Raw genomic sequence first — 100,986 nt, 5'->3', positions numbered from 1 at the left:
TGAGGCCTGCATCACTTCGGGCTTTCCTCCCACATTAAGCTGACACGCCGCGATATGACTGGAATACTGTTAAAAGCGGCGTTAAACCCAACTCTCTCACTCACTCACTCATAGCACATTCAATATGCAAAACAATCCCTCGTACAGCTTTAAACCTGACCCCTGACATCATGGAACAATTCTATTGACATCTGGTAAACATGCACAATAATATTAAACAACATTATCCAGATTTAACGTTTACCGTATAACTCTAATTGTTGTTAGCCCTAAAAGGAAAAAGACTTTAGACTTTAAACACGATTTCACCTCTAGTGTAACTCAAAATGCAGACGCGCCTCTTCTTGATATATTTATGAATCTTTGAAGGTAAGTTGAGGTCTCATTAAAATATAGTAGCTCTTGAGGAACTGATACTTGTATAATATAAATAATTATTAATAAAAGCAACAAATGCCTTTCCATAATCATAAGAAATCTCCATATCGAGGATGTGTTTATGAATCACTAATTAATCGTGATGATACCGGTAATCGCGAAAAGATTAGGGTAAACTGCTCCACCAGTAGCACCCATGCAAACACATGCAAAGGCAAATCAATTGTTCAGTTGAACAACGACCAAGGAATCACACAAAAAAACAAGTCCCAGTTATGACCTATTAGTAATGTGTCAGTTCAACAAATGAAGTATGAACTTGGACAAGTCGCATACCACGACATTCTTTTAAGTTCTTACGTTCCCATAAGACATTCACAGAGTTTGGTCATCATCTTCTTGTTGTGAATAATGTTATGTAGCAGTAGAAGCTGTTTTAAACTTACTTGTAGAACGAGGGTTGATTGATACTTTTGAGCCTCACGTAAATGGGATTGTGTAATAATGTTGTGGACATTACCGGATATCATATAGGAAAACAAAAAACTTGAGTGACCTCAACAAATTGTTTCTCTGTGATAAGTCAGTAAAATCAGCAAGGTTCTCTGACCTTTGGAAAATGGACATGTGGAATGTGAGCAGAGATTTCTTATGAATATGGAAAGGGATTTGTCGGTTTATTTATCTGATATGGAATTTGTTCTAATTACCACTAGGCTACACCACTTTCGGAGCACGAAAAATTACCTCCGGATATAATCAAGAAAAATATGTTGATGATACAGTTTTTATATGCGTTCGTAGTGCGTATGCATTACTGGTGTTTTCTGGAGAATCCGGAGTAGAGTAGACGTTTCACAGTACAGTTGCTTAGTGTTGCCGAGGCCCCCATTTGAAAGACCAGCTGATGCAAAACATCGTCCCGGCCGCAGGTGTCGATATTACATAATGTGCAATAAATGTGGAATGTTATTACACGGGTGATCACTGTGTAGGTACCTAATACTGACACGTTCGATATATGTACATCTTGATCTATATACATAATGTCAAAACTGTGATTAAATAGCATGAGGTCTCTGAAAAGATTGGTTTTAAGGCTTGGTTACTTGACTGACAGTAAGTCATCGTACCGGACGATGTTGACCGTTCCTCATAATGTCAGTCACTGTATTCTATGGTCCAAACTCGATTATTTATAGGCCGCCACCATATAGCTGGAATATTGCTGAATGATACACGTTTTGTTCCGAAACGACGGAGGTTGCAATAAGAAATAAATGCGCATTTAGATTTGTAACAACACTCAGTGTGTCACAATCTGTGTGATAAGCAGATATTGGAACAGATTCTAAACCTACGAGATCAATCATGTTCAGGACATTCGCAGGACCCAGGCTCTGTTGAATATAGAAAATAAACAGCCAATGATTACTGGTGTTTTCCGGTTGATCATTCGACATCATGCAGCTCATCTGCGTGTTCGACGACCACATTTTATCCCACGTTTGACTGAAAGCCAGAAGTGCAGACAATGTAAGCACTGGACGAATAGAAGAAATGCATGTGGAATGTCGCCTTACGAATCAAGTTCACCTTATACTTCCTTGACAGGCGGGACAGTGTTTGGAGAAGTACGTACGTCTGCAAAAATGAGAGGTTTGGCGGTGGTTCAGTTTTGGGTTAGGGATGAGATCATAATGGCAGATTACCACATCATCCACAGGAGGGTCACAGAACAGTACTGCCGTATAAAACATACTTGCGGCTAACGTGCTGCCAACTGCACGTTTCACCTTCAAATTTGATAAGACCATAGTCGGATTGTCACAGCGTCCTTGCCTCAGCAGAACATTGCTATATGACAATGACCAGCACTATATCACACATTAGCCTTCACTGGGCCTTGTGCTTCATGGGATTAGGATAGGAAACCCAAAATGACCACTGGTTTATCAAGGGCGTACCACGTCAATCAACGAATGTTTGTTGAATCGTGGTTGGTATTCCCGTTATATAGACGCACATGTAGCAAATGCATTCTGAGCTAATGGCGTTCACCTCTGTTTTACTCCAGGACATGAACTCGTGATAATCGTGATTTGTCAAATTCTTCCTCATTATGATTCATTCATAACCAGTATTTGTATAGTTACTGTATATTTGTCCACAGTCACACATGTACACGCAAAATTAATGTTACGGGACAATAAAAGTATAATGTTCAATGTATCAAGTATTTCCTTCCTGTAGGAAACCATTAGTTCCGGTATAACGTGTTATGTCATAGCTAGTGAAATAACAATTATATACGTTCAGGTAAATATAGTATTTCATCATTAAATAGGACATATAACATACACAAACTGTTGTTTTTTCTATATTTTATTTCTAAAATTGCTTCAAACATATATATAAAATAGTTGATTGAAAGAACCATCAACCTTTCATGATATGATAGAAACGAAGCATTCGACATGACTCATGTACTGTAACAGGAGTAACATAACTAATCATAATTTGAAACACATAGCGAGACGGATATATAAATTCGAAAATAACGGATGATAACAAGAACATGTAGAGTTATGGTAATGGATGGAAAAGAGACAGGAAGAACTAGGTTAAATATGACAACTTGACAGAACATGTTGGCGGTGCAAGACGGTTTCATGATCCCCGACGTTTTGAGAGGTGAGGTGAGGTGAAATTGGGTTTAACGCCGCGTCCAAGATTATTGCACTTATATAGCGACGTGCATGCAAGTGTGGCTGCTTGTACACCATGCCGCAGTTTAACATGAATACCCCACTCAGACACAGTATACTGACTCCGAGCCGACCAGTGCTTGTTTTAGCCCCTTAATGCCGAGCGCCAGACAGGGTAGCAACAAGTACAATCTTTTAACGTCTTTTCGTATGACGCGGCCGGGGATGGAACCCCGGACCTTCCGCTCTCCGGGCGAACGCTCTACCACAAGACCACGGAGGCGGTCACTTTTTGAGGGAGTATATAAACCCAGGTAAAAATAAACGGATCACACACAAACATTAAAAAATATTAATAACATGATGACTGTAAAACTTCACACACTCAATTGTCTAGACACAATATTGCAAAGCCACAAAGCTACTTTTCATAGATGTATCAGGGTAGATTAGCACTGTTTCAGTGGAAGTTGGAATCAAAATGAAAGTATAGAAGAGAAGAGTTAGGTACCTCTAAAACTTAAATGATAGATTGAACATATTCACAGTTACTTTTGCCTTTTATAACCACTTAGGGTTACCATATTTGGTTGAAATTTCCCATGTGTAATGATACATGTATATATGGGTTATGTCAGAATTTGCAGCACCGAACTATTAATCTTACCACTTTTACAGGTGTTATGATCTAGTAGGGTGTGACAATAGAGCCAGTAGAATACCGAGCAGTGATTAGGTTTTTATATTTGAAAGGTCGCACACCATCTTTCGATGAAATAAAAGCAACTTATGGGGAAGATGCCCCATTATATGACGTTGTTAACAGTTCAAGTGTTATCGGACATCTGTGGAAACAGCTGCCATTCCTGGTCGCCCCCATTCAGCCATTGATGAGGACACTATCAATCAAGTGGAGACCGCCATTTTGGCAGACCGACGTATAACTGTTCGCCAGTTAGCACAAGATGTCAAGATCAGTGTAGGGTCTGTGGAACAAAATCATCCATGACAATTTGAACATGCATAAGGTGTCTGCACGATGGATTCCCAGGTTGCTCACACCTTTCCAAAAGCAGGAACGAGTCAATTGCTCAAAGGATCTTTTGGACATGTGCCAAAAAAACAGGCAAACGTTTTTGACAGACTTATCACACAGAATGAAACATGGGTCTCTCACTATGATCCTGAGACTAAAGTTCAGTCGATGCAATGGAAACTTGTGGAGTCACCACCCCCAAAGAAAGCACGTGTCCAACCCTCTGCAGGCAAGGTCATGCTCATGGTGTTTTGGGACCAGCACGGAGAAGTGATGATGGATTGCTTGGCAAAGGGGTACCACAATTACAGGAGCTTATTATGCTTCACTGCTGCGGAAATTGCGGGACGCTATCAAGCTTAAGAGGCGTGGCATGCTGACCAAGGTGTCCGTCTCCTGCAAGACAATGCTCCAGTTCACAACTCTCATGTTGCCCAGACAGAAGCGCGGCCCTGTGGCTATGAAATCCTTCCACATCCTCCTTACTTTCCTGACCTTGCACCATCTGACTTCCGCCTCTTTCCAACGATGAAGTCAGTTTTTAAGGGAAAACGTTTCACAGATGATGAAACACTGATTTCAGAAGTCAAGTCCTGGTTTGAGACGCGAAATGAGGGCTTTTATAAGCGAGGTCTCCATAGTTGCATAAAACGATGGGAGAAGTGTGTAACTCTTGCTGGTTCCTATGTGGAGAAAGACTAATACCTATGCCAAGTTTCATTCCACTAGGTCCATCGGAAGTGGGTCAGGGGAAATCTTTAATGAACATCCCTCGTATCCTTTACTACAAAACTGTGAAATAACCTCAAAACTCAACCAAAAATAAAGATGTCAATCATACTCTCCTACAAAGCAGCTGACTCAAATTACATCGATTTTACTATGTTTCCTTAAACCACTGACAACCCTCTCCCCCATATGACAATTATTGTTCTAGTAGCACCTATCACGTGGTTTATTATGGGTACTCTGCCGTCTACATTCATCCTCATCATCTCTCAGGTTATCGGGGGTGCCCGGAGGTAGGAAGTACTAGAAGCGCTCGTAAAATCGTTAACACATCGCCAACTCTAAACTACAAGCTGACGAAGAGAAAGTTGTAAACTACCACATGATATTCTGTGGTAAAAATATGCAGAAAGCTCCTACAGATATGAACTATACAATACAGATAGCTAGAAGCATGCTTAAGTTTTAACATGGTTGCAGGTGTCATTTGTAGCATCACTTGATCTGTAAACAAAATAAATAAACAAATCGTGACAAGAAGCCACATTTGATACCGTAAAGGTTATAACGGTGTTATTGGTTGGTTGGTGTGTTGTTTTACGCCACACTCAGTAATATTCCAGCTATATGACGGCGGTCTGTAAATAATCGAGTCGGGACCACTCAATCCAGTGATTGATATCATGATATCCCGTTAGTCGCCTCTTACGACAAGCACAGTCGCCTTTTATGGCAAGCATGGGTTGCTGAAGATCTATTCTACCCCGGATCTTCACGAGTATGCTGTCGAGGCGCATTGCCCTAAAATGGACTATCAGAGAGGATGAACCTGTTGATTGTCTTTCAGTCAGTGGGTGATGTTGTCATTGGAGAATGCATACACTGAAAAGGGGCAAATAGAATTGGAATGCATCCAGCCTGTTCCAGTCAGCTGTGATGCCCTACATGAACAGTTTGTAGCTGTTCCCACTGACAAATAACATAATCATTATATGTAAGCCTAAGAACATTAATTGTTTTTATGAAAGACCTTAATGTAGGTGACAGATCAAATATTGCCAAATATCTGCCGAAACCATGCATCAATACTGTCAACTTTTAGCTTAACCCTAAAACCTTATGACATCTCCTTTCCTCTCTAGTTCTGGATTCTAAAGCACCATAAACATGATTACAAAGAGAGATATTGCAGGGTCCAGCAAATAATAATAGTCCACTTGTAGAGAGCCATGCACGCAAGGTAAATGGATCAATGTGCACTCGGTTTGCATTCTTATATAGCTCCCTTGGGAGTAAACAAGAAGGTTACCAGTCACATTAACATCTCATCCTACCGGGTATCCATTCACTGCTGGGTGAGCAGAGGCATATTTTGAACAAAGTCACTTGCCCAAGGACACACCGCATTTTGCTACATGTGCTTCAGTCTGGGGCAGGACTGAATTTGTCAAAAATAAAAGCAAATGTCATCTGAAATTTACCGAGAAAAGGAGATGTATAGCCGAATGTGGTTCCGTATTGTAAATATCATACAATGGTGACGTCACAACCAAATGACATAGCTAATGTCTCTGCTACTATTTGAGGTGAGGTGAAATGGGGTTTAACGTCGCGTCCAAGATTATTGCACTTATATAGCGACGTGCATGTACGTGTGTGTGTTTGTGTGGCTGCTTGTACTAGTCTGGACTGATGCCGATTTATAGTGCTAGCTCACTGAGATACCATGCCGCGGTTTAACATGAATACCCCACTCAGACACAGTATACTGACTTCGAGCCGACCAGTCCTTGTTTTAGTCCCTTAATGCCGAGCGTCAGACAGGGTAACAACAAGTACCATCTTTTAACGTCTTTTGGTATGACGCGGTCGGGGATCGAACCCCGGACCTTCCGCTTTCCGGCGGACGCTCTACCACTAGACCACGGAGGCGGTCTCTCTGCTACTAAAGCTGGTAAGCAGTACTTTACACAGTACAGTACACTGGTCATTACTGTTTGGGACTGTCACGCGAGATGGCATCTGGCTTAGGCACATAGGGCAACAGGAAAATTTTTGTGTCTTTTAGCCAAGGTCACATGTAGTTAACCGTTAGATATTTGACTTGTGACTATCGAGACAGATGCTATATAGAATTTAGTGTTTGTTTGTGTGTTGTTTTACGCCACACTCAGCAATAGTCCAGCTATATGACGGAGGTCTGTAAATAATTGAGTCTGGACCAGATAATCCAGTGATTGATATCGTCAGCATCGATCAACGCAATTGGGATACGATGACATGCATCAACCAAGTCAGCAACTATCTCGTGCTGACTCAGGGGTTTGAGTATAAAGCTCTCTCTACTAAATACAGAGAACATGCCCGAACGTGTCACCCGTGTGCAAAATACGCATAATGGAAAGCGCATATTAAATCTCCAGTAAGTGAACGCGTCACTCGGCGGCCATGTTTTAAGTGTGTGAACGACTCGAGAGTGTCTGTGTGAATAAATTATATGTTTATTCAAGATATTTTTCTGTTCATTATGAAGAGTTGTGATTCTACACCTTATGTCATGTAAGGCTGTTGTATAAAGCAAACCTTATGTCCTCTTTCTTTGACTAAACCATATCAGGGCTAACAGGTATAATGGGATACATATGTTTGGGTAAATGGGAACATTGAACAAACTTCGCATTTGATCTCGTCACCAACCAGCTCACATAGTCAATACAAGGAAGTATGAACTATTTCATATGTTATTTCTATTTTGACAACAACATGTGTCACGCTTGTCGAGAGGCTTCCTTGTGTTTATCATCTGGTGCATTTTTGTGAGCTTGTGAAAAGGAAGTTATACATTGTACCAAGCTCAACTCTCTATGTGTAAAGTACACATGACTGAGCTATCACACGGTTTTATCGTGACTGCCATAATTATCAAAGACACACGAGTAGATAATGACATTTCTACTTTTAGGGTGGTCAGATAGCCTAGTGGTTAAAGCGTTCGCTCGTCACGCAGAAGACCCGGGTTCGGCTCTCGACATGGGTACAATGTTTAAAGCCCATTTCTGCTGTCCCCCGCCGCGATATTGCTGTAATATTGCTAAAAGCGGCGTAAAACCATACTCCCTCACTCACTCACTCACTCTGCATTTAACTATAATTGCACACTAAATTGAATGAGTGTGTGAGTTGGGTTTAACGTCGCAATTGTAGATGTGTTTTCTGGTGTTTTGAGGATGGGTGCAGTATCTCATTATAGTATAATCCATTTGAACGTGTTCAATGTTTGGTGAGGGAGTGAGTTTTGTTTAACGCCGCTTTCAACATTATTCCAGTTGTATCAAAGCGTGTCAGCTTAATGTGGGAGGAAAGCCCGACGTGATGCAGGTCTCAGACGTTTAAGACTTCGGTGAAACCAACGGGCATGGGTAACGGGGATGACGAACCTAGACATATGATCGATGTGAACCAGGATTCGATCCCACAATCAAAGGTTTCTGGTGTACTCAAGGGACACAATTCTGCACAGCGAATCACGGCGCCTAACACGAGTGGGCCACCCGTGGCCCCCACTTAAATAGAAACTTAAACACAATACATCACCGTCACCGTGCTCTAGCATGAGAAAAAGGGTTATACACATAAAACAAAAGTTGAAAGATGAACAGCTAAGATTAAATTGCAGGCAAGTCAACTTCAACATAATTAAACATCATGAATGTTGAAGCTGATACACGTGGATCACATTGTGTGTTCTAGTACTGTACTGACTTGTGTCTAGGGGGCCAGGTATGAAACCGTGAGACAGAGACACAAGGCATGAATGAACATTTACTTTTCTCTGATATATATTTGGGTAAACTGAGCACATTCTAATCTTGCTCCTAATGCTACTCAAGTATGTAATGTTTACGTTCCGTATTATACTCAGAATATGTGTTCCGCTGCAATATGGGATCCGAGTATTAGTGTTACCGGAAACCGGAAGTCAGGAGTGTGTACGATCAGTGAATAAAAAACAATCATCATCACCTCGTGCTCTCGTGGTTAATTACAATACATCACAAAGTACATCACATGGTACTGACGCCTGAGTTTTGAGTGAGTGAGTTGGGTTTAACGCCGCTTTGAACAGTATTTCAGTTATTTCACGGCGTGTCAGCTTAATATGTGAGGAAAGCTCGAAGTAATGCAGGTCAAGGAGTATACCACTTCGGTGAAACCCACGAGCACGGTTTTGGTGCTGACAAACCTAGAAACATAATCGGGGCGAACCAGGATTCGAACCCACAATCATAGGTTTCTGGCGTGTCCAGGGGACGCAACTCTGCACAGCGAATCGCGGCGCCTTAGACGACTGGGCCACCCGTGCCCCCAGTTAATTTAAGAACCTTATTTAAACTGTAAATGTATTTAAGAAAGATCATGGCATGTCAACTTAATACGTTTTTGTATGTCTTAACTGCTTTTGTGACCTCCACGAACACGGTGGTGACAAACAAAGGATTAAAATCAGGACGTATCAGGGATAACAGAGCCATGGCAACAGTCAAATGCAGGGCCTTAGACGACAGGACCACCCGCTCCCTTCTTACTTGAATTAGTAAGTGCCAAGATGCTATGAATATAGTGTTTCAGATTAATGAAAATATACCTATGAAAAGATGAGCTGTGTGATGATCACAAATAAGAAATAACAAATACAACAGGTAAATGTAATATTTATTGAAAAATTTATGTTTTACAAAATGATTGTTGTTTACATAATGTTGTATAGGAAATATAAGATAGAAGCTTCAAGGTTACAAGCTACCGCCTCGATCATTCTCTGAGAACTAGATGCGCCAATATGTACACTTATAAACAAACATAATCAATATAAAACTGTTGAAAAGAAGAACCATGTTCGGAGGTCTGCAACTGCCACAAGCTATGTTCTATAATACTGTTAAAAGCGATAATATTTCATAAATGTTAATGTCAATGTGATCCTCCGGTTGATATATCGAAACAATGCATATGACACGTCAGGGCCTCAAGCTTTCCTTGCATCTCACATCGGGGTAAACGTTTCCCTTTGGCGTCTCCATCACATGAGGCTGTACCTGGTACTTAGGTGTTCTGTAGAGGAAGCTAAAAGATGGACAGACGTGTGGATGTTGAACTGTTCCCTCACATTAAGCTGCACCTGGTACAGTGTACGTGTGTAGAGGAAGCTGAAGGGTTGAGACACGTGTAGATGGGAAACTGTTCCCTCACATTAGGCTGCACCTGGTACAGTGGACGTCTGTAGAGGAAGCTGATGGATGGACAGACGTATGGATGTGGAACTGTTCCCTCCCATTAAGCTGCACCTGGTACAGTGGACGTCTGTAGAGGAAGCTGAAGGGTTGAGACACGTGTAGATGGGAAACTGTTCCCTCACATTAGGCTGCACCTGGTACAGTTGACGTCCATAAAGGAAGCTGAAGGGTTGAGACACGTGTAGATAGGAAACTGTTCCCTCACATAATGCTGCACCTGGTACTGTGGTTCTCTGTAGAGGAAGCTGAAGGGTGGAAAGATATCCCCTTACATTACTCTTCACCTGGTACTGTGGTCCTCTGTAGAGGAAGCTGAAGGGTGGAGAGACGTGTAGATGTGGAACTGTTCCCTCTCAGGAAACTAATCCTGGTACTGTGGTCCTCTGTGGAGGAAGCTGAAGGGTGGAGAGACATCCCCTTACATTACTCTTCACCTGGTACTGTGGTCCTCTGTAGAGGAATCTGAAGGGTTGAGACACGTGGAGATGGGAACACGTGGAACTGTTCCCTCACATTAGGTTGCACCTGGTACTGTGGTCCTCTGTAGAGGAAGCTGAAGGGTTGAGATATGTGTAGATGTGGAACTGTTCCCTCAGTAGTCGCTCATAATCATGCAAGGATAAGGCATCCTCGTCGTTGATGGCAGCACAAGGTGCATCACTGATGTCACAGGATAGTCTCTCGCCCACCACAGTGAGATATTCACCAAATCTATAATTACAAGGTAAAACGTATATCACAAACTGTACATATGAAATTGACTTGCACAAACAGTGAAGGATACATGTATGTTGTTTAAATACGGCTGGCAGGACAACCTATTATATGAAGGGAAACAAATTATCCATCTCCGACTTAAAACGAACACAACTTTAACATTTTCCCACCCTTCTGTACAAAACGTGCATAACATTCATTCATTTGAGTAATTACCATCACAAGATACAAATGAAAATACAGCCATTGTTTTATTTAACTATTGTGTTATCATTGTCTCAGGTAACTCAAAATTATGTTCCTTCACATTCAATAGAAACAGGAGAAATATCGGTGGATATGAAGTTACCCCAAAACCTAATTATAACATACAACTCACGTATTTCACCTGCAACAATACAAAATGTTTGTACCTTCTGCTGTGACCATCTGAAAGTAAAGAAACGTTGTACGTGTCAAATTCTTTAACGAATGAAACTTCGCGCAAAACATATATTTTCACAAAAAAGAAAACACTGACAAAACAAGACTTCAGCATTCCTTGCTACTTGGCAAAAGGTCGACATAAGGTTGATTGACTTGTAAGAGAGTAATTTGTTTCCTTACCTTTTACGTCCTTGCAGACAAGAATAGCAACTGCCGCCACCACAACCGCCACAGCCGTGAGCATGACAGAGTAGACAGCTACAAGAGGGGCGATGTCGTCTACGTTCACCTCTTCTGGTGTAAGACAAAAGTTACACACATGTATAGTCAATATGATACTTCACAAGAAAATGTCTACCGTGCAGTGACATATCCCATTAGGGATTAATGTCGTATGAAATGACAATTCGTATGACCACTACAACTATCCGTTTCTCGAACAGGTTATGATTTACGATGGCTCACTAATATGTTTGAAAGGTGTCATCAAGAGAACATATTATGGCTTTTAAAATAACACGATATGACTTCGGGTTGTCTACTGATATATGAAAACTATTTAACAAATTTTATGATGGTTATTGTATAATTGTTATTGTTTGATCTAAATATCCAAATGAATAATCGAGGGATTTCTGTGCATTTTAGGTAATCAGGTAATCATTTCGCATAAAAGTATAATAAAACATTTGTTTAAATATATTAACCTAAAATGCGGAACAGTAACATCTATAAAACGCTTTCACAAATAGATAAGACCATTCGCATGTATGTATACTAACGGGAAAAAGTAACTGTGCTTCATATGAAGTGATCTATATGTTACCTAATTAAAAATTGAATATTGTTTGGACATTTGTCTGACCAATTTTTTATCAAAACAAATTCATTCACAAAACCCATAATTGGGAAAGGAGACACAGAAACACGCCCTAAAAAGGGGTGCTGTAACCACTCAATTAACAATGGGGTGTGACCATCATTTGCGTTGATGCATGCGAGCATCGACGACGCCTTGAAGACGCCAGATGATTGAATACAAACTGGGGATGTTGTTCCAAATGTCCAGCAAAGATTATGCTCCCTGACCGGCTGGGCACTAATTGGTCTCAACCAAAGACTTGTCCGAGCAGTTCATGTGGCAGTTTGGTATCGATTCTGTCGATACACAAACCGAATTGCTTGTTTTGTTGACGTGAAGTCGCACGTGACATTGGTGTTGCGGTGATGTAGACATCTCGATAGAAATAATATTGTGTTTCAGTGAACATTTAAGTATCTTGCAATTTTTCCGCCATTCTTGTTCGCGGCTTACCCACGGCACGTAGACGTTAATTTTATAAGCACCGGACAGCTAAACATTCATTGTGAACTGTTTACATTAAAAAACACGTGTGTGAGTGTCATGCTCCAAACAAATATCCCAATTGTGCGGCGTGCATGAAAATTCATGTGCAGTTGTGAATCACGACATTTAAGTCGATGATATGTCTTCATGGATATGTATTGAAAGATGCATTATTTAAATTCAGAATAAATTAATTTTTAGTGAACTTGATATGAAGCAAAGTTATTTTATACTCGTTAATGTGTTTCTCTCATGATTTAATGTCCAGTGTCATTCCATGAATGCCGTTAAGCAAATGGTAAATTATTTTCCTCTCGTCTTATACAGTATGCCATCTTTGATGAAAAATTCCAGTCTGCATACAAGTCAAGTCACAGTACTGAGACAGCACTCCTTCGGGTCCACACCGACATCCTGACATCTTTTGGGCAGCGGAAAACCACTCTTCTTGTTCTCCTTGACCTCTCATCTGCCTTTGATACTATTGATCACGCAATTTTATTACACAGACTCAACACACGACTTGGCATTCGGGGAACAGCTCTCCAGTGGATCCAATCCTACCTGTCTGACCGGACCATGTCTGTTAAGATCCATGATCGTCATTCTACAACATGCAAAAGTCACTATGGTGTACCACAGGGTTCAGTCCTTGGACCTCTGCTATTCACAATTTACATCCTGCCAATTGGAGATATCATCCAGAAACATGCTCTTAACTTCCACCTCTATGCGGACGATAACCAGATCTACATTTCCTTTAAAACTTCCGAGCTGTCTCTGAACCTCGCCGCCCTTGAGCGCTGTATTGATGACATACGATCCTGGATGAGCTTCAATTATCTCAAACTCAATGAAGAAAAGACTGAGTTTTTAATCCTTGGTTCGCGACAGCAAGTAAGAAACTTTCACCCTGACTCTGTATACCTTCATATTGGTGATACCACTGTGTACCCAACTGCCAGTGCCCGTAATCTCGGAATCACCTTTGATTCAACAATGGCCATGGACACTAATATTTCACTAACCAGCAGAGCATGCTACCATAGCATCTATAACATCAGTAAAGTCCGCCATCTACTTGATACTCCAACAGTTAAATGGTTGATGTAATGTCTTGTGACATCCAAACTGGATTACTGCAATGCATTGTATGCTAATCTTCCCATGAAAGCCATATCAAAGCTACAACGCATTCAGAACTCTGCAGCTAGATGCATCTCTTAAGTTCCAAGATCCAATCATATCAGTCCTGTCCTCAAAGCACTACATTGGCTTCCAGTCTCCTTTCGTATAAACTATAAGATATGTATCATCACTCACGACTGCCTCAACAATAGCGACTATCCAGACTATCTCAAAGATCTTATATCCCTGTACTCTCCAGAGCGTGCTCTCCGATCCTCTGGTGGAACTCTACTGTATCAGCCTCTGTCTACTTCTGCTATGTCTGACCGTGCCTTCTCCTTTTGCAGTCCACAGTTATGGAACTCTTTGCCTTTGAATCTGAGAAACTCTGCTTCTAAGGAAACGTTTAAGTCTCTCCTCAAAACCCACTTCTTCACTTCAGCTTTTCAATAGATCTACTGATTGTTGGCATATGTACATAGACATTACATTTTAACTTTGTCACAGCGCCAATGAGCAACTGTCGATGGATATTAGGCGCTTTACAAATCAATTATTATTATTATTATTATTTGACTCCAGGGCCCACTTGCACAAAATGATCGCTTTGTGCAAGTTAACCATGGTCATTACACCATCAAACCGGTAGACAACCTAAAGACACCAACCTTCTATCTCCTGGTAGCTCCCATCTTTGGCCTCATCCCGGGCATATGAGACCACGCTGGTGACAATGAAAAATAAAAATAAATAAAAAGATTGAAATAAGAGACAAGTTAGCCTACAGATAAGCTGTGATACATTTTCAAGTTACATCGTGTTAAACAGCTTGTATATAGTTTCGCCGTTATGGCCACGCAATCATTGCGAAGAGAGTAACTTTTTATTCATTTCACTTGAAGATGGCAGATACTCACCGATTTTGAATGGGTCCTCACTCTGAAAGTTACAACGTTGGGCAGGTAATTATGCATACAAAATGCAAGATGAATAACAGATGACTCCTTGTCATTGCATACCTTGAACCTAATGGTAAATAGGTTGAAGTATGCTGTGATATTTGACTCGTTTCCTCTTTCGCGATACAGAAGTTTAAATAAAGCTGCACTGGGGTAAAAGAGCCAGTGTGGCTCATGATTTGAAAAGGTCAATCAGTGCTTAACGTTTCTCAGAAGTCACACCTTGACGACAGAAACAAATTAATGTTAGTGATAAGTTATGACTTAACAGTATGTCCATTAAAAGTTATCCAAATAAAAAAATACGAACTGTTTTCAAGAAAGGGTTGATTACATTATTCATGAAATGATTCTCAATTACCCTGTAAAATTTAAGAAGCGTAATCCGATATAAATGCAATGGCGTTGAATGACTAATTAATATTTACGACACCAACCTTCTATTTCCTGGTAGCTTCCGTCTGTTTCCTCGTCCCGGGTATATGTGACGACGCTGAGGGAAAGGCATTAAAAATGATTAAAGCAGAAAGAACTAATCAAGGCAAACTAGTCTTCAGATAATCTGTGATACACTATCAGTTTAACTGTATATATACAGTTTTATTCATCTGACTATGCAAGGTCAGTGACATGATGAACAGCATGTACTCACCGGTTATGAATGTATCTCCTCTCTGAAAGTTAGAAATGTCTTTAGATAATTATGGATACATATTTCAAGATAAATAACAGATAAACTAATTAATCATTTCATTGCATACCTGTGAAATGATAATATATATTTATTTTTTTCCATTCCTAACATCGTGTCTGACCTACTGTATTTCCGAGAGTGAAAGGTTATGCATATAATCTCAGAAGTATTACTCTTCCTTAAACGCTGGTGTCAGACTCACTTTCCTCACACAGACTTGGTTTTGATCATTGTGATTACTAATAATGGCCACCAAGGACAGGGAAGCATAGCCGTCTTTTCGTTTATTCAAAGTCAACGACAAGGAAGAAACCTAAATAACTGATTAGACCTAGTAATATTGATAACAACGATGATCATTACAGCCACCCTCCCAACCCAGACACACACTACCCTCACCAAGACCGTCATTTTCATGTTGTTCTAAAGGTAAGACACTGTGGTTAACAACAACAACAACAACAACAACAAAAACAACGACAATAACAACCTTAATTAAACAGCTATTCATCCCATTAACGAGTGAAAACAACAATGCCGTCCTTGTTTCGCGTATATCGTATTGATAATTTTTTTCATTTGATAGATTTTACCTTAATATTGAGACTCGAACTATTCCCACGTGATAACACACACATAGCTGTACACATCACATACCGTGATTACAGTAGACTCCAGGAAGAATTTTAAACCCAGAATATATCTTGTGTACAATTCAGGAAAAATAATTGTTTCGTTGACATGAATCGATCAGCTGTATACAGGACTCATTCGTAGTTAACGAAACTGAAGGGCGGTTTCTGATATCTTGATCAATGGTCACTAATGTGAGCAACGGCCAACAATGCCTGGTGCAAACAACCAGTTCATTCATGTATTCATTAAGAAGATATAGAGCTTCCGAACGTAGATTTGAAACTTGTAACATATATTCCAAACCGAACGCTATAACTCTTTACACTCTCATTAAATATTTGATTTTTACGTGTTTCTCCTGAAATATACTGCCACATTTACTGGCCCTAACGTAGAAACCGCAGCACGTTATTTAGCAACGTTAATGAAATGAGATCCATATTTGAAATTGTCATACGTGCAGGATTTCCCAAAAAGTGCTTCTGAATATTTTGTTTGCGGTAATCTGGTCTTCATGGCCTAGAGTGGATCCAACACTTCTGGGGACCAATCAGAATGCAGGATTCTAAAATATTATGATAGAATAGTTAATGTGACTCTCACGTTGTACTCATTCACACTCACACCACACAGTATTACCTTCACGTGTCTGTTTTCTACGAACAAGAAATATGACGACCACAGCGGTGACGACGATCAGGACAGAACAGACAGCAGCGACAGGGACGGTCGAAGCGACGCCAACTCCAGTAGCCTCTCGTGCTGGAACATTAAAAATGCAATACTTGCAGTTTATTATGTTTCTAATCTTATTTTCCCTTGGAGAGATAACTTCTAGGATTGTGTTCGTTTGTTTGTTTGTTTGTGTGTGTGTGTGTGTGTGCGTGCGTGCGTGCGTGCGTGCGTGCGTGCGTGCGTGCGTGCGTGCGTGCGTGCGTGCGTGCGTGTGTGTGTGTGTGTGTGTGTGTTCGGCGCTTGATCCATATTGTTAAATGAATGGGGGTGGGTGGTACAATCAGAACGTTTGTGTGTGTGCGCGCGCGCGCGTGTGTGTGTGTGTGTGTGTGTTCGGCGCTTGATCCATATTGTTAATGAATAAGGGGTGGGTGGTACAATCAGAACGGCTGATCCACGGAATATATCATACCAGAGCTATTCTGTGTCTGCACATGTTTTGGCGGGTGTGGTGTTCTTTCTTGTTATGCTTATCGGTAGCCTTATATATAAGTCTATCGCTACTGTTGTTTGAGTCTTACAGAAAACGTCCAGCGTCAGGTTCCGTGATGTATTCCCATATCTGTTGTTGACACAGATCTGTCTACAGCTGGTATATACAACACAGCCTCCCTATGTCCTGTGATCTCCCTCTGTCTGGATGTGTCCCACCAGGTCACAGTGCAGGCGGGGTGACAGTCAGCAGAACACCTCACTGTGAGAGGCTCACCTTCTTCTGCCTTTAGCCTGTCACTTGCACCGTTAAACTGTATCTGGTCAGGTCCATCTGGAATGTTTGATGTACTATGGTCACTAGTTCCCCACTGTATCACCAGCTTACAACGGAAAATGCTACTGCACGTGATTACCGTTCATACTGATCCTGAATACTGTGATGTACGCGTACAGTTTGGTTTTGTAATATATGTGTTAAAAGCGAATTAAACGTGCGGTTTGTTTCTGTGACATGTGTGTGACTACTGGAAATGGGCCAGTGTTGTACAAAAGGGAGGGGTAGGATGGGGAGGGAGGGATGAATGAGTGAGTGAGTGAGTGAGTGAGTTGGGTATAACGCCGCTTTTAACATTATTCCAGTAATTTCACGGCGTGTCAGCTTAATGTGGTAGGAAAGCTCGAAGTGATGCAGGTCTTAGACGTTTGCCACTTCGGTGAAACCCACGACAATGGGAGCGTCACAAGCTTTAGTAACCTCAAGTGCTGGAACATTTAATAAATAACAAAAGCATTGTTTAGGGTTCTAATGTTTCTGATATATAACATATGGAATAAGCGGTCACTTTAATTTGTAAATGTGGTGAACTTCAGTAAAATTGTCGCAAATCTTACGAGATATCGTAGAAGTTTCGTTTGTCGAATTAGGTAGTAAATAAACAATCGATTTCTGTCTTTAATACAGATCTTTGTTAAGTTGATTTTGAATGAACAGAAACGCTTTGCCATTTGAAAGAATCTCAAGAATCATATTCATCAGAATACAGTCAATGTTACCTGTTTAAATGATTTATCATCTCTGTGGGTTTAGAGAAAGTTGAAATGAATGAAAACGAAAACACTGTATCACTAGCTAAACGGAAAATGCTACTGCACGCGACAACGGATCTTTCTGGTCCTAAATAATGTGATATACGAGTACAGTTTGGTTTTGTAATATATGTGTGAATAGCGAGATAACCATGTGCAGTTTGTTTCTGTGACATGTACGTGTGTGACTACTGGAAATACACATGTGACGGAGGGGCCAATATTATAAAAGGGGGAGGGGTAGGATAGGGAAGGAGGGATGAGTGAGTGAGTGAGTGAGTGAGTGAGTGAGTGAGTGATTTGGGTATAACAACGCTTTTAACAGTATTCCAGTTATATCACGGTGTGTAGGCTTTATGTGTGAGGAAAGCCCGAAGTGATGCAGGTCTTAGATATTTACCACTTCGGTGAAACCCACGAGCACGGGTATCGTGCTGACAAACCTAGAGACATAATCGGGGCGAACCTGGATTCGAACCAACAATCAACTCTGCGCAGCAAATCGCGGTGCCTTAGACGACTGGGCCCTGGAAGGAGGTATGAAAAGGAGAGGTACAGTGAAGGGTTGAAAAAGAGGAAACGCTGTAATTTTCACGATCAATTAAGGTCAGTGTTTCTGAGGGAAAACCCGATCATAAAATATTGAGGTTATACACACTATGCATGATGACCTTGACCTTGACAGTCAACCCATCTTATTACAGAATAATCAGTTTTACATATGTAGTGTTGCTTTAGAGTAATTTGGTAAGTACGTATGTGATAGACAAAATTGGAGCCAACATGTTACAAATGATTTCGTTGTATCATGTGCAATGACAAGATCTTATTTCATGTTTAAGACGAGTGGTGAGGTAGACTAGTGGTTTAAGCCTTCGCTCGTCACCTCGAAGACTCGGGTTCGATTCCTACATGGGTACAATGTGTGAAACTCATTTCTGGTGTCCCCTGCCGTGATATTGCTAGAATATGGCTAAAAGTGGCGTAAAACCGTACTCACTCATTCATGTTTAAGACGGATCCTCTTAAGTGTTCCAAGGAATATATCCAAAGTTTTCTGAGGAGAGGAGATTGGCACTAATATTATATTTTTACCTAAATTAAAAATGCACTGATGCGGTGGCCATTTGAATTTGTCGAACCTCCAATCAGCAAGCGGATGTACAACCTAGTATGTGAACATGCATTTAATATGCTTCATTGCTAACAGACGGACCGACCTGTGGACAACGGACGTCGGACGAAGCCCATTATACAATTTTACACTGACAAAAAAGGGATCGTTTAACTGGTGATTAGCAAGAGTGCATATAGCGTTCATATCTGATCGTACCTGCAAGGATTTCCTCCAGATAGAATGTATACAAGTATTCTCAGAATTCTCAGAAAAGAATGTACAAAGCAAGTATCATAGCGTACTGGAAAACTGTTGCTTTTGAAACAGGAGTAAACGTGGCGATAAATAATAACAGTAGCGCACAACTGACAAGTCAAGATTAGGTAAGAGCTATAAGTTTGCTTATGATCTAATACATGTTTATTTTATTACGGAATTTGCATTTGCAACGCGGGTGTGTGCTAATGTTGCATGGCCGTGGTTTACAGTGAAGACGCATGGACGCTTTCAATCGATTGAAAGTTGAAAGATTGATATGTCGTGGCCCAGTGACTGCCATCAAGCCTATCACAAGCGTCAAGGGAAGAGCACGGCGTCATTAGCGTCAGATACTTGCGTCATTGGCGTAACATGTTCAGTGACAAGATTTCTTTCAGATCTTATAGATAAGTCGTGTCTGGAGTGGTTTACAATGGAAAGTTTACATACCTGAGAAGGTAAATGAAAGGTGTTTAAAGAGAATATTTCAAGCTCTAGCTTTATAGGGCCACTACATCGGTCTGTAGTAAGGACGATTTAGCATAGTAACTTAGCCATTGTGAATTAGAATACATCCTTTCTACCTAGATTTTCAACACGTGCAATAGATATTCTAAGAACAACAGTATACCATATTTTAAATTATGCTTCTTAAAACAGTTCCAATAAAAACGCCGTCTCCTTGAATTAATATATTGTTGTTGAGACTACATTCAAATTGTTAACAGCCATAAATGGTGTATGAATATGGAATATGTACCTCGAGATATCGCTCAATGGAGGTTGGACTGAGGTTTCACTATATGCTATTCAGCAATGTTCGTTCAACATGTCATGGTATTTGGTATATGTTTAGTTTGTAATGTTTCATTTTTACCTTGATTTTGGATTTGTGCTTTACCATGCTCATAACTCATCTAAAAATGTAAACATCTCTAGACCGCCTCCGTGGTCAAGTGGTAGAGCGTCCGCCCAGAGAGCGGAAGGTCCGGGGTTTGATCTCCGGCCGCGTCATACCAAAAGACGTTAAAAGATGGTACTTGTTGTTACCCTGTCTGGCGCTCGACATAAAGGGCCTAAAACAGGGACTGGTCAGCTCGGAGTCAGTATACTGAGTCTGATTGGGGTATTCATGTTAATCTGCGGCATGGTATCTCAGTGGGCTAGCACTATAAATCGGCATCAGTCCGGCCTAGTAGAAGCAGCCACACACACACACACGTCAATGCACGTCGCTGTATAGGTACAATAATCTTGGACGCGACGTTAAACCCCATTTCACCTCACCTCACATCACCGTAAACATCTCTCAAATTGCCAGACTGATAAATATGTATGCTTCGTCTTGTGATGACATCACATTTCGTGCAATCAATATAACTTAGTGTTTGTATTTTATCCTGTGTATATATGCTGAAAATATATGAACATCAATGCTGACAGTAAAGTTTCAGTCTGCATTGATATTTAAAACCCTAGACAACATATCCAGGTGCCGTGAAAATATTTGTATAGTGATCATGAATTTTCTATATACCTTCTGAAACTGCAATGAATATGAAGCGGAAACTTTTCACAGCTGATTTTGACTTTGGTGTCTATTATACCGACACGACCCGCCGACATACTTTGAAAATACTTCCGAACATAAACGTTATTATGAACAATGCACAATGCTTCTGAAAATACAGTTCTCACAAAACTGTAGCTCAGAACCACAGTTTGAAAGATAAGATACTTCGTTCTCATACCTTAAACAAGGTAAGTTCTTACTCACACTGAACCTCCATTACATGTCCGTGACTCCAGTCAGACTCCAGCCCCTCCTCCAAAGCCTGGCAGGTGTAGATGTCTCCCTGGTTCTCTCTGCTGATGTGGGTTATTGTCAGGTCATCTCCACCTGTGTGAGACCCGTCACCAGATCCTAGCAGGGTCCTGTTCCTCCTCCAGGTGTAGGTCATGTTCAGTGGGGGGTGGTCCGGGGCCAGACTCTGGGAGGAGGAGGAGAATGTCAGGGTGACATTCTCACCTGAGACAACTGAGGCACGTCCTGTGATGTTAGGTGTGGTCGGCTTCTCTGTTAAAATATTAATATTTCAAAATAAACCAGTCAACCAGGACCATAGAATTGTGTCGTTTTATATATCTAGTAAATGGAGTTTAAATTAACAATGTTATATCATGATGTCTTGACCATTATATTACTGTAATATTCGAACCTCGTTACATCTATATTTTACCACCAACAACCGTTGAGGGTATTACCCCAAATCATGTCAGTATTCCAACATTACACTTTACTCAAATTAAATTGTTGCAGTTCATTTCTTCATTATGTTATGCCATGGAATTTCCTTTGTAGCCAATGGCAGGAGGTTTTGAAATCTTAAAATTACAAATGAAAGTGATAATTCCCATGGCACATTTCCCGTGACACAACTGCGAGGCATAAGTGATGAATGTGACGAGCATGAGCTGCCTTGCGAAATACTTGAACCCTCCTGACCAAAGGTGTATGAAACATTAAAAAGTAATATACCACTCCTATCTTTATACTTCTAACGGTTTTACTTTCTTCCCAACTAAAGGGTCTGCTACCAGTGATTACTTTCTGGTATTGTGTATTTATTACCGCAATGCAGCTTAATGCACTTTCATTTCTTGGAATATTATTCTGTTAATCACACGTAATACTTACGTGATACAACGAGGACCTGTCTACATCCAGGTACCATCATATTACTGCTTGTTTGACATGAGTAAGAACCAGCGTACTGTACAGTAGCATTGTAGATGGTAAACCTCAGCTGTCCGGTCTGTGATAATGAGTCCTCCCCTGTGTATCTGATCCTGGTCATGTAGCCGGTGTGACTGCTGTTTAGTACCTCTACACGGTGTGACTTAGGCACGACCACTAACAGTTTTATCGAACCATTCCTCCATACGAAATATGTGACGCTGACATTAGCTGGGTTCATGGTTTTATTAACATCGTCGCCAACACGTGTGACGGTGTGTGGGTAGTCAGCTGTCACGGAGGACAGACCTGCACACAGAACAAATAATAATGATTAAGCTTATGCTTATTAACATTTGATAGAAATTGTAAATTTTGCGAATTATTAATGCAAAATACGAATTTAAGCACAGTTCAATATAATGCCAAGTTATGTTGTGAAGACCGATACATACCACACACATATATCCCTCCAGACACCATGAAAAACAGATACATAGTCACCAGCGTGTTGAGTTAATACTGAGTTGATACAATTTGTAATTTGTCTGTAAAGCTTCAAAAATTTAGTTTCGCTCGATGATATTTCCGTATAAAAGTAGGTCACTTCCCCTTGTACGTGAAGTTGTGAAAATATATCACTGTCTGGATACCCTACATTTCTCTGTGGTTATGTACCCCGTGGAGACCCGGGTAAGAATTAATCATAATCACGTTGTTGCTCGTTTTGAAAAACTCACTTACCTGACTGATTGATGCCACTGATCGAGGCTCGTGCTATCAACCACGGGTTTGCCGCACCAAGACTTGATTGTTAACAGGCAGCCATCATGAATCTGGAATACTGCCGACTGTGAGGTCAAACAGCAAAATTAAAAACAGGCAGAGTGCCGTAGTAATGAGTGATTATATCATTTCACCACATGCAGTATACAGTATACCAAGTGTCGCGTGCGGTCACGACGCTCTGAAAGTAGTTTATCAATCATCTTTTAGGCAATAAAGATAAACGACAAAGGTATATCTTGTTGAACATCTTAGTGATTTAACGATGCAGTGACGTCTTATCAGTTACCAGTTCAAACAAATCGTAATCTTAATTCCCTGTTGACTACAACCCTACCTAAGCACAAGTGGGTAGTAGACGTAACAACGGTGCTTACGCAGCCGATAGCGAGCTCGAGTATGGCTTCTAATGTTCTATTTAGGGGTGCACCTTCAGAAATTGTTTTGCTATGATGTAGTTTATCGTAAAGATAACGTTCAACCTCACGTTCTGTGTATACTGTTTAAGAAAATATACTTTTATCTAACTTGGAGTTGGGCGATAGCAGGCGATGTAATGTTCTCCAGTCCTCTTCAGACAGTTTTGGAAAGAATTTTGTTTCCAGCTTTGCCGTTTTGTGACACTGTACATGTTCGTTCCGCGAAATATATAATCAGTTGCATTTACATATTCATATAGTTTATTGTCTAAACTCCTTTCAGTACAAATTACAAATTAAAATAATTGCAGTTTGTTTTCCTTCGTTCAGTTGCAATTCTCAGCGAAAACACAAATTGAGTTCTTGTGATTGAAATGTGAACGAATGAATGTAGCGAACGTTGTCCCGTAGAAGTCAGGTCTCACAATCAGCCAATCAAATAGCAGCACCTGGGCTAACAAATAGGGTTGCATATGAAGATAGTGTAGTATGTGTGAGTGAGGTGGGTTTAACGCCGTATTACAGTATTCCAGTTATATCACGGCGTGTCAGCTTACTGTGGGAGGAAAGCTCGAAGTGATAAAGGTCTTAGACGTTTACTACTTTGGTGAAATCACGAGAACCTGACAGACATAGAATCATAATACGGGCGAACTGAGATTCCAACCCACAATCACGGGTTTTCTTGCGTGCCCAAGGGAGGCCACTCTGCACCGCGAATTGCGGCGCCTAAGACGACTGAGGCACCCGTGTAGGTTGCGCATATACAGATAGTGTTGCATATGCAGCAAGTGTTATATTGTTAGTGAACGTAAAGAGTGGTGTTTGTGAATGTAACGTTGATTATGTAGACAGTGTTTACATACTCACAGAAACAAATAACTGTGCTTCATATAAAATAAAAATTAAGTTATTCGGAAATTAAATAATGCATCATTCAATACATATTTGTGAAGACATCTCCCCGAGTTAAAGGTCGTATTTCATAATTTGCATGTGCATGTTAATAGACGGTGTACAATTTGGATGTTTGCGTGTTTGTTGGGAGCGTTAGTTTGATACTCACACACGTGTCTTAAACGTTTGTTTCACCATCGATAAATAACGCTTGTTCAGTCCTGAAGATCAACACGACGTTGCCAGATATTTCAATGTTCATCGAAACACAATATCATCTCTTTGGAGGTCAACAAGACAACCATATTCGGTTGGTACATCTACGGAATCGATACCAAACTTTGCCACAATAACAGCTTGGACAATTCCTGGGTTGAGACCAATTCGTGGCAGAAATGTGCGCAAGCAGTCGAGGGAGCATGACATCCAGTCCCGACATCCAGCGGTTCGCCGATTTTCGTCACGTCACCGTCAGCCACTCCTAGCTTGGTGCAGACAGCATATGTGGTTCGGAAGACAAGGCTGGGACAGTATACTGTTCACAGATGAGTCCAGGATTTCATCTGGACAGCTCTGGTGGTCGTGCACGAGTCTACAGGCGTCCAGGGGAATGTTAATTTAGCGACGCTTGCGTCACTCAATATCGTCAGTTCTAGGGTGGGAGCGTTAATGATATTTTGAATGGCGTACGCTACAACGACGACAACGATCGAAATCATGTTCCACCTTTTTCAAATGCAGGTATGTAACGTCACTTTGCAGTAGGATAATGCCCACCCACATGTTGCACGTCTTGTGACATATTTTTTGAGGCAGCATGTGATTGCTGATCTGCCCTAACTGGCTGTTTCTCCAGACCTGTCCCCAATAGAACATATCTGGGATGAAATGGAGCAACGCCTACGAAAGGATGAGAACCAGCCGCTAACGCTTTTTGAATGATCAAATATTATATCGTTATTTTGTTATCACATTAACACCACTTTACATGACGCACAGTTACTTTTTCCCCGTTAGTATATACAGATAATCAAGAAACTGTACGAAGTGTTATACAATGACAGCAAAGCAGCGACACGTGTCCTTCACAACGACAACGTGTTAAGTGTGGGATGGGTTTAACGACGCTTTGAACAGTATTCCAGTTATATCACGGCGTGTCAGTTTGATGTGAGAGGAAAGCCCGAAGTGATGCAGGTCTCAGACGTTAACCACTTCGGTGAAACCCACGAGCATGGGTATGGTGCTGACAAACCTAGAAACATAATTGGGGCGAACCGGGGATCGAACCCTCAATAATAGGTTTCTGGCGTATAGAAACATCGGGATTGCACCAAATTCATAGGTAACAACTTGTTAAGACAACCCAGGCGTATTCGTTACTTGTTTGCTGAGGAAGTAGATTCGTTGACCTTGTTCATTGGGATGGCACATGAATCGTGACAATTTCCGTATCAGCCATGCCATCAGAGTAGTGTGACATATACCAGTTGTAACCACAGCAAACGACATCACTTCAAGTGACAAGAGCTATTCCCTTATGCTATCATTCAAAATATTAGAGTGAGTGAGTTGGGTGTAACGCAGCTTTTAACAGTATTCCAGTGATGTCGCGGCGGTTGGAGGAAAAGCCCGAAGTGATGCAGGTCTCAGACGTTTACCACTTCGGTGAAACCCACGAGCATGGGTGTGGTGCTGACAAACCTAGAAACATAATTGGGGCGAACTGGGGATCGAACCCTCAATCATAGGTTTCTGGCGTGCCCAAGGGACGCAACTCTACACAGCGAATCGCGGCGCTTTAGACGACTGGGCCACCCCTAAACTATAAGAGGTATCACCAATCACATATGCCAGTCGTGACAAAAGCTACAATCAGCAGCAGCACAATGTTACCACTTGAATAGGTGCCCCACATGTCAGCCAACAATCAACTCTGGACAGAGTGATTAAAACATGGCTTCAGTCACTGTCCCATATCATGAATCGAGCCCTGTCCTTCGGCGTTATGATCGATTTTTTAACCACAAAACTATCGGCGCGCATCTTTTCATCACTTGATAACTACATGTAAGACATCATTACATTGATGCCCTAATTTGCGCTAAATTGTACGCATTCCAGGTGAATCATAATAGGGATACAATGTTACACGCTTTAATGTCTTACGACATCTGGTACATGTATTCCCAGATCGATATATGCAGTGGGTGTGTGAGAGAGGGGCCGTGCTAAAACTTGTAAGTGACAGAGTGTAGCCCACCTGGTGAATCGATAAAACATGGGTGGTATACACGTACGAGTTACCTCCCTTTAAACTTTTCAAACATGTTTATCTTGCTGTCAGAGGTGCTTTCATGAGTTTCAGCCATAACATGGCGTGTCTGCGTTATACTGGAATAAATGTAAATATAAACATCATGATTACAGGATCTATGCATCACTAAGGGACGCAACTCCTCAAAGCATGTTGAGGTGCCTTTTACAACACCTTCTCTTCATCTTCCGAGTATGCACGGGTGGCCCAGTCGTCTAAGGCGCCGCGATTCGCTGTGCAGAGTTGTGTCCCTTGGGCACGCCAGAAACCTATGATTGTTGGTTCGAATACCGGTTCGCCCCGATTATGTTTCTAGGTTTGTCAGCACCATACCCGTGCTCGTGGGTTTCACCGAAGTGGTAAATGTCTGAGACCTGCATCACTTCGGGCTTTCCTCCCACATTAAGCGGACACGCCGTGATATAACTGGAATACTGTTAAAAGCGGCGTTAAACCCAACTCACTCAATCTTCCGAGTATCTCTTTCTCTTCATCTCTCGCCGTCTCTTTCCTAAGATCTTCCTGTCATCTCTTTTCCTTCAGCTTCCATCGTTTTAAGTAATGACACAAATGTAATACCGTACCAAGTTTCATTATTTCATTGTGAAAACTATATTGATTTTATCATAATATACAAGGTTTTCTTAAACAAATGAAAATGTTTATATGAAACGGATTTATTTATCCAAATTTTGACTTTTTGATATGAGTTCAAATAATCGGCTAGTCAGTACATGTTGCAATTGGAACTGCATAATAGCTGTCAGAAACAGCAGCAACATTGTAAAGGGGATTATTTTCTAAACACGAGGATATGTTTAAGTGTGCTTTAAACACAATAAGAAGTCTGAATTTGAACACTCCCATGACAGCGGGGCCAGGGAAGGAGTTCTAAACCGGGTTAGAGTTAAGCTCCCAGGTCCTCGGTTTATTGCTTGTCATAAATTATTTGGTTGGTTGGTTTGTTGTTTAACGCCGCACTCAGCAATATTCCAGCTATATGACGACGGTCTGTAAATAATCGAGTCTGGACCAGACAATCCAGTGATTAATGTCATGAGCATCGATCCGCGCAATTGGGATCGATGACATGCATCAACCAAGTCAGCGAGCCTGACCACCCGATCCCGTTAGTCGCCTTTTACGACAAGCATAGTCGCCTTTTACGGCAAGAATGGATTGCTGAAGACCTATTCTACCCGAATAAATGACTCAACTGATTGCCGTCGTGCACCGAGGACGTGGATTATTGTTCACGCTACCTGCCACTAGTTTGTCTGGTTCAGAATTGATTCTTCACAGGTCGACGTGATATTGCTGGATTCATAATTTCTGCCACACACACTCTTAATATTATATATTCTTATATTCTATAAACGTCTGTCACGGGTCTAACTGGTTCGGGTACAGGTAACCGTGTTTCGATTAAAATATTGTTTCCAGATTAGAAGAGCATCCTATGCTTGTCCTAAGAAGCCACTAAGTGGATCAAGCAGTTATGCTCTGTGACTCTGCATTCAATAAGCTTATGGTTGAACATCACTTGACACAGGTCTTAAATGTGACCCCTTTCAACACTGTGAAGTATAATGTAGTCATCTCTACAACATGTCTGCTCGTGTGTGTTCCCCTAATTCGTAAGGGGCGATCGGGTAGCCTTGTAGTAAAAGCGTTGTTTGTCAAGCCGAAGACCCGGGTTCGATTTCCGACATGGGTACAATGTGTGAAGCCCATTACTGGTGTCCGTGATATTGCTGGGATATTGCTAAAAGCGCCGTAAAACCAAACTCACTCACTCACTAAGTTGATCAAGCAGTTATGCTCTGTGAATTGGTTGACTGCGTGTCATCGCACCCATACCAGTTGTTGCTCATATCAATCGCTGGGTTGTCTGGACTACACCAGAGCACATACAGGCCGCCATCATGTACGTAGCTGGAGAATTGCTGTGTGCGGCGTTAAGCAAACGCACATGATTACATCCCGTTTTTGTCTTGCTGACCTCTCTGTCTCCACGATATCCTACAAGTAGCATGCAATAAGCTTATGGTTGAACATCACTTGACACAGGTCTTAAATGTGGCGCCTTTCAACACTCTGATGTATAATGTAGTCATCTCTACAACATGTTCTGCTCGTGTGTGTTCCCCTAATTCGTAAGGGGCGGTCGGGTAGCCAAGTGGTTGAAGCGTTCGCTCGTCACGCCGAAGACCCGGGTTCGATTCCCGACATGGGTACAGTGTGTGAAGCCCATTAAAGGTGGCGTCAAACCATACTCACCTAATTCGTAAATCGATGAAACTGATATTAAACTAGAAAGTTAAACTTATTACAATTTAGTTTTATTCATATCAATGTTTGACGTATACGTGGCATGTAATATCATTTGAAACTAATTTAGTATTCCTGTATTTTCTATGCACAAATTACTTCCAGGAATGCTTATCCTGAAGGTCGGTGGTTGATCCCGGGCCACATCATGACAGATGACGTTAAAGATGTTACCTTGTTACCTTGGCTGACGCTCGATATGAATGCTATACATCAAGAAGCGGTCGTCCAGGAGTCAGTAGCATGTTTCACGCTGGTTGGTTGATGTTGATTTGTTGTTTAACGTCGCACTCAGCAATACTCCAGCTATATGACGGCGGTCTGTAAATAATGGAGTCTCGACCAGACAATCCAGTGATTAATATCATGAACATCGATAACTGACCAAAGACTGAAGTGTTGCAGGACTCTTACCACTTTATTGAAATCCACGATCACAGGTATAAAGCTGACAAACCTTGACATATAATCCGTGCGACTTTGATTCCTGCATGCCAAAGAGATGCCACAATTTCAACTCATTTGTTCATTCGTCACCACTCGCCCCTTTCCGTAACCCCTTACGATCAAATTATGTTATGGACGACAATATTTTAATCTGAATGCACGTAAAGACTGAGGTACTTTGATAACAAATAATCCAGAGTACTTAAATCAATTATGGCATAATGTGATAACTTATAATTATAAATAGTCAATTTGATATTAGAATGCACATGGTTAACAGAATTGTGTTGTGTGAGTTGTAAAGACATATAAGAGTCATGCATGGTAAGAGATTTAAATCTACACACGTGCGTTTGTTTACATTCAGTTAATGGCTCAATTTACAATAATGTGTTCTTCCTTTGAGTTTTAACTGGATTTCTAAACTGAATTCAGTTTAATGTTCATTTGAATATGTACTATGAAGCGAAAAGTATTCTGAAGTAGATGATATAGCCACCAGTTTCAACACAATATATATTCATATATCATATAATGGGTAGGTATTCCGGCGTGATAAAGGTGGCGAGACGTGTAGATGTGGAACTGTTCCCTCATACGAGGCTGCACCTGGTACTGTGGTCCTCTCTTGAGGAAGCTGAAGGGTGGAGGCACGTGTAGATGTGGAACTGTCCCCTCACACATGGCTGTACCTGGTATCGTTTTCCTCCGTAGAAGAAGCTGAAGAATGAAGAGACCTGTAGATGTTGACCTGTTCCCTCAGCAGTCGGTTACTGTAACTAATTACATATTCCTCACTTACATTAATCCAATTGATAAAGGACATCTACTTAATATATGTCATCACCAGAAACACATTTTGTTAACACAAACGAGGCACCTATGACTTATATATGTTGGATTGTATGTGATCTGATTTTTAAAAATGTCCATGAAAGAAAGCTTTGCGGATATAATTTTATTATATATATACCTCATGCCATGACCATCTGTAAATAAACACTGTTTCATAATAAATTAGTTTGATGTACTATTGTTACATGTAAATCTACTAATTCTATCTAAAACAAGAAACTATTACATCTGAAATGTGTAATTCAGACCTATAATTAATGTTGTTGCTTGATAGGTTACCTCTAAATCTACAGATCAAGGTTTCAGCCAGTTAACTCTCACAATATATTTAGAATTTGATGAAAATTTTCTAAAATATTTATTCGGGCTAAAGGTGACACTAAATCAAAACTGTCAACGTTTTGTTCCAACAAGTCCATTGCTACAATGTTTTCCGTAGTTCAGAATATTGTAGCGTATACTATTTCTATTATCCTGAACTGTTATGTACCAATTGCGTGTTAAACGAAATGACACATTCAACAGGACTATGGTAAGATTAACAGGAATATCTACCAAAAAAAGACTTAGGTGTGTACCAGGAACTTTAGCAAACACACCTCGGAATATACATAGCGTAGTTGCTATGGCTCAAAATGTACATGAAGACATGCCAACATCTCACCAATACGGCCCTGATCCTGTTCTGAGCAGGGCATATATTGATAACTTAAAACGTTGAGGTCACTATATTGGTATCAATTCTTAATGAAATACAAATATTGCATTCAATAAATTAAATAAAAACGTGTTTATCCTCTATTGAAATACACGAAACAAGTTATAATTACCTAGCACAAGGCCTCTCTGAAAACAAAACATACAAGAAATGACAGGCGAAGACATGTATGCGTAGATATTAAATGAACGGAAAGTAGTATGGATCTTTGAGCATGTGGTCATCTTGTTTCCCTTTTTCATTAATGATTGTCAAATTCATGATACAAAAGATAAAAAACAACGAGCTAAAGTAACTTCTTGTATGCCCATGGGTGAAGAAAAAGTTGTGCTTTAAAGAGGTGTCCCTAGTTTGAGTAAAACCTTCATATATAAATTGACCTGTGACGATCCGCGTTTGAATTGTTCTTCAGCAACTCAAGCTTGCCGTCATACTTGACGTAAGAGGCGACTTTGCTTGTCGTAAGAGGCGACCGATGGGATAGTTTGGTAAGGCTCTCTGACTTGTTTGATGCATGACATCTCATCTGAATTGCGTGGGTCGATGCTCGCGATGTCAATCATTAGTTTGTCTGGTCCAGACTTGATTATTTACAGACTGATGTCATGTAGCTAAAATTTTGCTTTGTGCGGCAATAAACAACAAACAAACATACATAACTTATGATAATATATTAGAGGGAAGTAGCACCTATGTTTTAAAGAAAAATGATACTATCTTTCTTTTAAAATAATATTGAACATGTTATATATCATCAAAGTTTCACATTATTATTCAGAATAAAAATATGTCGGAGTTCATGTATGTGTGATTGTGATGATTTACGTTGGCAAAATTAATAATAAAGAAGAAATTGTGTGCACCACAACTGAAATTGCATCCATTAAAATAGAAGTTAATTTGTTCTGCCAATAGAGCAATTTTATTTTTGGGTTGTGGCCCTGCAGTGATGAATTAAACAAATTAGAATAGAACAGCCATCCAGTACACAATGAATGTTGCCATCGTGATAACAACGCAGATCAGTTTCAGAAATGGTTTGTGTAAGATTTTCCGTTTGTACATGAAGTCTAATGGAGTAAAAGAAGGCGACACAGAAAGACCAAATTAGCATAGGACAGTCATCCAGTATACAGTTACCCCTTTACGATTTCTTACATTACACAAATGTTACCATTGTGTTATTGAATATCGATTACAAGAAGGCGACACAGTAAGCCAGAAATACCAGTTGGTCTTGCCTGATGGTCACTCGCGCAGAGGAAGACTATTACCAGATCATGTGAAGAAGGTGAACTGTTTTTTAGAGTTCATTGATTACGTTTAGTCGCATAGACTTACGGCTGTGATCTTCCTGAAACTGTTTTTCATTATCCTCCTTATTTCGTGCTTTAACTCTGAAATATAGATACGTTTGATAGATACATCGCCGACAGCATTTACAATGATCAATAATAATGTTCATAAAATGTCACCCTCAAATATCAAAAGAAGCTGGTTGATAGTAATAGTATGAAACACATACACACACGCACACACAAACACACACAAACACACGCGTGCGCAGACACACACACACGCACACACACGCACACACACACACACACACACACACACACACAAACACACACACACACATAGATACATGAATTCTTCAAGATGACATTACCTTTCTTCCCTCTTTTGCCACAAACAACAGACAACGACGACAGGTACAGCGACGGTTGAGACAACAAGCCCAGGATGTGAACCAGCTACAAGAGAACGAACTCAAAGATACATTTGTCAGCACTGAACAGATAGTACCAAACAGTGCCATTATAATAGCACAACCATATCTTGCAATCTGTTTGAAAGTGGTCCCAAAGATGTATGTGGAGTCATACTAATTTTGGTTGCGTATAAATTTCTGAATTAAGTTATTGTTTCAATTTGGATATTTGGATATTTGATATTTGATATAACTGGAACACATGGAATTATGCTTTTTAAGTTACAGGTAAGATGTGATTCATATCAGATTATGTAGTTTAATTTCAATATAATCTTATAATGTATATCCAGCTTCAGGGTCCTTGATGACATGCCATGTGTATTGTTGACGTGACAAGTGTATTGTCCAGACACAGGTCTGTCTACAGCTGGTATATACAACACAGCCTCCCTATGTCCTGTGATCTCCCTCTGTCAAGATGTGTCCCACCAGGTCACAGTGCAGGCGGGGTGACAGTCAGCAGAACATCTCACTGTGAGAGGGTCACCTTCTACTGCAGACACGTGTCTGGTCCATCTGAATAATAGAAATAATCTAATCATTTTTCTATCGTAACTGATCACCTATATCACTGCACAGCGAATCGCTGCGCCTAAGACGACTGGGCCACCACTTAACAAAGTAAAAACAACCTTGAACATTAGCAGATTAAATGAGATATGCATTATATGCAAACATTCTCTTTCTGTACATGATACTTTTAAAATCAATTCCACATTAACTAACTTCAACTCACACAGAAATTCAGAGTGTATCCCTGACTCCTGTCTGACAGTAACCCCTCTCCTTCAGTTTGACATGACGGTCTTGTAGACATCCTTGTCCTCCATTGGATTTAGGATGAACATATGAAACATCATGCTTCAGGTTCAAGTACCAAATTTAATTCAGTGTGGTTCAAATTATGAAAACAACTGTTTCGTTTATGTCCTAACCAACTCATACTACGTCTTAATCAATAGAAATACAAAACAATACATTAACAAAACAACCTTTCCACTCACACAGAACATTCAGAGTGTATCCCTGACTCCAGTCTGACAGGACGCCCTCTTCTTCAGACTGACACGTGTAGACACCCGTGTGCCCCTTGGTGACGTTGTCTGTAGTCAGGACTGCCCCCTCCACGTGTACTCCGCTCTCCACCCTCCTGTTGTTTCTCCTCCAGGTGTAGAACATCTTCAGGCTATACGGGTGCAGAGACCGGTCTAGAGGAAGACTCCGGGAGAAGGAGGGCGTGTTCAGGGTATACGAGTACGGAAACCGGTCTAGAGGAAGACTCCAGGAAGTGTGGAGATGTTGAGGTTATACGGTTACAGAGACCCTCAGCTGTCCGGTCTGTGATGGTGGGACCTCCCCTGTGTATCTGATCCTTGTGGTGTAGCCAGTGTTACTCCTGTTGAGTACCTCTACAAGTCTGTGACTTAGGGACGACCTGTCTTACAACTTCTGAACCATTCCTCCATACGTAATATAGGTGGCTGACATTAGCCGGGCTCGCGGTTATGTTAACATAGTAGCCAGCACGTGTGACAGTGTGTGGGTAGTCAGCTGTCACGGAGGCCAGACCTGCACGCAAATCAAATACTCATCATACAAACCTATTGATTAATGCATATTGACAGTTGACAGAAAGTTGAGAATTTATTCAAGAAAACAACAACAAAAGAACAACTATATATAATGCCAAGTGTTGTTGACGAAGACAGATATATACCACACACATATAGTCTTCCGGCCACAATGTAAAGCAGAAACATCGTCGCCATGATGTTGAGTAAACACTGACAGATTTCAGCTGCTGATGTAATTTGCGAGTAATGGGTCACACAAAATGTAGTTTCACTTGATCACATTTCCATATGCATGAATTATGTCCTTGTTTTCTGAAACAGTAGTGAATGAGCCGAGTATAGCTATTCTAGTGTTGATGGATATTGAATATCATTTTGTGATATAGGCCTCTAAATGGTGTCAGTTTGGGTATACATCTATTATATATATATGTGAATACTCTGACTGTATCAGCATTCTATTGTTCACGCCTAATTACTCTAAAGTACTTCAAAATGCAACTCTACAGTTGGGTAAGGTGGCAACAGTACAGAGCCAGTGACATTACAACTGGGTGGCTCTGAAAGCCACCTGGCAATTCACCGCTCCATGTAAAGGGAGACAACTCAATAAACTTTCTTACCTTTGTGATTTTGTGAAATTGTCTGCTTGAAGCTTTAGTCTAAATCACAAAGCAGAGGCTACGTTTCTCTATCTTTTCTTTTTTTTAACTTTTTGCCATCACTACTTGTCCTGTGGAAAGTATGCGTGTTTTCAAAAGGATAATATCTACGCTGACGTCAAGTTTCTGTTATCAAAACGAACTCGTGTCGTAAGGAATGAACATTGTAATGTCGACATTAGAAAACACATGGATAACAGAATTGAGTGTCTAACTTGGACGTAGCTGAGACATTTTTAAGGTTTTGGCAGCTTTGGAGATATAAATTGTAAAACAATTTAGCGAGGACACTAGCTTATCAGTATATGTGCCCCTATCTGTGCTTCTCGAGCTGAGGCCTTTCTCAAAACAGTCGGATTTGGCCGAAATATGTCCAGATTGTTGCCTTGTTTCATTTTGGCGTTGTGTGTACATCTGACTTTGCACTTTGTAAGGTTGTGACAGGACCGGCAAAATGTAAACAAAAATGACGTCTCAGACTAGGATTAGAGTAATTTTTCCTTTGACAGTTGCTCTAGCGGGCGGACAATTGGATCGCCGCAAAAGACAAGAAGAAACAATATTGTAAGTCATGAATTTTACCTATATATCGTTATATCGCTGCCTAAGATTTTTCGGTTGGAACTGTTGTTACCATCCGACTGACACATCATTTACCTTCTGACATAATATGTTAATGGGCACATTCCAGAAAAATAGTGAGTGAGTGAGTGAGTGAGTATGGTTTTACGCTGCTTTTAGCATTATTCGAGCAATATCACTTCGGGGACCACAGCGAGACATTCCCCAAATCTATAATTACAACGTAAAACTTATATCACAAATTGCGCCTTACATATGAAATTGACTTGCACAGACAGTGAAGGATACATGTATGTTTTTTTAACATAGCTGGCAATACAACCTATTATATGAAGGGAAACCTTTTTGTTCCCAACAATTTACCCATCTCCGACCTAAAACAAACTTACATTTAACCACATTTTTTCGTCCTTCTGTACAAAACGTACATAGCTAGCATGCATTCATTTGAAAAATCACCATCGCAAGATACAAATGGAAATACAGCCATTGTTTTATTTAATATTTATTGCAATACAAATCCCTCTCGTACATAAAGTAAACACTGACAAAACCGAAACTTCGGCGTTTCTAGATACTTGAAAAAGGTGAATTTATTGTTCATTGCATTGTAAGAGAGTATATTTGTTTACTGACCTTTTGCGTCCTTACAGCCAAGAATAGCAACTCCTGCCACCTAATCTGACACAGCAGTGAGTAGACAGCAACAATTGGGACGATGTCGTCTAGTTCACATCATCTTCTGATATTAGACAAAGGTAACACGCATGTGTAGTCAATCTGATACTTCACAGGAAAATAACTTATTGTTTGGCCATTCCTCTGACCCATGTTTTATCAAAACAAATTCATTTACAGGAGACATAGAGACACGCACTAAAAGAGGGGCGGTGTAATCACTCAATTAACAATAGGGTGTGAACACCATTTGCGGTGATGCATGCGAGGCAGCGGCGACGCATTGAAGACACCAGTTGATTGAGTACAGTCTGGAGATGTTGTTCCAAATGTCAACCAAAGAGTGCCCGAACCGAGACAGCATAACCCTGGTTCTAGGCATGTCGTAGGCGTTGTTGTATCTTATCCCAGACATATTCTATGGGGGAGAGGTCTTGAAAAATTGTCCTCAGAAAATAGGTTACAATACGTGTAACATTTGGGCGGCATTATCCTGCTGCAACGTGATGTTATGTCCTTGGATGTTCACTAAGGGAAGTACCTAATCCTGAACGATGTCGTCCAGGTTGCCTTTATTAATGATGAGCTGTTTTCTCCCATGAGCTGTGACGCCACCACATACCATTACATTTCCACCCCCAAAGTGATGACGTTTAGTAACACAGTCGTCACTAAAACGTTCTCCTGGACGGCTGTAGACACTTGCACGACCATCAGAAATATTTAGATTAAACCTGTCTTGTCTTCTGAGCATCAGCTGCTACCTACACCAAGCTAGACGTGCCTGACGGCGACGTGGAGGCAAAACTGGGCGTATCGCTGGACGTCGGAGCCAGACGTTGTGCTCCCTCAACTGATTGGTCTCAACCCAGGAATTGTCCGAGCTGTTGATGTGGCAGTCAAACGAATGGGAATTAATTTCCTGTTTGTTTTCTACAGTATGCCATCCTTTATGTTTTGTCTCCTGGTATTAGCTTCCCGGCTTCAGACGGGAGGTAGGCTGACTTACATAAAGTCGATAGATCAGTACCAAACACGGCAATTCGAGTTTTGGGATTACACAATCAAATGAGCACACAACCAAAATTCTCCTGGGAGCTCCCTTCTTTGTCATCATTTCGGGAAAAAAAAACGATACATTTTCCAGTTACTTTGTGTTCTGCATTGTATATATACTTTCGCTGTTATAGCCACGCAAGGTCATATCATTGCGTAGAGAGTAACTTTTTATTCATTTCACTTGAAGATCGAAAGATCTGAAAGTTATAACGTTCTGCAGTTATTTATGTATACAAATGGGGGATGAATAACATTGTCATTGCATACCTTTAAACTAATGGTAAATGATATGTGACTCGTTTCCTCTTTCGAAGCTGCACTGAGGTAAAAGAGCCAGTGTGATTTTAAAAGGTCAACCAGTGCTAAACGTTTCTCAGAAATCACAACTTGACGACAGAAACAAATTAATGGTAGTGCTAAGTAATGTCTTAACAGTATGTCCATTTACAGTTATCAAAATCAAAGAATATGAACTGAAAAGGTTGATTACATTATTCATAGTCTGCTCAATTACAATACGGCCCAGCCGCCTCCTCGCACCTCTTGGTAAGATTGCCAGGTCCTTTGTGGCAGATTCGTCTGAATTCTTCAAGACGATTCATGACATCCCCCAGCCAGGCACCTTAATCAGCTATGACGTAGTCGACCTGCCCCCTCACTACTGTACCCCGGGACAAGTCAACTGATATCATCAGAACCCGCAATGAGGAAATCCACCCATCCCTAGACACCCGCCTTACATCCGACTCATACACTCCTGTATCAGCTCAACATACTTCACCTGGAGAGATAACATCCATCAGCAACCTCACGGCCTCCCAATGGGATCCCAACTATCACCATTGATCCCCGAGATATTTATGACCCACATTGAAGAAAAAAACCTGGAAACATCCACAATAACCGTGACCAAGGCTATAACCATCAACTCATCAAAGACCCCAATCAGTCATAATTCTTTTGTTTATATTGCTGACTTTTTCCTTTTGTTTTTACTACTGACTTCACCGGTCAACATGTTTACTGCCCTTTTGTGTACATAACAGGCTTCTCCACTCCAGTGTAACTACATCTGATATCGACTCTACTGCATAAACACTGCCTCCTACCTGTCAACCATACTCTGTACATCACTTGCTTGATTACAGTGTTAGAACCTACACCGAAAAGTCACTCATAATTGTAATAAAGAAGTTGTTCATCTATATAACTTATCCTTACGTAATTTCCTTTTACTGAGTAGGAACAACACTGTCAAAGCTAAGACGTTTCCAGATACCTTAAAAAGTGAAAATATTACTGATTGCAGTTTAAGAGAGTAATATCTTTACTTATCCTTTTACGGGTGTCATTAAACAAAAATAACGTAAAAATGAAAACTTGGTAATAGGTTCACAGGTTTATTAATATCAGGTTATTGTACCAATGGATGGTGTTAAAAGAATCAAATAAACACAGTCTCCGCTGACAAAGATCACTGATTAATTAAATCAAAACAAATACACTAGTGGCTTAGCTTAGCAACTGTATTCCAGTAATAAAATGAGATTAGCTGAAACATCATTTAACAAGATAAAGACCAGATGCGTAGTCAGCCAATTAAGTCGGCTGCGACCAGTTTACATCTGAGTCAATTAACTCAACACTCTGAGTGAATAACCTCGGCTTGGTTAAAAAATGAGAAATAAACACAGAGGACATATCCCTAAAATAAGTTACTTGGACTATAAAATAAAAACTAATCTAAAAGACTAAAGATTCAGTCACTTCAACTGAGCAAGGAAATACTAAAATTCCCAAATAGCTAGGCAATCTGGGAAGATTGGTTATCCATGGGCCATGGATTACTAGAAAATTGAGTATGACAAACCTAAGGGACTAAATTCAGTTCAGTACAACCAGACGACGCCAGGGGAAGTTCAAAGGTGCCCCATAAACACTTCTCTCACGTGAGTTAAAAAACTACATCAATGTTGGCCCGTTTCTTTAAGAGTCTCTAGATATTGTGGCTAACTGTTCCAGGGAGGGGAGGGGAGACTCATCACAGACAACAACAACTGCAACCTGGACTCTGCCGCAACAAATTCTCACATAACCAACTGTTTATATTGCTGGTTTTACCCTTTTGTTTATACCACTTGCATCACTTGCTTAATAACAGTGTCAGAACCTACACCGAAATGTCACTCACTTCTAATAAAGAAGTTGTTCATCCATATGTCTTATCCTTACTACGTACTCCAACTTCTAAATGCCCCTCAAAGAAGTTAAAAGGAAACCAATTCCTTATATAAATTTGACCCGGTCACCTTTTCTTCACTTTCAGAGGGCCGCATCATAAGGTAAATACATTTTGTTATTGTTTCACGTTAAATGATAGAGAAGAATGATATGTCTCAACTACTGGTTAACTACTTGCCATTAGAACAACCCCCCACTGATATACCTGTCCGGTTGCCCACCGTTTGAAACTTGACTGATCACCAAATGTGTAGACAATTTAGTCGAATAGAGAATATACACAAGTGAAATATCTCAAGACGATCACGTTTCACCCTGAAAAATATACTTGTGCCTATAATGCTACCCACAGCACGTTTTGCATTCCAAATTCCTCAGCGGGATTGTGACTGCGTCTTTGCCTTAGCAGAACATCGCCAGAAACCTATGATCGTGGGTTCGAATCCCGGTTCGCCCCAAGTATGCTTCTATGTTTGTCAGCATTATACCCGTGCTCGTGGGTTCCAACAAAACGGTAAACGCCTGAGATGTGCATCACTTCGGGCTTTCCTCCCAAATTAAGCTGACACGCCGTGATATAACTTGAATAGTGTTCAAAGAGGCGTTAAATCCAACTCACCATAATCACCCATGGACACACATGGATCATACATAATACAGAATGCATTCACGGTGACTGTAACGACCCTTACGTTCCCTCTAGGAGATGAACGCTTGAGAATGATTCTTTGTCAAATACTTCATTGCTATGATTCACTCCAAAAAATATTTAATAACTGCATATATGACAGTTTAGTTCAGTTTATTACTCAGAAAGACCTACCGACGGTGGTACATGAGAAACATTATAATATGAATTTACAATATAATAAACATATCAGTATCAAATGAATGTGAACTTGGTTTTCATATATTTTACTCTTTCGCTGGATAAACATTTTATGCATCAATTTATACATATTAGGTTCGTCACCAACCGCGGGAGAACGACATAAATTACACAACGTTCCACTCTTGGGATATCAGACCAGCGTCTAGTTTCAATTGGTAAGTTATGGTTTGTGGTTCTAAATTGTAAGACTGGGTGATAAACATTTTTAGGTAGATAGTGATATTTTTCAAAGGTTACATTTCCTTTAAAAATGTTATAGTGCACATCTTTAGAACTCTCAGTAATGAAACTGTGCCATTTCTGCAGAACTGGTCTTTCAATATTTCTTCAACTTTGATAGCTAGCCATGAAGAAGAACACATCAGCGGGTTGTCAAATATGTCACCGAGTCCACAGTTTTTTAATATTTTCTTGACAAGTGATGTCCATGGAAGTATTTCAGACATGCCAGCGTAATTATGAGTGATAAATGTATAAATAATATTTGTTAATTTTGGAGTTTGATTATAGATTGCAATTAATGCCAGAGTAAAAAGATGAGTAAAAAGAATAACTCGTTTGTACATTTTGATATAATTTGGTGTTGCATTTCGAAGACCTGCTGCCAGTTTTAGAAATTTTAAGTGAACTTTTTCGATTAGTTTAATGTTTTCAAATGCCTAGATTTCACAACAGTACATTAGGATCGGGGAAATCAAAGTGTCAAATGTAGATATTAAACTATCCAAAGGCAAATTAATGATGCGTGTTTCTGATAGAAATGAGAACATAGCTTTTTTTGCATTTTCTACAAAAGACTTTGATGGCCTCTCGAAATTTCCCGTTTCTGTGAAACGTTATTCCAATGTAAGTTTAATTATCGACAATTTCTATAGTTTGATTGCCAAAGGTGAATAAGTATTTCAGATTGCTGTTTCTAGTAGACCCAGTTCCAGAAACTATTATTTTGGTTTTGGACAAGTTTTCATTTAGTTTCAATCGTGAACAATAATTATGAAAATTGTCATGTGCTTGTTGTAGGTCTGCAGGGTCTTCACTAAATAAGACAGCATCATCTGCGTCTAACAAAACAATAAACTGCAGCCAGAATATTAAATTGGTTTCGCTTTGGTAATCTGAATCAACACCTTTACTCCTTCATTTCAGTAGGGCTCAATATCATTAATAAAAAGTGAAAACAAAAGTGGCGAGAGATGTTCGCCTTGTCTTACTTCAATGTGCATGGGAGAATGGGGATATTTGATTATGTAGCATAACAGTGGATTTTATGTTCTGGCACATGTTCTTTACTAAGTTAAAAGAATTACCACATACAACATAATTTAACAATTTATACCATAGACCAGCCCTCCACACAGTGTCGAACACTTTTGTAAAATCAATAAAGCCGCAATAGAGTCTTCCTTTTGCTTGTTTTAAAATTTCCCTGATCGCATGTAGAACAAATACATTGTCACTTGTGGAGAATCCTTTTCTGAATCCTGCTGGGGCTGGAGTTATAATATTATTTGTTTCTACACACTCAGTGAGCCTCGCATTGAGGATACTTGTGAAGAGTGTTCAGAAACAGCTGAGAATTGTTATTGGTCTATATAAGTTCAGATCTAGGTGTCCACCCTTTCTCCTACATCACTTTGATTATTCCCTTCAGCCAGCAATCTGGTACAAATCTAAAAAAAATCAGTTAGAAGTGGAATTTAATGAATTGTAGCATCAATAAAATAATCGTTTTAAAAAACAACAACCCAGTAGCTTTATTTCCACGAGGTTCTTAATGGCGGAAAGGCCTTCTTCTCCGGATATTACCTTATTTAAAACACCAGTGTCGTATTATTGATCTTCGGCAACATCATCGGGTATATCACCTTTACATTGAGATTCATTAAGGTCTTTATAAAATTCAAAGAACGTTGCAATATCAGGAGTATTTTCGGATTTGGTCATATTACGTTTATTTTATAGCTTCCAATATTCTTTTGGTTAGTATTTCTAAAGGGCACGAAACTGTTTGCTTGTTTAATTTTGATATTGTTTTATACTTTTGTCCATACATTTCTTATAAGCTCTTGACATTTGATGATAGAAAGCACTATTTGATAGGGTGTTACGTAACTTATATTTTATTTAGCTTTATGGAAATGTTTTCGCATTTTTCTGCACACATCATTAAACCACGGGCTATCTTTTTCTTATTATTTTGTTTCGGACGATTCGCCCGAATGCTCCTAACGCCAAATTTTGTGCGTGCAGCGTCCACCAGCACTTCCGCTTTGACAGTAGCACGCTCGTTCACCATATCTGGGTCAGCATCGCTTTCGCGAGCACACTGTCTCTGCTCAGTGAGGCGAGCATTAGTTTTAACATTTATGTCATTGAAATAGAGTTCCGGTTTCTTACTATCGTAACGGTTTGCCTCTTGTAACGTTATCTTCAACTGGATTTACCGAGGGATGGACACCTCCATTGGTGGTGTTTCTTGGGGATTTTATTACAAAACGATCAGAGGAGTGAACGTCTGAATATAATGGTGAGTAAACATTAATTTTATAATCAACATAAAGCGATAATAATAATGGTGATGAAATAACATAGTCCACTACAGATTTGCCTTTACATGTTGCTTTGCCTATTGTTTCTTCCGTGCCAACTCTACCATTACAGATAAAGACATTATTTTTTTGCACAGTTCTTTTAATTTCAGCCCCAAATTCTTGGACCTATCTTCCTCTGATGTGCATTTCTGATATTCTGATATGGCAGGCTAAGTTGATCTAATATATTCCAAGGGTTAATATCATTTTCCATTTCTGATAGATCCATTTCAAATTTATCAACAATATTATTAATGTGCTTATCAAGGGAAATCATCAGCAACAACAGCAGCAGCAATAATATTAACAATCAGTTACAGTTTCCCTATCTGTTATAGTCAAAGAGTATTTTTTTACAAATCATAATGTGAATTTTTTAACACAATCAGATACAATATCTTTATCTGTTATATTAAAAGAATTTTTATTTACAAAATTTTAGTATGAAGCTGTTTTGACAATCTGTTACAGTTTCCTTATCTGTGATATTCAAGAATTTGTATTTACAAATTCTTATGTGCAAATGTGTACACAATCGGATACAGTTTCCTTATCTGTGATATTCAAAGAGTTATTATTTACAAATTCTAATGTGCATAATCAGATAACATATCAATGTTACTGGACAAGAAATGCAGAAAACCACCGCACAAAATCGTCCGGTATAATGTGTTGTATATTTGGGTGATAACATTCTATTTCCCTCTAATGAAATAAAGATTATACTTTCAGGTGAATATATAGAGGATATTTAATGTGTTTTCTCAAATACCACTTTTATCTCATCGATTGAACTGGGGAGACTCTAATATTTTCACGGGTGACGCACTTCACGAGATGAGATAAAAGTGGTATTTGAGAAAACACATTGAATTTTCTATTTATTTTATACATTGCAATTGATATATTTTTTCGAAAACAGTGTCTGATAAATTACTACGTTCTCCCTGTCGCCCCTTTACCACCGGCGTATAAAGGGGTTTTGCGAAAAGAATATAGTTTGTGAATAAAACTAGCCCTGTTAATATATATTATGCGAAATATATTATTTCATATCGAGTATTAAGTTCCGTGGACATTTTCGTTTGTTATAATTAAACATTCCTGTTAAAAATGAAAACAGAAATCATTTTCAAACACCGATTATTTTATTGGCGTAGGAATACATAAACAGTTAGTACTGTGACAATGTCGAACGATCAGCTGAGCGCTCTCCAGGCTTACAAAATCCACCAAATTTGATCAAATTTTCTCACAGATAAGTATGAAAGTTGACATAAACACATTTATAGAACCCCGAACATTTTAACTGAAACATTGTTGCTTGCTGTCATGAATTAAATTAGGAAAGTTCAATTCTCGGAAAATTCAAGCGGGCGCTTCTCGCCTTGGCGGTACGTCTCGCTGTCGCCAGTTGTGCCTGGGGATAACTCTTTAATGTTTTGATTCAGGAGAAAGTAGTTCCGGCACCTTGTTCATATCAGTCACTAGTGACTGATAACTTGATCTATCGTTACTGATAAATTCCAGTATTTCATTCGTATGTATATAATAAAGTATTTAATCATTAAATATGACCTATTAACATGAGTAACATGTTTCTTCTAGATTATATTTTTTTAAATATTTCTAAAATAAATGTGTAGGTGAAATGTGCATATAGTTTGTAATAAAAAACGAAGTAGTTGACCCATTCTGTTACAGGAATATTGCTAAACATAAATTGAAAAATAAAGCGAGACAGTTAACCCAGATTAAGGTTACCGTGATCACATACAAATGGAAAATGTCAATGCTATGATGATATTGATCGTAAAGGTTTACATCCTAAATAATCTTGTTACTGCAATCCACAAAGTTACTTGTTAGCACTTCCCATAGTAGACTGGGACTGTTTTGATACATGCTGGGATCCAAATGAATGCTTTATTGTTAATTAAATAAAATTGGTAAAGCCTAGAAATCTAATGGAGATCATCATCAACCACATAAAACAGCAGTACACTTTTAATTTTCAAAGAAGTGAAGCGTTCTGTACTTCTAAAACATCATTTAAATGATAACTTAGAACATATTCACAGTTACTTTTGCCTTTGATAACTATCATGTACTACAATCATGGGAATTAACCAGACGAAACTTAACCCAACATTATATCAATACTACCCTCCTACAAAGCAGCTGACTAAAACTATATCGATTTTGCCACTTTTTCTCCAATCACTGACAACCCGTGGCCCACTCATCCAAATGACGCTAGTTCCTCCAGCAGGATCCATCTCAAGGTTTATCACGGCTATCCATCTGTCAACATTCATTCTCATAATATCTCACCTTTTCTTCTAAAAAAGTAGGGATAATCGGAATAAACTTAAAATTTCCAAACTCATAAGAGGTATTAGTTTCTAGTAATAGTTGATAATATGATAATAATGGACGAATTGGGAACACATCACGACCGGTAGTGAAGTATGAAAGTGTATCTTGTGACCGCCAACCATCTGAAAAGAAGGTAGGAGTAAGATGGAAACATTCACGTTTTTGGAACAGTAGTGCGAAATGACGCCAAGATTTGTCAAACATTCATTCTCTCGATGAGGCATACTGCGTGTGAATCTAGATCTCCCAGTGGCGATTTTGTCCCTTCCTCAACGTGGTTGGCGGCCTATGACGTTGACGCACAAAGCTCCCTATAATGTATTCAATGGGCAAAAGATGTGGACTCATTTCTGGCCATGGTATTCTATGGATGTTGTGCTGCTGGAGGTGAACATTGTCGATTTGTGCACGGTGAGCACTGGCGTTGTCGTCCTGAAAGCCAAAATGTGGACCCAAACGCCTTTCAAACAGGACAACAAAGGGTGTCAGTATGTTGTCTAGATAGTACTGTGCAGTGCCCTTCCTTACACAATGTATGAAGTGTGGTTTGGGCAGTCATAGTGATGCCAGCCCAACAAGATAACCTATCCATCGCCAAATCTGTCATGAGGTCTCAGGTTGACATTGGCTTGACGTTCATTTTCGACATCGCCAGACACGACCACGCCTATCAAGGAAGTGCAAATTGAATCGGGACTCAAGATTAACGCCTGACCAGCGACGATTACCCAAGTTTCGACGTTGTGTACACCATTGGCGTCTGTTTGGCAAAAAATATTACGATTTGTAAGGGACGGCATTTTACGTGACTATAGAACATAGAGATGAGCTCTATGTAGACGATTTCTAATCGTCTGACCCGTTTTTAGCAATTTTATTCGCCGTTTAACCTCAATTGCGTAGAGCCTGGCTTTGGAAGAATTGATCCTGTACCTGGTACGGGGTCGATCGTCAACATTTTGGGTTTGTTGGTACCTGTTCCATAGTGTGCTAATCACAGACTGTGAAACATTGAAAGTATTCCCTTTGAACGTATTGACTTCGAACAGTTGCCAGTATGCCAATAGCCGCATCGTTATGTCACACATAAACAAAGAAACTCACAACTTTATGATACCAAGAATCAATAACTTTGACGGATATAAGGGCTCACAGAGATTAGCTGACTTTCCTTGAAATGTGACCAAATCAGGAATTCCACCCAAGGCACGTGTGTGGCACTAATGCGTGCCGCACATGCAAACTATCAGATGTGTTTTGGTGTTATGTTTTGCATCGTGCACAGGATGTTTGTCGTAACATAATTATCTTTGTTCTAATACTTGGTACTTACATTTATATTTCATAATACTCTGTGTTTTTCACAGTATATTACATGGGTGCCCAGAAATCTAGTGGTACCGGAAGCTCTCTTAAAATAGTAAGCACATCAGCAACACTAAAAAGCAAACGCTGAGTAAACTAACACTGTGTTGGTAGTAGTAATACTAAATAAAACGCAAATTTTGAATGCTCCTACAAATATGGTTGTTACAATACAGATGGTGAAATCAGACGTGCAAACCGTATTTGAAGCTTTTGAGTAATCAGTGGGGGAAAATACAGTACGGATAGCTATGGGAATTGTTTGATAGGCATTACTTAGAAGTTGACGGATGACAAGATAGACACAAGTTTATGGATAACAACTTCTTTAATACTGTGAAAAGCGGCGTTTCCGTATAGATCCTTGTTTTGTTTGACAACAGTATAAGGATCTATACCGAAACGTCGCTTTTCACAGTATTAAAGTGTTGTTATCCATAAAATTGTGTCTATCTTGTCAGATATAGGAATGTATCTGTTTCAGCATGGTTGCTGGTGCCACACGTAGCTTGACCTGATCTGTAAACAAAATAGAAAACAAAAACCTTTGTCAAGTTAGCATTTAACTGTCAAATAGCCAAATCCCTTCAACATATTTACCCACCAGAACTAGAAATAAAGGAGACCATCTATTGACGAAGATTTCAAACGACTCTTGCTCAAAGGTTGTTTGATCTGGTTTACGACATTCAAAGTCATGACATCTGTTGAGTTTAAATGTACTTTACGATAGACACATGCAGGACATTTAAAACATTTGATGCATCAGTGACCAAAATGATGTCCGTTTCAATTCTCTATTTTGACTTGTAAAATGTGTTTGTTCAGGAGAACAGTTGATTTGCCTTTGCATGTGTTTATGACTGGTGCAACCAGTTAGTCAGTTAACTTTGACAACAGACACTGATTTACTTCATGTGAAGTTTGACATTCACAGATATAAGCTTCCGCTCAGAAATAGCATATAAAATAATGACGACGTGGGGAAATATTTTTTCACCCATGCGTTTCTTTTTTTGGGAGAGTGTATTACAAATGTTTGCATAAAAAGTTATGAACTGCAACAGAAATGTCTTACTTAGGACTTAGTTTCTTCAATCGTATTACACAGAAGGTTATAATACCGATGACAGCGATGACAGTGATGACGGCGATGACAGTGTTGATGACAGGAAATCCCACAGTGGTTGTAACAGGGTCTTTATTGAGGTTCTCAGCTGAACTGTCATCACTGGAGTTAGTAGTAGTCGTAGACCCATTAGTCGCTGGCTGATCTAGATAATTCGAATAAACATAGTGTGGCAGTGTATCATGATCAGCATCTTTTTACATTCAGATGACATGTACTTTAGTACCTACAAAGTGCAAACCCAATAAACGCTTGGTGTTTGATTATCAAAAAGTTCAAGCGGGTTTGTTCAAGAGGCTTAAAGTAATATTTGCAGGGTGCCATTATGTCATCACTGATTGTGTAACTATCATAAGCGTGCGCCACCTTGTACCTATGAATGCTCCAAAGTTCTGAAATGTTGAGAAGTAGATCACAATTAAAATTTCAACATGGCTGCTTGGGTTAGTATGTACATATTCTAAAAAGGAGTGTTAAACGTCGTGTAAACTATCATAAGTATTTGATACATGTCTACCATAAAAGTGAGTAAGTGTTTTACGTCGCTTCTAGCAAGATTCCAGCAATATGGGCTTCACACATTGTACCCATATAGGGTATCATAAAGTAAAAAACACGCAAAATACATACACATTACCAGGGTTTATTTTACTTTTGAAATGCTATAACGTTTTACTATATGTTTAGCTATCGCCATCAGACAGAAATACAAATGAGAAACGTCCTGCTAATTATAAAGTCATTAGACCATTACTGGTCAACTACCTTTTATAGTCAGGCAGCTTAGGGCCAGATTTAATAAGGATGGGGACATGCCGGATAAAACCACCAATTTCTTTCCACATGCTCTCCATTACCATAGGTTTCAATTTTTTATTGGAGCCACTTCATCAAAGTGGCGGATTGCGGCCATCTTGGATTTCCAAAATGGCCGCCATGTAAAATCTATAAGTGCCAATATCTTCAAACCACTTAGAAAGTCAATATTGGTGTCAAAATATGCATTTTCTTGGGAAAGGAATGCAATAACGCTTTTTAGAATGTCACTAGATGACTATTGTTGCCAATAATCACTCAATATGTTAATTCTTTCAATGTGTCCACATAATTTTCAACTCTGTTTCTAAGTGTCCACACATATTAGATTCCAAAATGTATCTGTATGAACTAATACAATAAAACAAGTAATCACGTACCAACACAGCTGTTATCTTTCACATTTGCAGCTACAAAGCTCTGTACATTTCCAGTGCGCTTTCTTGCATGAGCGCCTTGCACCACAGACACTCGCGCTTTTGTAACCACACTTGACCAGTTCACTGCAGGCTTTCGAAAGCCATTGGCAGAATGTTCCACACAGGAAGCCAGACCCGGTTGTCTCTATCCAAAGTCCACCCACATCCTTCTGGACTGGGTATCGGCTGCTGTGATAGTTCAGATGTGTTCCATCGTGTTGTTCTTTTGGCAGAATAACTCTCTCCGTGCTTCATTGACAGATTCCAGATCACTCGTCTTGTCAAAGATGACTGTAACGTTCCAGAAGTTGAAAGTGGTGGACATCTATGGTCACAGGAGTGTGCGGATTCGTCCCGGGGTAGGAATTCCAAGCCTCCCATGCCAATTCCTTCCCCTTCGAAAAGAATGCCGAGGTTGTGCCACAGCCTATGTAACAGTGGAACATGGGAAGTGCAATGGACTTCTCATTGCCCAGAGAATGGCAGATGGTATTTATTTGAAAATATGTGTAGTTCTTCCCAGTGCTAAAAGCTGCAGCTGGATTCTTGGCGAGCAGGACATAGAACTTGCCAATGAGGATAGCGACAACATCTGTATCCACAGTGCATACCAAGCAGGTAGAACAGCCGTGCTCCAGGGCATTAAGCAGGTGAATCAGCCTCTTCATGGTTACGTGGCAGTATGGAGTGCCTGGTGTCTGTGCCGACCACTCTCATTAAGACCTGCTTATCAATTGGCCACACAGTGCATGCAATCTTGTTAGAGAGAAAGTTAAAGAGTTCCTGCTTGTTCATAGGGTCATGCAGGGAATCTGGCCAATTCCTTGGCAGCTTGTTCTGACAGCCACCTTCCGCCGTATCATTCTCCCTTGTTGACTCTTTTATGCTGCTCGTGATGTAAGTATCCCAGACCACGTCAACTCTTTCGGAGGTCTCCAAGTGTTTTATTATGTGGGGAACAAAGACACCACTGGCATATTCGTCGAATGTGGTAATGTCGGTAGTGAAGAGGAAGTGCACCACATCAGCACTAACGAGTACTTTGACATCTCTCCTGTGTCAGAACAATCAGCAGATTTGACTTCTTCCCCAGATGTAGTTTCCCTCTGTCAGACAGAAAGGGATGGATGGGTTTCATGGCTAAAGAACGCGTTTATGTCCCCCTCTCTGTGTTGCATGGCTATGTATAATCGGGAGAAGAGTCCCACAGTCTCTTTCAGCATCGAGATCTGCCATGCCTGCTTGGTCATAGTCTTGGGTGTTCGGCATCTGCAAAGAGGCAGAGAATTCTTTTTGATGGGCTCGTGAATGGAGCGTTTGCGGTCGCTAACAAGTGTCTTATGATACTTGTTGTACTGATCCCTGCCCACTGATTCCACAGTGCGAACTGTCTTTACCACATTTCGTGTGTCCAGCATTATAAGTTCGGGGGGTATCATCTAGGAACGGATTGCTCATCCCACTGATGGTGTGCACTAGAGCCAGTGCTTGCTCTTTGAATGTTTTCTGTGTAGACATGCCTTCTTCATGGTGTTGTTGTTTATTGTCTTCTTCTGAAATGTACTCGAAGAAGTCGTGCTTCTTCAGGTCCTGTGATCATCCACTTCTTGTAAGCTGACGGATTCTCGGTAAGTCCCAATGCACCCCCAGAACCCTTCACCAGATCGTTATTTTGCTCATGAGCCTGATCTATCAGTATGCTTGGGAATCTGTTTGTGGTCTTGGGAATAACCCAAAGACCATGTTCTTCAAATTCCTCTTGAATGAACACGAGCAGGCTTTCCATGTCACGGTTGTGGATAGGAAACCATTTGGCCAATGTTCTGATGATCATGGGCGAAGAACCATGGGACGATAGCCTCCACATAGAGGGGGAAATCCGGTTCTCTGTGGGCCCGCACAAATATCTGACCCAGCGTTTCAATGTTCAGGATGGTATCCCAGTACTGAAATATAGGACTCTTGGTGATCATATCTTTGGTCTTCTCATCATGTGGTCCCTCAGTCACCATGTCCAAGAGGGCATCCTGCTGCAGCGTGGCCAATCACAGAGCACTCACTTGGCGGGCATGTCTTGTCCTAGTGAGATGTGATGCTTTGAGAAAGGATTCAGCTGTGCTGGAGGATGTGATACCGGCCTCTGTCAGTGCATCGGTCCACCCAGAGGCTTCCATGTCCTCGTATGTGTTCCACATTGTCATTACAATATGGAGACCACTACACATGATTACACAATTAACTCACCATGTGTTTGAGGCCAGTTCCACTGAACAAACTTGGCCAGTGCGTATAGTGGTGAAACCAGAGCCATTACTGGGATCTGTCCAGTATTCAGAAACTGTGTGGCATCCCCTGCTTGATCGTGGAAGCTGTAGTATCCTTCTCAAAGAACAGTGGCAAGAGTTGTGTGAGAGCAGGCAGTACATCATCTGATATGCATTCGAGAGAAGCATAGTAGCCTGACCAAGCCACAATGTCCCCCTTGTCAAGCTCCTCCTTTTCGAACAGCTTGCGTGACTGCTCGCACCAACATTTCTCTACATATGTCTACAGGTGTCCCTCCACAGCTTTGACCGGATTGGGTGTATTGGGAACAGCCACATTGGCCTTCTTGAGTGCAACTGCTGGCACAATGGTGAAGTTGTCTTCGTTTCTGGAGAGGGCATGCATATTCAATCCTGGAAGCTGAAATAAACTGATGCCTGTGCCATGGAAGGACCCTCTGGCTGTTGTGCTAGTTGGGTTATGTTCAAGGTTGTCTTGGGCACTAACGGTGAAAGCCCTTTACGTAGCTGAGCAGGATACACAACCCCATTCTTCGCAATGTTCTCACAAACGGCAGTAGCCAGCTGTCTCTCAAGTTTCATAACCTGATTTATCAACTTCTTTGACCGTGACACTTAGTCCTATGTAAAGTGGCAAGGGTCGTTCATATTCCAAGGAATGCCAAGAGTTGAAAGTTAAACAGATCGTCTGTGAGGCATCAGAGCTCTGATCCTTCAGGTTGGCTCCGACCAGCATAAAGGCCACCAGAGACTTGAGATTGGTGGGAACAGAGTCCTGCTGGTATTCAGATGGAAATGAGGCATTAAAGTTGAACCCATTGGACTGGTATATATCATCCCGCACAATTTTCTTAGCCTTGGCCAGAATCAGTGCATCCTCTTCATAGTCACACTTCAAAGCCTGCTTCAGCATTTCCTGCATTCTTTGTTTGAAAACAAGTATCACATGCTTTCCACCACTCTGCACCTGGGCATATGGAAAGTATTTAAGGACTTGTTCCTTGAAGCGAACCTTGTTGATTTCCTTGCGCACACAAAGATCAACAAAGCGGTTTTCAAATAGTTCGCGAAAACTTGTAGTAGAATTGACCACCTTCCACACAATCTTCCACATGGGTGACTAGCTCAACAAAGGCTCTGGCTTCGATTTCCTTCTCTTGTTTCTGACTATCAGAGGTGTCATGGTGTTGCCTCATTAGCGAACAATGTCGATTTCGGAGTCCAGCCAAGCAAGCCAGGTGATATTTTGCATCTATTGCAATGATGTCACCACCCTCACTTCTGGACAATCACTCAGTTTCTTGCAGGTCTGTCGCCATAACCCTTACATTGTCATCCGCCTTAAGAGTCCCGAACTCGTGAAAATGTCCATCGGATTGTCTACAAATTATACAGGGGTTCTTCTTCAGGGATGTCGTTTCTTATCTGCAGCACTACTCTCGGGAGTTCCAGCTCCTCCCCCCCCCCCCCCCCCCCCCAGCTCCAGCTCCTCCCCCCCCCCCCCCCCCCTCTTTTGTGCTCTTTACAGTTTGTTCACATTGAATTTTGTGTGACAAGATTTATGCCACTGTGCTTGATGTCTGACTAACTTGTCCACATCAATGTCCTTTCCAAAAGTGGGGGATACTGGGAATTTATTCAGCTCCCTGAAAGCATGCACATTGTCTGGGAAGGATTTGTATGGCTCAGATCTGTCTTCAGCTCCTGGTGCATTTAAACGGCACCGTAGTGCTTCAGTTGTACGTTGTTGGCATTCGATACAAAATGCCCAATCCATTTTTTGGACGAAAGAAATTTGTAACAAGACATGACAGTCTGTTACAACAGTACAAGTTGCCAAACAGACATATAACAGTACAAGATCAGAGCTCCAGATAACTGAGCAATTGAGTTTTTATTCTACAGATTTAATTGAGTTATTTATATTTTTCATTGGGTAACCAATTTTTTTTTACACATCAATTCATCATTCTATTTAGTTGTCCCCAAAATGTGTAAACATTCCAAAAAAATGAAATAATGTATCAGGCGTATATAACTGTTCTAAATATATAGGCTTGACTCGGAAAGTAAATTATCTCATAATTGTGTTTCAGAATATTAGCTAATTTGTAGGAATGCTGAAAAAGCTTCATTGGGTATTTATTCGTGCTGATTTTATACATTTGAGCTTTTCACTGAATACATGCGTTTCTGTACGCAAGTTAATTGAAGGTAATTGGGTTTTTAAACATGTTTGGATTTTTTTTACGCAAAAACGCTGCTTGTCTGTAGCTCTGCAAATTGCTAAACAGACATAACAGTACCAGTCGCTAAACAGACATGTATCTAAAACATACTGATTGATTAATGGCACAAATAGTCATCTAGTGACATTCTAAATAGCGTTATTGCATTCCTTTGCCCAAGAAAATGTATATTTTGACCTTCCAAGTGGCTTGGAAGCCGAGATATTGGCACTTATAGATGTTACATGGTGGTCATTTTGGAAATCCAAGATGGCCGCCATCCGCCACCTTCATGAAGTGGCTCCCATCAAAGGGTGAAACCTATGGTAATGGAGAGCATGTGGAACAAAATTACGATGTAAAACTTAAACTGAGCTTCTTCATACATCCCTTAACATGCTGCAATAAGTCAACAGTTAAATTCAAGTTATTGGACAAACATTGTTAGGATTTACAACTAAACTATATATGTTTATGTAGAAAGCTAAATTGCTTTGTAGATTTCGTTAGCTGTTGTGATATTAAGTCAAATCACTATACACCGATCCAACCATAGTAGTAATGGTATAATGCATTAAGTTCTAGTTGTAAATGGCAGGATTAGACTCCCATTTAATTGTTATTAGTTTTGAGGAAAACATGTGCGAGAAGGCTACCTAAATGTAACGCCATGTACATAACGCCATAATCCAGTTAGGGAGACATTTTGAGCTTAATGCCACATTCCTGAATGAGCTATGCATTAACGAAGTTCTTAAGTATGAAACAATCTATAATTTTAGGAAGTGCGAGCCAAGTTTTTTTGAATTTGTGATCATTGCATTGGTGAGAAGGGCCTTACAGATACCCCAAAACATGCCCAAGCAATTAAGGTTTTATGAGCGAAATATTGTGTTAAATAAGTAAGTTTTACGAATTATATCCAAGCAAAGACCATGTGATTTTTTCAAACTGCTTTGTTCTGTGTTATGTTAGTATGTTAAGTACTATGGAGAAAAAGAGCTTTAAGGTTCGGTGCTGAAGGACGAAATGAAGAAAATCCATTTTCAAAGGTCATACTGAATTTCTCATGCGATTTGAAATTACGCTGTTCAAGGGGTCATCCATGGACAGATCCGGGATAATAATCATGGTGTTTTAGGTTGGGTTTTAGTCTCCAGGTAAATATCTCAAAACATCATAGAGTAATAATTGATCATCAGGAACAGAAAATTTCATCTCATTCAATGATTGAGACACAAAGTTACGTGGGGTCAATTACACATTACGGAAGTTGTGAGAAAAAAACTTAAAAAGCAGTAAAAGAGTGTTTAATTAATAAGGTGTGTACACCTTGGACATTAATAAACGATATAACACATTGACGCATTGATGACGTTAGACGCCGGATGAAGTCAGGCGGATTCCCTACCATTCGTCAATGAGACATTGTTCAAACTCCTGAACGATGGTTGGTGCCACGATTCGTTTCCTCAATAGTCAGCTATGGTGGTCCCATATGTGTTTAGGGAACATGCGGGCCATGGTAGGACATGAATGTTGACGTTGTTCATAAAGTTGGTTGTTAGCCTTGCAGTATATGGCGTAGCTTTATCATGCTGAAAAAGAACGCCACGTGGTTGTTGTTGAATATATGGCTGCACTACTGGAAACAACCAGCCTCGTTGTGAGATCACCGCAGATGCCAGCCCAGATCATAACGCTACCGCCTCCATATGCTCGAACTTGTTCGACACAATCTGGCGCTAAACGTTCACCCTGTCGTCTGTATACACGAGCCCTACCATCATTTCTGTACAGACAAAATCTGCTTTCATCAGAAAACATCATTCAACTCTAGTCACGCACTTGCCAGCGTCAAACTGGGCGGGCCCTCATCAACCGGTTATGCCGATGTTGATCCGTTAGCATTACGCAGTGGTACAGTCGACGAGCTCGAATACGTTATTGTCCTTAATCATCGGTGTACAGTCTGTTGAATGACCCAACACATGAATTAGATTCATTACAAGAGGCTAATTTACCAATGTCATGATCAATGCCATCTTTGAAGTCTTGATCGAACTGGTCAGAATCATATGGTTTTGCCAGATCCGCCTAGTACCTACCCCAAAGCTGACAGTGGGGTTTCTTACATTACGGTCATCATATGCAAGTTTATCAATTTCTGCTTAAGCAATATTCTCACCGTCTTATAAAACGTATTCCCATTTAGTCTCACAAGGTGTTTTTTTCTAATTTATTTCTTGGAACAAGTCTGCTTTGACTGTCTGTGACGACGTCGGAATTCTCGCTTAGATTGCTTGTATGATGTATAGGCAATCGAAATTATCCCCTTGGTTTTCCTCGTGTAACTGTCTCTGCTTTGAAGTTAGCATGTTATAATCTCCAAAGTGATAGTCATGCATACACAATAATTGTTTCTTTTTATGAAACACAACAATTTTACTTTTCGGTGCATTATAACTTAATCGGATGCGAGTTTCTAATTTAGAACAACATTTCTTGGATTAAGCCTGGTTTGACTGTCTGACTGACTGAATTCTATGTAAAAGAATTGAAATTACAATTACAGCACTGACTGTACTCTGCAAATGGGAAGGAATCAGGGAAAAATCTATCAGAGACTTGTTTATGTTCTGCTTGCTCCTGAAAGTATATGAGCTAATGTCTTGAATAGTATTCACTTAATAACGAGTGCTTACAAAGTGAGACAGAAGATTGTCGCGTGGTAACATTAGGCTTACATATATCCGAGTTGAGATCGCCTGGGATAATTGTGTCACCCTGCACACATAACTCATCATATAAGTCAGATAGTGCTATACGCAAAGTGAAGGGCATTAGTGGACGGAAGGCGACATGCAATCACATACATGTCAGAGGCACGTGGGTGAGTTAACTTTACAGCAATACCCGGGAAGGAGACGAATGTAAACATTGTGTCCTCCATTTAGAATGAGTGTTCTGTAGATGAGCTCTACCACCAGAACTTCTTGTGGAGGTAGATGCATCATCTAATATGTAGGACAGAAGTTTACAACATTTAATATCTTTGAATCTTTGAACATTGCATGTATAAATTGCATCTTTGAATTTTGTACCTTGTTTTTCAGTGCGATCTCTAGTGACCTTGATTTATGATGGATGTCAGCAAAATTATCTTAGACTTTACATCACGTCCTTGTAATCACGTATTTCTATATTCATATGGGTATGAGAAATTGCCAAATTTCTGACATTCTTTACAAGCTGGTGGTTGAGGAAACAAATAGGAAATTTAAATGAATAGCTGATTGATCATTATATATGGGAAACAAGCTTATTAGTGTCTTCACTGGTGGGGGAAAGGTATATGACGTGTCCAGTATCTATTACATACACGAGGTATATGATGTTTGTTGTATGAACAGCTGATGATGGCATATTGTGATTTATTAACACATGTGTCTGGTATAGTCGGAATCGTACAAATACTCTTGCTTTAAGCAGAGATTTATATTATTATGGCAATGGTTTTCTCGCTTTTATAAACAAACAAACACCTATTCACACAACTCTTGTAGTATCCTATGCTAAAACAATGAGGGTATAACTAATAATTTAATTGTAATGTTCATACGTAATAATATGATGAGGGTTCATATATGTTCGAGGATGGATGTGTATCACTTAAGTTGAATATGCCAAGATGAAAGTTTTTTCTATTGATTAGGTTTATGATGTTAATTTGTTCAGGATCTCTCATGCTTCTCTGTGGTCCAGAGGATAAAGATGTAAACTTGAATTCCAGTAAGGTTGCTGGTTGTGAGTTCAAACCCGGGTTTCAGCAATGAGTTTTTTGTATAATCTGAAATGTATATTGAAGTCTCAGTTTCACTTCTTCCTGTCATGTGATCAGGTGTGAGCACACAATCCCCATGCATTAGATGGACATGTTCTGTGTGATCCTCCATGTTGCCTGCCGATTGTCACAGCCTGTATGAAAGTATGTTGGAGCACAAATGTAAGTTTTCTTTTTGTATTTCTGACATTTTGTGATGATAGGTAAATGCATGTATATGCTATTGTACTTCTTAAGTTGAAAAAGTGAAATTAATGCATATTTTTTAAGAAATGTCAAAAACATGTTTATATAGAAAGTTAAGGTCTAAATGTCACAAACTAAATTTCTTTTACTTTGTATTGTAGTTTTCTAAACCTCGTCACCTCGTCACTTCGTCACTGGAGGCATCATTTCAATGTTAACAGTTCGTGATGCAAACGAAACTTTCAGTGTGAAACGTTAAACGATATGACACTGACAATAAATTCCCTGTGATGCGAGCGTTTCAGAGTTTTCGTGTTCTTGCATCTACATTTGTTTAGAAAAATTTACAGACCGTGATAGGCAGGCAACATATCAACGTTAACTCCGCCGTGATGTTCATGGAGTGTGCGGAGGGCCAGCAGTGTTTAACTACTGTAGAGGTAAACAGTACAAGTGTTGATGGCCAGCAGTATTGACTGTATAAGAACAATCCTTGGAAGATTGGAAGGTCAGCAGTGTTCAACGATTGTACTGGTAAACCAAGAAGTTTGTGTGAACATTTGATGTCGTGATCCAGTATTGTGATTTTGATCGTGTGTTGTGCTAATGTGAGATAATGGCATCACAAGACGACAGTGTTCATGTTTGTAACGTCCCTGATGGACAGAACGTTGAGAAAAACTTTCATCGTGAGAATCCTTTGGATGGTGAGAATGATGATTGTAGACGTTTACGTCAACAGAGAACTTTAACAGAAAAGGGAATCAGTGAACATTTACGTTTAATGAAAGCTAAAACTGTTGCTGCTCTTTCAGCTTGTACAAAGAAGAAAAATGAACTTGATCGTTTGATGGACAATTATGACGATTTACATTTGGTCAAAACTGGTTGTGATAGATTTAATGATTTGTTTTTCTCTTACAGAACATGTGTAGATATTTCTTGCAGTGAACTTGAGGAAGATGAGAAAACTAGTGTCATGAAGAGAGCTGAGGAGAAACTTTGTTCTTTCCTGAACTTTAGAGACACAATGGTGAGTTGGATTCAGTTTGTTGAAAAATAAATGACGAATGAAGTTGAAGATGATTCTGTATCAAAGAACAGTTCAGTAAGATTTAATACGTCAAAGCATTCTCTGAATTCAAGATTATCACGTAGCTCTTCAATCAAATCTTTACATACTCATGAAATGGCAAAACTTGCTGAGCTTCGTGCTGAGAAGTCCATGTTAAAAGCACAGATGAAGGTGAAAGAACTTCAATTAGACATCCAGGTCGCCAAGTCAACAGCCAGGGAAAAGGTGTTTGCTCAGATAGAAGGTCAACGAACCAATGAAGGGGTAAAACATATCAAAATGGAGCACGGTGAGACAAAGCAAACTTCGTTCTTCTCTAGTCCTTTGCCTCAATCTGGTAACAATTTTCCACCTGTGAATAGTGTTAGTGTTGATCAAACAGTATCAGAGTCTGGACATTGTAGTCAGTCAAGGTGTCCTGTGTTCAATCCTTCTGCAACTGTATTTGTCCCTTCAGGTCAGAATCAACAAAGTAATTACCAACAGGAATATTTTGTCCCACCTGTTAGTCAGTCTTCAATGTTTGGGAATGTTGTTGTAGAAACTCAGAAGCAGATGGTCAACGCTATGTTTCTCCCCAAACCAGAGTTAACCAAGTTCAGTGGAGATCCTACCGAGTTTTCAGCATTTCTGATGGCATTTGATCCTCGGATCATCCCATACACAGCAAGTGATGCAGACAGATTGTATTACTTGGACCAGCAACTGCATGGTGAGCCAAAAGAACTTATTTCGGGTTGCATTCACATGGATACCTCTGTTGGTTACACTGTTGCAAGAGACATGCTTTGTAAGGAGTATGGTGATCCATATAAAGTTTCTTCTGCATATCTGAACAAAGTTCGCTCTTGGCCTAATTTGAGGAATGATGATCATAAAGGCTTGAAACAGTTGTCTGTTCATCTCAGCAAATGCTATCATGTAATGCAAAGCATATCTCACATGAATGTTCTTAACCATGCCCCAAATATGCAGTCCATTGTTCAAAAGCTACCACTGTTTCTCCAATCCAAGTGGAGGGATCGTGTCACCAAGCTGAGAATGGATAAACGAAAGGACATTGTGTTCAAGGACCTGGTTGATTTCATAGACTTTGCCGCAAGATCTGCCAATGAACCAACCTTTGGTAAGCAGGCTCTTTCTTACAAACCTGAAGACACTAATCGTAAGGATAAGCATCCTGATAAGAACAAGTCTCATTCAACTACTTTTGCAACTCAAGTTACTACTGACACAACTAAACGCAGTTCTGTCCGATGTTATTTCTGTAAGCAATCACATGACCTAGATGATTGTAAGACATTTCTACAGAAATCCTTAGATGAAAGGCGGGCATATATAAAAGAAACCAGCAGGTGCTTCAGTTGCTATGGCTTGAATCACACATCCAAGGGTTGCATGAAGAAGAGGACTTGTAAGTATTGCAGCAAGCGTCACCCAACTGCTCTGCATGATAGTTACTTTCAGCCAATCAGGAGGCAGCAACTCTCTGACTCAACAGAAGAGAAGACCGGTGATGACACTTCTGTAAAACAGGTAACTACAGGTGCTACATTCTGTGGTTCTCAACGATCCAATGTGTCTTACACCATTCTGCAGCCTATTCTTCCGGTTAAAGTGAGACAGAAAGGAAGTGACAAGGTTGTTACAACGTATGCCGTGTTGGATAATGGCAGCACAGGATGCTTCATTACTGAAGACCTTAAAGACAAACTCTCTGCCAGTTCTACCCCGACAACATTGAAGTTGCAAACGATGAATGGAACTGATTTTATCAGTACGCAAGCGGTATGTGATCTTGTTATCTCTGACCTTGCTGACAACCATTCTCTAAGTTTGCCACGCACATTTTGTAAGGAAGTCATGCCTGTTGACCACAAGCACATTCCTAAACCTGAACTGTTGATGAAAATTCCACATCTTAAGGATGTTTCAAATATGCTGCCACGATACCTACCGGATCTTGATATCGGACTTCTCATTGGAATTAACTGTGCAGCCGCTCTTCGACCACTGGAAGTTATTCCCACACAAGGAAATGGACCTTTTGCAGTGAGGTACAAGCATGGGTGGACAATTAATGGACCTCTTCAAATCAAGTGTAACGCTCAAGATAAAACTGTTGTTTGCAACAAAATTGTCCTGAAAGAAAACGTGAAGATTAAAGAATGTGTTTCACCTGATGCTGTACTTCGATTGTTTGAACTGGCTTTCAATGAGCAAGACATTGGGAAAACTCCTGGCGAGCGTGGTTACTCTGCTGAAGATCAACGTTTCATGAAGGAGACTGAAGAAAATCTGAGGTTTATGGATGGTCATTTTGAAATACCTCTTCCATTCAGACATGATAGTTTGATGCCCTGTAATAAAGAACAAGCTGTGAAAATAATTCTGTGGCAAAAGAAGAAAATGTTAAAGAATGATACTTACCACAAAGATTATGTGAAATTCATGAGCACAATATTGGCTAAAGGATATGCAACTGAAATTCCTGAAGACGAGCTACTTGGTAAGCCTGAACATCTTTGGTACCTACCCCATCATGGAGTTTATCATCCCAAAAAACCTAACAAAATAAGAGTCGTCTTTGACTGCAGTGCCAAATCTGATGGGTTGTCTATTAATGATGTTCTTCTCCAAGGCCCGGAGTTAGCCAACTCTCTCATCGGTGTTTTGACTCGATTTCGATCAGATCAAGTTGCTTTTATGGGATATGTGGAATCGATGTTCCATCAGGTGAAAGTTCCTCAGAAGCATCAGGACTATTTACGTTTTCTATGGTGGCCTGATGGTGACATCCACAATGAACTGAAAGAGTACCGCATGACAGCGCACACCTTTGGAACCGTTTCTTCTCCAACGATTGCAAATTATGCTTTGAGAAGTACTGCAAGTAAAGCAAGAGGCAAATATGATGACAACGTTGCACAAACCATTGAAATGAACTTCTACGTGGACGATTGTTTGAAGTCTGTAGAAAACGATGAAATAGCAACTGATTTGATTAGAAACCTGAGACAGGCATGTGCAGATGGTGGTTTCAATCTAACAAAGTTTACAAGCAACGGCAAAGCAGTGTTATTTACAATTCCTCAAGAGCACCGTTCAAAGGAAATACAAGCTGTTGATCTTAGCTATGATGTTGTTCCAATGGAAAGAGCATTGGGCATGCAATGGGACATTGCCTCGGATAGTTTTAAGTATATGGTGGACCTGCCTGAAAAACCATTCACTAGAAGAGAGTGATGGCAAAGTGAGAAGTGTGGTACTCAAGACAAAAGACTCGGAACTTCGAAGGCCAATTCACAAACTTGTCCTGCTTGTCCCAGCTGATGCTGAATAGTTATATACTGCAGTTGAATATCATAGTTACATCTTACATTTCCTTTATCTGTTAAACACCTTAAGTGTGTTTAAAGGGCTGAGTGTGAATATGCCAAGATGAAAGTTTTTTCTATTGATTAGGTTTATGATGTTAATTTGTTCAGGATGTCTCATGCTTCTCTGTGGTCCAGAGGATAAAGATGTAAACTTGAATTCCAGTAAGGTTGCTGGTTGTGAGTTCAAACCCGGGTTTCAGCAATGAGTTTTTTGTATAATCTGAAATGTATATTGAAGCCTCAGTTTCACTTCTTCCTGTCATGTGATCAGGTGTGAGCACACAATCCCCATGCATTAGATGGACATGTGCTGTGTGATCCTCCATGTTGCCTGCCGATTGTCACAGTCTGTATGAAAGTATGTTGGAGCACAAATGTAAGTTTTCTTTTTGTATTTCTGACATTTTGTGATGATAGGTAAATGCATGTATATGCTATTGTACTTCTTAAGTTGAAAAAGTGAAATTAATGCATATATATTAAGAAATGTCAAAAACATGTTTATATATAGAAAGTTAAGGTCTAAATGTCACAAACTACAATTTCTTTTACTTTGTATTGTAGTTTTCTAAACCTCGTCACCTCGTCACTTCGTCACTGGAGGCATCATTTCAATGTTAACAGTTCGTGATGCAAACGAAACTTTCAGTGTGAAACGTTAAACGATATGACATTGACAATAAATTCCCTGTGATGCGAGCGTTTCAGAGTTTTCGTGTTCTTGCATCTACATAAGTCATTCTTACAATCAAAAAATAAGTAAAGGCGTTCTTGAAAATTGTCTACAAAATGAGAATGCAATTCAGAGTACTTACAGTGGGCAGAGTTTATTGGAAGATATTTCTCTAGTGAGCAAAATGTCTAATTATCGATTATTACAGACTGACGAGTGCAGCTTTAATATTTCACTCATGCAAACTCAAACTGTATATCAGTCATTGTGGCCCTTGTACAGAGTTACTTTGGTTCTGAAAATATTTGTCAATTTATAGTTACATGCTGCAATTTAAGAGTTAGTATGCTTCCTGTAAATTGAGTCTGTTGGTTTTAGCACGTTTTGAGCAGTATTTCAGTTATATAAGAGCCATGACTGACCATATAATCTCAATCATTTACTTATCATCACCACACAGTCAACAGTGATCTGAAATCAATACAAACAGACATTTTTTGTTTTTTTAATAAGTTTGTTTTGTTTTTTATATATTTTATTTCCATAAATGAATCTGAAGCCCTTTGTAATGATATACGCCAGGTCAATGTTTCAGTTTCCAAAGACAAATCTTTTAAAAAAATGTTTGAATAAAACCTTTCAGAAATCTCATTTGGATTATGATGCTTCTTACCCTCCTGAAGTTTTAGGCTCTTCCTGTCAACGATTTCAGAGCGGAATTTATCTGTCGGACAGACGACAAACAACACGCCATGGCAAAGTTCTTTGCCATCAATTAATATTGACAGTAGTGGGTGCCTTCCCTTTGAAGAACACTATGACTGTCACTGTTGTCCATCTCTCCGATCTACAAACAGGTGATGTGACGCCATCTAAGGCGTACGATGGGACCAGACACCAGTCGAGGCATTGGCGTAGGTGATCCGGCAAAGTGACCAAGCTCCGTTTTTGCTGGCTAAGACAGCTGTAGACGTGTTCCCCTGCCCCTAGCACATGCCTATGACGGACGGATTGAGGGCATGTCAGTGCCAGTTGGATATATGTGTCAATCTTGTCCCATCGATCTGGAGATGCAGGAGACCGCTGGAGTTATCGAAGTGACCTACTATGAATGTCAAGCTCTGTGTCGGTGTTAGTTCCGACTTTTCAGTTGAGTAACAAACCAAGTTGGTGAAGCAGGCGCATGGTTGAAATCCTGTTAATAAAGGAGTTGATGCCTCTCTTGGTGGTTCATGAGGCAGTCGTCTATGTGCGACATGAAGCCGATACAACTCCGGTGTAGGAGACGATCGACATCGTAATGCGCGTGAATAACCACAGTGGCATTGAAATTCTAAACGGTAGAACTGCCCATTGGTAGTGGCCGTTGTTGTACTTCCTGTGTGCTTGGTGGACTGGAACATAGAGGTAAGCGTCTTCGAGACGCAGGGATCTGAGATGGTCGCCTGGACTGACCGACATGTGCAACAGCGTCAGCATGGTCATTCTGAACCATGTAGGGGTTCCAGGTAGCGCGGGTTGGACACCTTGATGTAGTCTTCTTGGGGACTGGGAACTAAAAGACAGGACGTTCAAGAGGTGGAGACATGGTCTGACATTCTGCAATGGGCATGTTGCTGTTCCTTTTGCTGGCAGCAAATATTTGTAACGTGGGAGTAAAAGGTATACCCCAAAATGACATAAAACCTAAGTCTAGTTATTAGTCCTGTGATGTGACGTCACGGTGGAAGATTTACGAGCGAGTAAAAACATATTACACACAGAAGATAAGTTTAATACTTGATAATATGTAGGATAAACGTAATAAATGCAATCAATGTTCATATTAAACATGGATCACGCTGTCGAGAAAAACATTAGCGCTACCTGCCAACAAGAGAGATGGCGGCCAATATAAAAAAAACACGATCCGAAGTAGTGGCAGGGATTTTTTACTTCATTGAGTTGAATATGCTAAATACTCAAGTCTGATGAGACAAAATGGATGGATAACACACCATCTGAACAGTTTGAAAATCAAACATCAAAGGATAGATTCTTCGAAAATCTAGGTAAGATATCGTCTCTCAAGCCATGCTATGTCAGCGAAGAAAGAATAATGAGTGAGTGAGTTCATGCTTTACGTCACATCGGCAATGTTTCAGCCATATCGTGACGAAGAAGAGAATAAAGACATATAGGGGGCGTGTGTTCTGACACCAGATGTCACGCTTGTCATGGAAGTCATGTTGGGCAAAAGAGTTACTGAAGACGCAACAAGATCGTCACTCATTTCCAGTTAGACTTCCTTTGTAAGAGAAGTGTGCAATAAGTAATGAAGGATAAGTTGCAAATATATAATTTTCGAACCGTGCCGCGTGCGTAGAGTGACGCTAGTGTTTACTGACATCAGAACCAAGTCGGACGCAGGTCAGGACGATGATAATGCTGAATAGAGGTGCAACAGCAAATTGTAGGGAAAATTAGTTTCAATTTAAAGTGTCAAAGTCTGCAGTCTACTGTTAAAGAGCTACCTCTATTCAGACAATGAATGATGATGGATTCGTGGCGGGCCAGATAATGTATATACGCGGTGCACTGAAGTTAACCATCTATTCGTAGTTACAACAGAGACTGCTCCACTTACCATAACCAATCTCAGTTCTAGATTGTCCTTCATTGCCTCTGGCGACAATCCCCGCTAGTAACAGCTCATCTTGCATTAGTTGGGCTCAAACTCTCACCCGAAATTCAGAGAACGTTCACTTACCTCCGATTTTCAGGCATCTTGATTTCTGTCTATCTTACAGGATGCAACTTACATTTCAAGATATATATTACGTGTTAGGCTAAGGGAGGTCACTCACGATCTAACGTTAGGGACAACGTAACTGTCCGCAGTATGCACAGGTAATGATGCTTGGTGTTTAATCGCGTTTTGGTGTTTTTCATTGCCAATATGGAATTTGCGCATCATAGTATTTGCTCGCGTGATCCACTTTCTTCATTAGCTGAAGAACGTCAACAAATACAACTTAAATCCTAATATGCCCATCCGTGGGTTTGAGGATAAGTGACTTTGACGACAACAAGCCTCTGGTCAAATCACTAACCTTTACTGGTGAGAAATACTCTATATAACTGTAATTCCTCCCTTGTGTTTGTTTTGCTTGTCTTAGAGTGCGGAAATCTATGTCTGTTTCACAAATATCTAAATTTTAGTCCAAACATTGAACAATAAAGCGTTTTAAACTGAGTGGTGTGCCACTGTTTGCAGATTCTAAACAGTAGTGAATTGTAAGCTGTGATTGTTCTGTACACATTTGAATGTATTGATGATATGTTTTCATCGATGATTTGTCCTGGTCACTATATACTTCATATCTTCAAGATGCATTGTTAGATAGAACTCCCTTAATCTCAAAACTGGTATTATGAATATAAAATTTACCTTCAACTCGTAACTTCTTTTTCAACGCCTTCGGGATAGCAGTGCTTTTCAAGGTCACGACGCATCTGTAATCTCCTTCGTCATTCTTCGTCACACGTGTTATGTTAAATCCAACATTGCCGGGACTTTGCAGGACAAAACGACGAATGTACTTTTTGTTGATATGGAGTACATCCTGTAAAAGGAACGACTAAAGGTATTTAGAGACAACAAGCTCAAATAACTCATTCAATAAAGGGATGGATTCACAATGAAGGCCAGATGTATGAGAGGAGTGAGTGATGTAAGTTTTGATTCTGAGTCTGTACATGATTCACACATCTGAGAGTAAAAGCATGAGGATCGGCGAGTTACCATGTGTGACCTGGCTGATTTTGTGTAATTGTGCTACAACGGTGTGGAACGATTCCCAGGCCATCCGTCACTGGTTTGCTTGGCCCAGTATCTATTATTAAGTGGTTGACCTGAAGCTGGTTCATTGACTATGTCTTATTGAATCCGTGCGGTGAACCTAATACCTCTGCCACAGCTATGTTAATATTATCTTGTTTGTTGACAAAACTATTTCAGCTTCTTCATTGTCGCTGGTGTAGTACAATATCGTTAGAAACAAGCGAAAAAGTACATCAAATTATTCCGAAAGGTACAGACCACCATGTCTGTATAAAACCAATCTACATTGTTATATGGAAGTGTATTTTATTGTTTAACAATGATTTTAACTGTTATAATGTTTCTTTTGAGATTCGGTACACGCTTATTGCATTGTGTTTGGACAGTGATTTCTCGTGAGGAATGTAGTACTATTAAAGGTAAGCAGTAAGTTACTGTATTTAGATAAGAGAGTTGTATAATAACTTCCGGAAATGGCGTGGCTCGCCCAGCATTGTATGGAGCCTCACAGCATTGTTTCTCACACACTCTCTCACACATTTCGTCTCGCATGCATTTCATCGCTTTTGAACCAGCTTGCACGTGAGGATCGCTCATCATCCCTGATTCCCTGCCTTACCCATCACGGACGCTTGATAACTGTCGACGCTGGGTGAATATATATTATTATCACCGATTTTGCTCTCACCACTATATTTTGGTATTTCATACTGACCACTGCCTTCATAATTTATCATCCCAAACTGGCGCCAACAGGAGATATCGCTTGGGTGAGATGAAATGAAATTGCATCACAATGCTTTGCAGACCATTGTGATGTCATCGATAACCCTGATGTCACAATCAAATGACATCACTAACGGCTCTGATTCTGAAGCTGTTAGCAGTACTTTTTACACTCAAGACACTGCTTATTACTGTCTACAAACTGAAAACGTTAGAAGAATGATGTTGGACGATAAACAAAATCTCACCCTCGTGTCTTTTGATATCAAAAGACACTCAGGTGAGATTCTCTATATATGCCGTTGAATATTGTACTACCACTCTGTTTACTGCCATTGTAATTGCTGTGCAGTAATTTGCATTGATTTGAAAACTTTGTGAATTTTGCAATACATTTCTTGATTTTATACCACTTGTTGGTTGTTGTTTTTTGGTTTCACACTGTTCTTTTACGTACACGATTCTGGGTTAACATATTGTTTCAATTTGTGAATGGACACGTAACTAAAATCAGATCTTTTACTCAGACGCGATACCTGTCTGCATATAGATCTGACAATCCCTGGGGTAGTGTCAGATGAACTTTCTAATCAGCCTATCAGCATCGAGGTTTGTAAAGTTTCGGTACGAGCAAATGACGCATTCAGAGCAGCCTATATTATTTCTGTATCTTGACAACTATCATAAACGAGCAGTTCCGAATAGAAATAATATATTTGTATTATGTGGATATTTTACACACTTTCCGATTTTGGCGCAAAGCCATCTATTCCAAATGGGGAGTGTTATCGACAGGACATGCATATTTTTTCTCGGTTTCTTTTGTTAAGGTCGATATTTTCGAATCGATGTGGAAAGGAGACGAAACCTTTTTTTTAAAAAAAACCAAATGGTTTAATAAAGCTAACATCTGATAAACTCAAGAACCATCGCACACTTCGGTTAAATTGGGCAATCTCCCGGTTCACCTGACGCGACTTTTTATTTAGGGTTTGTTTGATCTTCACACAGAGAGGTATCCCGTGTGAGTACAATATCCCTCCCTGTCCTGTAGTAGTAGTAGTAGTAGTAGTAGTAGTAGTAGTAGTAGTAGTAGTAGTAGTAGTAGTTTGTACAGATTAAAATAAAAAATGTAGCAAAGAGAATGTTGGTGATCCTGGCACAGTCAGGCTGGTTAGGCTCATAATCAACTGCCCTCTCTACACCAGCCCAGTCAGAGAATGTGAAGACTCCCCAACACTGCAGCCTTCTGCATTACCCAGATTGTCAGAAGGGCCAATATTCCTGGTAGCAAGCTCGAGTACTCTCCCGATGTCAGTCAACAGATTGGGCGGTAAAAAAACTTAGGCACCGAGAACAATGGAGGGTCGGACAACTTGGTACTTGTTATCGGCCGATTTATTTATAACACATCCCATTTTAATTCTGGAAACCCAATAGTCCAGAAATTCTACGGTCAAAGGTATTTACAAAATTAAACATGCTGTTTTCATGGGAACATACCAAGGAAGAAAAAATGAAAAAATAAATGTTCAAGAACTCAATATTTAAACTATGTGGCCCATGGGCCTGCCCATGGGTGAATTGTGGCCCAAGGGCCTGCCCATGTGCGAAGAGTGGCCCATGGCTAGGCCCATGGGCGAGAATATGTTCCTTTACTTGAAACTCATGTTTTTGTTTCGCAAATACATAAATGTTTCAACTTAAATCAACGATTTTATAGCGATATTGAAATATTTCGCCCATGGGTGAGAAGAAAGTTTGGCCTACGGGCAGGCCCATGGGCGAGAATATTTTCCTTTGCTCAAAACGCATGTTTTTGTTTCGCAAATACATAAATGTATTTCTTTCAAGTATCAATTATTTTCTTATTTTTTCTTCCTTCAAATCCCTACTCCTCTGAATTCCCTGCACAAAATGCATTCAAACTCATTGCGAATTGTCTCCATGCATAATGGATTTTGATTTTAATCTTTTTTTTTTTCACCCAAAATTTAACTTTAAAGATCATATCTTGCAAGGGCCTGCCCATGTGCGAAGAGCGGCCCATGGCTAGGCCCATGGGCGAGAATATGTTCCTTTACTTGAAACTCATGTTTTTGTTTCGCAAATACATAAATGTATTTCTTTCAAGTATCATGACACAAAATTTAACTCGTTTCAACTTAAATCAACGATTTTATAGCGATATTGAAATATTTCGCCCATGGGCGAGAAGAAGGTTTGGCCTACGGGCAGGCCCATGGGCAAGAATATTTTCCTTTGCTTTGTTCTATGTCTGTGGTCATCGGTCACCTGATTTGGCAGCCATATTGGATTCAAAGTTTTTACAGGGTTTTGGGGTACCTGTCTTCAAATCCCTACTCCTCTGAATTTCCTGCACAAAATGCATTCAAACTCACTGCGAATTGTCTCCATGCATATTGGATTTTGATTTTGATCATTTTTTTTTTCACCAAAATTTTACTTTAAAGATCATATCTGTTGTTGACAGAAAATATTGCAAGTTTACATGAATTAAGTGTGCAATACATACTATTATTTGTTCTTGGTTGCATGCTAAAGGTAACACCGCTAGGTGGTAATATTTGAGACACCCCTGGAAAACGCCAATTTCGTAGCGGCGATTTCCGGTGACTATTTTTGGACAGAGTTGTTTCGAGATCCAAATTGGTTAAGAACAGACTTGGACACCCCGGCACCCGCCAATTTCGTAGCAGCGATAGCCTACAAGTGGTGCCTACATTTGAGGATTTGGTACAAGGAAACCCTTTGAGGATTATTATTATTATAATTATTATTATTATTATTATTAGATGTTTATGCATAGGGTACATATATATCCATAAGGCTGTGGACGTGGTGAAATGCTATGTTGTGATCGGTTTTGGAGTTTGGAATTGGGGAATCAGTCATTCAAAAATTTACTCTCTAATACACTTGGTCGGATCATATCGCTCATTACTGATGACAACATAGACAACCATGTCATATGACCTACAAGAAACCTGTCCTTGGCAAATCACTGACTGGTCATGTCACCAGAGCTGTTGGTATGTATTTTACTAATCATCCAGTATGAAGTTCTTCTTCAGTCTTCGACTGAATGTGGTTACCTTTGACCTTCCTCATTTCGACCTTATCGTGTATATGCTATTGTTCTCAATGTATTTGATGCAATATTCTTCCAGGATAATTAGTATAATCTTAAGATGAAAAGAAAAGAAAATGTGATAATTATATTATCATGTTTGAATATTTTAAACGACTAATGAAGCAAACGGCTGCCTTAAACGGCTGACTGTATGAATATAAATATTCCGAATTGGTCTTACATGAAACACATTAAGTCAAACATGTGCCTATCAGCCTCAAAATATCTTTCTGTTTTACTTTCGTAAATGATTAGTGTCTCGCAACGCTTTATTTTATGTTTGTAATAGTCCAGTTTACATACCAGTGAAAACGATGGTTCAGATGTCTCAGCAATTTGTGTATTCTCAAAATACCATTCGATTGCAAAGAAGGGCGGGACTTCATAGTCCCAGGTAAAACAGGCATTGTCCCCTGCAAGCGAACTGGTCACATTCATCGTTTGGTCGCTGGAGTCTGCAAGTTCTGAAACGGCGTTAAAACAAAGGTGATGACATCTCCTTTATTCCTTGTTAACAAAAAACCACCCAAATACATGTTTCCTTCTGATTATGTTTTCAATTACGTCTTAAATGCAGGCAATTCGTTCCTCTCAGGAGGGACATACATCGACACGTATCTTAGATGTTGTCACAACTAGAAATATATTCATTTTTGGCCTTTAATTATTAGCGTTTAAAGTTTGTATACCAATCATGAAAATAACTATCCAACAACGTTACCAGTGGTTTGAACATATAATAGATAGAGAGCATCAATGAGAAAATGGCAATTTACCAGAGAGAAAATAAGTTCAAATTGAGTTTTAAATAATGCTGATGTCCATAGAAACAATATAGTGTGAGTGTGTGAGTTTGGTTTAACGTCTCTTTTAACAGTATTCCAGTTATATCAAGGCGTGTCAGATTAATGTGGGAGGAAAGCTCGAAGTGATGCAGGTCTCAGACGTTGACCACTTTGGTGAAACCCGCGAGCACGGGTATGGTGCTGACAAACCTAGATCCATAATCGGGGCGAACCGGGATTCGAACCCACAATCATAGGTTTCTAGCGCCCAAGGGACGCAACTCTGCACGGCGAATCGCGGGGCTTTAGACGACTGGGCCACCCGTGCCCCCAGAAACAATATGGAAACAAACTACAACAATATGTAAACTGTATGTAAAACACAAAAACCTTTGACATTTATTTGAAACATTATTTAATAAACGAGAATTCAATCCAAATAGTTTTGTGGCAAGAAATACCAAACATATACATTGTTATCATTCCACAAATTTACCTTGAATCTTTTTGTATATATGTTTTTGGATAAACCACTGTCGCCACGTGTATTTTCACACCTGTGTGAAGCTACGCAATAACAGTACTTTTTTTACTAGCAAGTGCAGATACAGCTTTCAGCAACAGGTGCTTGAATTTAGTGATTTGGCAATTTGTGTTGAGTACCTGGGACAATGGATCACTAAATAGTGCAAATATGGGAGTGCATTTCTAAATATAATCTTTTTGAGAATAATTATAACTTACCTACATTTGATTAATAGCCTATTGTATGGTGACATAAAGTGACTATAAAACATGACGAAGTGTAATTATTTACTTACATGTGAAATAGCAAATTATCCTTTGAAGACCATGTACAACGGTACTACTGATATTAAATTTAAAATAAATACAATTCAACGCAAATGAACAGTTACAATATACAAGAATATATATTTAACTTCGTTTATGGGGTAAAACGTCCAACATTAGCTCTAAAGAGCTATCCTTTCGACATAAAATAAAAACATTTTCACATGGACAGAGTATTAAAATGACAATGAAGAAGACAGAAAATGAAGAAGAATAACATAGCAGTGGAGCTGACAGGGGGGATCATGTACTGTATTTACAAACTGAGCATATGGGGCCCTTCCAATTCCCGAACAGACTGCAGAAATGTATGTATAATTCCTATTTACGGAGCTCATTCGGAATAGTTCGTTTGTTCTCAGGTTATTCAGCTGTGAATGTAGCTTGGAGAAACATTGTTGATTATTTTGAATAATTCCCGAGCAATGTCCTTTATTCAATTTATATGTAGAAAAGAAGTGCCAACCATAGTTAATAGACTGGGAAGTAAGCTGTTATAATCATCATAAACATTTCTAAGTGCTCTCTCCTGAAATGTATCCAATTTTGTTGTTCTGCATTGTTGCAGAAGAGCCTGCAGTATTTAAATTTGATGAAATGAAGGTTCTGTAAATGACAATCTTCCCCTGCCTGGTGAGATAACAGCCCATGAGGTTATAAACTGCAAGTTGTTTTGCAGTTTTTCTGCATATTTAAGCGATGTGGCTATAAAACGTTAGCAGGGGTTTGATAATCACACACAGCAGGTCAACACTGTCATCACAAGCCATTTCTGTGTTACCAAAAGTAAAAGCTTTAATAGCAGAGCGACCTTTTCCCCAGGCTTATTGCCTGAAACTCCTCTGGGTTGCACGGTTCATGTTGTGCACATGCATTGCCTGTAACCATGTACTTTAAATGCACATCCATCCATCCACTTCGTTCAGAGCAGAAAAATGCAACGACTGACGAACTCCCATAGAAACACGGTTATAGGAATGCTTCACACCGGAAGTGCACGGACGGTGTGTACGACCGCCGCAGGACCACAGGACCACATGACTTCCTGCGTCGCCGGAACATCTGTTTCATGGATTGGCCAGTCATGTCTCCAGACAGGAACCCGATTGAACAGCTGTGGGATGAACTCGGACGACGTGTGCGGAGTCACAAACCAACGCCCTAAACTGTTGGGCCCTGCTTTCGTCAGAGTACTTGTGACGTCACTGACAGTGATACTGATATGGACGATGTCCCGGAAATGTTCACTGATGACTGTTTTATCGCATATTTTTCTTATTAAACTTATTTGTCATGTGGATGGTTCAGTTATCATCTGTTGGTGACCACAACATATAGTTTCAGTACATATAGTCTTTTTGATTGACATCACTTTAAACAGTGACAATATCAATGTTCAATTGCTTAAATACAACTACAAAACATAGCACACCTGTGTATGATGTAAGAAGGAACCACACCAGTATGATCAGCTTCAAATCTGAAAATCAAAACATAACAGAAGTCAATTTAATCTACATCACGTTTCAAATCAATTAATAAATCTACAGGTAACCTACCTCTACATTAAACCACAGTATGTTTATCGCCTTATTGGACAATACTGAACCAGCTATACATATCATTTAGGAGCAATGTGATTCTACTTCATAGACAAATTATTTTGTTTGTTTGGAGGGCTAAATGTTAGTATTATAAAATGGTTTTCTTAAATTAATCTTTCAGATAGCTATCAATGAGGTGACTAACTTGATCATTCAAATGAGAGCGTTTTGCCATATGACCTACCTGTTTTCATTGGTTCGACCTTGCAGGGAATTTGCCTGAGTGCCGACATTTATTGATAAGTTCAATAATATACTACTCATAAAAAGTTAAAGAACGCCCGATTTATTTATATGACTTATGTTAATATTGCATGACACGAATAGTCATAAATTGGTTGTTCTTTAATCGGTGGTAGTGAAACAGTTCTGCTCTAAATGTTCAGCAGATTGTATTTTTGGGTGTCCAGACTGATATAAGCTCACACTTTAAATTTCAAGGACTGTTCACCTTGTTCGGTATTGATGTCTAACAGGAGTATAACAGGTTTTGACTGAAACTGCTATTTTAACATTTGACTTTGAAAGCACGACTTGACTGCTATTTTAACATATGAAGGCACGACTTGACGTCTCCATGAAGCTATTGGCGAATGATAAAGATAATGATAAATGTTGTAACACTGAAGAGCAGATAAATGAAAGAGTACTTTGAATTGTGTCATCCAACATAACTTTTGGCGTCAATATCGTTTTCTTATCAATATCCTAACAACAAAATTTCATCATTTAAGGGAAATTTATTAAACATGACAGTTAAAATTATCTAGTTGCCTAAGTTTATTTATCAGTATGTTGAGTATTTACTTTTCACAAGGCGCAAATTTGTAATTTGACAAACATGTATTTATGTCAATAATTATTTTTGTTGAAGGTGATTTGGTATATAATCACATCCAAATGTATGGTACGGACTTTTATAAACCTCAAATATGTTTTTGTTATTTTTGTTATATATTTTTAGCATTGGCAAACACAGAACTAAAGTCGCAATTACAAGGGGTGGTGAAACGTATGTGTGTTAAGTAGGGAGAATTTACATTTAAAGGTTTTACATTTGTAATTATACAATTTAATTTTCCATAAGACTACACAAAAAGTATATCTTAAATTCGATCCTCTATCATTATATTGAAAAATCTATTTTTGAGAATCTGACCTATCATAACCGTATCATAGATATGAACATAAACGATAATATCTGCACTGTAGCTCACCTGGATATATAGTCAACAATTTGCTGTCAGCATTGGCATTCAAATATCTTTCGGCATAACTACTGAAGATTAAAAACTATCACTAACATTTAAGGAGCAACATACATGGCAAAGTTCAGTTTCCTCGGTCTGGTAACTTCAGAGGAGATGTTTACAGAGCAAACAAAGGCATTTATCCTAATAAATCGCAGAAAAACACACATATATGTTGAGCCCCAATATTGACTACACATGTACAAAATGTCATTATATTTTGAGCACAAATGACTGTGCAATGGCCATTAATACAGTTTTAAAAGCAGCTACTGTTGCCACCATATAGAAAGTAGATTCAAACCTATCGACCAAATTCAGGTATGAACAAGCATATGAAGTTTTAGCTTCATTGGTCCAGTAGTTTCTGAGGAGAAACTGTTTACAAATGACGCCGACGACAACGGACGACGGACAAGCAAGTGAGCTTCATTGAAGTTTCTACTCATCCACTCTGCATGTTCATTAAACTGATTAAACTCCAATCCGCATGCCACATACTGCATATCATGAATGTACATGAGGACGCTTTTTAAGAAGCTGCTTCTGACACTGTTCAGATTGGGATTCTGTGAGAAACTTGAAGAGTTAAATGAAGGAGCATTTGTGTACCTACTTGACAAAAGCTGAATTTTCTTTACCAGCCGGAAATTTGCATCACTATAATCCATGATATCCATTTGGAGATCATCAAACGTGCTCGTACACCTGCAAAAATTTCATTGTATATGAACATATTCCTTTATCTATTTTGACACCAAAATAGAAACATCCCACCAAATGTAAAATACACCCAATGAATCAAGTTTGTGCATCCAATATCAAAGAGGTGGAGAACAACATGCTCTCAGTGATATTTTTATGCATGTAAATATTTCGTGAAAAACAAGACAAAAATCGTATTTGGGGGGAGAAGTGTAATAGTGTAATAGTCACAAAGGTAAGATATCTCATGTTGTTGTCATCGCACGTCAATTCCAGTTGTCTCTGTGAAGCTCCTCGATATCTCATGACCTCGACTTTCTCAGTAGAAACATAGAGTAAACCAAATCGATTCAGTCCACCGTTTTGGTCTATATTTTCAAAATCATCAAAGTAATTGGACATGTCCCTGAGAACAGTAAGCCTTGCGCCGAGAAGCCAACATACTGTTGCAGCTGGTAAATTCTTTGTCAGACATTATGTTTGTGTTGAGAGAATGAGGATGTTCTTTCAGTGTTGGGTTTATGGCAGCTCTTAGGGACATCAGGGTACCAGGCGTTGGTAGTTCCGATTTTCTTGTCCTAAATGCAGCATAAAACTTGCGAAGAATTACAGCCAGGTCACTTGATGCGATTTAGTCGAAATCAACCTCCAGCTGTCAGCGAATACTTAAATCTAAATAAAGTAAGTAAAACATTGTGAGCTTTAGTGCACTCCCACATTAGATTGAGTAGGCTGCATGTATTTCAAACAGATGTACAAATAGATGAATAATGTATAAACTGATTTCACAGCATTTATTGACCTTGATAATATAAATCTCATTAAATTTCTACTCACCTCTAAATGCTCTGATTTACCAGGTTGCAATGTATTTACTGATTTTTCTTCCATCTGCACCCTGTCTATTTTTTCTTCATATACATTGTTTTTTGCTATCATTCAAATCAATAAAATTGACTTCCTCAACCCACAAAATGTCAGTAGGTTCGTAAAGCACTCAGACAGTCATGCGAGATGTTTTGTCAACACCAATCGAATGCAAATCAACTGATAGCATGCGCTTATTGTGACGTCAAATAGCAATATGAACAGATAGCATCCCGTCGTTAGGGAAATATGCAGGCTGCTATCACGTTACAATGGCTTAATATGAACAGATAGCATCCCGTCGTTAGGGAAATATGCAGGCTGCTATCAAGTTACAATGGCTCGCAGATTTCTGATAATGCTATCGATTTTGTCACCAAAATCACTACCTCTATTACATCATAGCCTCAATTCCAGCAATTTGGCTAATGTCACACTAAAAAATCCCTAGATTTTCCACAGACGTCCATTTCACTGTCAGCCATCCCAAGTTAGGTAAACCATACCTCGTGCAAAATCCTTTGAAAACCTTAAGATAATTTACAATACCTTTGATACCTTCACTGTAAATACAGTGATATTTGGCATCGTCATGACGTCATTTCCTGCAACCTGACATTACTTCCCTCTATGATGATGAAGAGGAGCTCCCATAAAAACAGACAGAACGATAGCACTTTCACATCTCCCAGTTGTCCGAGAATGCGCTGGCTTAACTGGAACCTGGCCACAACGTACACGATTTCTTGTATGGACCGACACTCTGACATGGTTGGATGAACAAAAAAACCTAGGTAGGACAGCAGATGTATCAAAAAGATCGTGTTTCGACGGAGCTGCTGCTTGTCTACATTGGCTGAGATATAGCTCATATAGCCTTAGAAGGACAAGGGCGGTGATAGGAGTTGTTATCCAAGAGAATAACCATGGGTCTATCGATATGCAGAATGGGCAGCAGAATGGAGATCAGGATGTACAGGGACATGGAGATATGCGTCCTGTAAATCTAAGTTGACTGACCAGTCACACGTCCTGAGAGCGCTCCTGAGCTTTCTGGTCGATTCCATGTTCTCCCAGCTGTTGATAGTTTAACACCTCCACCAGTCATTACATGATATTCAATTTTGCAGCAGCATAAAAAGTAACTGTTATTACCTGCAACTTTGTGCAATATAACAGGAGCTGTAGTTTCATATTTTGCCACAAACTTTCATTTAACGGGGTCAAGACATTTCCTCTCAAGGACAATTACCTGCTGAAAGTGGGACATTTCCCCACATCCGATGTTTTGTTTTGTTTTTGTAAGAATTAATAAGAACAAAATGGTTGGTGCATCAGGATATCTTGCCAGAAGGTGTTGTTCTAACATATACTACTAATTATAAGAGAATATTGGAAATGAATATACACTGCCATGTTGTCTCTAAATAGGATTTGTGATCTTAACGAATGACTGGTTGTGACCATGTAGACAGAATATCATTAGGGTTTGTGATTTTTCCACTTCCGTGCTGAGTATTGGTGCTTGGGGATGTATATTCTCAGCAGCAAGTTTGTTTGTTTGGATCTTCACGTGAAGTAAGCACCAAAGTGTTATATGTGTCGACGAGTTCAGTGCAATAATCTGCACACTGAAGAAGAGGTATGCTAAAGTCTGCTATTCGAACCAATTGGGAAGCAGAAAAAGCTAGGATGACCTGTTATCGGACCAGAAAACACACATTCTGTTCAGTTAACTTTGTTGAGAAAGTTAATCTTGAGAAATTTTATGATTTTGAGACCCTCGGAATTCAGGCAACTAAATGGGACTCTACGAGAGACGTGATGTCAAGCGAAGACTGCAAGGCACTTGCATCAAGCAGGGAGACACATATGAGATAGGTCTTCCATGGAAAAAGGATCCATCATCATTACAAAACAACTCTTTTCTCTGGAACGCAGTTTTTGGAAAAAATAAGGAAACGCTAAGATCTACTATGATGGTCCATCTTTCCTGAAACTAGCAGTTAAGCAGTGGCCAATATAACCAACACATGATGTAGTTAGGGATGAAAGTAAACATAAATGTGTTGCTTCGTGCATCTCAGTGTTACCTGAGATAGATGACGCGTCAAGCTGGTCGCGGCTTTTGATGACTATTACGGCCTATTGTCTGCAGTTCATCCACAGACTACAAGACAAAATATGAAGGTCTCACGGCAGACTGAGTCTGTAATTTATCTGCAGTATCGTGAAGTACCTGCAGCTGAATTGTTCTCGTTGAAATATACACAAGCGAGAATGGTCGACTGGGAAAAGGATCTCATTGATCTGGGTCAGTTGTGGCATCTTCCGTTTTGGAGGCAGATTGCGACATTTCCCCTTGCAGTATTGTCAGATCCAGCCTATTTTGGTACCGGCACGTCACTTCATTTGCACACTGATAATGCAAAATGTACATGTGAAAATGGGTCATGCAGTACCAGAGAGGTCATTGTGTGAATGTCAGAGAACATTCAGGATTGCTTGAAGAAGGAGACTTGCCAACGGTGTCGTCAGAATTCGAAATTGTGTTGTTTGTAGAAAGCTTCGACAACCTCGCCATATAACCTTCATGTCAAACCTCTCTCATGTCAAGCCTGAACCTGGATAATATTAGCTTAACGACAGCGTCGGTAGTACCCTGACACTATCGGTTGCATACTTTATATTTATTTATTTATTTAATTACAAAATACGTGGAAACAGACTAGAATGGAATGGAAACATTGAAACATACTTCATAATTAACATATCGTATCATAAATTACTGGATATTTTTAAGACACTAAGCTTAACGTAGCTGGCTCACATTTGAACGATTGAAAAATGTAATCAAATATGATTCACATTTACCTGTTAATCTCATTCAACATTAATGATGTAAAATTTACACCAACCATAATCTCGTTCAACCCTTGCATTTTGCAGACGTCCACTATGTTCTGGAAAAATATGTCCCTAGTTGGGCCATCATGTGTCAGTTTAAAATAGGGTTATACTGATAATTTTGTTGTCCCTCAGCATTGGGCTGAAAACCTCAGTAACTGTCTTGCTACAGGACGGCGTAAGCAATATTTTGAACAGCTAGTACGTGTCAATTTGGTGGTGGTCGCACCTCCGCACCTCCATCTTCTAAGTCTCGCATCATGATATTATAATAACATTCCTATCAAACCTGTTGTCGGGTGCAAGAACCATCTCCATGGCCATGAATGGAAGTTGCATAACCTGAAACATGTAACACCTATCGAACGAAAGGAAATATCCTAATATTTAAGTTTACAAAAACGAGTTGTGTTCCAGTTATATGCCGTATCATACATATGCCTCAATATCATCATGTTTAGGTAATCTATATCAACGTAATATGCAACTTTATAATAGTTATCTATGACCTATAGATTCTAGTATATGTTCGTTTTTTTATATAACTGACATATGAAAAACATATAATTCCTTAATTTTGGCACGACCAGACCCAATCTTAGAAATTTGCATAACCCGTTGGGCTAGTTGATCCCCTTCTTCTTTCTGATATTTCTTTAACGCCCTTTATTTTATTTTATCATGGAGTGTACTTTGGGGGATAACATTCATGTAGAATACAGCAGCTTTTCTTTCAGACATGGCCCCGTGAAAACCCGGATAGAATAGGTCTTCAGCAACCAATGCTTGCCGTAAAAGGCGACTTTGCTTGTAAGAGGCGACTAACGGGATGGGTGGTCAGGCTCGCTGACTTGGTCGATGCATGTCATCGTATAACAATTACATGGATCGATGCTCATGGTGTCAATCACCTGATATTATATATTGTCTGGTCCAGATTCGATTATTTAGTGACCGCCGTGAGGTATTGGAAGATTGTTGAGTTCGGCGTTAAACAACAAGCAATCATTCAGTAAACATTTCTGAGCGAGCGGTGATTGCTTCAACTGCCGTTTTTAGATGTCCAAGGTTGTATGAAGGTTGAGCCCGCTGTAGGAGGATCTGGCCCCGATTTATCGAAACAAACTTAAGTTCAAAAACTGACTTAAGTCTGAGTTTTTACTCAAATTTGAGTTTACAATTTAAGTTAGGTAGTGTATGCAAATCTAACTCACTGCAAATGGCGTTGAACCCGATACTCCTCAGTCCTGCTTCGGACATCTTTGGGTGAAGAGCACAAGCAAGTTTTTAATGTTTTGCAAATATTTCAGTACCTACCTCATGATGATTCTTGGCCAGAGATGAATCACAATTGCTAATATGTACTTGTGTTTTCAAAAATTAATTCATCTAATGAGACATATCCTAAAACAGTCCAGTAAAGATTACAGAAACGTATGTATTATTATTAATATCTTATTATTATCATTATTATTATAGTGAAAATACAGTACACCCCCATCAAGACCCTCCTGCAGCTAAAGCCTAATGAAGTTTTCCCGATGACAAGGCCCAGATATACCTGAAACTTCCAACCTTACTTTCATCCACTTTAACATGCCACAAATATGATATTTCGGTATAACTGTTCTTCCCGTTTCTCTTTGGCCAAACCTTCGTGTTTGCAGTGAAATCGAGACAGTAAACAAGGTGTGAATGATGGTACGCTTTAAATATAATATCGCGGTGGTTAATTTATAATGGATCGTAACGGCGAATGCTTACTAACACAGTAACTATGTAATACGCAAAATGTTTTCTATGCATTATTCAACTATGACACATCCATTAGGATTGATCGATGCTGATTTTCCTTATCCAATTCGGTAAACAAAGCTTCCTGTCATTGGCGTCTCAAGGGCGGGCAACTCTAAATCATCTCGCTATGGCTATTTTGGTGTGATACGTGTGGATTATGTGGTTTTCATCACTTCCTGGTTTGGATTATGCATATTCAGTATGCATACGACCTCGGCTGCATAAGTCATGCGACTTTGCCTAAACAAATTGGTTCTTTTCTAATTAATTTCGAATGAAGGTAGGGACATTTCCACTTCAAAAACATTCCAGAAAATATCATCCAAAGAGTTAACGTGTGCATACTTGCAAGTCGTCGTTACATACATCAACCAGTCCTGTATTCGATCATGCGATGAACTATCGTACTAAGATTTGCATAAGTAAACAGTCGACAGGTGTGTGGATTACGAGATTTGCCGACACCGCGATACCAGAGTCATACAATTACAACTGCAACTATGTGACTTACGCATTTAGGGCATTCACCACCTCCTCCCAGGCTTGTTCTTTGATTTTTCCTCCCTTCTGCGTGCCGCATCCTTTAAATTTTCCGAACAATCGATCTTGAATTTTGTTAACGTTGTCAATGAGTAAAATTCTTTCCTCTTCGGTCCAATTTGGCCTCCGTTTGCTTTCAGCCATCGTTTATATGTCAGCAGACGATAAAACGTAACATCACGCGCTTCCGTGTTTACATTGGAAACGGAAGTAAAATCTCGCGCCAAGGCCCCTTACATCGCATAAACAAACAAACTGAGATCGCTGAGTTTTTGCTGAGTTTAATTCGAGAAATGCAGTTGAGTGAAAAGCTTAGCTAAGTTTTTTTTCAAACTCAATTTGAGATTTGAGTAAAAACTTAAGTTTGTTTCGAGAAATCGGGTCCAGGTTATTCCCCAGCATCAAATCACACCTGAGTGATTTCATTCCAGAAACACATCACTCTCCTTAGGATCCTAACACTCCCCCTTTGGGGGATGAGAACACCCCCCAGGATGAAAACACTCCCCTTTTACTTTCTGCATACGGCATTGGCGATGAGCAGCGCCCTACCCTAATTAGTTACTTATCCAAACTTTTAAATTGGCTATATATACAGATTAAATACTTCATTTATACATCAAGATTTAATACCAAATGAAAATCCTATCTTGCAAGCTCTGTTAAATATTATCCGCGATACATTAAGCATTGATATATATTTCTTAATAAAAGGTAATAATGAAGTGACCTTGAAAGAATGGACATTATACATAAGCCTTTAGCTAATCCATAAACTTATAAATCTTATGTATTAAACGAACACCAGTGTTTCATAAAACATTGTTCAAATCAAATCAGTCCGTCGTTTAGATTAACATTTTTTTATTCTGGGTATACTTTCGATCTTCTCTACCAATAGCCACTACCCCGAACTGTTTTCTAGCTCTCTCAACGTATTTAATGTTTGATATCACACACACACAAACACTCTCTCTCTCTCTCTCTCTCTCTCTCTTAAGTGTAATACGGACATCTGTCTTATCAATGTACTGGAAGGACCATATAAGGTTATTATAAAGTAATAATGTATTTAATGCAAATACGTGTATACATGTCATTATTTATATCTCCCATTTGTCATACTGTTCTTTTTTATATAATAAGAAATGATTGACTGAATTATTTATTTATTCTACCAGCTACCCACCTATGGTGATATGTGTTTAAGAATATACACTAAACATAGCAGGTGTAGGGTAGCCTGGTGGAGAAAGGGTTAGGTTCGGTACCTACACGCCCATTCGGTACAGCCGAACAATGTATTTATTACAGCTCAAGTGGGATCAGATGCTGTTACTGACCTCTCGCAACACCAGACCTCGTGATGTCCAGATAACTCTCAGTTTTTAGAAGCTGTTCGGGTATGATCCCAGGAGGCAGAAATGTAAATATTATGATGGAATGTTATCAAACGGAATTCTCTGAGGGTGATATGGCTATTAAAATTCCATTGATGCATTGGAATGTGTGCAAATCGTAAAACAAGGAACTCACAGGCTTTCCTGTGTTGGTTGGTTTACTCCATGACTTATAGTGTGCAGCCCACCATTTAAAAACTAAACTATGTCCGCCTCTGAAAACTCACCCCGTTTACACTGAAAATAGGTTTTCCTTGTCAGATAAACTTTTGAGGAAAATTTGTGAGATTATTTCCTGGTTGCCAATCAACAAAGGGTCCTACAAAATTGATATATGACTCTAGGTTAAAACCTGAACATTACGTCATATATTGTCTCTCCACAAACAGCTTCCTCTACAAAATATAACAGCAGCAGGTGCAGCCTATTGTGAGGGGACAGTTTCATATCTACAAGTCTCTGCACCAACAGCTTCCTCTACAGACGATCACAGCAGCAGGTGCAGCCTATTGTGAGGGGACAGTTTCATATCTACACGTCTCTCCACCAACAGCTTCCTCTACAGAGGATCACAGAAGCAGGTGCAGCCTATTGTGAGGGGACAGTTTCATATCTACACGTCTCTCCACCAACAGCTTCCTCTACAGAGGACCACAGCAGCAGATGCAGCCTATTGTGAGGGAACAGTTTCATATCTACACGTCTCTCCACCAACAGCTTCCTCTACAGAGGATCACAGCAGCAGGTGCAGCCTATTGTGAGGGGGCAGTTTCATATATACACGTCTCTCCACCAACAGCTTCCTCTACAGAGGATCACAGCAGCAGGTGCAGCCATTTGTGAGGGGGACAGATTCATATCTACACGTCTCTCCACCAACAGCTTCCTCTACAGAGCATCACAGCAGCAGGTGCAGCCTATTGTGAGGGAACAGTTTCATATCTACACGTCTCTCCACCAACAGCTTCCTCTACAGAGGATCACAGCAGCAGGTGCAGCCTATTGTAAGGGGGACAGATTCATATCTACACGTCTCTTCACCAACAGCTTCCTCTACAGAGGATCACAGCAGCAGGTGCAGCCTCTTGTAAGGGGGACAGACTCATACCTACACGTCTCTCCACCAACAGCTTCCTGTACAAAGGATCACAGCAGCAGGTGCAGCCTATTGTGAGGGAACAGTTTCATATCTACACGTCTCTCCACCAACAGCTTCCTCTACAGAGGATCACAGCAGCAGGTGCAGCCTATTGTAAGGGGGGCAGATTCATATCTACACGTCTCTCCACCAACAGCTACCTCTACAGAGGATCACAGCAGCAGGTGCAGCCTATTGTAAGGGGGACAGATTCATGCCTACACGTCTCTCCACCAACAGCGTCCTCTACAAAGGATCACAGCAGCAGGTGCAGCCTATTGTGAGGGGACAGTTTCATATCTACACGTCTCTCCACCAACAGCTACCTCTACAGAGGATCACAGCAGCAGGTGGAGCCTATTGTGAGGCGGACAGTTTCATATCTACACGTCTCTCCACCAACAGCTTCCTTTACAGAGGATCACAGCAGCAGGTGCAGCCTATTGTTAGGGGGACAGTTTCATATATACACGTCTCTCCACCAACAGCTTCCTCTACAGAGGATCGCAGCAGCAGGTGCAGCCTATTGTGAAGGGACAGTTTCATATCTACAAGTCTCTCTACCAACAGCTACCTCTGCAGAGGATCACAGCAGCAGGTGCAGCCTATTGTAAGGGGGACAGTTTCATATCTACACGTCTCTCCACCAACAGCTTCCTCTACAGAGGATCACAGCAGCAGGTGCAGCCTATTGTAAGGGGGACAGATTCATATCTACACGTCTCTCCACCAACAGCTTCCTCTACAGAGGATCACAGCAGCAGGAGCAGCCTATTGTGAGGGGACAGTTTCATATCTTCACGTCTCTCCACCAACAGCTTCCTCTACAAAGGATCACAGCAGCAGGTGCAGCCTATTGTGAGGGGACAGTTTCATATCTACACGTCTCTCCACCAACAGCTTCCTCTACAAAGGATCACAGCAGCAGGTGCAACCTATTGTGGGGGGACAGTTCCATATCTACAAGTCTCTCCACCAACAGCTACCTCTACAGAGGATCACAGCAGCAGGTGCAGCCTAATGTGAGGGAACAGTTTCATATCTACACGTCTCTCCACCAACAGCTTCCTCTACAGAGGATCACAGCAGCAGGTGCAGCCTATTGTGAGGGAACAGTTTCATATCTACAAGTCTCTCCACCAACAGCTTCCTCTACAGAGGATCACAGCAGCAGGTGCAGCCTATTGTGAGGGAACAGTTTCATATCTACACGTCTCTCCACCAACAGCTTCCTCTACAGAGGATCACAGCAGCAGGTGCAGCCTATTGTGAGGGGACAGTTTCATATCTACACGTCTCTCCAGCAACAGCTTCCTCTACAGAGGATCACAGCAGCAGGTGCAGCCTAATGTGAGGGGACAGTTTCATATCTACATTTCTCTCCACCAACAGCTACCTCTAAAGAGGATCACAGCAGCAGGTGCAGCCTATTGTGAGGGGACAGTTTCATATCTACAAGTCTCTCCACCAACAGCTACCTCTACAGAGGATCACAGCAGCAGATGCAGCCTATTGTGAGGGGGACAGTTTCATATCTACAAGTCTCTCCACCAACAGCTTCCTCTACAGAGGATCACAGCAGCAGATGCAGCCTATTGTGAGGGGACAGTTTCATATCTACACGTCTCTCCACCAACAGCTACCTCTACAGAGGATCACAGCAGCAGCTTCAGCCTAATGTGAGGGGGACAGTTTCATATCTACAAGTCTCTCCACCAACAGCTTCCTCTACAGAGGATCACAGCAGCAGGTGCAGCCTATTGTGAAGGGACAGTTTCATATCTACACGCCTCTCCACCAACAGCTTCCTCTACAGAGGATCACAGCAGCAGGTGCAGCCTAATGTGAGGGAACAGTTTCATATCTACAAGTCTCTCCACCAACAGCTTCCTCTACAGAGGATCACAGCAGCAGGTGCAGCCTATTGTGAGGGAACAGTTTCATATCTACACGTCTCTCCACCAACAGCTTTCTCTACATAGGATCACAGCAGCAGGTGCAGCCTATTGTTAGGGGACAGTTTCATATCTACAAGTCTCTCCACCAACAGCTTCCTCTACAGAGGATCACAGCAGCAGGTGCAGCCTATTGTGAGGGAACAGTTTCATATCTACACGTCTCTCCACCAACAGCTTCCTCTACAGAGGATCACAGCAGCAGGTGCAGCCTATTGTAAGGGGGCCAGATTCATATCTACACGTCTCTCCACCAACAGCTTCCTCTACAGAGGATCACAGCAGCAGGTGCAGCCTATTGTGAGGGAACAGTTTTATATCTACAAGTCTCTCCACCAACAGCTTCCTCTACAGAGGATCACAGCAGCAGGTGCAGCCTATTGTAAGGGGACAGTTTCATATCTCCACGTCTCTCCACCAACAGCTTCCTCTACAGAGGATCACAGCAGCAGGTGCAGCCTATTGTGAGGGAACAGTTTTATATCTACAAGTCTCTCCACCAACAGCTTCCTCTACAGAGGATCACAGCAGCAGCTGCAGCCTATTGTGAGGGGACAGTTTCTTATCTACACGTCTCTCCACCAACAGCTTCCTCTATAGAGAATCACAGCAGCAGGTGCAGCCTATTGTGAGGGGACAATTTCATATCTACACGTCTCTCCACCAACAGCTACCTCTACAGAGGATCACAGCAGCAGATGCAGCCTATTGTGAGGGGGACAGTTTCATGTCTACAAGTCTCTCCACCAACAGCTTCCTCTACAGAGGATCACAGCAGCAGGTGCAGCCTATTGTGAGGGAACAGTTTCATATCTACAAGTCTCTCCACCAACAGCTTCCTCTACAGAGGATCACAGCAGCAGGTGCAGCCTATTGTGAGGGAACAGTTTCATATCTACACGTCTCTCCACCAACAGCTTCCTCTACAGAGGATCACAGCAGCAGGTGCAGCCTATTGTGAGGGGACAGTTTCATATCTACACGTCTCTCCAGCAACAGCTTCCTCTACAGAGGATCACAGCAGCAGGTGCAGCCTAATGTGAGGGGACAGTTTCATATCTACATTTCTCTCCACCAACAGCTACCTCTAAAGAGGATCACAGCAGCAGGTGCAGCCTATTGTGAGGGGACAGTTTCATATCTACAAGTCTCTCCACCAACAGCTACCTCTACAGAGGATCACAGCAGCAGATGCAGCCTATTGTGAGGGGGACAGTTTCATATCTCCACGTCTCTCCACCAACAGCTTCCTCTACAGAGGATCACAGCAGCAGATGCAGCCTATTGTGAGGGGACAGTTTCATATCTACACGTCTCTCCACCAACAGCTACCTCTACAGAGGATCACAGCAGCAGCTTCAGCCTAATGTGAGGGGGACAGTTTCATATCTACAAGTCTCTCCACCAACAGCTTCCTCTACAGAGGATCACAGCAGCAGGTGCAGCCTATTGTGAAGGGACAGTTTCATATCTACACGCCTCTCCACCAACAGCTTCCTCTACAGAGGATCACAGCAGCAGGTGCAGCCTAATGTGAGGGAACAGTTTCATATCTACACGTCTCTCCACCAACAGCTTCCTCTACAGAGGATCACAGCAGCAGGTGCAGCCTATTGTGAGGGAACAGTTTCATATCTACACGTCTCTCCACCAACAGCTTTCTCTACAGAGGATCACAGCAGCAGGTGCAGCCTATTGTGAGGGGACAGTTTCATATCTACAAGTCTCTCCACCAACAGCTTCCTCTACAGAGGATCACAGCAGCAGGTGCAGCCTATTGTGAGGGAACAGTTTCATATCTACACGTCTCTCCACCAACAGCTTCCTCTACAGAGGATCACAGCAGCAGGTGCAGCCTATTGTAAGGGGGCCAGTTTCATATCTACACGTCTCTCCACCAACAGCTTCCTCTACAGAGGATCACAGCAGCAGGTGCAGCCTATTGTGAGGGAACAGTTTTATATCTACAAGTCTCTCCACCAACAGCTTCCTCTACAGAGGATCACAGCAGCAGGTGCAGCCTATTGTAAGGGGACAGTTTCATATCTCCACGTCTCTCCACCAACAGCTTCCTCTACAGAGGATCACAGCAGCAGGTGCAGCCTATTGTGAGGGAACAGTTTTATATCTACAAGTCTCTCCACCAACAGCTTCCTCTACAGAGGATCACAGCAGCAGCTGCAGCCTATTGTGAGGGCACAGTTTCTTATCTACACGTCTCTCCACCAACAGCTTCCTCTATAGAGAATCACAGCAGCAGGTGCAGCCTATTGTGAGGGGACAGTTTCATATCTACACGTCTCTCCACCAACAGCTACCTCTACAGAGGATCACAGCAGCAGATGCAGCCTATTGTGAGGGGGACAGTTTCATGTCTACAAGTCTCTCCACCAACAGCTTCCTCTACAGAGGATCACAGCAGCAGGTGCAGCCTATTGTGAGGGAACAGTTTCATATCTACACGTCTCTCCACCAACAGCTTCCTCTACAGAGGATCACAGCAGCAGGTGCAGCCTATTGTAAGGGGACAGTTTCATATCTCCACGTCTCTCCACCAACAGCTTATCCTCTACAGAGGATCACAGCAGCAGGTGCAGCCTATTGTGAGTGAACAGTTTTATATCTACAAGTCTCTCCACCAACAGCTTCCTCTACAGAGGATCACAGCAGCAGGTGCAGCCTATTGTAATGGGACAGTTTCATATCTCCAAGTCTCTCCACCAACAGCTTCCTCTACAGAGGATCACAGCAGCAGGTGCAGCCTATTGTGAGGGGACAGTTTCATATCTACACGTCTCTCCACCAACAGCTACCTCTACAGAGGATCACAGCAGCAGATGCAGCCTATTGTGAGGGGGACAGTTTCATATCTACAAGTCTCTCCACCAACAGCTTCCTCTACAGAGGATCACAGCAGCAGGTGCACCCTATTGTGAGGGGACAGTTTCATATCTACACGTCTCTCCACCAACAGCTACCTCTACAGAGGATCACAGCAGCAGCTTCAGCCTAATGTGAGGGGGACAGTTTCATATCTACAAGTCTCTCCACCAACAGCTTCCTCTACAGAGGATCACAGCAGCAGGTGCAGCCTATTGTGAGTGGACAGTTTCATATCTCCACGCCTCTCCACCAACAGCTTCCTCTACAGAGGATCACAGCAGCAGGTGGAGCCTATTGTGAGGGGGACAGTTTCATATCTACACGTCTCTCCGCCAACAGCTACCTCTACAGAGGATCACAGCAGCAGCTTCAGCCTAATGTGAGGGGGACAGTTTCATATCTACAAGTCTCTCCACCAACAGCTTCCTCTACAGAGGATCACAGCAGCAGGTGCAGCCTATTGTGAGTGGACAGTTTCATATCTCCACGCCTCTCCACCAACAGCTTCCTCTACAGAGGATCACAGCAGCAGGTGGAGCCTATTGTGAGGGGGACAGTTTCATATCTACACGTCTCTCCACCAACAGCTACCTCTACAGAGGATCACAGCAGCAGATGCAGCCTATTGTGAGGGGGACAGTTTCATGTCTACAAGTCTCTCCACCAACAGCTTCCTCTACAGAGGATCACAGCAGCAGGTGCAGCCTATTGTGAGGGAACAGTTTCATATCTACAAGTCTCTCCACCAACAGCTTCCTCTACAGAGGATCACAGCAGCAGGTGCAGCCTATTGTGAGGGAACAGTTTCATATCTACACGTCTCTCCACCAACAGCTTCCTCTACAGAGGATCACAGCAGCAGGTGCAGCCTATTGTGAGGGGACAGTTTCATATCTACACGTCTCTCCAGCAACAGCTTCCTCTACAGAGGATCACAGCAGCAGGTGCAGCCTAATGTGAGGGGACAGTTTCATATCTACATTTCTCTCCACCAACAGCTACCTCTAAAGAGGATCACAGCAGCAGGTGCAGCCTATTGTGAGGGGACAGTTTCATATCTACACGTCTCTCCACCAACAGCTACCTCTACAGAGGATCACAGCAGCAGATGCAGCCTATTGTGAGGGGGACAGTTTCATATCTACAAGTCTCTCCACCAACAGCTTCCTCTACAGAGGATCACAGCAGCAGATGCAGCCTATTGTGAGGGGACAGTTTCATATCTACACGTCTCTCCACCAACAGCTACCTCTACAGAGGATCACAGCAGCAGCTTCAGCCTAATGTGAGGGGGACAGTTTCATATCTACAAGTCTCTCCACCAACAGCTTCCTCTACAGAGGATCACAGCAGCAGGTGCAGCCTATTGTGAAGGGACAGTTTCATATCTACACGCCTCTCCACCAACAGCTTCCTCTACAGAGGATCACAGCAGCAGGTGCAGCCTAATGTGAGGGAACAGTTTCATATCTACAAGTCTCTCCACCAACAGCTTCCTCTACAGAGGATCACAGCAGCAGGTGCAGCCTATTGTGAGGGAACAGTTTCATATCTACACGTCTCTCCACCAACAGCTTTCTCTACAGAGGATCACAGCAGCAGGTGCAGCCTATTGTGAGGGGACAGTTTCATATCTACAAGTCTCTCCACCAACAGCTTCCTCTACAGAGGATCACAGCAGCAGCTGCAGCCTATTGTGAGGGCACAGTTTCTTATCTACACGTCTCTCCACCAACAGCTTCCTCTATAGAGAATCACAGCAGCAGGTGCAGCCTATTGTGAGGGGACAGTTTCATATCTACACGTCTCTCCACCAACAGCTACCTCTACAGAGGATCACAGCAGCAGATGCAGCCTATTGTGAGGGGGACAGTTTCATGTCTACAAGTCTCTCCACCAACAGCTTCCTCTACAGAGGATCACAGCAGCAGGTGCAGCCTATTGTGAGGGAACAGTTTCATATCTACACGTCTCTCCACCAACAGCTTCCTCTACAGAGGATCACAGCAGCAGGTGCAGCCTATTGTAAGGGGACAGTTTCATATCTCCACGTCTCTCCACCAACAGCTTATCCTCTACAGAGGATCACAGCAGCAGGTGCAGCCTATTGTGAGTGAACAGTTTTATATCTACAAGTCTCTCCACCAACAGCTTCCTCTACAGAGGATCACAGCAGCAGGTGCAGCCTATTGTAAGGGGACAGTTTCATATCTCCAAGTCTCTCCACCAACAGCTTCCTCTACAGAGGATCACAGCAGCAGGTGCAGCCTATTGTGAGGGGACAGTTTCATATCTACACGTCTCTCCACCAACAGCTACCTCTACAGAGGATCACAGCAGCAGATGCAGCCTATTGTGAGGGGGACAGTTTCATATCTACAAGTCTCTCCACCAACAGCTTCCTCTACAGAGGATCACAGCAGCAGGTGCACCCTATTGTGAGGGGACAGTTTCATATCTACACGTCTCTCCACCAACAGCTACCTCTACAGAGGATCACAGCAGCAGCTTCAGCCTAATGTGAGGGGGACAGTTTCATATCTACAAGTCTCTCCACCAACAGCTTCCTCTACAGAGGATCACAGCAGCAGGTGCAGCCTATTGTGAGTGGACAGTTTCATATCTCCACGCCTCTCCACCAACAGCTTCCTCTACAGAGGATCACAGCAGCAGGTGGAGCCTATTGTGAGGGGGACAGTTTCATATCTACACGTCTCTCCGCCAACAGCTACCTCTACAGAGGATCACAGCAGCAGCTTCAGCCTAATGTGAGGGGGACAGTTTCATATCTACAAGTCTCTCCACCAACAGCTTCCTCTACAGAGGATCACAGCAGCAGGTGCAGCCTATTGTGAGTGGACAGTTTCATATCTCCACGCCTCTCCACCAACAGCTTCCTCTACAGAGGATCACAGCAGCAGGTGGAGCCTATTGTGAGGGGGACAGTTTCATATCTACACGTCTCTCCGCCAACAGCTACCTCTACAGAGGATCACAGCAGCAGCTGCAGCCTAATGTGAGGGGGACAGCTTCATATCTACACGTCTCTCCACCAACAGCTTCCTCTACAGAGGATCACAGCAGCAGCTGCAGCCTATTGTGAGGGGACAGTTTCTTATCTACACGTCTCTCCACCAACAGCTTCCTCTATAGAGAATCACAGCAGCAGCTGCAGCCTATTGTGAGGGGACAGTTTCATATCTACACGTCTCTCCACCAACAGCTTCCTCTATAGAGAATCACAGCAGCAGCTGTAGCCTAATGTGAGGGGAACAGTTTCATATCTACACGTCTCTCCACCAACAGCTTCCTCTACAGAGGATCACAGCAGCAGGTGCAGCCTATTGTGAAGGGACAGTTTCATATCTACACGTCTCTCCACCAACAGCTACCTCTACAGAGGATCACAGCAGCAGGTGCAGCCTATTGTGAGGGGGACAGTTTCATATCTACAAGTCTCTCCACCAACAGCTTCCTCTACAGAGGATCACAGCAGCAGGTGCAGCCTAATGTGAGGGGACAGTTTCATATCTACATTTCTCTCCACCAACAGCTACCTCTAAAGAGGATCACAGCAGCAGGTGCAGCCTATTGTGAGGGGACAGTTTCATATCTAGAAGTCTCTCCACCAACAGCTACCTCTACAGAGGATCACAGCAGCAGATGCAGCCTATTGTGAGGGGGACAGTTTCATATCTACAAGTCTCTCCACCAACAGCTTCCTCTACAGAGGATCACAGCAGCAGGTGCAGCCTATTGTGAGTGGACAGTTTCATATCTACACGTCTCTCCACCAACAGCTACCTCTACAGAGGATCACAGCAGCAGCTTCAGCCTAATGTGAGGGGGACAGTTTCATATCTACAAGTCTCTCCACCAACAGCTTCCTCTACAGAGGATCACAGCAGCAGGTGCAGCCTATTGTGAGGGGACAGTTTCATATCTACACGTCTCTCCACCAACAGCTTCCTCTACAGAGGATCACAGCAGCAGGTGCAGCCTAATGTGAGGGAACAGTTTCATATCTACACGTCTCTCCACCAACAGCTACCTCTACAGAGGATCACAGCAGCAGATGCAGCCTATTGTGAGGGGGACAGTTTCATGTCTACAAGTCTCTCCACCAACAGCTTCCTCTACAGAGGATCACAGCAGCAGGTGCAGCCTATTGTGAGGGAACAGTTTCATATCTACACGTCTCTCCACCAACAGCTTCCTCTACAGAGGATCACAGCAGCAGGTGCAGCCTATTGTAAGGGGACAGTTTCATATCTACACGTCTCTCCACCAACAGCTTATCCTCTACAGAGGATCACAGCAGCAGGTGCAGCCTATTGTGAGGGAACAGTTTTATATCTACAAGTCTCTCCACCAACAGCTTCCTCTACAGAGGATCACAGCAGCAGGTGCAGCCTATTGTGAGGGGACAGTTTCATATCTCCACGTCTCTCCACCAACAGCTTCCTCTACAGAGGATCACAGCAGCAGGTGCAGCCTATTGTGAGGGGACAGTTTCATATCTCCACGTCTCTCCACCAACAGCTTCCTCTACAGAGGATCACAGCAGCAGGTGCAGCCTATTGTGAGGGAACAGTTTTATATCTACAAGTCTCTCCACCAACAGCTTCCTCTACAGAGGATCACAGCAGCAGGTGCAGCCTATTGTGAGGGGACAGTTTCTTATCTACACGTCTCTCCACCAACAGCTTCCTCTATAGAGAATCACAGCAGCAGGTGCAGCCTATTGTGAGGGGACAGTTTCATATCTACACGTCTCTCCACCAACAGCTACCTCTACAGAGGATCACAGCAGCAGATGCAGCCTATTGTGAGGGGGACAGTTTCATATCTACAAGTCTCTCCACCAACAGCTTCCTCTACAGAGGATCACAGCAGCAGGTGCAGCCTATTGTGAGGGGACAGTTTCATATCTACACGTCTCTCCACCAACAGCTACCTCTACAGAGGATCACAGCAGCAGATGCAGCCTATTGTGAGGGGGACAGTTTCATGTCTACAAGTCTCTCCACCAACAGCTTCCTCTACAGAGGATCACAGCAGCAGGTGCAGCCTATTGTGAGGGAACAGTTTCATATCTACACGTCTCTCCACCAACAGCTTCCTCTACAGAGGATCACAGCAGCAGGTGCAGCCTATTGTAAGGGGACAGTTTCATATCTACACGTCTCTCCACCAACAGCTTATCCTCTACAGAGGATCACAGCAGCAGGTGCAGCCTATTGTGAGGGAACAGTTTTATATCTACAAGTCTCTCCACCAACAGCTTCCTCTACAGAGGATCACAGCAGCAGGTGCAGCCTATTGTGAGGGGACAGTTTCATATCTCCACGTCTCTCCACCAACAGCTTCCTCTACAGAGGATCACAGCAGCAGGTGCAGCCTATTGTGAGGGGACAGTTTCATATCTCCACGTCTCTCCACCAACAGCTTCCTCTACAGAGGATCACAGCAGCAGGTGCAGCCTATTGTGAGGGAACAGTTTTATATCTACAAGTCTCTCCACCAACAGCTTCCTCTACAGAGGATCACAGCAGCAGGTGCAGCCTATTGTGAGGGGACAGTTTCTTATCTACACGTCTCTCCACCAACAGCTTCCTCTATAGAGAATCACAGCAGCAGGTGCAGCCTATTGTGAGGGGACAGTTTCATATCTACACGTCTCTCCACCAACAGCTACCTCTACAGAGGATCACAGCAGCAGATGCAGCCTATTGTGAGGGGGACAGTTTCATATCTACAAGTCTCTCCACCAACAGCTTCCTCTACAGAGGATCACAGCAGCAGGTGCAGCCTATTGTGAGGGGACAGTTTCATATCTACACGTCTCTCCACCAACAGCTACCTCTACAGAGGATCACAGCAGCAGCTTCAGCCTAATGTGAGGGGGACAGTTTCATATCTACAAGTCTCTCCACCAACAGCTTCCTCTACAGAGGATCACAGCAGCAGGTGCAGCCTATTGTGAGTGGACAGTTTCATATCTCCACGCCTCTCCACCAACAGCTTCCTCTACAGAGGATCACAGCAGCAGGTGCAGCCTATTGTGAGGGGGACAGTTTCATATCTACACGTCTCTCCGCCAACAGCTACCTCTACAGAGGATCACAGCAGCAGCTGCAGCCTAATGTGAGGGGGACAGCTTCATATCTACACGTCTCTCCACCAACAGCTTCCTCTACAGAGGATCACAGCAGCAGCTGCAGCCTATTGTGAGGGGACAGTTTCTTATCTACACGTCTCTCCACCAACAGCTTCCTCTATAGAGAATCACAGCAGCAGCTGCAGCCTATTGTGAGGGGACAGTTTCATATCTACACGTCTCTCCACCAACAGCTTCCTCTACAGAGGATCACAGCAGCAGGTGCAGCCTATTGTAAGGGGACAGTTTCATATCTCCACGTCTCTCCACCAACAGCTTCCTCTACAGAGGATCACAGCAGCAGGTGCAGCCTATTGTGAAGGGACAGTTTCATATCTACACGTCTCTCCACCAACAGCTACCTCTACAGCGGATCACAGCAGCAGGTGCAGCCTATTGTGAGGGGACAGTTTCATATCTACAAGTCTCTCCACCAACAGCTTCCTCTACAGAGGATCACAGCAGCAGGTGCAGCCTAATGTGAGGGGACAGTTTCATATCTACATTTCTCTCCACCAACAGCTACCTCTAAAGAGGATCACAGCAGCAGGTGCAGCCTATTGTGAGGGGACAGTTTCATATCTACAAGTCTCTCCACCAACAGCTACCTCTACAGAGGATCACAGCAGCAGATGCAGCCTATTGTGAGGGGGACAGTTTCATATCTACAAGTCTCTCCACCAACAGCTTCCTCTACAGAGGATCACAGCAGCAGGTGCAGCCTATTGTGAGGGGACAGTTTCATATCAACACGTCTCTCCACCAACAGCTACCTCTACAGAGGATCACAGCAGCAGCTTCAGCCTAATGTGAGGGGGACAGTTTCATATCTACAAGTCTCTCCACCAACAGCTTCCTCTACAGAGGATCACAGCAGCAGGTGCAGCCTATTGTGAGGGGACAGTTTCATATCTACACGCCTCTCCACCAACAGCTTCCTCTACAGAGGATCACAGCAGCAGGTGCAGCCTAATGTGAGGGAACAGTTTCATATCTACAAGTCTCTCCACCAACAGCTTCCTCTACAGAGGATCACAGCAGCAGGTGCAGCCTATTGTGAGGGAACAGTTTCATATCTACACGTCTCTCCACCACGTCTCTCCACCAACAGCTTCCTCTACAGAGGATCACAGCAGCAGGTGCAGCCTATTGTGAGTGGACAGTTTCATATCTCCACGTCTTTCCACCAACAGCTTCCTCTACAGAGGATCACAGCAGCAGGTGCAGCCTATTGTGAGGGAACAGTTTTATATCTACAAGTCTCTCCACCAACAGCTTCCTCTAAAGAGGATCACAGCAGCAGGTGCAGCCTATTGTAAGGGGACAGTTTCATATCTCCACGTCTCTCCACCAACAGCTTCCTCTACAGAGGATCACAGCAGCAGCTGCAGCCTATTGTGAGGGAACAGTTTTATATCTACAAGTCTCTCCACCAACAGCTTCCTCTACAGAGGATCACAGCAGCAGCTGCAGCCTATTGTGAGGGGACAGTTTCATATCTACACGTCTCTCCACCAACAGCTTCCTCTATAGAGAATCACAGCAGCAGGTGCAGCCTATTGTGAGGGGACAGTTTCATATCTACACGTCTCTCCACCAACAGCTACCTCTAAAGAGGATCACAGCAGCAGATGCATCCTATTGTGAGGGGGACAGTTTCATGTCCACAAGTCTCTCCACCAACAGCTTCCTCTACAGAGGATCACAGCAGCAGGTGCAGCCTATTGTGAGGAACAGTTTCATATCTACACGTCTCTCCACCAACAGCTTCCTCTACAGAGGATCACAGCAGCAGGTGCAGCCTATTGTAAGGGGACAGTTTCATATCTCCACGTCTCTCCACCAACAGCTTATCCTCTACAGAGGATCACATCAGCAGCTGCAGCCTATTGTGAGGGAACAGTTTTATATCTACAAGTCTCTCCACCAACAGCTTCCTCTATAGAGAATCACAGCAGCAGCTGTAGCCTAATGTAAGGGGAACAGTTTCATATCTACACGTCTCTCCACCAACAGCTTCCTCTACAGAGGTTCACAGCAGCAGGTGCAGCCTATTGTGAAGGGCCAGTTTCATATCTACACGTCTCTCCACCAACAGCTACCTCTACAGAGGATCACAGCAGCAGGTGCAGCCTATTGTGAGGGGGACAGTTTCATATCTACAAGTCTCTCCACCAACAGCTTCCTCTACAGAGGATCACAGCAGCAGGTGCAGCCTATTGTGAGGGGACAGTTTCATATCTACACGTCTCTCCAGCAACAGCTTCCTCTACAGAGGATCACAGCAGCAGGTGCAGCCTAATGTGAGGGGACAGTTTCATATCTACATTTCTCTCCACCAACAGCTACCTCTAAAGAGGATCACAGCAGCAGGTGCAGCCTATTGTGAGGGGACAGTTTCATATCTACAAGTCTCTCCACCAACAGCTTCCTCTACAGAGGATCACAGCAGCAGGTGCAGCCTATTGTGAGGGGACAGTTTCATATCTACACGTCTCTCCACCAACAGCTTATCCTCTACAGAGGATCACAGCAGCAGGTGCAGCCTATTGTGAGGGAACAGTTTTATATCTACAAGTCTCTCCACCAACAGCTTCCTCTACAGAGGATCACAGCAGCAGGTGCAGCCTATTGTAAGGGGACAGTTTCATATCTCCACGTCTCTCCACCAACAGCTTCCTCTACAGAGGATCACAGCAGCAGGTGCAGCCTATTGTGAGGGAACAGTTTTATATCTACACGTCTCTCCACCAACAGCTTCCTCTACAGAGGATCACAGCAGCAGGTGCAGCCTATTGTGAGGGGACAGTTTCATATCTCCACGTCTCTCCACCAACAGCTTATCCTCTACAGAGGATCACAGCAGCAGGTGCAGCCTATTGTGAGGGAACAGTTTCATATCTACAAGTCTCTCCACCAACAGCTTCCTCTACAGAGGATCACAGCAGCAGCTGCAGCCTATTGTGAGGGGACAGTTTCTTATCTACACGTCTCTCCACCAACAGCTTCCTCTATAGAGAATCACAGCAGCAACTGCAGCCTATTGTGAGGGGACAGTTTCATATCTACACGTCTCTCCACCAACAGCTTCCTCTATAGAGAATCACAGCAGCAGCTGTAGCCTAATGTAAGGGGAACAGTTTCATATCTACACGTCTCTCCACCAACAGCTTCCTCTACAGAGGATCACAGCAGCAGGTGCAGCCTATTGTGAAGGGACAGTTTCATATCTACACGTCTCTCCACCAACAGCTACCTCTACAGAGGATCACAGCAGCAGGTGCAGCCTATTGTGAGGGGGACAGTTTCATATCTACAAGTCTCTCCACCAACAGCTTTCTCTACAGAGGATCACAGCAGCAGGTGCAGCCTATTGTGAGGGGACAGTTTCATATCTACACGTCTCTCCAGCAACAGCTTCCTCTACAGAGGATCACAGCAGCAGGTGCAGCCTAATGTGAGGGGACAGTTTCATATCTACATTTCTCTCCACCAACAGCTACCTCTACAGAGGATCACAGCAGCAGGTGCAGCCTATTGTGAGGGGACAGTTTCATATCTACAAGTCTCTCCACCAACAGCTACCTCTACAGAGGATCACAGCAGCAGATGCAGCCTATTGTGAGGGGGACAGTTTCATATCTACAAGTCTCTCCACCAACAGCTTCCTCTACAGAGGATCCCAGCAGCAGGTGCAGCCTATTGTGAGGGGACAGTTTCATATCTACACGTCTCTCCACCAACAGCTACCTCTACAGAGGATCACAGCAGCAGGTGCAGCCTATTGTGAGGGAACAGTTTCATATCTACACGTCTCTCCACCAACAGCTTCCTCTACAGAGGATCACAGCAGCAGGTGCAGCCTATTGTGTGGGAACAGTTTCATATCTACACGTCTCTCCACCAACAGCTTCCTCTACAGAGGATCACAGCAGCAGGTGCAGCCTATTGTGAGGGGACAGTTTCATATCTACACGTCTCTCCACCAACAGCTTCCTCTACAGAGGATCACAGCAGCAGGTGCAGCCTATTGTGAGGGAACAGTTTCATATCTACACGTCTCTCCACCAACAGCTTCCTCTACAGAGGATCACAGCAGCAGGTGCAGCCTATTGTAAGGGGACAGTTTCATATCTCCACGTCTCTCCACCAACAGCTTATCCTCTACAGAGGATCACAGCAGCAGGTGCAGCCTATTGTGAGGGAACAGTTTTATATCTACAAGTCTCTCCACCAACAGCTTCCTCTACAGAGGATCACAGCAGCAGGTGCAGCCTATTGTGAGGGAACAGTTTTATATCTACAAGTCTCTCCACCAACAGCTTCCTCTACAGAGGATCACAGCAGCAGGTGCAGCCTATTGTAAGGGGACAGTTTCATATCTCCACGTCTCTCCACCAACAGCTTCCTCTACAGAGGATCACAGCAGCAGCTGCAGCCTATTGTGAGGGAACAGTTTTATATCTACAAGTCTCTCCACCAACAGCTTCCTCTACAGAGGATCACAGCCGCAGCTGCAGCCTATTGTGAGGGGACAGTTTCTTATCTACAAGTCTCTCCACCAACAGCTTCCTCTATAGAGGATCACAGCAGCAGATGCAGCCTATTGTGAGGGGGACAGTTTCATATCTACACGTCTCTCCACCAACAGCTACCTCTACAGAGGATCACAGCAGCAGATGCAGCCTATTGTGAGGGGGACAGTTTCATGTCTACAAGTCTCTCCACCAACAGCTTCCTCTACAGAGGATCACAGCAGCAGGTGCAGCCTATTGTGAGGGAACAGTTTCATATCTACACGTCTCTCCACCAACAGCTTCCTCTACAGAGGATCACAGCAGCAGGTGCAGCCTATTGTAAGGGGACAGTTTCATATCTCCACGTCTCTCCACCAACAGCTTATCCTCTACAGAGGATCACAGCAGCAGGTGCAGCCTATTGTGAGGGAACAGTTTTATATCTACAAGTCTCTCCACCAACAGCTTCCTCTACAGAGGATCACAGCAGCAGCTGCAGCCTATTGTGAGGGGACAGTTTCTTATCTACACGTTTCTCCACCAACAGCTTCCTCTATAGAGAATCACAGCAGCAGCTGCAGCCTATTGTGAGGGGACAGTTTCATATCTACACGTCTCTCCACCAACAGCTTCCTCTATAGAGAATCACAGCAGCAGCTGTAGCCTAATGTGAGGGGAACAGTTTCATATCTACACGTCTCTCCACCAACAGCTTCCTCTACAGAGGATCACAGCAGCAGGTGCAGCCTATTGTGATGGGACAGTTTCATATCTACACGTCTCTCCACCAACAGCTACCTCTACAGAGGATCACAGCAGCAGGTGCAGCCTATTGTGAGGGGGACAGTTTCATATCTACAAGTCTCTCCACCAACAGCTTCCTCTACAGAGGATCACAGC

General features: G+C 41.4%; 2 protein-coding genes across 2 annotated transcripts; both read right to left on the bottom strand.

Annotated features, from left to right (window-relative positions):
* Window positions 1–17,251: 17,251 nt before the first annotated feature.
* On the bottom strand, window positions 17,252–22,542 carry LOC125381458. The gene is made up of 3 exons (XM_048398009.1): window positions 22,452–22,542; window positions 21,462–21,761; window positions 17,252–17,554 (listed from the first exon to the last, which is right to left on the bottom strand). Exons 1-3 carry the CDS (start codon window positions 22,540–22,542, stop codon window positions 17,325–17,327), a joined length of 621 nt encoding a protein of 206 aa, XP_048253966.1. The 3' UTR covers window positions 17,252–17,324.
* A 24,879-nt stretch (window positions 22,543–47,421) lies between these two features.
* LOC124117861 lies at window positions 47,422–75,919 on the bottom strand. Its single transcript, XM_046479887.2, has 6 exons — window positions 75,834–75,919; window positions 73,796–73,843; window positions 71,030–71,190; window positions 66,454–66,628; window positions 48,067–48,262; window positions 47,422–47,507 (listed from the first exon to the last, which is right to left on the bottom strand). Exons 1-6 carry the CDS (start codon window positions 75,895–75,897, stop codon window positions 47,438–47,440), a joined length of 714 nt encoding a protein of 237 aa, XP_046335843.2. The 5' UTR covers window positions 75,898–75,919; the 3' UTR covers window positions 47,422–47,437.
* Between the last annotated feature and the right edge of the window lie 25,067 nt (window positions 75,920–100,986).

Source organism: Haliotis rufescens, unplaced genomic scaffold (assembly GCF_023055435.1).
Source record: "Haliotis rufescens isolate VD_foot unplaced genomic scaffold, xgHalRufe1.0.p SCAF_18, whole genome shotgun sequence".
Classification (NCBI taxonomy): domain Eukaryota; kingdom Metazoa; phylum Mollusca; class Gastropoda; order Lepetellida; family Haliotidae; genus Haliotis; species Haliotis rufescens.
Note: the sequence above shows the minus strand (reverse complement) of the source record. Positions and strands in the feature narration are given on the sequence as shown.

Coding starts and splice junctions, on each gene's coding strand:
- LOC125381458 (XM_048398009.1), bottom strand. CDS start 22,542: ATGACCAGGATCAGATACACAGGGGAGGACTCATTATCACAGACCGGA. Junction 21,762..22,451: donor TGCTACTGTACAGTACGCTG/GTTCTTACTCAT, acceptor ATATTTTAACAG/AGAAGCCGACCACACCTAAC. Junction 17,555..21,461: donor ACATGTAATGGAGGTTCAGT/GTGAGTAAGAAC, acceptor CAAACATTCCAG/ATGGACCTGACCAGATACAG.
- LOC124117861 (XM_046479887.2), bottom strand. CDS start 75,897: ATGGATATCATGGATTATAGTGATGCAAATTTCCGGCTGGTAAAGAAA. Junction 71,191..73,795: donor CCTTCTTACATCATACACAG/GTGTGCTATGTT, acceptor ACGCCGTTTCAG/AACTTGCAGACTCCAGCGAC. Junction 66,629..71,029: donor CTGAACCATCGTTTTCACTG/GTATGTAAACTG, acceptor TTCCTTTTACAG/GATGTACTCCATATCAACAA.